Source organism: Anopheles gambiae, chromosome X, assembly GCF_943734735.2.
Source record: "Anopheles gambiae chromosome X, idAnoGambNW_F1_1, whole genome shotgun sequence".
Classification (NCBI taxonomy): domain Eukaryota; kingdom Metazoa; phylum Arthropoda; class Insecta; order Diptera; family Culicidae; genus Anopheles; species Anopheles gambiae.
The window spans coordinates 16,129,212-16,273,390 of NC_064600.1; the positions used below are offsets into that span (position 1 = coordinate 16,129,212).

The following is a 144,179-nucleotide window of genomic DNA, read 5'->3' on the forward strand; positions in this document are numbered from 1 at the left end:
CAATGATGTGCAACAAAAAAGTGCATAAATCTAGGCGCTAAACATTTCAATGTTGATCGATTAAACTCACATTTTTCCTGCGTTGAAAAAAAACTAGCTTTAAAACGGTATTTCCATCACCATTCTCGATGCTTTTGTGGGTATCTGTCGTTTTATTTTATCCGCTTTTCCTTCCCACCCGGGCTGGAACGGAAGTAGTTTGACATTGTTGAATCGGCCGATCGATAAAGTTCGAACTACTGTTCAAACACCCATTGTGATGCCACACACACACTTGGCATGCACCGAGCAGGGTGGTTTTCACATTCCTCAGCGTCACTGTGGACGTGTAATTGTTTAATTGGAATTTCCTTCAGAAGCACTCTTTCTCACATTATTCTTCGGTTTTGTCCTACCCTTCGCCTTGTGTTGCAAACCGTGGCTTGCGCTCGCTTGAGCGGTTCTGGTAGGCACACTGAAAGCATTTTAAGTCTATCAATGCAGTGAACGATCGCACGGTGGACGTACGATCGTGCCTGATTAAAGCGTCGATGTAAGAGCTCTCTTGCAAATTGTCGGCCCACGTCTGCACCGGTGCTCAGCAGTCTTCTGCACCGAGGAAACCTTCTCCCATTCCTCAGTGCTAAATTGGTAGGCTCACGCAGGTACGCTGGCAGTGTGGCAGCTAGATTGCGGTGGTTGTCAAAATAAAATTTATTGTCACCGTCGAAATTCGGGCAAAAGTTTTTCAATTCGCTCATCTTTTCCGGCGGAGAATAAATTATCCGAAGCGGAACCCCGCCGCCTCGTGTGTCAATCCGTGCCCGATCGTGATGGGACGGTGGGTGGAGGGAGCGCTGGAAGGAGCACCGTTTGAAGGATGGGCATCGTTTGGCAATGTTCGGTGTGTCACTTGCAGTTAGGCATAAAAGAACGCTACTTCCAGGGCAGGTTACGGTAAAACTTTCGCTTTGTCTCACGACACTCAGAGGACAAAGGGCAGCGGGAAGGAAATTCTAGCAAGTAAATGGAGTGGCAACAAAAGAGAGAGAGAGAGAGAGAGAGAGAGAGAGAGAGAGAGAGAGAGAGAGAGAGAGAGAGAGAGAAAAGAGGTTGTAGCGCACTTTGGCTTACGTTTGTTGTGGGAATGGGCTTACTCCATTAGTATCGAAGTTTTTTGGTAAGGGAAGCAACTGTCATCCCTGAAGCATGAAGTTGGTGTGAGTGCATTACAAAAAAAAGTATTTCGCGTTGGGTAGCTTCATTTTGGTAGTGTTGCGGAGGGTTTTAAATATTTTCTAAAAAGATTTTGTCATGCGATACACTTGAATGTAGGCTAAATCAATTGCTGAACATGATAATAATGATTTGCCTACCTTTAGGCTTTTTACACCACACATAATTCAGACAACAGCCATTACGATACTACCATGTAGTTCATGCTGCACACAAACCCAAGAGCAACCTAAAATGGTACAGCGAATGCACCACCTCACAAACACCACAGCGTCACAGCAGTGTTCCCATTCACCCGGCCACCGATCGGTCTGGATTTGTTTCAAACTTCCGGTTCCGGAACCAACCGTCCGGAAGTGGAAAGAGATTATTCAATTTGTAATCGAGCATTACGGTGGCAATCGCTCTCGATCTGGTTGGAGGCCAGCGGACACTACTCCATGATAGTACGCTCTGATGCTTCCAATTGCAAGAGTAACTTTTTACGACCGTCGATAGTTTTCGGTCCTTCTAGCGAGAAGGCAATTTTGGGCGTGTGCTTGGGTAGCTCCATCGAAAAGGTAGATTTAGAGACTGTTCAAGCGTAGGTAAAAAAAGGACAGACGCACACCAACACACGTACACCTGAATGGTCTAGAGAGCGTTTGATGAAGTTTTGCTCCTAGTTTCGAGTGTCTTTCGACGACCTCGATATGCGCTCGCTGTCGGGCTCTTCGCTGCTGCTAGTTTCTTTCGCTGTGGTATGTTTCTTTTCTCTGCTTCCGATCACCTTCCACCCACCAATGCGGCACATCAAACCATAACGCTACAATATTAGAGCCTTTTTGCTAAAGTAGTTTTGCAATTTGATTTATTTGCGTTCGCCCCAGGTAAGGCGTCTCCGGCATGCAATTGATGAAGAAGCAAGGTAAATCATCGTTAGCAAACTCCGTCGCAGGAATTATTTGCCCGCCCGGGGTGGCCGGAGCGAAGTGTTTGTGCAGTGGCCGTCCTGGCAGAGCCCTGGTCTTTGACTGGAGTATGTTGATTTTTCTTAGTTTTTTAGTGTGCAGACCGTGCCTCTTCCTTGCCAACCTTTTTGCAGGGTGAGCAAGATGGAAGCTCGAACTGGCGTTGTTTATTTTGTTGCACCATTGCACCATTGGCATCGAATCGAACGCTTAAAAGGTTGGAAGAGGACTCGTTCGTTGGATGATGCATGAGGTGATATAAAATATGACAGGAAGCATACGTCCCGGTCAAGTTGATTAGATTTACATGTGAGCACAAGCGCCACAAAAGCATTAAATACGGTAACGAATAAATGTTAAAGGGATATAGTAATTCAACATTGAATGCATTAAGAAAACTTAATTTGGAATCAGCGGCAGAGTCAGCGCCTAAATGTATGCAATTGCAAACTCAACCAACTAAAGTCTCATGATTGCCTACATCTAGGCGCTGTTTACAGTTTAGAGTTTCCCACTCATTCTTTAGGTGATCTTTAGGGACCAACATTTAGGTAATTTCAGCTTAAAAGTATGGTTTTAAAGCGAACAACATTCTTAAAGGCTTGTCGCTTTTTAAAACGCTCAAAACCTCAAAAGCTGCAGATAATTAAATCGCATCACCAACGCAACACTATCACCCTGTAGGGTGCGAAAGAAAGTGTGTGTGAGAGACAGAGAGCGAGAGACTATGAAAAAACACTCCCCTTGAAGCAACCACGCATTAAAACTCACTTCCCGCTTTCTGGTTCCGATGTAAACGGTTCGCTGGCACCGTGGCATCATTTGTCAAAAATGTGCCGCACAACCAACACGACACGGCGTGTGCAGCTAATGGGAAATGGGAAGGGGGGATGGTGGGCGGGATTTTGCCACCAGCATCAATCACTCGATCAACCGAGCAAGCGAGGGCAACCGTTTGCGTGTTTACTTCGGCCCAAAGCGTGGTCGGCTGAACGAGTGGGCGGGCGCCACGCCACGCGCATAACTCATCCACTGTGTCTGTGCCCGTGAACGATTAATCTGTTTCCAGCGCACCAAACGCCTACTGTACCAGGCGTTGCTTTGGACTGTAATGTTGTGTGGGTAGCGTTTTGTTTCCTTTCGGCTAAAGAAACAAAAACAAAAATGGACTCATATGTGAGGAAGAGCGCATTCGCCGGACAATTCGAGGCGAACAAGCTCAACAGGTGCTGCTGAAGCGTTCTGCAAAAAGTTGAATTGAAGCGAAATGCTTTTACATTTTAACCCTTTTAAAGCACCACGGAGCTGTTCGGCATTACTGCACCGATTTTTGTTTTAAATTTTACAGCGGGCTCGAAACCTAAGCGCATGCTAACATTTGAGCAAACCGCACACGTCGTGGGCCTAGCACCGCATCTTTTTATTCCGTGGTTTGTGGATGTCGTTTTTTTCAAAACCGGAAATGGAACCCCAAAAAGAAGATGCTCTATCACACCATCTAGAGCTCAGGCCGGTGTCGTCACGCGGGCAGCGTTACACATCCCGCAAACAACGCCCATGGCTCCCCGTCGCCTTGTGGCAGTCAGCCAGGAAGCAAGGAACCTAATCTCGCATCGCTTGCCAAGAGGATCCGGCGCTAAAAGCAGGCGGTGGAGTAGGAGAAGGAGTGGGAAGAGAAGGAGCTGATGGAAGGAAGCGCTATTTATGCCACCCAACGATTCGATGGCTGAATCCGTTTTTATCAACCATCAACACCACACCCGACCACACCACGTGTTGGGAGCAAGGCGCTCAAGGGGTTAGGAGGGTAGAAGGGGGTGGAGGTGATTGGCGGTAGACGTCGCAAGGGGATGAAATTGTTGTTTGAGCAGTGGGCGGGGGGGGGGGGGTGAGGGAAGTGTGACTCGGTTGAGCAACTCGACCGTTGTCTCGCCCCCGTTGTCTCGAGCTTAGCGGCGGTAGCGTCGCAAGGACCATGGCCATGAAGGAAGTTCAGTTTGCCCAGTTTCCGGCCACCTCCCCCCTCCCCCATCTGCCTTCCCTTTTCTCGCACCCCGGAACGGTAACTAAAATCTTCGCTGGTAAACAAATGTAAACAACACTCGCACTCCCACCCAGCTCCTTGCTCTACCCTCAGCCGCGGAGCAGTAGTGACTTTGTGATCCCGCTCTGCGAGTGCGAACTTCCATCCTAACCTCACTTTATGGTAAAGGTCTTTCCGTGTGCTGTGTACTTCACGGGGGAAAAAGTACTGCCCTCTCTCTCTTTGTCTCTCGCACGTGCATGCTCGCTGTATGTTTATGTATGTGTTGCGTAGCTGACTGCTTCAAGGATTCACGCACATTGGTACAACAACATCCTACGACGCACCCCCTTCCTCTCCGCCCCATTCTGTTATGAACATGAACCGAAACCGTCCGGATGGAAACGGAATAAATTTGAATAATTTTTAAGTTTATAAATCACTTGTATTTGACATATTCATGTACACACATACACCCACATATATTCACACACACCGAGCAGCTCCTCCTGTTTCTAGTTGCCCGATCAGTCTCGCCTAGCAAGACTTCCCCCATGATCTCCCTCCGTCAACCTCTGCACTCTCGTATCGAAGGGAAAGGTGGGGAGGAGGGAGCGAGTTGGGAGAGTTTTTGGGGGATAAGAAGTTAAGTGGTTTTGTGGTGACGATACGCCGGAATGCTCGATTATATGCTAGCCGTGGTGCAGGCGTGAACCGCTGTCGGCGCAATCGTTTGCAAACACATTCCCACCAACGATTTGGTGTATGTTTTAAAGTAGAAGCGGGGAAACCCCAAAGTGGTTGGGACCCAAGAGTGGAAGGTTAAGAGCAAAACACACGGAGCTCCCTTCCCATTTTATTGCTATGCCTTTTTTTCTGTAGCCACTCGTATATTTGTTGACATTGAAGATGAGTGTCTAGAAGAAGAAGAAACAAATGATTGCGGATGGGATGGGAAATGTCAAAGGACCTTTTTTATACACTTTTTTTTTCAATCCTGTCCCTGTCTACACATCCTTTGTTTTCTATCCATCCCTTTCTCGCCGTTCACTAATTGCTAAAATTAATGCGGGGATGCTTAACCCTCTTTAGCTGTTTCGCACCTTCCGACAGCATCAGCTCATCAATAATGCAGTGGAGCAATTTAGAGCACTCGGACACTCGGCTTGCTGCTCGTTCGATTCCGTAACTGGATCAGATTTCTTGCGGGTTTTGGAAGGATTAGGTCCACCGCAAGAACGAACCCTGTTTAACATAAAGATATATAGAGAAATGGAGAGAGAAAGAGAGAAATAGAGAGAGAGAGAGAGAAAAAAAAGTGAGAAGAAAAAAGGACAATTACATCGTCGACACCCTGAAAGTCCCGCAGTAATGAGGTTATTGATTTTATTAACACCCTTTCTTTGAATGTTTTTATGTTTTGTTTGTACCTAGCTCATCTTTCTCAACAACTTTCTCAGTTTACAGCTTCACAACTGAAGCGTGCGACTCAGAGTTGAAGCTGAAAATGAAGCAACCTTTGAGAGAACATTTGAACAGCACACATTCAACGACCGTTTGAGTGTTCAATAACAAAACGAAGGTGCAGAGAACGTAAGGACTGCGTCGGATGAAATTATAGCTCTTTCCCTTTTCATGACTCTTTTTCTTTTTCTTTGTTCTACTCTCTTTCTTTACCTCTTTATTACAACCCTTTTTTCCAGCACGAAAAGAACGACGATCCTTACAGCCACGGCTTTTAAAGAGCAGCAGGGCACCCGATGTAGAACTCGCCCACCGGAAGCAGAGTGTGCGATTTAATTTGAGAAAAAACGTGCAAATTAATTACTACCCTATCCTTTCCCGGTTTGCAGCCCGCACATATACGGAGCCGTACACGCCGCCGCTCGCCTTCGTGGGATGCGAAATTGGTTTAAAGTTTTTGCGCGCTCGCAACGGTTCGCAGGGTTTCCAATTTGGTTCGGCAGACCAGTCGAAATAGAATCCGGTTCCGGTTCGCGTGAGCAAACACCCATCGCAAAGATTGCTGAGCGTTGTGCAGCGGTGTGCCGTGAAAGGAAGTTTCCTTTCGGGCAACCCATTCTTCCCCGCCTTCTCGCCCATCCGCAAGACCGAAATTCAAATGGTTGTCTGCTTTTGAGAATATCTTCACCCGCTGCTGCCTGGTGCCTGGTTTTATTGCTTCATGAGCGGTATAAAGCTGCTGTCTACACGCCCCATAACATTCATCCCCTTCCCCTTGCGCCATCTCAAATTCCACCCCAGCAGCCAGCGGGGGTGTAAATGTGTAATGAAACTCTTTTAATTTTTCTTACCCTCCCGCACGTCCGCTCCCATCGGCAGGTTTGGTGTGATAGTGCGCATCGGTTTTCTTACATCCCTTGGCTCGATTTGACTCGACTTCGCATCTTTCGCGTGCCGTAAGCTGGTCATTTGGCGCACCGGGTGAACGGGTGTCCGATGTGCCGGAAGTCAATTTTGTAATGAGCTCCGAAACGACTCCCAACTTTTTGCCAGTCGGTGTTCGAGATCGTTTCCTTTTTTTTTGTAACTCGGCTCTTTTATTTATGTACCGTGCCGTCCACACGGGTTTTGTTTCTTTCCCTTAATGTGGGAAAAGATTTTTGCTCTTGGGTTGGCATGGACTTCGTCATAATGATTGATTTTAATCCGCGGCAGGCAAGAGTTTGGATTGAGACGACCCTAAATCTTTCGAAATCTGAGCGAAGCACTTTAATAATTGATTTGCTATTAATTAATTGATTCATTAATTAACACCAATCTGGGACAGGAAAAGGGCTAACGGAGGTGAATGGTAATCCCAAAAAGGGAGTGAATGTTAAGGCTGGTTTTAAATCGGATTTTGTCAATTGAATCAATCCCTTCACAAATTTACTTAGCAAACTTTAAGCTTTTGATTTGCTTCTTTTTCTGTAAGGGACTAAAGCAAACTGCTAGAAAAGGTGGGGTTATACTGCACAAATATTTTATGTTATACTTATTTTTTATCTTTTACATTCATTAAAACTTATGCAATCGGTACTAAATATCATTCCTACTGAAATAACTTCAATGTAACGATAAAGTTATCTCGAAGACACACAATCAAAAAATAGAAGAATAAAGAAACAGAAGGCTCAAAAAGTTGTCTGTGCAGCGATCTATAAATGATTCATTTTTATTTTACATTTTAGATTATCGCACAGTTGTCACGTTAATGGTGGTAGCCTGATCCGGAAATTTGAATTTTTGAAACGGTCCGCATAAGGGTCAAATTTCTAGGATATTGCTTTAGTTAGCTTGAATAAAAACGGAACTAAAACATAAGAAATCAAATAAGTAAACGGTATTCAATAGCACATCTCTTTATGAGTCTTATTCAAAGAGTGTTATTGGTATGCCCGTTGATGTTACCATCAATGTGGTCTTTGCCTAGCTAATCTGCAATTCAAGGTTCTCTACCACCTTCTCGATTCTTTGGTAGGCTTCTACTATATAAGAGAGCTGCATACCAATGATGTCTATACCATCAGCGTATCCCAGAATCTGGGTTGATTTGCAGAAGATGGTTCCCAAAGTCTCCATCCGCGCATTCCAGATGGTCCTCTCTAGCGCCATGTTGAATAGAAGACAGGCAAGCCCTTCCCGTGGCGTAGACCCTTGTGTGATAGCAAAAGACCCTGAGAATTTTCTATCCACCTTCACCTTGCAAGTCACGTTGGTTATAGTCATTCTAACTAGACTTATCAGTTTGGCCAGGATTCCAAAAGAGCTCATAGCGTCATACAGTTCTACCCTGGCTATGCTATCAAATGCAGCTTTGAAGTAAATGAAAAGATGGTATGTGTTGTGTCTCTGTGCCATTTGCTCCAAGATCTGCGCATGGTGAAGATCTTTTCCGTTTCCGTAATCTTCGTTAATAGTGTAACAATAGGTATAAGTATGAGTGAGGCTAGTGCAATCATAGGTAGAGGTATTTCTGAGGTTAGATTTACGAATAGTAATGTAAGTGTATGTGTAAATGATTAAGAGGAATAAAGCAGTCGTTCATTATCAGTCACATCAAGAGGATCGTTTCTTACAATAGTTTTCGACTATCTCTTCGATGTGACGCACAAGACGTACCTGTAGGATCTGGGATAATATTTTATAAGCGCTGCTCAACACCGTAAAACCCTTGTAGTTGTTACAGTCGAACCTGTCTCCCTTCTTGTACATGGGGTAGATGATGCCGAGATTCCAAAAGCATGGCATTGACTTGCTATCCCACATCTCACTAACAATTTGATGAATCTCCTTTTCAAATTGTATCCCTCAAATCGTGCATTCTTGACCAGTTCAGCTACGATTCCGGTCTCGCAGGTTCCTGGTGCCTTGTTATTTTTCAGGTGATAGCCTTTTGGGTTTCGTCGAGTGTTCCATGACACTATCTGCTAGTGGAGGCTCTAGCTGTTCGTTAAACTGGTCGTTGAGTAAATCATCAGTCCTGAAGTCCTGAGCTCACCGCGAGAGGAACTCTGGCTCGTTATCAGATCTCCATCCTTGTTGCGACAACAGGTTACCACAGCAATAACATTATCTTAGGAGAAAGCAGTTCACCTGAAGGAACATGTCGCGATAGATGAAGCTGGGGCTATATTGCACATGTTTAGTACCGGTACTCTCATACGCCGCTGAGACACTGGCCAAATCTGACGAGAATCACGTTCGAAAGGAAGATGCTCAGAAGGATGTGTGAAAGTCCCGTATGTGTGGAAGAACAATGGAGGTGCCGAAACAAAGACGAGCAAAACGAGCCCCGTAAAAATAACTATCTAATTAAAAGAATTAAGCAGTAGGTAAGTAATGAATTAATGAATAAAGTAAGTAAGTAAGTAAGTAAGTAAGTAAGTAAGTAAGTAAATAAGTTAGTAAGTAAGTAAGTAAGTAAGTAATTAAGTAAGTAAGTAAGTAAGTAAGTAAAATGACAACATTAATATTTTGCTAGATAAATTAAATTAAATAAAAATAATAATAATTGTAGTAATTTTACATATTTTTAGACGTTTTACAAGGGCTGTTAAATCCTCTACGGGTATTTGCTTTAAACTGGACTATACATGTTGAAGAATTTCTCTAGCTGTTTTTGCATTCATTAGTGGTTGATAACATGTTCCTTGGATAACTTTTTTTAATATTTATAATATTTTTTTTTTAAACTTACCTAATATATTACAATAATTGATGCATTTTTCAATTCCATCGAGTGTTTATCTTTTCTTTTACCATATAAGCGTTAAGCAAGAACGCTTTGTTCATTTTATCCAAAAATAAGAACATTACACAAACAAAAACATATTGATTTTGCATACCGTGATGTGCTCGATACAACCCGATCCACGAGAATACTTATTCCTCTATCCTATTCATTGGATTTCGTTGGATCAATTACATAGTGTCAACAATATAGATGATTTTTTTTGTCTACTTACTATCAAAAACTCCCGTAGATTTTCGGCACCAAAAAGCAGCCCAGCGACAAATCCACCCTTTCCCGAGCCCGAGCGCGAATGACTGTAAAGTGACACGATTAGGTTTTGCGTTAATTAAATCCTAAATGAATATAAATTGACTCGAAAATTGTGCTCGCATTACAACAGTTCGTTGAACCGCGCCGGGGAAGAATGACGGTTTCGCACACTCGAAAGCCCCGTACATTCACTGGCAAATACGAAACCATACGTGTGTGCTTGTGCGTTTGAATGTGTGTGTGTGTATGTGTGCTCTTTCAACATCGATGTATGCAGAAGCACGCGTCCCGTGTCCCGTTGGATGAATCATTGAAGCGACTGCGGGACCACGGGAGCAGAAAGCAACGCGCGCGCGACTGTTTGAAAATCTAGCATCAAAAGTTCAATTATAGCGTCCCAAGCACCACAGCTAGCTCAACCTCCTAAAAAAAACAAGGAAACTAATATCCACTAGCGCAGTGCTCGGGAAGGGCGACCGTACCGGACGGAGCGGAAAGGGTACACAACTTATCTTCGCCTCGCGTATTGCAGCATTTCAGGCGCTTTCCTGCCCCGCGCGATGTGTTGGAGCCTGTACCATTGTTACCGTTTTAAGTTCGGGCCCGTGGGCACTCCAGCCCGTGCTCCTGTCCCGTGTCTGCCCTGAGCTGGCCGGGGGAGAAATGGGTGACGGTTTGGTTATTAAATACTTCCTCTTTGCTGCCTCCTCACCACGCCCACGTCGTCGACGGCGTGCGAGTTGGTGCGGTGCCGGCGGGCATAAAATAAATATTTATTTACATAAGCTCGCGTGAAATTTCATTTTTCCGTACACGGGCTGTGTCGCTTTCGCATCGTTCCTTCCGCACGTTTCGGTATTTCATGCGTTACCGCTGCTCCGCTGCTCGGACTACATTTGTCTTCCGGTGGTGGAATGCGATCGCAATATCGAACACAGTATCGTCTGCCGCGCTGTGCCAGTACGCTCGGTGTGCTTCAGCAGAACGCGGAGCGAACCACCGTTGCCGAGATGCTCCTGATAGCGCTTCGTATGTGTGTGTGAGAGAAAGAGAGACAGTATGAGTGTTTGGGACGGTTTGGAGCTAACTAATCAGTAGCAGACAGCGGGAAACTGATCCGCGTGACGGCAGCACTACAATGTGGGCCGGCGCTACACAAGCGCTTCGGTTCAGTTTTCGGTGGGGAAGGCGGAAACCCAGAAACTGTCAAGTGGACTCGAACTGGAGCTGAGCACACGGCTCGGGCACACACTTAAGAAAGCACACATCGCTGCGCTAAGTGCGCACACCGTTGAGTCATGTTACTTTGTGTGATGCTGACGATGCTGGCCTGCACAAGATGCTGGCACTTGTGCCTGGCGGAAGGCAAATCACTCACGCGGCCCAGCCAGTCGCGGCCCTCCATCCATCAGCGCGTTGGTTGGATCGGTACACGCGTGGCGCTTTATTAGCATCGCACGTCAGTACCGCCGAGCAAGCCACTGCGCTAGAATACTGAAAAGCAAAACGGGTCGCTCCGCACGGTACGGCAGGGCTGCAACGTTACCGATTGCACTTGAACACCTAGCCTAGCCTGTGAACCTGAACCAGCAATTATTCGACCCGCCGGACTGCCGCCCCGCGAGCCCCGACAACCCCGGCACCGATGGACGATGACAGCGACGAACGCGATAGAGGTATGGGGTACGGCCGGGCCAGGCACACATTTCACTGTTTGCGCACTTTGCCAGTGAAGGTAATTGCTTTCGGCGGCGTAATTGATGAGGATTGGTTAGCATGATATTCAATTTGTAAAATCCAATGTTTTACTAACCTTTCAACCCACACATACACACACCCTCCTACGCGCTGCACAGTACATCCAGCGTGGTCCAAGCTGGTGATGACTTTTGCCGCTCGCTTTCTCTCTCTCTCTCTCTCTCCCTCTCGTCATCCCAAAAAACGCCAGCACTCTGCACTATCGGGCACCATCACGGGTGTTCAGCACAATTCGTGAGCGGAATGGCATAAAGTGGCCCCCATTCCTCCGTTGTCCTGTAACATGTTTCATACGGTGCATGGGAGCTGCTCTCATTCATGAATTTTGGCCCTGGCTGGGAACAGAAGGTGGTACTGGTTGATGGTTGCTTTTTTCTTTTGCTTCTCAACCCGGTAAACATTAACACTCACCACGTGCGGTGACTTTTGATGAGTCTGTTTTGCGTGGTGATTATTTTTAAGCGCGTTTGATAGGTCCCACCCACGACCGAGTGAGTGCTAAATCACAGAGGGCGGAACAAGGGCCGATGCGAAAGATGCGGAACAGTTTCGAACAGAGGGAGAGAAAGGGGAAAGTTTTTTTTCCTCGTCATTTTTTTAGAAAACTATTAGTAATGGCACTTAATGGCTGAAAGTAGTGCAACGAAAAACAAAAACAAAAATCCTATTTTGTAACGCGAGCTGCATACATTTAGGCGGCACACGATTGGTTTGTGCAGTACAGACTGTCTGTTCGCGATTTTTACCGAAGCTTGCGGCTGTGTGTTACATGTTTTACATGGTTTACCAGTCCAATAAAAAAAAAAACATTCCACTTGTTTATAATAGTTGTCTTTTTTTAATAGATACCGCTTTCTACCACTTAATCACACTGTTCCATTAAACTGCCGGACTACACCAGCATCTTCTCAGCAGATTAGATTAGGCGCTTGTCATGATTACAGCAACAGAGACAGCAACAATTTCCACCAAACCTAACGTTATTTTTACAGATAGTGCTAGTGTATTGGTAGCGCTTGAGCGAGGAAGTTCTAAAGACCCGTACATCCTGAAAAAGCTTCCGGCCTCAACAAGGACAAGCTTTTGTTGGATTCCATGCCACTGTGAAATAAAAGGGCATGAAGACATGGCAGCAAATGATGGACGTAAACAGAACCATGGACAGGAAGACTCTTTATCGAGAAAGGACATGGTAAATTGGGTAGTGCAATCCATCTATCAGAACAGGCAAAATGAATGGTTTCATTTAAAAGAAAACAAACTTAGATTAGTAGAAAGTACAGTTATACCTGACTTTAAATACGTATATATTTAAAAACAACAATCACCGCAAGCAAACGATCCTGAATTTGGATAGGACACACGCGTCTTACTCACAGCCCCCTACTAACAAAAAATTATCCTAAAAATTGCAGCTACTGTGGAACTAACCAGCGATAAAACACATATTTACGGAATGTAAATGATACGATAAAGAAAGGGAAAATTTTCAATTTTGGAAACAAAATTGTTTCAGCAATTAAAGATAAAATGAAAATAGTTTCCTGGTTTTTTTTAAAGCGGTTAATATTTCTTATAAAAAATAATTAGCTTTATATATAGTCATAAGTCACAAGTACAAATCATAAAATTAAAACAAAGAGGATAAACGGTTCAATTACTTACTTATCCGGCGCTACAACCGCTTTGCGGTCTTGGCCTGCCTCAGGAGTGTCCGAAACCGCTCGCGGTCTCGCGCCTTCGTCTGCCAGTCCGTTATCCCGGCCTTAATGGCGGACGCCTCCACGCCATCTTGCCGCCTCAGTTTGGGCCTACCACGCCTCCTCTGTCCTTGTGGACGGCTTAAAAAGACTTTACGGGCTGGGTCGTCCGTTTCCATGCGTACAACATGGACCGTTGTCCTGTTGTCCGTTTCCATGCGCACAAGAGTCCGTTGTCCGACTGTTGTCCGTTTCCATGCGCACAACAGCAGTCCACCGGAGCCTGGCGAGCTTGATACGCTGTACGACAGTGAGGTCGCCGTACATCTCGTATAGCTCGTCATTAGTATAGCGGCTCCTCCATTGTCCTTTCACACATACGGGGCCAAGTATCCTTCTGAGCATCTTGCTCTCGAACGCGGCTAGGAGGGTTTCGTCAGATTTAGACAGTGTCCATGTCTCAGAGGCGTATGTGAGTACCGGTACTATATAGGTACTATGTAATCCCAGCTTCGTCCGTCGCGACAGGTTCTTTGAGGTGAACTGCTTTTTCAGGCTGTAGAATGACCGGTTGGCAGCCAGCATACTTGCGCGCAACTCAGCTTCCATGCTGTTGTCGTTGCTGACCTTTGACCCAATATAGGTGAATTGTGGGACGACTTCAAAAGTGCGTTCACCCATCTGCACGTCACGTCTACGTAGATTCTGATTATTTATTGGTAGGCCCGCTAATGTTGCCACCATCAGTTTGGTCTTTGCCTCGTTTATCTGCAATCTGAGGTTCTCTGCCGCTTGATCGATCCCTTGATAGACTTCTGCTACATAGGAGAGCCGCAAACCACTCTCTCTCTCTCTCTCTCTCTCTCTCTCTCTCTCTCTCTCTCTCTCTCTCTCTCTCTCTCTCTCTCTCTCTCTCTCTCTTGCTGGCCTGCTCACGATAGAGCACGTCGATGTGACATGGCCCGGTCAACAATAATTCTCCAGGATGCTCGGTCCCTGGCTGCAGCCTCCGATCCATGCAGACACCCGATCTCCGTCAGGTCTCGCTTCACCTGGTCCATCGTGAAGCCATCGTGATCCATCGAGTTCGCTGTGCTCCCCTACGGCTTATGCCGAACTGGGATCGCTGTCGAACACCTTCTTCGTGGGGCATGAGTCCGGCATCCTCATTACATGCCCCAGGCATCATATCCTGCCAGCCTTCGCCACCGTCAGGATGCTCGGTTCGCCGTACAGCTCAGCAAGCTCGTGGTACGGCAAGAACAGCGATGTTATACTCATTTGACCCCGCGGGCCAAAATGCTACTCAAAATAGTTTTTATGATATTATATGACCAGATCTTTAGCAGTTATTTTCATTTCATTTCATTTCATTTTGGGATAACAATTGCATTGCAATAGTTTGAATTTTGATGTAAAATAAAGTAAAAAAATGTATCAAATTATTATTTACACTTGGCCATATACTTCTAATATTTCCTAAATTTCAATATTTTTTGTACCAACTAACAAGATAAGTACGCAAAGATAATTACTAAAACCGATCATGTCTAGCTACGTAGCTATGTCTAGCTACGGTAATCTAATACAGAATAGTAAATTTTAAATTGATATTGGTGTCATTTTTAGTATCAATATTTTTGAGCTGGTTTTGTTTGTAAACAACATTTATGTACGTTACAAGTCGGTTATTGTCATACAAGTTCTTCGTAATCGTTACTCCCTTCCTGGCAATATCCATAGATCTCCTAATTCATTATGGCGATCAAAAACAGAGTCATAGGCCCACCTGTATTTTATCTAATCACATTGTCTTGGTAGGCTGCCTCATGGAAAGTTTGAGATCGTTCGTAACAGCCTGTCAAAAGTAGCACGTGTTTGTGCTGATACCTGATTTCATCTGTTTTCTAAACGTTTTGCAGAAGTAAAATCTTCTAAGCTATACCTAAAGAGGGGTTCGACCTTTCCCAAAACAATATGCCGCAAAATTTCAGAGCTTGCGTTTTAAATTCCTTATGGTTGAGTAATTTTGTTAAATTTTCCAAATCGTTTTCTTATAGAAATTACTTTTTTGTCATCAAGTTCCTTGAGTACTACCTTGCTTAAAAATAAAAAGGCAATGTTTCATTGATAAAAAAACACATACAGAGTAGGAGTAGGATACTTCCAGATATTCCAAAGTTTAGACATTTTTATGAGATTGAAGCTAAAATGCGAGTTGTTTCTTTAAAAAAAAACCCATCAAATATGTATAACATATTGATGTATTCATCGGACAAGCGTATTGTGTTCACGACTAACAAATGTATTTATCAAAAAGGGTATAACATAGCTTTTATAGTTTTTTTTAAAACTATTTTACTATTAAATTTTCTGAAATAGAATGCTCATTTTTAACAAATAAAAAGTTTTTAGATTGCTTATCTTTTTTGAGCATGCCTGCATAGAAAGAAGGTACGATAAAACACCGACAAGGTTTTATGACGTTGCATGATCAAACAATTCGAAAAGAAACTTGCGAAGTTTAACAACTCTTCATATTTCAAGTGTTCGGAATTGACTGACATGTTTTCTAAAGCGGTCGCGGGCTACACCGAAAGATCTCGCAGGTCACCAGTTTGACATCTCTGCTTTAGAAGCATAATAGGGCAGCATGGTGTGTTTAATGAGCTCCTTTCTCCTTTCAGCAGACTAATGTTAGCTTTACATGTAACAACAATTGATTATTAACGCCTTCTTGTAGGGCAAAAAATCAATGCATCTGTTTGATTTCTCTTACTATTCACTGTTTTTTAATTAATCTACCTTTTTTCCATTTGATTCGCCTTCCATGTCATACCATTTCGTTCTTCCTTCTCTCTTAACTGAAAAATAATTCATACAATGGCAACCAATTACTGCCCACTTGCTGCCCCTTTCCCCGTACCTCTCTTCAAGCGACACAAAAAACACCCACACTCATTACGGGACCGTTCTCCGTAGCAGAGAAACGTCAGAATTACACTTTCCTCGTCGCAAAACGCAAACAATGCTACCCAGCCGGGCGTACTAGCGGCTGCTGCAAAGCCGAGATGGGAAAAGTTTTCCTACCATACCGTGCGTTTTTCATTTTTCTTGCTTTTCGGCAACTCTTCCCAAACCAATTCCTTCCACAAGGCACCGAACAACTGAACAGGTAGAGTGGAAATAATAGAACGCATTGAGGTAGCGCATGGTTTCCTGTGCCCCCCCCCCCCCCCCCCCTTTATTTTCCGCATGGGAGGGCTGGCGGTATCTCTACACCCGGAAATCGTCTCAGATTAATTGTAACGCTCCACGCGAGGCACAATTTCCCCCCAAAGATGCTGTCCATTTGCGCCCGGCATCCGTGCACACGGGCCAAAACCTGCCTCTCCTCGCACTGCACCGCGTGCTTCCTTCTTGCTGGCCCAGGCCGACACCGGCCGACGCCCGACGAGCCAGGGGCGGGCGAGGGAAGGGAAATAAATAAAATAATCAGAAAACTTTTTCTCATAAATATTTAAAATTTAAACAAACAGCAAACATAAAGAAAAGTTATATTATTATGCCATCGGTTTGCTAGCGCGACGAGAAACCCGTTGGACGGCCGTTGGACGGATTGAAGAATAGCACCGTGCCACACTGCCAATCTTTGTGTGCCAGTGGATAGGCGGGAAGGGTGGAACGATGAAACGGAACAGGGGGCTGAATTGTGTAGGCAAGGCCGCCCGGAATGTATGCAATCCGCGAGAGCGCGGGCTTGCCGAGCGCGAACGGGGTGTAACAAGTTGAGTGAAACATGATTATGTTTACCTTTGCCGCTCGAATCGCTCAAAAGATTGCGCCGGATGATGGTTTTGGTGGCCCGGCTGGTACCGGGCTAGAGTGGAATGCGTTGAAGTTTTTCCCAGCCGTTCTGATAACACACACACACACCATGACAAGGGCGAACGGATGGTTCAGGGAAAGGATCGTTGCTTGTCTTTCCATATTTTCACTCGCTTTTAGCCGCACGCAAAGAGCTTGGTCAGTGAGATGGTTATGGTTAATAAAAGGAATAGAAGAAAGAATCGAGAGCAAAAAACGCCTTACCGGCTCGCACTAAGGCAGGTGCACTTTGCGAGGAAATCCCTGGTTAACAAGCTCCTCGGTGACATAAGCCACACACCGTTGCGCGTGTGCACGATCCAATGCACAGCTTCGCGTTAAATTGCATAAACGACCGGCCGGTTGCTCTCGTCCGGACGGTGTGCCATCGCTGCAAAGCGCCCGAATGTGGACACACCGCAAAGCAATGCAGGCGTGATCGAGCGCACAAGGCGCGTTGAAAGCGTGCATTAATCCTCGCCACCGCTCATCGTCTTGCTGGGCGCGTGTGAACCCCAACGACCCTTGAGCAAGCGCCTAAGGCGAGAAGTTTAAAGTTCACACAAGCAATCAATGGCTCAGTGGTTAGGGGGCGGGGAAGGAATGGGGTGAGTGTAGAGTCAACTCCCGCTCGTACCATCCACCGTATTTTTGGCGCCTGCTAAAGCAATCGAACTTGTACGGCAGTGTACCGGTACGGACGGGCCCCTATCTTGAGTGTCCCCAAACCCCAACCGTGTTGCTGACCGGAATACACGATCTGTACCTTCTCCCTTGAGTGCGGTTAAGGTTTGGCCGGAAAGCGATACACGCTAACGCTTCGTTACACCTGCGCGCTTCCAGCACGCCACCGCCATCGGAAACCAACTGAAAACTAAATCAAAAATCTTGTATCAAGTGTCGGATAAAGCAGCGGGAGGAAAGGGAGCGATGGGGAGGGAGGGATGAGGGCGGTGAACACTTTCGCGATGGAGGGAAAACTTTTCCCCCCTTCCCCGGCGGAAACGAACGCTGAAAAGCTGGCATAGCGAAAAGTGGCCCGCGGCACCGTTTCGGCAAGCAGTTGCCGTGGCTCGCTTCGCCCAACCGGACGGCCCCGCAGTCCAGTTGACGAAGACGAACCTGTGTGTTAAGTGTTTTCAAATGCTACACCCATCTCTTTTCGCTTCCCGTCACATTGCTTACCCGTGCCCGTGCGTTGCAGCAGGGCGAAAAGTGAGGAAAAACTTTTTTAATATTTTCCATGATCCAATATTTTGAAAGCGCGATAGGTGGAAGGGGGAAGAGAGGGACGGATGGCACAAGCGTATAATCCACCACACACACAAACACACGCGTTCACGTTGTGTCCCATGCTCCGTTGTTGTTGTACGTATGTGTGTGTGTTTGTGGTGGAATCTTTTCCCGTCGCTGTGCAAGCTGGTGCATCATTTTGCAGCAATTCGGGCGCTTTGGGCAGAGCGCGACGCGCATTTTCGCGTTTGCAGATGTGTCCTTTGGTTTGTGCGTTTTTTTCCCGAGGACCGGGATGACCGCTGTCCAACTTTCAATAAAAGCATGTGTATGTGTGTATGTGTGAGTGTGTGTGTGTGAGTCTTTCTTTCACGACTCAAAAAATAATAATAATACTCACTATCACCACCACATGGCAATTTGGTATTCTATTATTTTGGTATTTATCCTTTTTTATTTTCTTTCTTTCTCTCTCTCTCTCACTCTCTCTCCTTCTCGCTCTCTTTTTCTTTCCCTTGATTTGTTTCATTCTTTCTCTCACCCTGCCCTCTCAGCCTGCTTTATCGCATATTCGAGATATGTGCGAAAACGACTGTTTTATGTGGGTTCAATATTCGCATATCTAGCAGGAGGCACCGAAAAAGAATTATGTGCCTTTATGTTTTCCCTTCCGGTTCGTTCCGTCTCTCCTGTGTGTGTGTTTTGTCAAAGAGTAAGCCCCATTGCCACTTAAACTGGAAGCAAGAATTGTTATTTTTTTGTTTTTCGTACCCAGAGAAAGTTTGCGTTGCTTCTTCCTCACCGCCAGCGAATGATAAGTTTGTATCTGATTTTTTTTTCTCTCCCATTTCGTACGCTAGCGCAAAGGAAAGCAATGCCTGCACGACGTCAAACCGCACCACACTGAGACGGCTAGTTTGGTTTGGTGTGATTTTCTTTACTTGTTGGGGATGTCACATCTGGTGAATCGTTTATGAATCCATCGCTACATATGTTTTCATTTTCTCGTCGTGACGTTATATTTAGCGCTACATAGCTAAGCTCAGGTCATAAATGTCTCGAGATGCACAACATACAACACTAAGTTTTTTTTACAAATTTTGTCGTATTGCAAATAAGTTATGTAACTGATAAGTAGCTGTAACTGATAGTTATGCTACACATAATTTCAAATGATCAACATGGGTTCCCAACCTAACCGTTCAGTGGAATCTTATCTCGTTTTCATTGCTGAGCACTTGTTATCCGACGTTTGATAGTGGGAAGCAGGTTTACATGACATATACATACTTTTCCGCTGTCTGTGATTCTGTAAATCATTCCGTGCTAATCAGACAACTATTCAAATATGGAGTAAATAGCGCGTTAATGCAATGGATTACCAACTACTTACGCAACATGCTCATCACATAACATGCATAACATAGTCAATGCGTGGTGCAATTGTAACATAATGAGTGTAAATATTAACAAATGCACAGTAATAACGTTATCGAGAAAAAGATTCCCAATCATCTTTGACTATAAATTAAATTAAACTTTTGCACCCCGTCAGTTCTCGCAAAGGTAAACTTTCAAGCACCTGGTAGGACTTTCAGCCCTGAGCACCGACTTCAGATCAACATAATTTTTTGTGATGGTTTGATGGTTAATGTTTATTGGGCATTAGGAAGAAATGTCAATGTCAGTTTAAATAAAAATACGATGAAAACAATTTTACGCAGTCTTGTTTAACACTTTAAGCGCCGTGTCATATAAATTCGCATGACGGTTTTGCTCACCGTTCAGCTTTGCATCTGACGCTCAGTGATTCTCTTGAGAACGAATGAGGTAGGAAAGAGAGAACGAGAACGACATGTGCTACGCCGCTTATCGCAATGAAACAAAAGAGTGATAACAATGGCACAAGAAACTGTCGCTCTCATCGCTCTCTTGCCATGCGCTACGCGCTCACTCAAAAACTGTGACGTCAGGCCGGCGGTCAAAGTGTTAATAATAAAAATAATAATAATATTAATAACAATAAGCCGGTCTCGTAGTACAGTCGTCAACTCGTACGACTTAACAACATGCCCGTCATGGGTTCAATCCCCAAATGGACCATGCCGCCATACGTAGGACTGACTATCCTGCTATGGGGGGAAATCAATTAGTCACTGAAAGCCAAGCCCATAAGTGGTTTAGGCAGGCCTTGACAGACAACAGTTGTGGAGCCAAAAATAAAAAATAAAATAATAATAATAATAATAATAATAATAATAATAATAATAATAATAATAATAATAATAATAATAATAATAATAATAATAATAATAATAATAATAATAATAATACTAATAATAATAATAATAATAATAATAATAATAAAAATAATAATAATAATAATCATAAGAAGAAGAAGAAGAAGAGGAAGAAGAAGAAGAAGAATAATTAGAGTGATAAAAGCTTAAAATAATGATAAAAGCTTAAAATAATGATAAAAGCTTGAATAATAATAATAATAATAATAATAATAATAATAATAATAATAATAACAATAATAATAATAATAATAATAATAATGATAATAATAATAATAATGAAAATAACAATAATAATAAGTTAATGTTATTGTTTTTATTGGAAATTCTCATCAAGCAAAGTTCAAACATTAAAAAAGCCAAAGTAGATTGGTCAATAGAACAAAACTAAATAAAAAAGGCAATCAAAACTGCACCATCCATGAAACGGTACTATTGATTAGATGGGTCAAATGTTATCAATTCCCTCGAATGGGTTTTTTGCGCAGGTTAAGGGTGAGCATAAGAGACCGGCTGAGGAAAAAAAGGACCAAAACAGCATCATAAATAAAATACCATCTTTTCTTCGTTTGGGTGTGCCAAATCAACTAATGCGAGATTTACATTAAGCCCAGCTAAGCTGCAGCAGCGCGAAGGCAAGCAATCGAAAATGCGAAGCAGAGGAAAATTATTATGCCAAATAATTTAGACAGATTGAAATGGCCTCCTGCTGACCGCGGCAGGATTTCACTCCCGTCGCTGTGGCTGGAATGGAAATGGGGCACTCAAAATAACGTCTCTACATTCATCGTAGCTCAGCTCAGCTTCATTCCTGCAAAAGGTAGTTCAGTGTTTGTGGGCTTATAAAAGACCAAAACAAAATAAAAAAAAAAACATACCAAAAAGGAAGAACGCGACCAGGCCGCACATGTACATAGCAAATTAATTTAATCACAATCCATGCAACGGTTATTCTATGGGCTCGCAGTAGGCGATTTCATCCACCTGCCTACCGTCAAAAGGCCATAAAATGTTGACCACGTGGGAAAATTCGGAGGTTGTTTTTTTTCTTCTGCGACATGGTGTAACGGTAGGTCGGCTCCCTGGTAGGAGTGGGAATTTGGTGCAAGCTTTGTAGAGTAGCTTTGTATGTAGAGTGCGGGCAAAAGGCGAAGATCAAACCAGTCATTTCATTTTAGGCGAACCGGTTCGTTGGCACTAGAGGAAGCAAGCGGAAGAAGCAAGGCAAGGTAATAACCATTTTCCTCAGAAAAAGGAAACACAGATAGGCAAGAATGGAGAGAGAGAGAGAGGGACAAAGAGATAGAAAGAGAGGGACGAGTGCACAGATGAAGAGCGCAATCTTTCTAATGGCTCACCGTGTACCGAAAGGATCACCGCAAAGACGTCCCTTTTTGCTGGCTGGGGAATCGTTGAGATTGTGCTAGTGCGTGAATTGGACAAGAGAATCGGGGAGGTAGTAAGGTAGGAGAAGAAAGTGTAGCCGGTTTTGTGGTGGGTCGAGCGAGCCTAGGGAGGAAGGGCGGGGGCTGTAGAATGCAAAATCCTTTCACACGCCTCGCTGAGCTGGAAAACTTTAGAAAATCATACTGACGTGGAATGTTAGAACGGTGCGCCTCAATGCGAGTTGAACGGGAATGGGCCGGGGGGGGGGGGGGGGGGGGGAAGTAGGCAAGAAGATTCACAAAAGATCTGCAAAGTGGAGGTAGGTAGGGAAAGAACATAGAATAAAACGATCATAACATAGTGGAAACAAGAAATCAAAACCCTCGCGCCCTGCACTTTGCCCCGCCGAACTCGCAGGGGACGGAGAAAACGCGGGACGGCTCCAGGGGCCACCGGGCCTTCGGGCCCTCCAGCAACGGCTCAGTGAAGCATCGACCTAAAGCTGCATTATTGATGAGATTACCTGTGTAAAAGCTGGGGGGAAAATTAAACTGCGGCTAGTACGGTTTCGCCGAGCGAAAAACAAAAAAAAACGAAACGCGCTTCCGTTTTATTCTAACCATCCTCCCCCCCCCCCCCCTCCCTTCCCCAAGTGCTTGGGGCTGCACGGACACGCGTGCAAACGATATGCTCTAAAAGCCAAAAATTGAATGCCAACCAGTGTCCTTTGCTTGGCACCCTCCATCCGGCTGCACGTTGTCCGCTGCCACGGAATGGTAAATAGGATTAGTCAAACACGGGCAGCACGGCACGACGAGTGACAAACAGAAGTGCGAAACAGCAGCGAGCAGAGAGTGGAAATGGAAAGTGCGAGTCAGGGAGGGTGGAAAATGCTTGAGAGCATGACTGGAGTTTGGGGAATGTTCGGGCACTGATATGATACGGCAAACAGTATAGCTGAAGGGCAATACACAAAGCGTTGTGTGTGTGCGTGTTTTTTAGAAAAACAGAGAGAAGAGGGAATATGCTATTCAGCGACGCGAAGTTTTGTGCAGAAAGTGTTCCAACAAGGACACTGCTAACAACCTCATAATAAGACTGTTTGGTTTAACGGACACTATAAACGAAGGCGTTTTGCGCTACAGATTGCATACATTTAGGTGACCTGCTAATTTCCGAGCAAACGTTCCGTTTTGTGGCTTATAAAAAGGCTTAGTCACCTGGGAACGGCATGCAATTGGTGTTTAACTCAATCTTTAATGAAAAAAAATATACGTGATTTTAATACTACACCAACTGCAGGGATTTGATTTCGCCAGAAAGCGGAAGCACAGCAAATCAAAAAGCGAATCAGCTCACCAGTAGAAAGCCAGTAGAGTTTGCTCGAACATGGTTTGAGTTGCTAAATTGGCGCTTGCTGGACTCCTACCGGCGCTCGGATTAGTGACATTGCTCAAAAGAAATTAAAAACAAAACAAGAAAAACAACAACGCACGAGCTCCATTTCAATCAAACACAAGCAAAGCAGCAAAGGGAACGATTTGAGCTGCCAGACTTCTAGTCCGTCGTGCAAAAAAAGAACCGAAAGAATAGAAACACAAAAAAAAAAATACAAGGAAGCTACCGGTTGATGTCTTATAACTTTGCCAATAGCTTTTTTTAGCTTGTCAACCAGATCATGTCATCTCTTGGCGGAACAAATATGCTGGAAAAGGGAACAAAAACAAAAATTAATTTCGAGACAAATTGCTTGCAAGACGACCGGCGGTTAAGCCGATTCACTAAACCTAACACGCTTTCGAGCGTAATCCGATATGATCAGCACGGGGGAAACATTCAAGTGACGTGGGAAATTGAATGTGCGGTTAGCGTAATGTAGCGTGAAAGCTTTCGAGAAAGATTATGAAATAAGATTGCTTCGATTGGTTTAGGAGAAAGTTTCATAATAATTGTTTAACCTCTGGTTCGCGTGATCTCTTTGCCAAATTAGCTTGGTTTATATTTTAAATGTGTTGATATGTTTCGATGTTTTGTCCTTACTTTTTAGTTGATTTGGTTCGGCTACATTGTTATGCAAGATAATTTAGGAGGTATTTCATACATTCAGCATGCGTGCACAGAATTGTTGAAGATACAATGCAAATTCTACATGATTTTTAATCCAAGGGACACATTAAGAGAAACTAAATCAGAACCCATACCGATTCTGGAACTGATCCCGAACCCATGTCGATCCAGGGATTTTTCAAAACTCAAACTGATTCTGGAACCTTATCCAATCCCATACAGGAGTTAGAATCAGTTATGAACCTACACTGGCCGTGAAACTGCTTTCAACCTCTTACCGGTCCTTTATCTGATCCTGACACCATAACGGTCGTGGAATTGATCCTGATTCCATATCGGGCCTAGATCTTGACCCTATACCATTCATGGAACTGCTCTCAAAGCCGTACTGGCCCTGGCATTGATCCCGAACCCATACCGGTCCTGGAACTGATCCTGCCCCATACAGATCCTGTAACATATACATATCGGTACTACCGGATCTGATCTCAAATCCCTACTATTTCTTGAAATTATTAAGATTTCATATGGGTCCTGGAACAGATCCTGCAGATTTTCAGGACCAAAAATAGCACTTGAATCTCTCCAGTTTAGTGGTTTTACTATTTGTTTTGTTGCATCGGGGAGTCCTATAGTACTACTCGCCATACTGTCAACTCGCAAGACTTACCCGTCCTGGATTCCAGATTCATATGGACCGTCGCTCTAAGCAAGGATTGACTATCCAACAGCATGATATTTAATAAGTCTCGAAAGCTTGTATTGTTTCTTTTTTTTTGTAGGAATGTTTTCGCGTCATTTTTATGTATCTGGACCTAATGTAGTATCTATTTTCTGACTTTGAGGCTTCCTAGACAGATCCTTGTATCTCTTATTGGAAAACTATCTGCACACGTCATCTACGACAATCTTTAGATATGCTTTAGCCAAAACTTTGGCCGATGTATCGAAAAATCTCGAAAAACCATGCATAAATGTATATACAGCTTGAACTCACTGATTGAAATTTGATTGACTGCTATTGAATATTTGCTTATTAGTCGGCACGTTTTTTCATACAAAAAAAACAAAGTCTTTCATTATAGGCAATGCGATTTTAGAGATTTTTTCAAAACCCGTTTTTTTCAAACAAACGAATGCTTTTTAATTTAATGGTCAGCAAACTATCGTGCGTTGAACTAAAAGCATACCAACTACAACGCATTTAGCAATTGAATTCTTTGAATTCTGTAATTTATATCATTTTTCTACTTGCCTTTCAACACAGAGGCTATTTCTTCTATTGGGCTTCAAAACTAAAGCTGCATTTTCCATAGCCCAAGCGTTTGCCATTGTATGGATGCAGGCTGAATAAAAAGCATCCAAGCAACCGCTAGAAATAATCCACTAATCAACCTTTACTGGTATTTTATTACAGAGATTTTTATTTTTCCTTCTACTCCCAAACCCTACTCTGAACTCGTAGTTCTACCCCAAAAAGTATGCAATGTTCATCACAAACCGTATTTACCACGTGATGAAGCTGTTGTTTACATGTGTTGTTTCTTTAGGGTTTCAACTATGATTTTTAATAATATTTATCGACAATAATCTCAAGACGTTGGCCCCTTCCAGCCTAACAATGAAATGTTTAAAACGTTCACTTTCGTTCAAGCATCCGAGCTATTCACCCTGCTATTCATTATCGGTGTCCGCTAGTTATGTTAAGTCAGCACCCAAACCCCTGATGGTTCATGGAGGCAGGTGTAAGCATGCATGCAGCTACGACATACAAAATGTTGTGTGTCATACAAAAAATTCCATAAATAAAGCAAAAGTTTCGCACTGCGAGGTGCTACGAAATTCTGGTCAGCTCGTTCGTTTGCTCCACTATTTATGGCTCACCATTCCCAGCGAATTCCCAAGTGCTCAGTTGGGCCCTTCAATCCTGGGACGTGAGTACAAAAAACAAAACAGCAGTAAAAAGTTACGCATACCGTCAAACACACAAGCACACAAAAGTAGAGGATGCTTTAATTATCGTGCTCTCTGGTACAATGAGGTTAGGTAAGAGTGGTACCGCTTCTTGCCGGCAGGTGCTAACAGTAAAGAAGCAGTCGCGCTAATGTATGCTACTCACTTGAGTCCTTAACAGCTTTCGAAAAAAAAGTATGTGAGCAAACGGGCATCCATTTCGCCGATTCTAATAGCACGGGAAACAGTTTTTGCCACACTTAAAGCAACTGTATGGTCCTTAAATCAGTGTGCTGTCTGCTGTGTCGCCCAGGTACAAAAAGAGAGATACAATGAGCACGGTAGTGGGAAAGGGTTACGGCAAGCGACGAAAGGTACAACCCCGTCCTACCTGCCGGGAATGCACGATCAGAATAAGAATGTATAAAATCAGATAAATAAGCCGACCGACGGCGGCAGGTCGAGGTCAGGCACGCTTCTGCCCCCTCCCCGGCCCCATTTTGTCACATTCGTTTCTCACTCGGACTAAGTAAAGTTGTTCTCCCTTGCTCGTTTTTCTTCTCTGTCTCTATTCCTCCTTTATTTATCCCCCCTCTCCCCTTCCCCTTCTCAACCATGCCGATTCGGGTGGCGAAATTGACAAAACCGACCCCACTAGAACAAAACAACGCCGGTAACGAGATGTCACGTGTCGCGCGCACTGTCAGCGTCACCGTTCTACCAGCCTGGGTTGTGGGAGTTTTTTGGTTTTGTTTAGTTTGGTTTTGGAGGAGCATGGGGGAGGAGTGAAATGTGCACCGCACGCCGCCACGTATAGATTTAAATAAACAAACTTGAACTTGCCGGATCGATGCAATACGAAATACTTTACGTTGCGAGCGGCAGTTCGATTGTATGAGGGTAGACGTGTATGAATTAACCTGGAAAAGTGTTTTGAAAAAAAAGCGATACATCTACACGTACGAACATCAGTTTTTTTCGGGAGACGGTGGATAAGCGAACCCAACAAAAGAGGGAGAGGAGTATAAGTAAAAAAATCATCAACTCAATAAAACAAAACAAAAAAGCATCTTCCGTTGCGCATCCTTCCTCTCATCTTGCTCCTTTCAATTTTCCGGATGAAAATCTCACATTCCAGGCCCCGGCCAAGAATGCCAACCGAGCTTGGCAGGGAAAGCAAGCAGGGGCCTTGAAAAGCACCAGGGCAGGATACATTCATTGTGGGGGAATGGCGGTGAAAATTATTTTTTTGTTCCAGTTTTTCTCCACTCGCTGCCTCACTGTTCCCCTTCCTCGTTCCGTGATTGCTGGGCGCTATCTCACGGAAATGGGTTGCCAGCAGGCATTTGGCAGGGATTTTGGCCGAACAAGAGGAGCAATGACGCGGGTGGATCGGGAGGTGAATCGCACTTTAAAACAATATAAAGTAACCCAAATTACGTGACACACGAGGCACAGGAATTATCTGGGGCGAACCGTGTGGGAGCTAGGGGCTGCTTGGATTAAAGTCATAAAAACGGGCAACGATACCGGAGGGTGCTGCTGTATGGGGGACTGCCGTTGTCATCAACTCGCTGTTAACATGCGCTGCAGTGTTGGTGGGTGTAGAGCGTTGTAGAGTTTAAGCGTGGTTTTGGGAAGGTATTGAGCTCAATTCGTTTATTCGTAACGTATACACTGGTCTGAGTTGTGCCGGGTACAGTACAATCCCGGTGGTGAGGAGTAGCATTAAGAACAAACAACAGATCAACACCTAATTTTTCTCTGTATTCAATATGTCGCACACGCCCATAAGCTAACTCGAGACGGATGCCGATCGCTTGAGAGCCTATAATGCCCTTTCCAATCAAGTACGCACTCAAAACCACAATAAAGAACTTTTTATGTATTTCAAACAAAGCAAGAAAAGGCCCAGAAAATACTAATAACAAAAAATAACATAAGCAACAAAAAATTTGCGCACAAAAAAAGTACAAAAACATTTCAAGAGCAACGTGACATTCGACCTCCCTCACTCGAAGATGACGATCGTTAGCTGGTTCATTTTCACATCGTTCCCAGCGATAGGAAGCTTTCTGTTCGTGCTTCAACCATACTGGACGGCTGGCTGATGAACTAGTGTTTTATTTTTATTTTTTTAATTTGTTGTTGTTGTTTTTGTGTCCCCCTCTCCCGAGGCAAAGAATGCGCAGAAATACCGATACCGAGAAACCGAACGCCCATTGAAATACGTTTGGTGAAAGAGGAGCACGAATGAACCAGCGCAGTTCATGCTGAGTGAAAATGAATGTTTGATGGGCATGAATATTGCGAAGGTGAGCACTGTGGGCAGTTTTTCGAACAGAAGCATGGTCAAATATGAACGATCCGATGAGCGGGTTGCATACTTGAAGGCGCTAAAATGTCAACGGAAGCGAAAGAAGAATATTTCAAGATGTTCTTGTTAATAATAAGTATTATTAACTATAAGTATAAAGTTAATTTAATAATTAAAATTTACTTATCCTATTATTTATACGTGTATTTTAATAAAATTGCTGCAAAAAGACATAAAGTGATGTAAAATGTTAATGAATGAATGAAGATAACTACTAAAGGGAAAAGTGTTAAGAATGATTTAAAAAACGGATGAGATGATAAAGCTCGAGAATGAAAAGAGCTTAAAGAAAAGATTAATTGAAGAAACTGTTAAGAAAATAATCTTAAACTGGATATATCCATTACATTTGAACGTATTCTAGAAATTCTTAGATTATACCGTCCTTCCTTAATAAAAAAAATTAAACAACAATAACAACTCATGGTTTTCTCGCTGGAGAAAGTGTGTTATAGCTGTGATCGTGTGAACTTTAATTTATATTTTTGCATTGCATTGTAAGTTACCTTTTTTTAAAACAATATTGTTTTTTTTTAAAATAAAGTTAAGCCGCTTATAAAATACCTAGTTCATAACAGTTACAGATCTTTACAAGCAGCAAAGTATCAACAATATTTTACTTAAATTAATTTATAATCAAGTATCAAGCAATCAATCCCACCAATGCTAGTATCGCGTTTCATAGAGAGGTAGTTGTTTAAAGCGAAAATGCGTCGAACAACATAAATAGAGTCTTTGTCTTTGGTAATTTTCTAATATTCAACACTAGCATATTGGAAACTTGAACGTATGAGGTACTGCAGCCTTATACAATAAATAAGTCTGAAATTGGATGAGTAGCGTGAATACATTTCAGAGTTTGGTTTACTTTACGGCTTGTTGGTTTTCCAAATGTTGTTTAATGGATAATCGAGAAACAATTATTTTGTAGGCTGTTGGTACAATATTGTTAAAATTTACGTAGGCTGGACTAAACTGGACAGAGAAAGTTGGAAGCATGCGTTTATATTTATCAAAGTGGGTTTATTATACAGGTGGGCCTATCCCGAACAATTTGACAGCCGTGCTGTAGAAAAATGAAAACGAAATGACAGGAGGGGATTCGATCATTTGTTGATGTATGCGTGAGAATTCCAATGGCTGTTTTGGTTGATGTGTCGTAGTGTGGGTGAAAAACTACGCATCACAATCGAATCCCCTCCTGTCATTTGTTCGTCCAATATGGCCTTCCCGCCAAACCTATAAGCCCACCTAGTCCCTATACCCACTTTGATATTTATAGTCAAATTTTTATCATACTGCATACGTACAAGCATTTTGATACATTTCTCTTCAATTATGTCCATCCACCAAAATCTCACTGTGAAACGCAAGGAGCGATTTCAACTGACACGAAGGTTCACTGCCGAATGCTGTTCGGTTCATTTCGGCATTCACCGATGCGTCGGGGACGCTGCCTACCCGCCGCCGGGGGAGCCAGAGCGCCCGAAGCCTATCGCAAGCTTCGATTACAACGTGACCGCCCTCCAAGGAGCAGCACACACACACAGACACACGCACTAGAACGAAACATGCAGAGCCGAACGGCTCCGGTCCCGTGCCTGTGCTGGCAGATGTCAGTGCGTGCGCGCTCCAGTATCGCATCAGCTGTACTGTCAAACGGTCGTGCGAAAAAGGTTTGTTGACGCTCGTGTCTTCCGCTGGTGTGCTTTAGCGCGTGTCCGTTCACGTGCGCTCGGTTGATACGGCGTGATAAACAGTGTTTGGCTCTGTATATTTATACGAGTACCGTGAACAAGATCGTATGCGATCAGATTAGCGAGCAGATGCTGAGGTGTTTTACTATATAAGTGAAAGATTTGCTCGAAAAACTCTATCAGATCATGCGATCAACGTGCTAGAAATCATAGTCGTTTTGCAATAAAATCTCAAATTGCTAAAGAAAGTGTCGTAAAATGTGATTTTTTTTGCCACTTACAGATTCATAGTTTTCAACTAAATCTTCACAAAAAAGTGAATCATTTCCACAATTTCAAAAAGCTACTAGACGATTAAATACAGTCGTTATATTGATGCATCTACTCCGGCCAGAGTCAGTGAGGTCCGGAATTTAATTGCTATCATCAAAATGGTGGAAAGACACCGTGCATAGCTGTTAACTATATAGCAAACATTTTCAGCAGCTGTTCAATTGTTCAGTGCTCTGTAGAAAAGTGTTCTGAGTGTGCAAGCAGTTTCTCAACAACAGCAATAAATTAATTATAAAATCATTCATCCGTGTCGGATAGTGGAACAAAGCTGCAAAATTTAAGCTTATAGCTGATTGTAGATCGTGTTAAATCAGTTGTAGTGCTTTGTGCGTCTGTGAACGTGTGGTTAGCAGTAGTGGATTGCAAGGATAATTATCTTCAAGGAAAGGATAACTTCCCTAGCCAGTTCGAAAGAGTCCGCTTTTTTGCCGCGCAACGATCGAGATAATTCAAAACGTGAGTTCCGCTGCAAAGCAAGCAGCATATGATCTGGTACGATGTGGAAAAACACACACCGGACAGCCCAGCGTCGTCGGGCTGGTTTCTTTTCGTTCTTCAATTGAAGTCTCTTGAACGCGCGTCTCCCATTAATAATCGGCCTTCGTCTACGGGAGAACTGAGTTGGTCTGTTCTGCTGAAGTGCAAAAGTGCGAAGGGCGTGCTTTGGGATTTAATTTTTAACGACCTAGTTAGCGATGTTTTTTTTTTCTAGACGCACATTGAAGAATGTAATTTAATTTTAATTTCGTTCTGAATGCAGTGTACCTAGTTACGTAAATTAATTTTAACGCACGATCGGAACTTACTAAACGGATAAGTGCAATGAGAGAACAAATTTAAACAAAACCTTGCGTGCCCAAGTCATCACCCATCGCAAAGCAGCCCCTCGTCCCGTACAGACACGATCAACCACACTCTGCTCTTCAATCAAACACTCGGTCGCAAGAGTCGCTGAGAGCACACTAAAAATACGCCAGGGCGAATACGCGATGGAAGAAAAGCTTGGCGTGATGGGGTACGGCACGAGATGATCGCTGCACTGTACTTGAGAGACGGGCAGTAAGTGTTTCTTTTACCAAACTGCATATTTAAACTGCTTTTTCGAAGAGCAAATCTGTCTGTAAGCATCGGTCAAATGGTTGGTTTTGCTACGAGCTGGAAATGATACAAAAAGTAACGAAATGTTTTGTATCCTACAACATTCCATTGAATACTATTCCAAAGAAAATTTATAATAAACAACTTTGCATAAAAAAAACTGCCCTACAGTAGCATTACTATCAAGGTGTCGTTAATTTAATACAACTTTAACAGACATGTAAATCCCCACAAGCTGAGCAATACAATTTTTCTACCTTCTCTACCATGTGCTCTGATTGTACCCCGTTTGGTATTTGGCATTAGTTGATGGATGAATATCAGCAAAAAAGCATCTTACACCCTTGAGTGTTCAACAAAGCTTTATAAGACTAACGTTTAATTTGGCATCTTTTTGCATTTGAAACTTTCTAACTTTTATAGAACCATCATTGAGTTCCTACCATCCTACCTACTCGGCAACTTAATATTTTTTAATAGTTTAGTTCTTTATAACTAAACGCAAAACTTATCTTGCCACCCAAGGATTGAGAGTCAGTTATTGTTTTGACAGGAAGCCATAAAAGCATGGTTCAATCGGTCGAAATTATTGCCAAAAATGAAGTGTTGTATTTGTTTGTCAAAATAGTAAAAAAGATTTCGCTATGCCTTCGGTACTAAAGAGTGTAGGCAGCAATGTTAAACATTATTGTAATAATACATATATGTTCTCTCACCAAAAATATGTTTGCGTCAGAAGACTTTAATTTGGTTAACAAACGTCATTTCATAGCCCTCTAGATCAAAAATTAGAAAAACGTATAGATTTTGTACTGGTCAACCTATTGGTACAACCCTGTCCACTCATAGGCGACGAATGTTTCTCGTCGAACGAGTTCACCGGTATCGCTGATTATGTCTTTATTTAGTTAGCTATAGGCGCTTTACACATTCTAGCCTATTTTAAAATTATCTTTGCGCCTCAAGAATTCTGCTCCAGTGGGCCGCCTGGCAGTGGTCTTCAATCAAGATCGTGTTAATGCTTTAATTTATGTATCAAGGATTGAATCGTATGCTAATACAGGATTTTCGATGATTTTATCAACATGTTAATAAGCAACATAATTGAATCTTTCCACGAGATATTATACAATATAATGTATATTTACTATATCATATTTTGAATTATTCAAAAGCCAAACATATTCGGCTATACTGTTGAGCTGTCATTTGTTTTGTCTATACCCTGCAAAAAAGCAAGTAATATAGTTTTGCATTCCTAAATGCCCTAAAAGTGACAAATAATAATTTTCCAAGCATTTTAATAAAAAAATTTAAACTAACATATTTTTTTCGAAAAGCATTTGTTTGCCTACTGATGAGAATGATCCAAACTGCAGTCCAAGGGGTAAGAAAGAGGAAGTTCAGCAGTATTGCCGAATATCTCTACTCTTACTTCAGAACAATGTAATATCTCGCTGACAGAGTCAATTATATGGACGAACAAACCAACAACTCGCTGTAAATAGTATCATCGAAAACCCTGTCATAATAATAATAATAATAATAATAATTATTATTATTATATTAATAATAATAATAATAATAATTTTTTTTTTAAATAATAATAAGGCATGCTAAATCAATTAACGTAATCCATTCGATAACGCTTTACAAAGCCTAGAGAAACATTGTTTGCATTGCTTTAAGCACTCCATTCCCTTAAGTTAAACATTCCATCTTCTCAAGCCCTCGTTGGGAAAATGGTCGCACAAACCATAGCTATAATTAATACTCCCCTAAAGCCACAACAATCATTGGCTTAACGCCTAAACCCAGCAAACAAAAGCGCATGATTGAAAACACTTTACTAATCCTTGCCTCGCCGTGGCAATCGTCTATACTGCCTACAATTAGTCGCAAGCTTCTTAGAGCCATCGCCGCTAGCCTGGATGGGCACTGGGCGCAAACTTCTAATGAACAAACAGAAACCTGCCCTAAAACGCCAGCGGAGTTGAGGCGGGACCGTTCAAGCTCACCGTCAAACATCGAGCAAAGCCTTTAAGCGAACGCGCGCTCCAGTAAACTGTCCGTATCGAATGCGGTGTCCACTTCGGTTTGATGCGTGTATGTATGTGTATGTGTGTGTGTGTGTGTGTGTGAAAGTGCGTATTGCTAATTGAATCCCAAAATCCCATACCATCACCACGGTCGGTGGGGACGGTCCGGGTAGCGGACGAAGGTCGTCTACCAAACGTTCCACCGCGAACGTACGAGATCGCGAAAAGGGATCAAACGATTTGCAAAACCCTGGCAGTGCTTGTCGACCACAAAATTATTTGATACAGCTCGATAAACAACAACCCTTTTCGTGGGCGGATGGATTATGGTGGAAAGGAAGGGTCGGAGGTGGGGAGGGGGTAGCATCGATGTTTCAGTCTCGGCAGCGTGCTAGTTAAATCCCGCCGTGCGCCCAAAACACGCACGGCACAAAACGCGCTCGCTCGCCCGAGCACTAGAAATCCCTTTCTGCGTTGGATGGCACTGCATGGCACTTTACTGCAATTTTCGTCCCGCTGCTGTATGCCTTTCCCAATCACCAACCAGCTCAAAACATTGCAAGATCGAAAAGGACATCGAGCAACAACCGTGAACAACCCGGTTTGTGTTCGAATCGGTTTTCGGTGTTCGATGGCAGCGCCTGTGAAAAGCGAGGCAAGCAGGCTCGCGTTGAATATAAAACCCCCCCTCCCCTTTCTCTATAACCAACGCACATACACACACAGAAACTGTTTGGGTGGGGCAAATGGGTTCACTATGGGCAGGCTGCGGGTGAATGTCGATGCACCGGAAACCGCTAGACATGGCGATAATCAAAGCGCTATAAATCAGTGCAAATCAAACATCAAAATACACCTTTTGCCACCAGCTGCACCACTCATCTCCCGGGCGAGAGATGCAAACCAGTCTAGGGCACACACACGCACACACACACACCCTCACACGCAGGTACTCCAAATCGATCAACCTTCTCGATAGAGGAACTCCACGAGCGAACACTAAACGGGCGTGTGGGGAATATTAGGGTGTGTTGAGCTGACAGCTCGTGAAAGAAAACAAACAGTGCCGAATGGTGGCGCCTTTTAGAGAATTCTCACGTACTGTGGGGTAGCGAGTGTGGCCTGAAAATACTCGCACGTTGGAGACGAGGGTGTGCGAGCGATCCGCTTGTCGCCATTATAATCGCTTTACCTTCCTCTCCCACTCTGCAGCATGCAGCCAGTGGTGGGATGGGAACGTTTTGCAATGAATGGAAGCAGTGGAAGGTAGAGCAAAGTACGTAGAGGAGGAGTAAACACAACCCACACCCACAAACCCCAAGCACCTTTATGATTCATAGGCGTATTTGATTTTGTGATAATTGAAAACGGTCACCATCGTCATCGTCGCCTCCATTCGGCTAGAGCTGTCTTTTTTCTCTTTCTCTCTCTCTCTCTCTCTCTCTCTCTCTCTCTCTCTCTCGCATACACACATACACACAACGACAACGTTGGTAAACCCCAGGTAAGACCGGAAATCACTGCCGCGCGATCATTATGCTAACCTCAAGCTGGGCGCAAGCTGGGCTTTAGCTCAGCCGGGTGCGACCGAGCGTTTGTTGTTGATTTCTCTAACCGACGGCACGCACGCACGCTGCTCCTGCGGGAGAGCTAGTTCGGGGGCAATCTCCGCCCACGAGCGGGACGAGATGAGTGGGAGCGGCAATACTCGTTAAATGCTTCATAATTAGTTTATCGAGTTCCGGACCTTCCGGGGCCGTCCGGGTGTCGTCGTCGTCGTCGGTACGTCGTGTCGGTTTAATGAAAGCGTGTCCCCGAGCCTGGTGGGTGGGTTGGTGGGTTTAGAAGGAATGGCCCGAGGTTTGTCACTTATGAATAATTTCTCACTTCCCGCTGTCTCGCACGCTTCTCTACCCGAACGGGGCGGGGAAGGAAGCTTCGCTCTGTTTCGTAAAAGGACCATCTGTTGCGCGGGTGTTGGTGCCATCCAAGGTGTGATGGGTGCATTTAAGCCATTTTTATTTTTACTGGTGTTTGTAACATAAACAGCTTTAGCTTTATTTAAACCTGCATAATACCTCAAATTTTAATCATTTTTATTGTATAGAAAAAATAGGATGAATTTATTTGCGTTTCGTCATATTATTTCTCAAATCAGAAATATACTTTCTTTTGAAAGCCTCTGAACATAAATATGCTGTCCTTTTTTATTGGTTTCTTTTCCATGGCCAAATTGCATAATTTACTAATGTTGATGCTTTAGTGATGCTTTTTATTTAATTGTTTATTTGTTTTCCGTTCTCACGGATGCGCGTTGCTTTGGTTCATTAATTTATTTTAAAAACATGTTTGTTACGATCCAACTTCCAAATCATCATTTATGATCCAAATCTTTTACGTATATTTTCCTGAAAAAAAAACTTTTTATTGCCTGTAAAAGTGAAGCAATCTTTTTCGGAATAGCCATAAAGCTAAAGACTTTAGCCAACAACCAAAGATGTTTTAATCCTTTAAGTTTCATCATGTTCGCTTGTTTTCATTTTGTGTTTAGTTGTTTTGTCCCGTTTTAAAACACAATATTTTTTAAAACACTAAAAACACATTTAAAACACAACTATGCAGTTTGAACCATACCAATATTCCAAAAGTGTGTCTTGTCATAATTGATCGAAATGTACACTTTAGATTGAAGAAATGATTTTCACGAAATTATTAAATTGTGATTTGAAAATTTATATTATTGATATAGGGAACATCCATAGGGAAAACATTTGAGATTAGCAGTCGAAATTATAATGAGCGTTATATTGCCTCTCAAACTGTAGCAGATCATTTTGAAATATGCTAAAAGTAATCCAATGGTTAGCAATTTTCTAGTGGATGTTTAACAAATCTAATACCTTATAACGAAATTATCACATTCCAATGATAATATATTTATTTTTTTAAACACATCTTTGTTTTAAAACGCAACATTGGGGTGGTTCCATGGTACATCTTGCACTATTTCACAACATACTACAAGATGTCTCGCGAGCCTGCATAAGCCGGCATGCCCACGTAGTACGTTACGCCAAATGAAAGAAGAAGAAGAAGAAAAAATAATACAATATTTCATTACGTGCAATTTAAAATGTCATCTCAAGATCAAATAATGTTTCTCGATCAATGTTCCACTTGGTTTTTGGTGACAAATTAAAACGATAGGTCTCCTGAACTTCTGGAAGATCATGGAGAAACCCCGACTCTCGGACATTTCTCTTGAATGCTCAAAATCGATATTCGATGTTATGTATGCAAAAATAAAATATACTTTTGATTCTTTAGCAATTTTCAACGCGAAGTTGTGATACCACGATTGCGAGAATTTATTAATTACGTGAAAAAATTTGATTTGATTCAAATAATAACAATAGCAAATTGCAAAAAAAAAAAACAAAAAACACTGATGAAACTTGTGGGGTTTTCTCACTGAAATAATAAGTGTTGCACACTGCAACAGAGCTCTTTCTTTCGCCAGTTGCTAATTATTATTTAAGTAAAAACAAGCGTTTTTCAAGCTGTCTTATTATTTATTTTTTCTTTGACGAAAGAGTGACCTTGCATCTTTCGCTTAGCCTAGATCAGGATCCTTCGGGAATGCTCAACCCGATGAATGGTAGACGTTGACCACATTAAACACTGTCTGTGTTGCCCTCTTTCGGGAAGTACAGGAAATAACACTGTGCCAGCGAATCGACCGTTAATAATAATTAACAATAAAAATTCTTTCTTACAAAATCGGCCATCAATTATTCGCGATCAAATGGCATCAGAATTATTTGCTTGTATTTTTACGCCTGTTATCAACTTCCTTGAAATCTAAGTCCAGTTACTGTGGATCTGTGGACACCAGCTGGATTCTGGTTAAATGGGATGTAACAAAAGGTGTATTTTTATCCTGTATTATTATTTTTCTCGAAATGTGCTAAAACATTGCAAAATACAGTTTGCAAGGATTAGCGGTACCAACAAGAAAGCGTAGACTACGAACCAATCTTAATGAAGTTTACCTTGCACCATCACGTTCATCCTTCCAGTCCTTGACGGCAGTCGTCGTACTGTACGCGTTTTGATGATTTCTCGTACCACCGCCATCGTCGTTGGACGTCTCAATCCCGCATAACGTGTCTGGAGGAGAAAGGTTTCGATTTCCCTTCCCGCTTCTGCAAGCATTCGACCACACCGGCCCCCAGCATAGAATCGATAAACAATACCAATAGGTAAGTGCGAGTGTTTGTGCAACCCGTTGTCAATGCCGGGCTAGCACGAACTAATCGAGAGCTTTCCCCCCCGCCGAAACCAAACGCTATTGTCCGTCGTGGAATCGGTGTGTCCCCTAGAGCATACCAGCGCGCCAGCGTAACAGCATTGAACATCAAACCGAGAAACAAGCTTATTTACAAAACCACCCAGTCAGCTTGACTGCCAGCGCCGTTATTTACCCTGTGCCGTCTGCGTTACTGTGGGGTTGAGTGTTTGTGTGTGCGTGTGTGTGTGTTTGTGTCGTTGGGACATTTGCTGTTGGATGTTTCGTGGCAAAACGCGTCGAGTCATCCCGGTACCAGGGGACCAAGAAATTCAATTGCACTACGTTCGAAAGGCCGATTCTAGCCCGTGAGCGAACGAAAACCCTTCATTTGGGTAGAGAAAACACAATACAACAAACAAAAAACTCAATCAAGTGTACAATAAATTACAAGTACAAATTATTTCATGCACGCAAATTGATTGCCTTCGCCGCGCGGTAAAATCGTACGGCAGCAAATTTACCCGTAACAACACGATTTAGTTTGCTACGTCTCTCTTGCAAGAAACTGTGCTGTATGCTGCTAGAAAGGGGATTTCTGGCTCGCGTACGTGCAATGAACGGTAAAGTCAGCAACCGTTCCGGTCATCATGCTGAATCCAAGTGTTTGCCAGCGCTGCAGCTAATTACAGCGTTATCAGCTGTTTCCGCTCTTTCACACCGTTCGAATTCAAATACATATACACAAACTCTCACCCACATAAAAACAACGTCCAACGGTAAACCAGGTGGGTAGTGAACACAAGTTAGTTTTGTGCCACCGTGCGTGCAAGGGCCGGGACCGGCAAGGCAAGCACGTTTACATGCATTCACTAAGAAATCACCCTTGAAGTGTAATTAAACAGGATGATGATGGAATGTCTCGCACAAAATGATTGGTTGACGGTAGGCAGGGGATCACTGTTGCGTGAATTAAATAGAGCGGGCAGTCACTGTCAAGTGCAAATAGCCATTGTTCTGGGGCGGAGCGGAATGTTTGCGAACGGCAAACGCATCAGGAAATGAATTCCACGTCTCGATCGTGTTTACTGTCGAAAGCGTGAAGCTATACAAATTGTTTGTAGTGAGCTTGTCCGAAAACACCTTCTTTGGCATTGTTGGACACATTATGGAGACGCAAGGTAGCTCTCAAACCAAACGATGGCGCTTTAAGATTGGCAGTCAAGATCATGGAGACGCCTGGTACTTTGTAAGATCGTGGTGATGCCTGGTGTTTGGTGAGAGCATTACAGGGTTTTTCCCCTGTCAGTCAGTTTCGAATGTAAATTTTTTATTCACAGCGTGAAAAATCTTAATCTACAACAATTTGGTATTTCATTTCCTTAATAAAATAATTTAAAATTATAATAATTGTTAGTTTCTTTAGCATAATTTTCAATACTTCGACTGTCTATTGTCATCGTTTTTTTCACAAGCGAGCTATTATTTTTATTCTTATTTAGTTCATATTGTCAGCCACCTAGGGTTTCCCAATAACATATCTTACAAACTAAGGAAGAAGGAAATGTTAAGGATGAGAAATTATATAGAAAAGAATGATATAGAAAAGGACTCAGAAAGACGAGAGCGAAAACTGGACAAGTGAACATTTCTGGACAAGGGAACAACAGAGGGGATAAAAATGGGAGGTCTGTCGCGGAGACTACGAGAAGGAACGTAAAGAGGAATAGAGCTGAGGAGCGAAGCGAGTTAAAGCCGCATCTCATCAAGATTTGTACAAAATTTTCAAAAGTAATATTACAAGCTTTTTTTTGCTTTTTTGCATCACTGCAACCATTTGAGTGCGTAATAAATTAAAAAGTAGTTTCCAAATCCGGGAAACTGGGTGCCTGAACGTCGGGGGGGCAACCCGACGCTAAACAAAACGGTCACGTGGGCGCGGGGCCAGTCACCCAGTCCCATGAATCAACGACTACGGAAAGCACCAGGAATCATCGAAACGGAACCAACGATACCGACCCTACGCAATGCCCCAGGACTACTCTGAAAATGGGCTCATGGAACGTACGCACTCTAAGCGAAGCCGGAGCCTTGAAAAAACTTGATGATGCCCTAGCCACACTGAGCATGGACCTCGTAGTGATAGGCTATGCACCCTGCGCATGCGAGGCAAATTCTTTAATATAAGCCTCATAAACGTTCACGCCCCTACCGAAGACAAAGAGGAAGAGGAGAAGGACCTTTTTTACGGCCGCCTCGCTAGAATTGTAGATGCGTGCCCCAGGCATGACCTCATAATCATCCTGGGGGACTTCAACGCAAAAGTCGGTAGGGAGCCAATGTACCGCCAATACACTGGCTGTCACAGTCTGCATGAGCACAGTAATGATAATGGTAGTAGATTGGTCCAGTTCGCCGCAGCGAACAATCTGGTTGTAGGAAGTACCAAATTTGCGCGCAAAAAAATCCACAAGATTACGTGGGCGCACCCGGGTGGAGAATCCTTCAACCAGATCGACCACGTGTTAATAAGCCGCCGACGACAGTCGAGTCTGTTAAATGTCAGAACATATCGAGGAGCCAATATCGATTCCGATCACTACTTGGTTGGCTTAGTGATACGTTGTAGAATCGCCCGCCCCCGCGCCAATGGGGGCGGAGAAAACACGCAGGCTTGGCTCAACACGGACTCTCTAAGGGACATTGCTGTCCAACAGGAATTCAAAACCGCTTTAGAAGAGTCTCTACTACCAGAAGACAGATACGAAACTACGAGCGAGAGGTGGAACGCTCTAAAAACAAAAATAATAAACTGTGCAAGAAATATACTCCCACCACGTCGTGGCAACACCAAATCTGGCTGGTTCGACGATGAATGCAGACAAGTGACCGAACGTAAGAATACTGCATACCGAGCAATGCAGCAACGGCATAGAACGCGGGCATGCGCAGAGGAATATTCACGGCTTAGACGCGAAGAGAAACGAGTTCACCGCTCCAAGAAGCATGCTTTGGAAGAGCAAAACATGCGGGAACTCGAGCAAACCAGAGAGGCGTACGGACCGACACGAAAGTTTTACCAAGCGATAGCAGGTCACCGAAACAACGTTGTACCTAAGGTAACCTGCTGTCGCAACAAGGATGGAGATCTGGTCAGTAACCAGCCAGAGGTCCTCTCGCGGTGGGCTCAGTACTTTGATGAATTACTCAATGACCAGTTTAGCGAACAGCTAGAAGCGCCACTAGCAGATAATGTCATGCTACTGCCACCTAGCATAGATGAAACACGAAAGGCTATCCGTCGGCTGAAAAATAACAAGGCACCCGGAACCGACGGAATTGCAGCCGAACTGGTCAAGAATGGAGGTGCACGACTAGAAAACGAGATTCATCAAATTGTTACTGAGGTGTGGGATAGCGAATCGATGCCTTGTGATTGGAATCTCGGCATCATCTACCCCATATACAAGAAGGGAGATAGGTTGGACTGCAACAACTACAGGGGTATTACGGTGTTGAATACCGCCTATAAAATATTCTCCCTGATCCTTCAGGATCGCCTTGTCCCGCACGTCGAAGAGATAGTAGGAAACTATCAAAGAGGATTCCGAAACGGAAAATCAACCACTGATCAGATCTTCACCATGCGGCAGATCTTGGAGAAGATGGCTGAATACAAAAACGACACATACCATCTCTTCATAGACTTCAAAGCCGCATACGATAGCATAGCCAGGGTAAAACTGTACGACGCTATGAGCTCATTTGGAATCCCGGCCAAACTGATAAGGCTAGTTAGAATGACTATGACCAACGTCACATGCCAGGTGAGGGTGGATGGAAAACTCTCAGGACCTTTTGCTACCACCAAGGGTCTGCGCCAGGGGGACGGGCTTGCCTGTCTCCTATTCAACTTGGCGCTAGAGAGGGCCATCCGCGACTCGAGGGTGGAGACTACGGGAACCATCTTCTATAAGTCAACCCAGCTCCTGGCATACGCTGATGATATAGACATCATTGGTCTGCGGCTCTCCTATGTAGCAGAAGCCTACCAAGGGATTGAGCAGGCGGCAGAGAACCTCAGATTGCAGATAAACGAGGCAAAGACCAAACTGATGGTGGCAACATCAGCGGACCTACCAATAAATAATCCAAATCTACGTAGGCGTGATGTACAGATAGGTGAACGCACTTTTGAAGTCGTCCCAGAATTCACCTATCTTGGGTCAAAGGTCAGCAACGACAACAGTATGGAAGTTGAGTTGCGCGCAAGGATGCTGGCTGCCAACCGGTCATTCTACAGCCTGAAAAAGCAGTTCACCTCAAAGAACCTGTCGCGACGGACGAAGCTGGGACTATATAGTACCTATATAGTACCAGTACTCACATACGCCTCTGAGACATGGACACTGTCCAAATCTGACGAAGCCCTCTTAGCCGCGTTCGAGAGGAAGATGCTCAGAAGGATACTTGGCCCCGTATGTGTGGAAGGACAATGGAGGAGCCGCTATAATGACGAGCTATACGAGATGTACGGCGACCTCACTGTCGTACAGCGTATTAAGCTCGCCAGGCTCCGGTGGGCTGGCCATGTTGTACGCATGGAAACGGACGACCCAGCCCGTAAAGTCTTTTTAGGCCGTCCACAAGGACAGAGGAGGCGTGGTAGGCCCAAATTGAGGTGGCAAGATGGCGTGGAGGCGTCCGCCATTAAGGCCGGGATAACGGACTGGCAGACGAAGGCGCGAGACCGTGAGCGGTTTCGGACACTCCTGAGGCAGGCCAAGACCGCAAAGCGGTTGTAGCGCCGGATAAGTAAGTAAGTAAGTTTCCAAATCACGCGCACAAATATTTGATGAAAAAAGTATTTTCAGCTTAAAATACAGGATTTTCCAAGTCAGTTTCGAATGTAAACATCGTTATTCACCGCGTGCAAGATGCGAATCCACATCAATCTGATAATTAATTTTCATCAACACTCTCAAGCTGAATTGAGTCTGACAGTTCTTTGTGATGTGTTGAATGTATAAAGTGAATTTTCAATATGAAGCAAATAAACCATTTGACAGTTGTTGAAAAACATCTTGGAGACGTGAAAAACATATGCACATTTGAAAACGACTTGGAAAACCCTGCAACGCAATTAATAATCAGGTGTTCGCTTTACACGGCACATCCACCTAAAGCAAAACCTTAACTCTTTTTAAATTGGTATGCTTTTGTAAAAAAATGCATGTAACATTTCCCTCCAGGTAAAAAAAAATATGACAATAGACCCCTGAAGTGTTGAAATGATTTTCATTTCATTGCTGCAGAAATTAAAAAATAATTATTATGGAAATGAAACATCGAAATTATGTGGAATAACTTATTGCATGCGGTGAAATCAATATTTACATTCGACAGTGACTTGGAAAACTTTGCAAGGCGCTCAGTACTCTGTGTTATGCACTTGGCCGGTGTCATAAAGCAATTTGGTGCTGAGATTTTTTATTCGAATTGCATTTTTTTTTCATCCAAAAGTTACTGACAGTCCTCAGAGCAACGCTAATTGTCAAATCGTTCAGCTCAATTATTCGATTACGACAGACAAAGCACCCAGACCACCAGCGTTGTTGAAACACAATTAATCCATCTTCCGTCTCGGCACTAAAAGCGCTTTGCGAAACAATATTTTGCACCCAGAAACGACGCTAAATCGCTCCACTATCAGAATTGACGTAATTTGCAAACTGATTCTGCAGTTGGTTAAGTTAATTGAAGCTATCAATCACTCGCTTTGCCGGATTGCGAAATCCAATCATCCGACCAAAGATTTTGGCCACACCAGGCGACCAATTTAATTCGATTTCCGATTTCGGTGCAAAGCGCTGGGTGAGAAAAGTTGCACCCTAGAGGGAAGCTGCTTTGGATGTCCCGCATTGCCAAGAAAAAGAACAAAAGCGACGAAAAAATAGGGAAACCAGCGGTCTGTGTTGCTTCAACTCCGATACGCCACACCACTTGAACGATAATTAATAATTTTTGTACACTTCTCAATCTACACAAACACACACATACACATCGTACACCCATTTGGACCGTCCTGGACGTGATGTACATTACGAACAAAAAAAACCGCTTCATCCCGGACATGTGAATACTTGCCGGATAGTGCTGGGCCCGGTTCGGGAAAACTCATTTCCGCGATGTCGTCTTGCGCCAGCTTTTGCTAATTCACCCTCTTTTCCTGTGATCCGGCGATCGTACAGGGGCAGCAGGACGTAAATCGATCCATCAACAGCCCGGCCTGGTTATTGAACGGCCGGAAACCACCGGTGACAACGTACGCTCAGGGCTGCTCTTGGATACACTTAATTAAATTCGGTTCTGCTCATTTCACTCACATCCGGATGGTTCACCCACGGTGCCGTAGTTATATGCATGTGTGTGTGTGTGTGTGTGTGTGTCGTGTGTTTGAATGAATGCGGCAGATCCCTTTTGGATACGCGGGTGATTATTGATTTACTTCCAGCGTTGCACTTGCATCGGCGTTACGGTGCAAAGGGCAGAAGCAATTGTCCGCTTATCAGGCCCAATGACGCAATGCTGATCCGGTTAGGAAGGAAAAGGCAACATCAACTGTAGAGATATATTTGCAAAATGTTCGTACATCTTTTGGCCAAATAAAACAAAGAAATAGTTTAAAGTTGGTTTAAATAGCTGATACAAAGTGAAGGCGTTAAATTTTTTCATTCATTTTGCATATCGTTAGGCATTAAACTAATATTTTTCGAAAGCGTTTTTGTATAATCGATTATTATTCCAATTACTGTTTTCATTTGGCTTACAGAGTTTCGAATCATATAAGGGAATAGTTCAATCACTTAGGAGAATGTTGCAAATCGGTAGAGGAATGTTGCATACAAGATGTGGAAGTTTGCAATCATATAGGGGAGTGTTGCAATCGACTTGTGCAGAGGTCTTCAAACTTTTCAGTTCGCGGGCCGCATTGCGTCACAATCAACGTTGTTGAGGGCCATTTTGATGCTACCTTTAGAATTAGTGGAAGTTAAAATCTCGTTTTAATAAGAAAATACTAACAAAATATATAAAATTTCTGCAGCTTTCTTTTATTGAATCTTGATTTTTGTCTTTCAGAAGCAAAAATATAATTTTTCATTAATTAGTAAGAAAAAAAATCAATTTAATTTATCCTTTACCCAGTCATCGCGGGCCTCATTAATGGCCCGCGGGCCGTAGTTTGAGACCCCTGCACTAGGGGAATTTCGCAAGCATACTATGGTGCTATCATCAGATTGTAAGTGCCGGGGTAAAAAGCTTAGAATTGATACCAATGATGTTTTCTAAAAAACATCATTTGGAGTTGTTTTCGTGAGGCATTGAGCTGTACACATCATAAACTAAATAAATCCTGCTACGGAGCCATTATTAAACATGTTAAATTAGTAAAATTAACAAAAATCTGTTGGGGTATTTACAGCGGTACTCATAATCTGATGACAACTCCGCAGTTTGCTTGCGAAATTCCCCTACTCGATTGTAACACTCCCCTATATGATTGCAAACTTCCACAGCTTGCTTGCAACATTCCCTTGTGTGATTGAACTATTCTCTTATATGATTCGAAGACACGGTAATGCACACATTTTGTCATAAGGTTAATCTTTTATTCGTGAAATTGTGCAGCACAAACGTGTATCAGTGCTTAAAACTCTTTCAAAAATTAATTTACCTCACAAATGGTAAAATTTGATACTCATTGCTTTCTCGCAAAAAAATGCAATCAGTACAAACAGAGATCATTCCTCATAAAAGGTAAACAACATATTTATCAGATATTTTCCTTGGTTAACTTCATGTCCGAATGGTAGCGTAATTGTACCCTTATTCGAAAAACGCTATCAACACTCCTGGCCATGTTCAGCTGTAAACCATTGTGCCTGTGAAACCAAAACACGGACGAGCACACCCCACAGTAGATGGTCCGATAGCATCTAATCGAAATTAAAATTCACTTAAAATCGGTACCAGTGAGCGACAGCACAAAGGCACACGAGCTGTCTAGCAACGGCGTTGCAAACGTTTGAGTTGATAAATGATAAAATACACCTCACCCTGCCAAGCGTCCCGAAACCTGTCTTTCGTCCCTGAACCTCACTTTCACACACACACATCCCAACACACGATTCCAGTACGCCAAAGCCTGGCGGTGATGTGAATGACTTTTCCCATGGCAACTGTGCAAAGCGATCCGCATCGAGAGCGAGACCAACGCGAAACCGATGAAATTGCGAGCAAAACGAACACGCGGTGGTGTGTGTGTGTGTGTGTGTGTGCTGCGGCACTGTGACACTGTCATTGTCATCGCCAAGTTGGCCTCCCGTGAAAGCATTGGCCCCCGGCCGGTTCCCTTGTCGTGACATCTCTAGTGAAGTGCGAATAATTTAAATTGGAAAATAAAAATAGAATACGGAAATTTTTCAAACTCGTCCTGCCATTTCATCCTTCCTTTGCCTTTGCCTCTTGCTTATGTACCGCAAGCTACCACTGGCAAGCCACATTTTGCGGAGAAAGAGCATCCTTTTCTACCATTGAGATTCGCCTTTCTTCGACTTCGTTCTTGGCATGCGGCTACCCGAGAGGGAGGATATCGCGATTGGTTGGTTTGTTGGTGAGCTTTTTTTCATTCCCATCTGTTTCGCTTCCTTTGCATATTTTCTGCTTGGAGTGGGCTGCAGTGATGCCCCATTGAATGCAAGTGAAGGAACATTATTTCATTTCCCATAAATCGAACACCAAATAAGCGTGTGTGTGTTTGATTTTTGTAGATAGTTGCATTGCTGCTTTCTTACGCCCAACAACAAGTGCATTCGATGCACAATCCGTGTCAGTCTATTTTGGGAAGGAAGGTCCATTTTTAATTATGCCTGAAGAATGCGTCAACAGGCTCACTGAAGGCTCTTGAAGAGGTGTTGCAATCACTCCCAGCCCCGGATGCTTCGTAATTGATCGGAGCTGATCGGTCATAGCGAAGGTCCCTGTCTCTAGGGAGCTGCTCTTTGGCAGTGCGTTTGTCTCGCCTTAGCGTTGTACCGTATCGTCTAGCACACCGTACGCAAGCAAACAGCCATTGGCAGGAATGTGTGCGGGTTGAATCGGAGCAATTGTCCATCGGAAGGCCAAAAGTGAACATCTACTGCCAACAAGGGAGCGCCCACCGGAAGCATAAAACAAACAAAAAAGTGACTAGTGAAACGAGCACACAGGGGACAGCACGATTCTCCACGTTTAAACGCTTGCCTAAATGACTGGCACTGCCTTCTATAAAGAACAGAGCGACGAGGGATGCTAAATTCTAGCCCTGATTCAAACAGGGCAGAGCAAAGCAAAGCGGGCAGCAATGTCCGAAAATAATTGGAATCTATTCCTTTCGCACTGTTCAGAGTGCCCTGGGAGTATCGTGTAGTTTGCCGTTTAGAACCATTCGACGGCCATCCGGCTTCCGGAACCGTTCGTTCAGTTCGCTCACTCGACACAACAAAACCAATCATCGGCGCCCCACGGGATCGGTTCGAGTTGCAAGCTATTTCTTGCATTTTGTTTCAGTTCGTCGTTTTCAGTCCATGCATTGATGGGGCGAAATGAAACCAACGGGTATTGGTGGGTTCCGTTATCGATCAAAGTTTTGCTCCCAATTTCTCGATCAACTATTGTTTCTGGGTAATATTGTTGCTCGAGTTATGTAATACTGCGTAAACAAAACATTTTTGCAATGCAGTTTACATACATTTAGGCGCATTTTAATATTTCTTGGTTTAACTAAGAACCATTCCCACAGCTATTCGTTGTTTTATATTTGACTTAGTGCTTAACTAGCTATGATATGCAGTAAACCAAGTGCGATCAAGCAAAAAGCACGCTTTATGGCGTTATTCTACGACGATTATTTTAGCCATCTGTTTGACAATTGATGACGTAGCGTGTAAAGCTAACGCGATGGGTTATTATTCGGGAACTTCAATTTGTCAAACCCTAATTGGATATTAGATGAAACAAATCCACTTGTGCTCCAAGTCGATTACGAAAACTCGAGGATCTCGTACCTTCTGTTTGTCGCCTTCTATTTGATTATACTAGTTAATTTGGCCCGGTTGCAGGATATCGCAACAGAACCTTAGAGGTGTATACTGCCTGCAGGGCACATTTAAAGGTTTTCATGCACATGTAGATAAACAATTCTGTTCTCTTTTGAAGTCTTTTTATTAATACTCTATATGACCGTGTTGCTATCTTGGTACAGGTTCCTATCCAATTCCTATCCCGGTTCATAGCCCATCCATTTTTTTTTTTTTTTTTTATCTACAATATGTGGTAAATGTTACTGTTTCCATTACATTAGGAACCATGGTCCACTTTCTTTCTCAGTATGTTTTACTATCGGCTGGACTCGTGGTACAGTCGTCAACTCGTACGACTTAACAACATGCCAATCATGGGTTCAAGTTCCAAATGGACCGTGTCCCCATACGTATGACTGACTTTTATCCTGCCATAGGTTATCACAAAGTTATTGAAAACCAAGCCCCGCTGTGGTACAGGCCTTGACCGACAACGGTTGTTGTGGCAAAGAAGAAGATGTTTGACTATTCTGCTATGATTGACCATTTTTACAACCACATACTTCATACAAAAATTTAATTTAGTCGTTCTTTTTTTTATAGAGACTTTGAGCCGATTGGCTACATTCGCCTCTTTTAATAATTTTATCTATACCTAAAATTTAACAATCTGCTTTGCAAGCCATTTGTGGCTTGCAAATTACCTTATACCGGGTAGTCTCAGTTTACTTAAAACTATCTGTTGATTTTATTGTCTGTAACAATTTTGGTTTTGGTTAAAGTTGTTTATAAAAGTTAGTATTATGAAGGAATTTTAAAAGGCGAATGAAGGAATGAAATATGAAGGATTTTTTTTTATATTGGCAATTGCTGTCTGGTGAGAGAATGTTTTCGATGCTGTGGTCCAATTGGCAGGTGATGCGTTCTGCTGTATAAAAATGGCATTCGGTTAAGATGTGACGGATGATAATGTCGACGCCACAGAAAATTTAGTCGTTCTAAACTTATGGAATAGCTACTATTAAATGTCATGACATGTTCATATGATATATGGATCCGAGTCTCCCATCCACAGGGGTCACTGTCACGGCTTATTATTGACCCGTGCCCCACCTTCTGCAAAAATATTTGAGCACAAAGCAACCATGTATGTGCCAAATGCTAATAAAAACAATTGCACTAACTTCATTCAACTTTGTTACTTTCCCATACATAAAAGAAACCCTGACCTAGGAATGTCCTTATTCCGTGTATATTATTGTCCCATTACTTTTTCCTATAAGAGTTGCTGTTCATTTCAGGTTTTCAGTTCAGTTTAGTTGTAATGCCACTGCTGAACCATAAGATAATTTTTCCCGCAAGATATACTTTCAATGGATTATTCAAATTCAATTATTTATTTTTTGCTTTTTTTCAACTGTTTAACACAACTCGTACAAAGCCTTATCCACGCATCTACGTATGAAGGCCCGATCCATGGGAAATATAAACCCGTTATATGCATGTTTTTAAGATCTTCATTTGGACCTAATTTTTCAGCTGCAATGTGTTCACTATATTGCATTGTACCCGAATTTTTGGAGTAATCTATAATGAAAAATTGTATTTGTTCAACGTTCATAGTGTACGATTTTGCAATCATTTCTAGCGAGCATTTGATTTCACTTGGATGATAGTTCGAAGCAAGTACTTATTAGTCTTACTTTTTGTTTAAATGTTTTGTACCACACAACACTACTCCGCATGATCAAATAGATGGAACGGGGTATCATCTTTACCACAGAATTATTTAGAATCACTGGGAATAATTTGATGATTGTTGATACACTTACAATACGTTGGTAGAAGAAAACAATGATGTCTTTCAATTTGAATATCTCAATGATTCTATCAATCTACCATTGCTTGTTGCCTCAAAGAAAGGCATCCCCTTTATGAAATAAAAATCATCCAAGCACCCATATTTGGTTAGCAACACTGTTCTATAGTGAGTAACTTTTTCGTACACATAGTTTCTATAGTGAGCAATCGTTTCACCTATGAGCGTAACGTGAGCGTGACGTGAGCGTCAACTCTTACTTCGTTTTGTATAAGGAGATGAATAGTAAAGGTTTGTACTAGAATAACAACATTCAAAATAACCGGATAATTACCTCGATTTGAGTTTTGTGTGCGACGATATTCTGCAACAATTCTCTCTATCAGAAATTTTACCCTTCCCCCATAGTTGCAATGGATTGCCATCATCCGCCTTTAGAGCTGTGCTTGCAAGCATAATGTTCTTAGCTCCCCACTAGATCTCTCCAGGATGTCACATCAGGCATTTTCAACTACAGTTGCACCAAACTTGTTGCTTCTAAATGATGTACTGCAATCCTCTGACTGGTCATTCCTGGAAACCCAGACGTAAACCATGCACTCGATATATTCATCCGGTAATTTAAGTAACACTTACCTGCCTTTTGCATTGTAAAACGTCAACGATATAGCCCGGCCCAACAAGCGAGAATACGGTTAATCGCCGCACACAATTTATATTAATGCTATAACATATCTGCGTGACATAAACGTCTACTGAGATTCTGTGCTAAGGTCAGTCCCTCCTACAACCCTGGGCCTGATGGATTTCCGATCGCAGTTCTTGCCAGTTGTAGCGAAATTTTGGCCGGACATCTGGCTTGTATCTTCCCTCAACCCTCGCTCAATCAGCGCATGTACCAGCAGCATGGAAATCGTCCTACATGTTTATGTTTTGGTGAATAAGAGCTTGCCGGTGTTAAGGATTTTGAAATCGTCGCCCAGAACTCGCTCTTGAACTGCTGTCGCTCGCTGATAACAACAAGCCAACACGGATTTCCCCTGTACACAGTGTGACCGAAGCCTAGATGGATGTCATCTATTCTGATTTTAAGGCCGTCTTTGATCGGGCGAATCCCCACTTGCTGTTGGCGATGCTTGCACGACTTGGTTTTTCTACTCCTTAAGTGCAGTGGCTCGAATCGTACCTCACCTATCGTCGAGATCGCTTCAAAGTAGAAAGCATTATGTCCAGGGAATTCGTGAATAGTTCAGGCGTGCCACAAGGTAGTAATCTTGGACCTTAGCTGTTTTCTCTATTTTTCAACGACGTTACTACTGTAGTAAGGGTATCTGAGTGTTTATTGTATGCAGGTGATCTCAGACTTATCCCACATGTGTGGTGTTTTGGTGATTGCCTTGTCCTGCAATCATCGATCGACTCTTTGTCAGACTTGTATCTGAACAACCTACAAATTTCTGTTGATAAATGTTCGTCCATATCTTTTCACCGTCCTAATTGTCCAATAGCGTATAAGTACTGCATTTCCGGCACACAACCGCAACGATGCAATGCAGCAAAATATTTAGGATTTACCCTTGACCGTAATCTTGACTTTCATGTGCACCATAACGAACTTATTGATAGAGCGAACAAAATGCTAGGATTTATACGCAGGCAGTCGAGAGCATTCTCCAACCCACATTGTCTTGTCGCACTCTACAAATCACTAGTCAGATTCATCTAAAAATACTCCTCAGTAGTTTGGTGTCCATCGTATTCGTTATAGCCGAATATGATCGAGACAAAGCAACAAAATCATCCTTTTACGGTTAACATCCTGGTGTAGTTGCAGTGAGACCTAGTTATCACACACGGAGTTTAATTTTTTTAAGGATAGAAATTCTCGCTACTCGCCGTGAAACGGCGCAAATTATATGTTTGAAATAAATCATCCTAGGAGAGATAGATTCACCGGACCTTTTAGCTGGATTTAGTTTTAACGCACCTGCTCGTACTTTAAGGAACTATAGGCTATGAAAAGTTGACCAAACTAGACATATGGCGTGCATATAGCGATAATGAACCTATGACTGCGATGGCTATTAGAATCAATACCCACTATGATTCTTTTAATTGGAACTCCTAATGTTACACTTTATGCTGTTTTTTACTTTGCGCTGATGTTATAATGTACCGTGACGTTATCTGTTATTTAATGCTACCCTAGACAGCAAAGATAGTTTATAATATTAGTAATAAGGCTGTTATGATGGCCAAACACTAAATACATGAATAAATTAACAAATAAACTCCAATTGCACACGTTTGATTCGAAATCAAAACTAGCTTTCAGTGTGTTTAAAGATTATTTTAAATTGCTTTTATTTTTCCCTCATGCAACAACTATTTCAAAATGGTTCCTAAGACCAATTCACGCATTATTGTAACTCTATTGTAATTGGTAGGTCTTTTGTTTTTTTAAACAATCAAATGCGTTTTAAGCGATCCAGCCATCCAACTCACCTCCCTTCTCCTTCACCTTCTCGCATCCACCCTTGCACGTACCTCCCACGCCTCTTGTCCTCATTTTGCACTATTTTCGCCCCCTCTCTTGACCCCCGGAAGTAATCACGCAGAATCGTTAAAGCAAAAACAGAACAAATTGTCATGCCCAAAATTGTCATCGAGCGTTGAAATGCTCCCGTTCTCCCCATCAGATCAGTGCCCCACTCCGGTCCCTGCACAAAAAAAGGAAGCAAAACAACAACAACAAAAACACATCTAAAGCACTCACAGTGAAGTGGTGAGTGCATAAAATGTGGACCATAAATCTTCATGAAACTCGACACCGCTGACCGCTTCTTTGCAGCGGTTCGACCTCGCAAAGAACGCTCTGTTGCGGTTTTAGGGCGACACGCAAATAGCGCAATGCCGCCTGATGATGCATACTGATGACACAAACACACACACACACACATACACATACAGCCACATACACACATTACTCTATGGTGTGGTTTCGTTTTCAGTTGTGATGGTTGATATTTTTCAGTTTTTTTGTTGTTTTCTGTTTTCAGTCACAAATCGTTGTAGTGGATGTTTTTGGAAGCGGGCGGCGGTAACGTGCAAGCCGAAATTGATGCTGCTGGAAGGAACAGTCACAACGAGGGACGGGGAAGCCGACAAGGGGGGAAGGGGGCAAACTCGACAGCATTTTATTGCTGACACTTTACAGCACTTAAAATATTTTTAATCAAAATAAAACGATCCTATAAATTATCAATGCAAGCAAGCCGTGTAGTAGCTGGCGACACGAGAGGGGAAGCAAAAAGAGCATGAAACAAAAACAAATACCCTCCAGCGCTCAAAAACCACCCAAGTAAACAAACGAGCGGGCTCCGTTTTGCGCTAGAATTTGCAAAATTTGTCCAATCCAGCGATGGTGCCTGCCTGTAGCTGTAGCCCGCTCGATAGTTGGCAGTGTGATCGCTTACAAAGTTTTGTTTCATAGTGTGGTATTTTTTTTTGCTATCGGTTGTAACATTTGCACCCTGCTTTCTAACTTCCACCCCGCGTCTCTGGACCGAACCGGGAAAAATGCTAGCGTCACCAAAATATGCGAGCTCAAAACTCCAAACCCGCTCTTTTGGGAGCCAGGGGTCGCGCAACAGACAGCGGCCCGGATGGCACCGTGTACAGACGCACAGTGAATGCGGCACCACGGGATCGTGTTCCGGAATTCGGTCGGTGACCGTTCGCTGGGCGCATTTGTCACCTCGCTCGGGAATGTTTGCCGGAACGCCCAAAGGGGCAGCAGCTCGTAGCTGCAAGTCATCCGTTTCATTACCATAATCATTGGACTCGGTAGCGGTGCAGTGAAACCCGGACGGTAACGGCGATGCGTAAAACAGTGACAGCGTGTTGTGTCCGGCGGTAGTGCATTCCGCCCCGGGATGACAAACGGTTGGCAGTTGGATGTTACTGCATGTGCCGTGGATGCTAAATTGCTGTCATCGGGCCATCGATCAAAACCACGAGACAAAGCGATGAATGCAGTCAGATGTCTTGGTTGGCATTTTGCTACTGTCAGCAGCGCTGGTGCATCGGAAGATGTATTTCATTTTGTTTGGTTTTTATTGCGCCAAAACAATGAATAAGAATAAGAGAGCAAGAATAGCACATGTTTCACCCATGTTTGCATACATCTACATGTGTTATAATGTAGTCGCGGTTTAGCGCCTGAAGGTATGTCAGCTTCAGCTTTATCCAAACGTTTCAGAATAATAAAAATACGATAAAAATAGCTTGTCTACGTTAAGGTCCATACATAAGCGTTGCAAATTATAAAGCCTGTCTTGGCCACTGTTTGAATACCAATAAACAGTAAACAAAAATTAAATAATAAAAATTGCATCCTTTTTGGCGCTCTGAACTGCAACCTGCGCACTGAACTTGCTACGCAGCACCGCCAACCACAACGCCCTAATCCATGGCCCGAACATCCAATAGCTCAGTAATAAATCGAATTCACTTTCTGCTGGATTTTCGGTATCACAGCTGTTCTTCGAAATGGAATAGTAGATCAACTAGCCAACGCAGGACGTAATAAACCGACCTGCTACCAGGGTGTTTATATCGCCGTCCACCATATATCAACCGAATGCCATGGATATACTGCGTATGTACACTCTCCTCGCAACAAACTGTGATTGCCAGCGAAAACTTTTAAAATTTCTCCGTATCTGTACTATCCTTTGTAAAGAAATCCAACCATTTTTAATAAAAATCGACTAATAGCATTAAGCTTGCCGAGACCACGCGTGATAATGTAATTGCAAACCACGAATGGTTTGCTAAGAAGAACATTATATTTTACGAATAGATTTATTTACTGATTCAAAAAGCCAAATGAGACCAATTGGCTGAAAGTCACTAATAAATAAATAAATAAATAAATAAATAAATAGAAATAATTGTCCTAATGGCAAATGAAGAGAATATTAACCGACAAAGTGCAAAAGAAAACCACTCGTTCGAGTCGCAACCTCTATCACCCACAATACCGCAAGCACCAGTGACAAAATAAGCTCATCACGCGGTGCATCATTGCGCGCCGCTTTTGGTTAACCCTCATTTTCTTTTATTCCTTTTATTACCCCTCAAATCGCAACGTCACACACACACACACTAACACACATACACACATGCATACAGCAACCGCACGCGAGCAACGGTTCAATCGAGCGGGAGTGAGCATTTTTACTGAAATGTGCTTTCCTCATATGTGTTCGCCTTTCTTGCTCTGGATCGTCGAATCGATCAAACGAACGTTTGTTCTTTATTTTTTCTTCCTTTTGCTAATGTTACTGACTGGAATGGGGAAGCGCACGGCAGGGACGTGGGGATTTTATTTATTTGTACAGCGTGTTCTGTTTCTTTTCGCTAGGGGGTGAGCGTGCCAGCGTGGGATTGGATGGTTTGTTGCCGGTGGTTTTGTTTTCCAGTTGATAAATAGCTCTGCTTTGTTTTGTGAGTGTGTATGTGTTGGTTTTTTTTTACTTCTTCCCTCGATTTTGAGACTTGTTTGAGCATGCAAACGAACAAAAAGGGGCTACCGTAAGCACTGCTTTGTCAAGCATTTTCAGCCCATTCTAATCCAATGCAGTCAAAATAATCACAAAACACTCAATTGCCCCGTGCGACAGTTAATAAACGTTCACCCTTTGCTGTTTGCTGAGCAAACTAAAATCCAAAATAAAATCGCAAATCTTTCGTTCGCAAACTGGCCTGATTTTACACTTTTTTAACATAGGTACCAATTAAGCATCATCTATGAATTACGTAACTCTGATAGGATGGAAGAAGGGGGGGAGGAAGTATCGTTAAACGTTAAATTTTGTTATATGGGACAGGAGGGGAGCCGATCTTTTTTTACGTAATGCATAATAAGAAATTAGAACTTAACGATGATTTTTTATTCTTGACTTAACAATCACACGCTTATGCCGACTTAAAAAAGCTTCTAAAACTTTTGAAATACCACGCAGCCAGGTTGATGCGAGGATTGAACCCACGACGAACCTCAGAAGCGGAATTTAATTCAACCGCATGTGATTAAAGTGGCATGTAATTCGCAGATGACAATACGCGATTCGAACCAAATGCTACGACATTCAACTGTAACGCTGGAAACAGGTGTAATACCAATCAAATTTCTTTCAAACCCAACTCGTTTGAACCAAAACGGATGGTATTTTAAAGAATAAATAAAAATCTGTAAAGTAGAACATATTTATGTAACATATTTATTTATATTTATTTATGTAAACGTGGACATAAGAAGATGTTTGGATGCATTACGTTACTAATGATGGTGATGTAAAAACATTGCAAACGGCGCTAATGATCCGATTATCAGAACCTTTTTAAATTTGATTACAATATGGGACAAAGTTTTATTACGTAAAAATAATTTATTCTTGATTAAATGTTAATATAACACAATAAAGTAAAAACAGAAGAATCCACAAAAAATCCGATTTTGTTCAATAACATTAGCTATCGCAGGGAGGGGTCACAATCAGCAATTTTCATTTTCAGGGGAGGTTTCTTGAAACGTTACAGTTTGTCACACTAGGGAGAGTGCGGGTGTGCAATTTTGGGCTACGTAATTGATGGATGACGCCCTTCTAGGCCCCCCACTAAGAAAAAAATCAGCTTTTGGGCTCTCGCTAGGCCCACTACTCTTCGCCAGCCGATGGTAAGCGAGCTGCCCATCATTATTGAGTGGCCTCTGTTCAAACCCACCCCCACCCCCCCGTGTCTTCTCATTCTTCCCAAAATGCGATGATTTCAACATATGGTGAGCGTTGCAAACGGTAAATCACGGTGACACGATTAAGTGGTCGGATACAATGAAGCAAATGGAGCTATTTTGAGGTAGCCGATAACGTATAAATTTTTCTTGGAGTGTCTCTTTTGTTCATTGTCCTTAACATGAATATATACATTATAATGATTGTTAATAATTGAAGCAGAAAATAGAGACTCAGCATCCGGCTCAAAGGGCCTACATTGAACTATGGAGTAACAGCGAAAGGTGTGTAATACGCATGGATACATTTGTATCATCAAAACCATTTAAAATTTGTTTTTATCTATTTGCGTGGTATTTATCTAGAAATCGTAACTAATTAATTTTGATAAATGTTGTTAAAACATGAGTAGAAAAAGTCAGCATCTAGTTCGAGTATTCGTAAAGCCGTAACAAAAGCATGAAACTAACTTTAAAAACATAAAAAAAGCAGTTGTTCAAAGCCCCTGGAAGCGAACATGCTCCAACTTGCCTACATAACTCGGCTTGTTCAACTTCATCCCACGACGCTTCGTTTACAAGCACTACTCTTCAATTGCTTTCACTTGGAGTGCTCTTTGAAACACACCACACCGTAATGAAGTGTAAACGTTCGGCGGCAAATCAACCGTACCTAACAGCCGCCCGTTCACCGATACCGATCGGCCAAGTAATTGTAAATAATTTTACAACCATTTTAGCAGGGCCCGGTAGCAGCATCCAGGTGCCCGGTACGAAACCACGATTCGGATCAAGCGTTTCCCTAGCGTTGCCGCTCCGTACTGAACCAGCGAAATGGGCAACGGCAAAAGGGAGCAGGAAAAAATAACATCTACAGCTTCCGGCTCGCTCCCCACTGTAATCCGTGAATGGCAATTTTTATCTCCCTGCTTCCCTACCCTACTCCTACTCTATTCTCTCTCTTATTCTCAACCTCATCATTCCAGCGCTTAGTTGTTTTTTTTTTTGTGCGTTCGTAGCACGACCAAGAAGGGCCAAAGTGTATACAAACAGCGTAAAGAAAGCAAACTCGTTCACAAAGCACAACACATGGAAAACAGAGGGCGATGGGGAGGGAGCACGCAGAAGAAAAGCGAGAAAAGTCACCCGAGCTGCACCGTGCCGGCACGTTATGGCACCCACGGGACGGCACGTGGGATCGAGGTCCAATCGAGAAAGAATGGAATAATAACAGGCTAAACCCAGCCCATGGGTCGAATGCTGCGACACGGCGGGCGGAAGATCTGGCGCGCTTGTTATTCATGCCACCGGAGTGTCGTGCAGTCGTACTGCCGAACGTGGAACCGCTTATAATGGCTTATGTTGCGACGAGTCGCTTGGCTTTCGCTGCAATTTGCCATTGAAACCGTCGGGCCAGAAAGCGACCGGTCCGGGCGGGGCGGGACCAAGGCAGGAAGTGAGTTGACTGCATCCCGAAAGCCTTTCGCGTGAGCAGCGGCTAGTTTTGCTTCTTTTCTTGCTCGACAATTTTGCCCTCCCACTGGCCCCGGTGCCGCTGCGCTGCACGAACGGATTTAATGGGTCCGGGGTATGCAGGTGGAAAATAAAACAATCTCTGGTAGCTGGCACAAAGGCAACTACTGCGCGCAGGTAGCGATGGGAAGCTGTGGTAGCAGTGCGGCGAAGACTAAACAACAGCTAGTATAAAACCGAGTAGAAGAACGCTCAAAACACGGCGAAAAGCTACACCCGAAGCAAGGGCGAAGGGTGATGGAAGTGATGGAGGAACAGGAGTGGAGAACACAGTCATGAAACCATCAACCCGGAAGCATTCAGCGAGTCGGCTACTTTGCCTCGCCGCCCGCCCTCGTCCGGCCAGCAAGTCGTTGTTTTCTCCATGTGCTTCTTGTTAAAATGACGCTTTTTGTGTATTTTCTTTCCTTAACTTTGCGCCGGCAGAGGGCGCACAAGCTGCCCCTAGACACAGAGCATCCACCGTGGGTTTGTGCGGCATAACGGCAAGTAGTGCAACTTATGATAACAATAAACAGACACTCACTCATAGAAAGGCGTCCTTCGGCCTTTTGCGGTCTGTGCTATTCTCTTTGTGAGTGTTTTTTTCTTCTTCTTCTTGTTCCTCTGATGCGGTTTTGTTGCGTTGGTCACTTAGATGCACTTAACCTCACTTTTGAGTTACAATCTTTGCGAGTGTAGGAAGAAGGAATCACTTTAAAGAGATAAAAAAACCTAGAAACGGTAGATACTGCAAAGGGTGATAAATGAAAATGGCAACTTTACAGAAAGAGTCATGCATTGAAATGTGCGTGCGAAAAGGTAAAGTGTTCGCGTTCCATTCTAAAATTGCGTTCGTTATGTTTTATGATTTGGTTTAAAAGACACAAAATGGGCTTTTTAAGTTCTTTTTTTTCAAAACCAACGTACGTCTCGTACTGCTAAACGCTAAACCAGTGGGTTTCAACAATTTTGCAGCTTTTCTCCCTTATCCTGAACTAATGATTTGATTAAAACAAAAGCATCAACATGCATGCATGCTTTAATCAGTTAAATAAGACTTGACATTTCTGATAATGGGGGCCTTCACGATTCTAGTTAGTTTTTTGTATGGAGTTTGACAGTTGGAGGCTGAAATCATGTAAACAATCCATACAAAACCACACAAAAACTAGCACGCGATTTTCAGTCTAGAAAATTTTAGCCTAAAAGCTAGAATTAGATTCGAGTACCTACTCGAAAACACGGTGTTGTTTACATTTATCCTAAGGTGCATTAAAGAAATCAGGTGGTGGAATCTGGAATCAAAGTGTATGTAGTCCAGGTGGTCTCATAGCATTTTTTCATAACCAATTTTGAACATCACTTTTTGGCAAAACGGGTGAAAACTTTTTCTCAAAAAAGCTTTCTGGAGGCTTGACGAATACTCAAAACACTCTTAAAATCATCATTCAGAAGCAGAAGCGATACAAATCAGCCTTCTAAATTCATACACCTTGGGATTAGCCCACCTGTATATTATACTCAATTAGATAGCTGCTCGAAAACTGCTATACAATGCAAACAGCTGACAGGCTGAAATTTCAGCCTACGAACTTCAAACGGAAAGGGCCCCAATGTTACTATTTAATCTTGATTGCATCCCGTCTTAACAAGGCCCTATGGCACATCATAGATTTACAAATGAATAATAATAAAACAGTGTAAAACCTTTCAGATCCGACAACTCGAATAAAATACTTTTTTTTCATTTCGAAAATTTTCCCATTGCAAAATGGTCGAATACTCGTTTGAATTACAAATAAATTTGTATGTGTTTCAAATAAACCATCATTCATTAGTAGCAACTCTTCTGCTTACGTTTACACAGAAAGGATTATTTTTCGACCCCAATAAATAGTGCGCATTTCGAAGCAAATGCCTGGATAAAACTCTGAAATAAGGGTAATAAATATTAAATGGCGTAGACTAGTAAGTTGTATTAATGATGTGTAATCGGAGCGGTACTGATGATGATAATGTACCACCCTTTCTCTTTCCTTTTTGGAGTAGTAGCATTAAAAAAATAAATTCTGAACAATAAGTAGAAAAAAACTATTTGATATCAGAGGACTTAATTCTGATCAGTGCCTCAGGCTAGAGAAAAAATCTTTCCGATCCCTACCAAATGAGCATGCTTTCTCCCTCTATCTGTTTTGATTATCTGTGAGAAAACAAAACAAACAAAGTGAGAAAACATGCTCATTATGTTTCTTGGAACCACTCGCATGCACCTTATATTTCCCATGACCATCGCGATGATCACCGACTGAAAATGTCGCGACCAAGTGACTGACCACGAGTTGGTTGCACACAATGTTTAATGCACCAACTGTTTGAGGCTCGCTTCTGATCATCACAGTAGAGCTCGTGACGCTAACATGATTTTGTTTCAGTTGGAATTTGTCGTGACTATGTCAGTGACATTTTACAAAACTGATCACAGTAAAAAAAAACTCATGACATAGTGACTGACCAAGCGATTGTCGCAATAATGTCATGAAGCATGTATTGGTCACACCAACCGTTTTGAGTATTATCTCTGATTATCACAATTGAGTACGTGACGCTGATATGGTTTTTGTTTCAGTCAGATTTTTTATGACATTGACAGTGGCATTTTGCCGCACTGCTATGCAGTCTCTTTCACCTTATTAATTTTTTTAGTTTTTTGTTTAATTGAAGAAAAAAATTACAATCATCATCATCACCAACGTGGTGCAGATCAACGGATTTTTTCTACAGACACAGATTACACTAACTTCTTTAGAATAGTCTTTAACTTACGTCAAGCTAATAATAGTAGACACTCAAACAAAATAGATATCAAACTAACTACAAAGTTTACAAAATAAGTTATTATGTATAATCATTCTTAATATGACCCGCATATGATCGCTGGAATGCATGGATATTGGTTTTCTTAGTTTTTTAAAGGTCGTTAATGTATATGATTTGCTGTTTAACAGACATTCACTGCAGTATATGTAACACCAAACATGACGAAGTTCGCCTATTGCAACCAAGTATTATTCGCTTAGCCCAGTTCTGTAACCTCTGTAATCTATTCAATTCTGTTTCATTAGCAAAGAATAATAATTGTTGCTCAAGTGTCAAAATGTGCAGAAAATGCCTATAATGTTCGAGCTGTACAAAATGTGAGAACTTATAATGTTCTAATTTGCCAATTAGGCTTAAGTCATTAATAAATCTACGAATTACATAACACTTTTTCGTGACCTTTTTTATCACTTCGTCGATTTAAAGATTTAAATTTAATTTCTTGTCTATGGTGACATCAAGATCCTTTATAGACTTTGTTGTATCTATCGTGACAATTTTCAATTTAAGTTATTAGCAAAGTACATAACCCCAAGTAACACTATATTATTGTTTTTTCGATAAATGATGCCGCTGTGATATTAATATTTGAAATTTGTCTCATTTTTGTTTTTTTAATAATGTTTGCTTATTTAACATTATTAATAATGTTAGCATTATTTCTTAACAACCGCGGTCGCACTCAATCGATTTCACCAAATGACAAGCGAACTTCCACCACTAAAATATTATTTTACGGTTTTCAATAATTTGGTTTTATCTTAGTTCTGAGGGAGCGGATAAAAAAATAACTTGACAAAAAGATTATTTTTATTTTTGAAATTTCATCTCAGCAAATGGCCCGTATTCAATGAAAAGCTCCCTACAAAACGATAAAAACCCAATTTTCGTTCACCGCTGATTGTGGGATGTAAAGCAATAATCCCAACCACAAACCAAACTTGAATATCATAAAAAATGTACGCTTACACACAGGAACCACAACCAACGGTCCTGTACCGATCCTGATTCTCAAGAGTCCGCAGAAACATATTTATTGGTACCGAGGGTCAACCGTCGTGTAGGGTTCGTCTGTCCGATTGTAAGAGAGGAAAACAACCCTTCTGCAGAAACGTTACGCAAAGCGGAAACGACAAGCATACAGCCATTCAAAATAACATCGTTTGCCCTGCCCGCACAAAACGTGGAAGACAAAGTTAATTTCCGAATCTTTGCAGCGTGTACCGTGGCGGGCCCGCGGCGGCTTTCACTTCCCATCCTCATGGCAGGCTTCGCCTTACCGCAATTGCGCTGCTAAATCGTTTGCGATTGTCAATGAAATTGTGCATCACCCGCTCCCCGCAAAGCTCTGCATAGCGTGGTTTGTCCTATTAAAAGCGGATTATTTACTGGACCTTTCACAAACGGACCTTTACGTTCGCCGGTCCGGTGTGGTTGGAAGCTGTGCATGAAACCGGCGAGAGTCCCGCGGGCGTTCATTTTGGGCACTGCCCAGCATAAACTGAAACGACGCCGCAACTGAACGAGATGGGGCAGCATGGGACCATTTTTCCCGAAACAGGAGACAAAATCAAGAACGACCCCTTTGTTTGGGGAAGGCAGGGAACTGAGAAGCGTATATTTATCGCGAGCGGTATGAATAGCTCCATAGTGCGCGGGTTTCGGGACGATTATGAGCATTTACTGGATTAAAATTGGGAGGCAAGAGCGTACGGTTTTGCAAAGTTTGTGAACATAATATTTAACGAGTTCCTGGGAACCCGGCGATCCAGGATTGTTTCTGTGACTGTTTCGGTGAAAATGAAATTGTACTCCGAATTATATTTATAAACTGAACTTATGAAAATGTTGCAATTACTTTGCACAAAGAGTAGTGGATTGCAGTTGCTCTGTTGTGAGGTGAAATAATCGGTTATTTCGATCGTAGCCACAAATTAATTGACAAATGTATTTCATTGCTGCGCTTTTTGATCATTTCGTTACTTTTGAGTGTTGGCAACCATTTCAACGTTTGGCAGAATCTTATTAGACCTTGACTTTTTATAGACCATTGCAAAGTTTTAACTTTACTCGTTCACTTTATCAACGTGGATCATTATACAAATTGTCATAATGTTTACGTAGTCAAAATTACACCACTTTGCAGCCCATACCGATACAAGAATATTTTTTTCATTACCATTTTTCTTCCCCTTCGACCGACCGACCGACAACGGTGCACGCTTCCCGGCTGCTAACGCACTCGCTGACTGTCACTTGCGACGACCGGAAACAGTCGGTCGTTGCCGAGAGTTACTATGCCTGCAGGCTGAACAGCGGTAGCATTTGCAAATGAATTAATTATTCAAATTGGCGAAACAAAACAGTCCCACCGTAATGCAAATCAGCGCCGCTGAGTGGTTTGCCATTCGACAAGCTGTACAAAACCAACCGACTGTTCCTGTGTGACATGGGTGTGTGTATATGTGTATGTTATATGTCTGTGGTGTGTGTTTTACACTTTGTTTTTGGTGCTATTTTCTGAGCTTTTTACAAATCTTGGATTGCAAATTAGATTGGAATAAAGCATAAAGGATAAATAAAGGATAAAGCACACCAACAATACATTGAAATGTTGTACTGCAGGAAACAATTTTAACACTTTCTTCCAGTAGCAACAATGCCAGTATAAAAGCAGGAAAATAATCAGCTTTGTAATGTTTTCATGTGCGTTTAATATTAAACACCTGACACACAATGTATACTGATATGCTTTTCTTCTTCGGTTCGTAAATAAAACAATTGTTTCAATTTCATTTGTTATTTCCATCTTAGGTAAATCATGGAAAAAAAAACATTTAAGGTACATTTAGGCGCTCAGAACAGTCAAACCAGCGGGTGTTTGTTTTATATTTCGTAAACATTTTCCCACCAATTGCATATCTTCCGGGGCAGATTTTTGTATATTATAGCCTAAATTTATTCAATGCCCATGCCGTAATGCTTTTTTGGTGGCTTTTTGATCGCTTCGTCACTTCAACGGCTCAATCCATTAAATAAGGCAATACATACGTCAGCAAATTAAAATTAGGAAACAAATGCACCGTTTCACAAAACAAAACCAAACCGACTCCAAAAGCAACAAACTGGCCCTTTTTGGAGAGGCTGTTCAAGCTTGTTCAACAAATTTATTTCATCAAGCTCGGTGCAGAGAAAGCAAAAAAAGGGACAAATAGGTGTTGTAAAAATGTGTACACAGTACACATACACCTCTAACCAGCCTTTTCAAGTAGAGCGTGTTGAAAGGGCCACTCAGGGGTGATGTTAAAAAGGTAACCAAAAGAATATTTGCCTCGCCTGCCCAAAGATCACCCAAAAACGGAGGCGCTCCTTTCCTTCCGCTCCGTGGTTTGGGAATATTTGTCCGCTCCTCTAATTTCACCTTTTCCTGCGGGTATGTTTTTTGTGTGCACTTTTATGTTTTGCTTTCCTCCCTGCCTCCTGCCCAGGAAGCATATGCAGACTGCCCTGCCGCTGCTTGTGTTTGACGAAGGGTCGTAACGCTTACGGGCGAGGTGATAAAAATATTACCTTACAACACACCTTGCAGCTTGCCCCGGCGAGGGGTCGTTCATTGAGAAAAGAAAACCCGGAACCAAATAGCGAGAATGCGATAGAGAGAAAGAGGGGGGGGGGGGGAGGAAGAGATAGAGAGTGAACGAGCGACCTGTTCCTTCTGCCGCACCTCGACCAACAAAAAACACCGGACCAGACAGGATTTGGAAGGGGCGTCCGAAACCGGATCTACCGGCCCGGCGGGTGGGCTGCATACACTTTTCCCACGCGCCCGCACACGCTGTCTGCGATAAACTGTAGCCCGTGACAAATCTGGCCCGAGCTTGTTACAGGAATAGGAGGAAGTGGGGTGGTGGCTACCACAAGAAGAATAAAAAAACAACAACGATAAGGTGTCGGACACGGTGGAAAGATCCGGCAAGCTGTTAGCAGCTTATTAAATTTTAAAGCTTTTATTCCCGTTAGCGCACTGTCATGCGCGGGGGTGGCGAGATGATGCTCTCAGCCGACATTTTCCGGGAAGGGAAACTGGTGGGAAGCGGAGCCGTTACAGCGCGGGAGGGATGAAAGGTGAGCATGTAGATGGGCTAAAGATGATAAGCTTGTATCATAACAGGAATAGCCAGTACCGGGCAGCTCTTGTCTTCGTTCTTGCCATTCCCAACCCACCCCAACCCCCTGTTACGTTGTAAGAGCACTGTGCATATTTACTAATTGAATTTTTTCGTGCTTAAAAGATGCTTCGGATTAGCCGTGTAGCTGCCCGGCAGACCAGCTAGACGTCTAGATGGACCAATCGCGATTAGGCTGCACAAGGTTGACCATCAGGCGCTTAGGCTGCAATCGATACTGGGCGTCTAGAAAAATATCGCCGGCCAAGTGCCTATTACGAGGAACAATTTGATATGGTGGCGTCTTAGCAAGTGTGTGCAAGCAAATTTACTTTGTCCATTATTTATTGGAGCAGGGCAGAGAATGTGATGAAGCCTATTGAAAAATTGGAAATAACTTCCCATCGTGCACCTACATCACCGCAGATGACGGTAGTCCTACATGCGTCTAATATGAAACCACAAATACTTACGATGATTACACAAACACACACACGTAACGCCTTTTTGGATTGCCATTATACAACTTTACACATGTCAGGCTTTTCCGCCTCAAACCTTTCAGGCCTGTCAGGCCTCAAAAAGGTAAAGAAAACGGAGGTCATATCTTATCCCAAACGCCCTCCCTGTTCCCTGAACTATCCATGGTGCATGGAAGTTTCAACGACCAAAGTTTCGCCGACCACTACAGAATCGGACAGCGGACGACGTCTGAGCTGTCTGGAATGCTTCGACAAACGCGCGGTTCACGCCCTGGACATGGTCGCGCGCTAGTGACCCTTCGGTACGTAAAACCCGTTGCATTCCAAAAGTTAACTTCAACATCGGTGTCACGTGCTTGAAGCGTAGAATTCCTTCCGGTGCCGAGAAAGAACCTCCCGGTATGGTTTCAACTTTCGCAAATCCAGTCCCCCTTTTTACACTTTCTCCCTCTCTTTCTTGATTTTTCTTCTCTATCATTCTATGTCTCTCTCAGTCTCTCTCTCTCTCTCTCTCTCTCTCTCTCAACCTTTTGGCCCCACCAATCTTGAAATGGAGCAGTAGTAATCACGAGATAAACATCGAAGTGATACTTTTATTTTTGTAGTATCCATTTGGGACGTTTGCCCTCCAACGACGGTGACAGCAAAATGGAGCTTCTTGATTTTTTGTTTTCCTTGCTCGCTTGCTTACTTGCTTCGTCGAGGAAACCGAGTGGACTCTAAAATCCCAACGCAAGCGTAAGTAGTCGGAAGTGCAGACATTCCTGCAGAAGGAGCGACTAGTTTTTCTTTACCCGACCCCGTGAGACGTCTGCTGCTTGGAGGGAAGTAAGCATCCTGAAATTGCAATAGACTGGCGCCATGCCAGTCGGAGAGGCTACTAGAGCCGACCGTGCTCCGGAAAGGAAACGGCGGCCGGGGGCAGACAGGTCCAGGATAATCCAGCTGTCATCATCTGCCGTTACTAGTTCGTGCTCCCGTGCCGTGCTCCCGGGCTCGTGCTTTTGGGGCTCAAACCGTAAGGCATCTGGCAGTAGATGGAGCTGATAAAATATTCACTAGCGTTGAGCGTCAAATGTCGCTTCCGAACTTTACCATTTCCCCACCACTTCCGACCCACACTTTCTGCCAGCTGTCCTTTTACGATTGGTAAAACAAAGAAGCAGCACAAAAAAAAGAAAAGAGTTGTCACTAAGGGACGTACCCGGCGAGCGGGAGTAACAGGGCAGTGGAGCAAATTATTCGAAAATATTTCCTCCCTGCCGTGGTACATGGAAAGATGCAGTGTGAAGAGGGCTACAGAGAGATACGGAGAGAGAGAGAGAGAGAGAGAGAGAGAGAGAGAGAGAGAGAGAGACATTTTTCAAACATTTTCCCCCGAACCGTGGCCGGCAGTTCCGAAACCAGCTTCCCTAAAATGCTCCACGAATAGTTGACACGAGTTTTGTGGTTTTGTTTGAGGTACGGCGACGACCGACCGACGCTGCCGAGGAATCCATACACACAGGCGCACATGCACGTACACACAGCATCAAATTACGGGCAAATCTGTCGTGTTTGTGGCCGGCCCGAGGTAGCATATTGCGGGCAAATTCTGTTCGAGTGGCTCCCGTTGCAGCGTCTGTTTGCCGTATGAGTTTGCCGATTGCTACTGTGAGGGCTTGCGGTAAACGGTTCACAAAGGGTGGTTTAAGGCTTTCCCATGATCACTACGTGACACCTACGTGAGCGACCGCAGCCAGGTGGTTAGATGTTCGGGCCGGCAGAAATAAAAGATTTAGAGTTTGAATCATTAGGAAACGTTGTAGGAGTCCCAGTACCTAAAGTATGAAAGAGTGTGGTGTTGTGATCGTCAATGCCCTGAGCTAGGGGCATCTCATGTTTATGGGAATGGAATAAGCCAATTACTATTGAATTTTAGCACTTCACTTCAGGAATTGCTCTAATCAAGATCAGGAGTGAGCTAAGATAATCGAGTGAAAGTTAAATATATCTGAGGCAAATATGTAACGGAGATTGGGTTGGATAGGATCTCTGTTCATATCTCAAGATGAATCTATGAATCTTCTGAAGACGAACTCGTAGAATGTTAAACCTAAAATGTTTATTCCTATTCGTTTTGTTCTGAAGCTGAAGAATCGTGAGGATTTCGTGTATCTCATATCCAAATGAGAACTGTTCTTTATCGTATCAGCTATCTATAGTTTAATTTATATTGAGAAATGGTTAAAGACATTAACATATACCTGGATTGGGCTGAACAATCGTTTTAATCGGTGTAATCTTAACTCTCTCAGTTTCTGATTGGCCCGTTCGCGATAGTACATGCCGTTGTGACATTGTCCTGTCAACAATAATGATCCAGGAAGCTCGGTATCCTGTAGCTTGACATCGATGCACGCGATCTGCGACAGATCTTGCTACGTCCAATCCTCTCAATAGATCCTTAAATTGTATATTCTGCAGATCTTTCGAGTTATTTCGCAGCTCTATTTGCTTGAGATTTTTTTTTCCTTGAACGTTGAGCGTAATCCATAAAGACTCTATAATTCTTTGGACGTATATTATGTAAATATATATTATCCTATGATGTAATTTGAAGTTTGAACAGTACGCATTATAACAGGATACTCAATGTTTTGGACACTATCATCCTGTACGAGAGCACCTCCAAACCCTTTGATGTATCTACATTAGATATTCTCAAAAATAACTAACACAATTAATTTCACGCTGTGAACGTACTCCAAAACTGCAAAATAGTTTCTAAATCGAGCAAAATTGAGTAATTTAATTTCAATCTGCAAATTCGTTTAACCACTAACTGTTGCACCAGATGCCTGCTCATACACGCCTAAAGAATCAAAAGAAAGAGTAACCAATGTGAAATTCCACCCATCGTAAGTGCGAGGGCGGTATGCCCGTTGCTGAGTAGTAAAGCTGATTTGCAGTATTGTTTTTTTTTTTGTATCTTTTTTCTTTTGTTCAATTTCTCCCACGTTCAGCCACCATGCAGAGCCACCACCGAGCGTAACCAGCAGCGGTGGCAATGAGTAGCTTCCAAAAGGCAGTTGACAATCCCACGCCCGGCACTGATAATAATTGATGACATAAAAACGGTGCATTTCCACTTTATTAAAACAACATAATTACGAGCATTATCGCTGTCCCTGTTTCCTGCTGGGTGTACTGGCAGGTGGGAAATTAATATTTAAAAAATACCACACCATACTTTCTCACACAAACACACACATAAACACATGAAAAGACTACATGAGAACGAAAAAAAAGTTCGCCTCATGTAGAAGGTGTCCATATGGATGCGACAGTCAGGTGCGTTCTCGACACCGTTCAGCTTTTAAACTGCAGCGGATTACAATCCTGGCCACCGAAAAGCGGACGCGGGCGACCCACGGGAAGGTCACGTGCGGCGTCCGTAACCATATCGTCTCGCCTAGTGTGTGCACCTTCCTTCGCGATACGAGTTTTGAATTGGGGCCCGAACTGTCAATAGCAGCCGTTTCGACAAACTCCCGCCTCCAAAAAAGCAGTAATTAATTGCCCCAATCGCCCCAACGAATGGGCACAGAACGGTGTGGTTTTTGGGGCGCACTCAGCAAAGGGGCACACTCAGCTCTTTGCTGTTTGGTGTGAGTGTGTGTATATGATTTTTCCTTTTTTGCTATGGTTGGCTGTTTTTAATTTTCGATACACAAGCAACCGACCCGTGCATCTGCTACGTGCGTTGCAGTTATCATTTGCCTGACAGCTGTGCGCGTGCTGGTGAAATGCACTAACCTAGGTGCGTACCTTTATTTCGTAGCTCAAACTGCATTAATTATAATTTATCCTGGGTTACAAAAAGAAGCACAGTTTTCATTCGTCTTAAATTGTAACACATTCCCAAGTACATGTTCCTTTGAACATGTTCCTTTCCGTTTTAGATCCTAGGCTGAAATATCAATCGTACTGTAGTTACTCGAATCTAATTCTAGCTTTGCGGCTAAAATAATCTAGGCTGAATATCGCAGGCATGTTTTTTGTGGAGTGTGGTTTTTTATGGAGTGTTGGCATGATTACGTGGTACAGTCTCGTGATACAGTTGTCAACTCGAACGACTTAACAACATGTCCGTCATGGGTTCAAGCTCCAAATGGACCGTGCGGCTTTACGTAGGACTGACTATCCTGCTATGGGGCTGGTTCATAAGTCACTGAAAGTCAACCACACAAATGATACAGGCAGGCCTTGATCGACAACCAAAGAAAATAAGAAGAAGAAGAAGTTGACATGATTCCAGCCTCGAACTGTCAAACTTCATACAAAAAAAAACTGACTAGAATCGTGAAAGGTCCCAATGTATGTTTTACTCCTTTAAATTTCAATCGATTTGTTATCGGCATTTGTGTGGCTTGAATCCAAGCAATAATAAACAAATTATAATAATTCTCAATCCATAAATGGTAAGCTGTGCTTTAAAAATGAAACAGATCTTAATAGTTTCATTAATAATCTTAATTATTTTAAATTCTTGTGAAACGTTATGTAATGTAATAGTACCAAAATATTAAGAATTTAAAGAGTGATTCTCAAGTATCTTTAAAGAAATACATAATGACTACATTTGACTTCATGTTGAATAAAATTTCATCATTGGAAAATAAACTGTTTTTCCTAAACTGATTTCTACTCTGAATTTCTACGCTGTATTTCTACCCTAATTCATACGCTGCACACCTGCTCTTCAGTTAAATTCGTCTTTCTGCGGAATCAACAATCAACAACAAGGAACAGTGTCGTTTTAAGGGCCGGAACCGTTCCATGTTTCGTTGCGGATTTTCAACAGGTCCAGATACACATCAAGACAGATATGGATTCAATATTAGTTCCAGGGCTGGTAAGAGTTCCTGATTGGTGTAATGACTATAACGGGTTAGGTATTAGTTCCAGGATCGGTATGGGTTCGGTTTCGGTTATACATATTTTAATGGATACGTTAATCATAAATTCCTGATTTGATTTAGTCAAATTTATTAGTGTATATCAAATTGCAATCATTGCAGTGTACTGCAATGCCAAAAATAATAAATGAAATAACCACTTCAAAAACGCCAATGTATGTAAAAACATCCACTTGCTATTCAGATAATCATCATCGGTTGAACAGTATCACACAGCCGTAAGGAATCCACTAATCTTAAATGTAGTTTCGATTTCACTCCCAAAAATTCAAAGCCTGCTCCAAAACCAGTACTCTAACCCATTCTATACAAGTTGTTTCTATTCGATTTTTCTATCACTCAAGTGTGCGGACGACGGAATCGTCATTTTGCAAGCATTGTAGCAATGGGAAAGTGAAGAAAAGCAGAAAAAACACATGTACAACAAGCTGTCTGTCAGGCAACGATGACACTAGTTCAGACTTTAGTTTAGCAACCAAACGACCAAAAACTCGTCTCCAACTGCTTACCAATATTGCTTCATCCTGGACACACATACATGGGTTGCGCGACCGGTTGCGACCGGAAAAAAAACTTTTGCCACCAACCGCCGGCCGAGAGGCACAAGACACAGAATCGAATTGGAGGGCTAGTATGGGAAGGGCGTAAGGGACGAACAGCACACAAAATCATGACATTTTCAACTGTGACCAAACTACCGTCGCAATCATCGGTGTCGTTTCACGTTGACGACACTCTCGTAGTTGTCAAGATCGTTTCCGTTACGATCCTTGCTCCTTTTCTTGCGGTGTGTTACGTTTTCTTTTCTGCTTTTTGCTGCTCTTGCAACCACTCGAAACCGTTTCAAAGCACCAAACAGGACGCTGAAACAGGGAGCGAGACCAAAAAAGAAAACATAACTACCCATCTGGCTACGGGGACGGCGCGATTCCGGGGACAACATGTTGCATATTACATTACAATTTCTGAAACACTTTTGCCCTTGCTGGGCAGAACGAACGTTCGCCTTCGTTCGTGCGCAAGTATGAGAAAGTTTTTTGATAAATTTTCGGGATTTGATTTCAGGGAAGAAGGGAATCGTTCTTTTTTTTCTTCACTCTTGTACGACGATTCTCGAGAAAGCTTGTGGCCACCAAGGGCACAATGACTTTTATTTATTTACACACACACACACACACATTCCTGAATTCTCGCAAAGACGTGCAGCACCCGCAGGGTCTAGGGGCAACTGTTCGCCGATCTCTTCATTTTTCCTTTTTTGCTCACTAAATCGATGAGGAGGTGTTATCTTCCAATTTCGTGATGGTCTGCAGCAGCTGTAATGTGCGGTCCGCCCAGAGGTGATAATGAAACCGGACCATGTGTTGCCAAGTTTGTTGAAGATGCTGGGCACTTTACCGGAGATGATGAGTTAACACGTTTGCAGCGGCTCAATGTTGGAAGGTTTCTGTCCGTCGTTTGGTCAATTACGATGAGTTGCTCGGTTTTCTTCTCAAAATTCGCATTTTTTTCATAACTTCAACTCATACACTATCGTTCCCTCTGTTTCTTTTTCTCTCTTCTTTCTTTCTTCCTTCCAGCCCTGCAGCCTTTGCCACGCTTGAGATGGTCTTTAGTGGGTCCGGTCCTTCGGTCTGGTACCAGCGCAGGCGGGTATAGTCCTAGAACCCGGTCAGTCAAACGTGCCCATCAGTAAGTCACGCGCCGGTATCGGCCGAGACACGAGCCGTATCGGTAGCAACGAGCAAAGCCGACCAACACACACCCACACAAACCCACGTGTACCCGCCGTGGTCCATCGCCGTGTAAGCTCCTGGCACGGACGCACAGCACGGACGCAACGCTGGCCCACAATCCTCCGGCCGGGGCAGTGCAGCGGGGCAAAGATGCAACCGTTGCCGCCCGGCGCAAGATGACGATCACAGGCGAGGGCTCACGCTCCGCTAGCCGGTGGTGGTGCTGCACGCAGAAAGCACCAAACCACCACCAGCTGGCCCGCGACAGTAGAAAGCGCACCCGACACCGAACCACCCACAAGCGGAGAGGATCCGCGATGAAGCGGACGAAGACAGCGGCAACAACGACAACGACGAGGAGTGAGGGGACAGTGGTGCCGTCCATCTTGGAATTGCCGCCAACGGACAGCTGTAGCCATACTAGTTTTAATTATAAATTTTATCGTTACCAATACCTTCGACCTGTAGCTATTCTGTACATAGCGTTAGCGGTAATTCTAGCGAACGGTAAGCAGCGCCCCAGGGCTGGGTGATAGTGTCCTGCTCGTAAACTGTTTCGGGGTAGTTTAAATGGGTATGGATTCGGCTACGTTGCTCTTCGAAGTATTTACCCTTTCTAAAATGCCGTACTAGGAGTTTATTATTTGCCAAACTGAGAAAACGAAGAGCACTCAACACAGCAAAGAGTGTTCTTTGTAACAATATTAGCTTGGCCGATATCATCAGAGTTGTTTCTCGCATTCTCCTCTTAATAATTTGAAAAGCAACAGCATTTGACTCTAAAATGTTAAGTGTTTGCAAAGATCTTGACGTCAATAATATAGAAAGTGCAAACCAAATTAGGATTTTCAATGGTTTTTTTTTCTCACAACACACTGTACATTTTCAATACTATTACAAACAAATTGCATGCATTTAGGCGCACTTATTATTTTTAAGAATATCCTCGGATACTTACTCTCATTCTCCAGTTTCTCATTATTGTAATGTAATGTAATGTAATGGGTAATGATTATTGTAATGTCATACATATTTTATAGTACAGGAAATTGATAACGTCTTTGAATATTGACTAACTTCTTTTTAAGTTTCAAGTACAATGTTTTTTAAACGCTTGCCAATATAGAGACACTATTTTTTCCAAACTTTGTAAAAAATAACATAAATTCAGGCGCTAAAACTAAAGCATGTTGATATCGTCCTTGAATACTAAGTCACAACTTTTTTAACTTTCCTTTCTATAACCACTAAGCCGTGTATTTTTTATAATCAATTTCAAAACACATTTTTATTAAACAATCTAAAGAACATTATTGATTCAAATGTTTTCTAGGGTTTCCCACAATCTATTGATTGTTTACTATGATTTTCTTGGGCTCGTCTGACGATTTATTCAATTTAGCACAATTTTATTAATTCGTATCCCATAAATTTTTAGTTAACTCGCACACCAACAAAATATCGAAGACAACCAAATTTTTTTGAGAAACAACCAAAAAATCATGGAAACCCTATTAAGCTTAGAAAATTATTACATTAAACAGAGATCACCTTTTCATTTCACTTTTTTTATAAATTGATTTGTGCCACTTACTTCCATGACCATCCTACCTGAAATAGTTGTGCATCTAATAAGGACAAGTGTTACGATTTAGTCGTACATTTTGTGATGCTATGAATGCGTTTACTTATAATATTAGTTTCATAAGATTGTTCTTCTAAAGCAATTGAAGCGTAAAAGTTTGCAACTTTCATCAAAATAACATTATGATTTATTAGTTTCAGTTGATCTATGCATTGTGCATTATACTTATTTATATATCATTATCATAAATCTTTAATTTATAACACAAAACAACTATGATTAGCGTAAAAAATCATGCTGAGTAAATTATACTTTTTTCAAGCCAAAATGCAATCTCGTATGTAACATGTATGACCCGAAATGGTGATTGTAGAAGGAAAGGTGTAGTTTTCGTTACAGAAATGAGGGAAAATTGTTGCATACAAATTGCATAAATCTCAGCGCTACATGCCTTATGTCATACATTAAGGCGCGATCAGAATTTTTAAGCAGTTTTTTTTTTCTTGAGTACTAAGCAACCATCGTTCTGTTTTTTTTGCGAATTGCCAAACGACCTCAAATAATATGATGAGTGCTTTGAAGTGAACACTAACAATACGCTTATTAAAACGCTTCTACTTTCTTTTTTATTTCCTGCATATGGTCACCCAGTGTCAGCATTTGAGCCGGACTTTGTATATCCGTTGGAGAATGTAACCGTTGCAAAAGGTAAGTTTCGTCGGCCGATAAAATATCCCGGAAACCACGAGATTTACCAAGTGCTCCCGTTTCTCCCGTTTTCAAAAGGTCGCGACGCCACGTTCACCTGCGTCGTGAACAATCTCGGTGGTTATCGGGTGAGTGGGGAAGCAACTCCGGCCCGGGTATGTATCCGATTCCGACGTGAAATATGGTATCGATTCTTCCCTGATTTCTGTGGCACTACTTTCTGTTTCGTTTCACAACCGCTGAAAGCGCACATACCTTCTCCCCTTTCCTACTCCAAATGTAACGACTCCAAAAGTCCCTGCCAACCTATACGTCAAACGATGATTATTTGCCATGGAACCGTAAAAGTAAAAGACATCCTTGCCGTTCCAATCGACGGTGTCTTGTTCGTTTGTTGGCGTGAGGTTGGTTGGCGGACCAGCCTGCACTACGAAAACCCAGCGACACGTAACGACGATACTCTGCTCGTCGGAACTGGGGGAGGCTATTCTACATTGGCCACACGTTCGAGTATATGCCAGCTGAACGCGAAAACTAAAAAAGAAAAAAAAGTCTGCACAAAACGCGAAAAGAAAGCTCAAATCATTGAAAGCTCACATCAGTCACGTGCAGAAAACGGAACGAGCGCGAACAACCTCCACCAAGCATAGCACACAAAGGCACCCTCCAGTTCCTTCCTCTTCACTCCAAACCCATCCGATCAAAGCACATTCATTCGTTTGCGAGTTATACTTCTTTCTTCTTTTGTTTTGTTTTACACCACGAGCGAGTTGAAACGTTGATATCTAACATTTCCCAGTGCACCGCATTTTAGTGGCGTAGCAGCGCACCACGAAACAGACCAAAGCGTATTCTTCCCACCACCACCACCACCACAACTGCAAACTGCACCAGTAGTGTAAGCACCGTGTTATGCACCAATCACGCTCCCCCCAATAAAAAGAAACCTCTGCACATCCCCTCCAACTTAATTTCCGATACGCTGTTGTTGCCTCGTTGTCTGAGACTACGGACAACCAGCATCTTCACATGTCCAGTCCGTTATTCCCCGTCCCGAGTACTATCCCCTTGTTTTTCAGCTCAACACCTGCAAAGTTGCACCAATATGCACAACCATCCTCCAGTTCCAACCGTTGTCCAAAACCGATCAATTACGCAAAAAAGCAACCCCCAAAAGCAAGATCCTTCCAAAACTCTCTCTCTCTCTCTCTCTCACACACAACCAAGCACCAAGCACCGCCTGCACCAAGTAATGGTAGTATTTGCACCGAACTTTACCATTTTTGCAGCACCAGCACCATCACCGGCCAAATGCCAGCACACGCACTAGTTGCCCTGCACCAACCCTTACCCCCTTGTGTTTCTTTTGGGATTTTCAGTTTCTTGCACCGTCTTGCACCACCGTCGTGCACCATGTTAATGCGCGTCCACACAAATCGGAAGGATTCAATGCCATATTTCATGGCGTTTTTTTGTTTTCCTCGGCCAGCAGTACGTCCCCGCAAGCCTGAAACCGTGTCCACGCGGCACACAAGTTTTGCGGTTTGCGGGGACGTTAGGGATTCGATACGCCTAGCAGTCGCTTTCTAGTTAATGTGTTACAATGTTTTTCTGCACCAAAAAAAGCGTATGCATGCATGCTGTAGTTATTTTTAAACCTAGTCCAACAAAGCTTTTTACCATTTACCATTTAGGATGAGTTCCTAAGAGATAAAATCAATTTGAATTTACTAAACTAGACTTAAAACAGCAACTTTGCAAGGTTCATTGCATAATTCAAGGCGTTTTCATACTAAAAAAAAAGTTCCTCGATGTGACAACTCTTGAGGGTATGCAATATGATGCAATATTTTAAATTATTTTCGGCATTTCATTCAAAATAAAAAAAAAGTAAACTAATCTTTTCTTAAGTACGATAACATCAAACTACATACCTTTTAGGCACTGCTCACTTTATTAGTATCTACTTTTGTGTTTTCACAATGTGAACTATTCCATACGCCAACTACTCTTATTACATTCGTTACGCATTCAAACTGACCACCTAACCTATAAGCGCTCGTTTGCATCCCCGTAGCCTGTATGCATGTCCGTGTATTCCAAACGCATGACTCGTTTGCTTTTCCTACCGTGTGTGTGTGTCGTTTTGCACTATCACTCCTCACCCAATGTCGACTAATCAAACCCAGGTTGATCACCAGGAACGTGCATGCAGGCAGACAGTGACCCATTGACCTGGAGTCCAGACCGTATGCTGCTGTGAAGAACGACTTACTGCAGTAAAAGTGAGACGACAAACTCACACAAATGCGCAAAAAAAACGGATAAAAGGAACACATGGGTCACTGCTGGCTGCATGTGAAAGCTCGCTGCTCGCTGTACGATTGCACTATTACTTGTATGAGTACGTTTTAAAGCGTGTTTGAGGGAGTGCGTGTGTGTGTGTGTGTATGGATTAGTGTACATGAAAAGAGTGTATGTGTGCGTGTGTTTGTATTTTATGTTTATGTTAACCGATATCATACCGTTCAATAGCACCGTTCATTAATATTAGCCGGGGTTTGTTTTCTGTTTGCTGCTCGCTGCTGCTGCTGCTGTCATGCCGTATATCCTTCCCTCCTGGGACAACCATGCCAATGTCATGCAGGTGGCCTGGATTAAGGCGGACGCAAAAGCAATCCTGGCGATACACGAGCACGTCATCACGAACAATGGCCGGTTGTCGGTGACGCACAACGACTACAACACCTGGACGCTCGTGATCCGGAACGTCAAGATGGAGGACCGGGGCGTCTACATGTGTCAGGTCAATACGGATCCGATGAAGATGCAGGTAACGGATCGATCAGTAGCCCGGCTGCATCGCACTACAGTATCGCTGTCTCTCCCTTTCTTTCCCTCGCTGCTGTGGCAGACCGCTTTTCTCGAGGTGGTGATACCGCCGGACATCATCTACGAGGAAACGTCCGGCGACATGATGGTGCCCGAGGGTGGCTCGGCCAAGCTCATCTGCAAGGCGCGCGGCTACCCGAAGCCAAAGATCGTGTGGCGAAGGGAGGACGGGCGTGAAATCATCGCCCGCAATGGCACGCACGGCAAGATGAAAGGTACGTAGGGGACCAAGCTATCGGTAAGCTGCCGTAAAGCAGTGCCAATTTGTTCAAGCTGAGTAGCTGAGCGAAACAAAACAGCAACAACCAACAACAAAAAAATACACCAGCAAAGCCTCTTCAGCGGTAAAGTCATCCTAACGCTCGTTCCGTTCACTGCACTTCTCTCCGTCTCACTCTATTTACACACAGCAACGATAGTCGAAGGTGAGATGTTGTCGCTGACGAAGGTGACACGTTCCGAGATGGGAGCGTACATGTGCATCGCCTCGAACGGCGTACCACCGTCCGTGAGCAAACGGCTCAAGCTGCAAGTACACTGTAAGTAGCCGAAACCACCGAAACCACCGACGGTACCAGAGAGTGAAACAGAATCCGTAGCCAAGACCCTGCCCCCGAATCGATTCACCCGAGCTCGGTGTGAATGGGACCGTGCACAGGCACAGTGGGCATTTCCATTCGCTCTGGCATGAAAAAGCAGTATTTTAGAGTTTTGAATGCTTTCAAGGTTTTCCAAACCAATTCCCAATGCTTACGACATTTTTCTTTGCCTGCGATATGTATTTCAACAGTTGCCAAATGTTGCAATTTCATCATAATAATGTTTCAGTTCTGCCACATGATTTTCAACACGTCTCAAGCTTGATTGAGTTTAAAAGTTCTTTGCGATGTGTTGAAAATCTTGTGAAGGAAATGAAATTTTATTATGATGCAAATACACTATTTGAAAGCTGTTGAAAAACATCTTGAAGGCGATGACTACAGGGTTTTCCAAGTCAGTTTCAAATGTGTACATATTTCTTAACCGCCTTCAAGATGTTGTTCAACAGCTGTCAAATGGTGTATTTGCTTCATAATAAAATTTCTGTTTTTATATTTGATTTTCAACAAATAACAAAGAAGTGAAAAACTCAATTCAGCTTAAATCATGTTAAAAATCATGCTAATGAAATTATAAATTATTACGATGGAAATGAAATGTCCGATCGATGTGGAATAGCATTTTGCACGCGGTCAATAACAGTGTTTACATTCGAAACTGACTTGGGAAACCCTGTATTTACCGCCTCCAAGATGTTTTTCAACAGCTGTCAGATGGCTTCTTAATAAAATTTCAGTTTTTACACATGATTTTCCACACATCACAAATAAACTGTCAAACTTAATCCAGCTTGAGACGTGTTGAAAATCATGTGTAAGGACTGCAACATTATTTTGATGCAAATACAACATTTGACAGCTGTTGAAAAACATCTCGCAAGAAATGAAAATATTGTATTGGAAATTGAGCTTCGCAAAATACTGTAAAATATACTGTATAACTGTTAGTAACCTATCTGTGAACTATCGTATGAAGTAAAAATGTGTACATATTTATGTTCTTTTTTTACTTTATTTCTTAAAATGTTGCCAGATTAGCAGATTAGCTACCGAAATTAAACTCTATGCCAAAGCGCTACTTACAGAATTGTAACGTAAATTAACAGAGTAATAACAGAACTGTAAAAAGCCATATTTACATTTAGTAAACCAAACCTGCATTTAACATGCAAACCAGCATGATGCCCAATTTACTGCAAAACAGTTCGCAAAAGGCACGATTTGCTCACCGATTGGCAACGCAAGAGAAAAAAAAACTCAACACGCCCAGTAGGTTGCGCGAAATTTTGATCACCTGCGCCAACCACCGTGCGGTGCTGTCCGGTGCAAGCGAGCCTAGCAATGCAAAGGTGAAACGGGCAAAGATGAACTGCCGGCCAGCCCACGGGTACGGAGCAAGATGCAAACCGTCGGGAGTCGAATCACACATTCCGGTCTCGTCCGAGCTATCAGTTTCATTCAGCGACCATTAAAATCCCCCCGAGACCGAGCCGTATCATCTGGGTTTCCTGGGGCCGTGGCCCACCCCCTGAGAGCCAACACGATGACGATGCCGTTCGGGTCGTTTGCCTTTACGGTCCGCTCGTACCCATTTTGCAAAACCCCCCTTGTCAGCCGAGAGTCCTCGGGTTAGGGCCGATGCGACCCACGATACGAACCGGTGCCCTTCCGGAACGCATACTGATGTCATGGTTTTGTCATCACATCCGGTACCGGCAGAAGGGATGAAGAGTGTTGCTGCTGCCGGAGAGTCATGGGCGAAATTTCAATTTAATTCAATTCTTACATTTGATGCTCTGGCCGGTACTGGCTAGGGCGCTACGTCGGCGCGTACCTTGTCCGGTGCTACCCAGACGCTTGATCTGCATCCAGCCCCGTACGGTCTCTTCATTTTCGTACTCAATTGCGAACCTTTGCCCTGGTACCTTTCACAACCACATACACACACATTCGTTTTGTTTTTTGGCTTTTTTTCTGCATGAGAGAAGCTTCGGGACGTCCTTGGGCGGCTTCACATCATCGTCACTATCGGCTTTTTGCGAAAGACCAACGACCCGAGGGCTGAGGTTTTGTACCAAGCTGGAAACTGAACGCGCCGAACAAGCAGGAGCGGTGACAATTACCATACAAATGTTAGTCATGTTATTAAAAATACCGTAACCCTACCCGTTACCTTCCATTCTCACCCACACTCACTACACTACTATCAACAATCTCAGCCCGCCAGGATGGGGTTTGTGTGTGTGTGTGTGTGTGTGTGTGTGTGTGTGTGTGTGTGTGTTGCAGAGCCAAAACCGGCGGCCAAAAATTAGACACCGATGCCTTACTGGCTAGACCCAGTGTATGAAAGTTTATGGTTCATTATGCGTTTTGCTGGTGCCTGCCGGAGCGAAACACAAAAACGGCACGACAACGTGCCTACCCGGGGACGTTGCTTATCGTTGCCGTCAGCTTCCAAGTTTTACCCCACCGCTGCCATGCCCCATCTACCGCCCGATCGTACGAAACGAAAAACGCTGCCAAGGAGCAGGGCAATTGGGAGGAAGCTCGGAAGCTGCTGGTGCTAGTGTCGTAAAATGAAGGGACACATTTTAAAACCCCCTCCACTCCGCCAGTCTGTCAAACCCCTTTGCACGGCCGTTACATTTATTGGACTCCCTCGCTCCCCTTTCGCCAGCCATGAAACGCACTGTGGCGCACTTTATGCCACAAGTCATGCGAGCGTCATTGAGCGGGGTTAATTTTCATCTCCAGTCCCAGAAATCAGAAGCGTATTTGGACAGTGCGCTGCACCAGTAACTGGCATTCAATCGTAGGCAAACTGCAGCATTGTCCCTACTTTAAATGCACGGCCAAAGAGGGAACTCTCTTGCAGTCTCCGTTCGTTCGTTGGGAGTGCCGAAGTGAGCTCACTCGCCTCGCTCATAAGCTGCTCAGTGTAACCTCCTGGTACGAGAGAGAGAGAGAGAGAGAGAGAGAGAGAGAGAGAGAAAGAGGGCCTAGCGCTAAATTAACACGCTGTAACTGAGCGCTACTCCTTGTCACGTTCACCGGCCTACATTCATGGTACCTTCCCCCCCCCCCCCCCTGCGCCCGGGGAAGCGTTTAAGCTAATCGCTCAAACCCGTTCACTGCCACACGTTGAAAGGCGGCCGAAAGGGTTTGCAGGACATTTCTATCTCCCTTTACACCCGGCGGCAGCACAGCACCCCACCCGCTCACCAGCACCCTTTGAAAGGGGTGAAAAACTTTTCCCATGAACACCGTCCTGGCGGTTTTGGCGCGGCCGGGGCGGGCTGCAGGGAGTTTGCGTTTTTGTTTGATGTGGCAAGTGTTTGTGTGCCGTGGAATATTGTTTGATAATTATTATTAATTTTAATACCTTTTCCTCGCTGCCCCCTACACCTTCTCCACCCCCGCTGTCTACTAATCGGTGTCCCACAGCGTGACACAGTGAGCGTGAGAGGGTGTAGGGTAGGCGAAGCACTTGGCCGTAAAGTGTGTCAATGTTGCACATAAAACACTCCGAAAACAGGTGTAAATTAAACACGTCCCACAGCACGGGAAGCATGTGCCGGTTGGCGTTTATGATTTCTTACCCCGGCAGGGGGAAGCAACCTCCTTCCACGTCGTCTATTTGGGTGGGGTTTTCCGTAACCGCTGGCAATGGTTGCACGTGGCGTGCGCTTGTAGCTCGATATGAAATATGACAAAGCCCGTGCGAAACGTGCGCGGGGTGTAAAAGTGGCGTTGCCGGTGCTACACTGTCAAGATTTGAGGTTGTAATTATGCGAAAGCAAGCTTAAATCGAGACCGTTCCATTGTTGTGCCAAGATTTTATAATTGCTTTATTTGGAAAGGGAAAGAGCAAACCGAATATTGGCACGATTTTTTTTTTTGGGCTAAACGAGCTCTGTTTCAACACTACAATCCTTACGGCAGTGTACTGGATTATTTGCGAGAAATGCATCCTTGGAGCCTTTCTATTTTGAAAATGAATAGATGTAAAGATTTATTTATAATATTTGATAGTAAAATTTGTTACAATCAAACAAATCAAATCACATAAATGTTTCTATAAACACAAAACTTCTCTAACATACTAACACTTTCTGAAAGCTGAGAAACGTGTATTCTGCTTCTTGGGTGGACCAGGCGCGACTATACGTTTCTCTGCATCCGGAAAGTCCATCACTGATCAATTATTTTTCTTCTTGATTTAACAATCTACGCGATTCAGCTATAACACTGGAATCAGGTGTAATATCAATGCAATTCTTTTCAAACCCCATTCGTTTGAAACAAATAGATGGCAGTTCAAAGGACAAAAAAAATGTGGCAAGGTGAACATATTTATGAAGGTACAGGAAGATGGTTGAATGAACATTGCAAGCGGCGCTAAGAATCCGAGTATCAGAATCTTTTTGAATTTGATGGCTATATGCGACAAATTTTAAATATGTAAATGATTTTGCAGCATTTTAGAACTACTTTCGGATCGCATGGAAATAACATCTTACTCGGTCGATACTTAGCCTAAGAGAGAGTTCTATGTATTAAGTATGCTTGAACCATGCTGTGTGTATGTTTATGTCTATATGCTGGTTGGTTCAGTACTGAACAATCGAGCAGTACGCCACATGCAGAAATAATATAATGTTGTTCAAAGTCTAAAAATCTTACTGTACCACTACATGATTCTACAACTTTATTTTCCCATTGACGATAGCGTACAATCATATATCATTCGGTATCGCGAATAAATGTACATATTTTAACAGTCGTTTAAAGTTCATTTTGGATTAACCGACTTCATTTGTTGTCCATTCCTGGTAAAATAAACGATCGTCAAAACAGTTAGACTGCTCGATATCGCAAAGAGGCACACACAATTGTTTAATGGTTCAATAATATTAACTGATTCTAAAGATAAATAACATACTACACGTACGTTCATACTGTCCTTTATAACGACTAAGCCGTATTGGTATTGTCTTAAAGCAAGGATACCTTTTGCAGCACCTTTTCATAAGCATAACAACGTAATGATATCTTTCAACATATGATTTAAACATATGTGCTTACCCTATCAACGAATGATCATACAAGCGCTTTCCGTTAGATTTAAGCTAAAGAAATTTGCTACTGACGTCATTTAAACGTCGTGCCTCCTTGCTTATTTACATGTCCACTTTCACTTAAAATTTCTTTTTGATACCGTTCAATCGTAGCCATGTCATAGATACCAATTACATCCAACAGGAAAAAAACTGCCTAATAGGACATTAGCACCATTGAAAAAAAAAAACATTTTCCCGGGGAAAATACCGTTATTGTCGAGTAAATAACCGTTAACATTTGTCCGAAAATTGAAAATACCTGATTTGGTACATCCCAGACTACAAAAAGTAAAAAAAGGAAATTTAAAAACCAAAACTTGTTTTTGTTTGATAACATAAGCTGACGGAGGAAGGTGGGCGGGTGGGGTGTTTTATTCTTGCAACGTTAAAATTTGTTACACCTGGGGAGGAAAAGAGCAGGAAATTTGCTATTTTAGCGTTACGTAATTGATGGATGACGCTTTACTCGTTTTCAAAGAAATGTGTTTTTTTTTTAATTTTACTATTTTTGAATCAGTTGTTTGTGATTAGACAAAAACGGTAGAGTAACTTAAACTTTGACCATATTAATAATTTAAATAAACACACAACAAATAAATTAAAGGCACAAAGCCCAAAAAGCTAATTTTACGCACGATCTCTTTTAAATAATTAATTTAGTGTTTAATCGATTCTTCTTCTACGTGGACATACCGCCTTTCGTGACTTATTCAGTATTACGCAGCTGGATAGATATTCTTGCTACGGAGGCACGGTCCATATGAGGCTTGAATCCATGTCGGGCATGCTATATCAAATTGATCGTGCACAAAAAATGGCATGCACAATGGTAGCAATGAATCGTAGCCCAAAATTAAAACAACAAAAAAAAACTAACATATGGCCTCTTCTTTCTTTCACTGCAACAGTTCATCCGCTAATCCAGGTGCCAAACCAGCTCGTCGGTGCGCCGCTCGGCACGGACGTAACGCTCATCTGCAACGTGGAGGCATCCCCGAAAGCCATCAACTACTGGCAGCGTGAGAATGGTAAGTCCACAGCTTCAAGCAACCAGTGGAAACCAAGAGAACAAAAATCCTCCATCAAACAAACCATGGCAAATCTTGATCGGGCCGGACCAAGGTACGGGAACGGCTCACCAGGGTGAACCATTACGGAACGAGCGACTAGGCGCCTCCACTATTACGCGCGGGTGTAATTAATCTTCACTAATGCATGGGGTGGGGCTTGAGGGGGCCACCTGAACAAACAAACACACAAAAATCCACTTCCATCCCATCCAACAATCCCAGCAGGAGAGCAACAGCGAGCTGTAGCTACCCAAAACTGGTTGCAAACAAACGCCACTGCTAACCGGTGCGGGAAAAAGAGTTTCCATTTTCCCTTCTGATGCTCACTTTTGGTCACTACACTTTTGCGTACAATAAATGCAATTTTGAGTTGAGCTGGGAATGGGTAGCATTTTTTATTCCCCTTGTTTTTGCTGCAGCAAAAATATTACCCTAACGCCCAATGCCGGGCAATGTTGTGCTGACGTGCTTGTGCGATGGGTTACGTTTAATTTATTGAAAATTAATTTTCGCACAACCACACACACGCACACGGTGGCACTGGCCGTTTGGCTTCCCTCCCTTCTTCCTCCTTTGTTTAACCTGCATCAACACACTCACACACGTGCATAGGCGTTTCACACGAAGGAGAGCTTTCCGCAAGCTGCGCGCATCGCCAATAGAAGCGCAATAGAATACGGCAATAGAAGCGAATATTTTCGAAATCGTTTATCTCTTGGCCAGCTGTTGATTACTTGAAAGCTCAGGTCGCATTTAGAGGTTCGCGGAAGGTATGGAAAAGATTTTGGAATGCAAGTCCCGGTAGTGAGTAAAAAGTATGCACTCCGCAGCACGCTCCCAGCTTCACTAATATTCACCAACCGAGCAGGAGGCACAAATTTTGAAACCCATTTTTTGTCCTCCCTTCTTTCCTTTGCCTTTTGCTGTTGCGCTTTTCACGCACAATGGTGGACACACAAACTGCTACTACATCCCCTTGCTCCACTCACCAATTCGACAGTTACACATACAGACACATAGTGCGGTGGCTACCGGTTTGCGCCTTTTGCTATCGCGTCATCGCGGTGGATGGTCATTTAAAACGCAATTTTGGCTATCATCTCCTACCCTGCTGCCGTTTTTACTCTCATCCCATTAAATTCTCACCCACCGCCCTCTTTTTGTCCCTCCACCAAACCGAAGCATTCATTGCAACGATTGTGTGCTGCATCGCATAAACGATACCGTTTAGCAGGCCGACGCATTACAGTCGAGGCGCGTGACGGGAGGAGACGAGCAAAAAAACGCATCGTGGTGGACCTAGAACGCATGGGCTGGTTTTTTTATGATGTGTGTACCTTTTCCTCTTTATTCTACACTCACACACAGACACACACACGTTTAAGTAGGATGGCGTGTTGTGTGTGGTGCGTGCAGAAAGCAGCGCGAACGTGACGATCCCGCAAGAGACTCGGCCAGCATTATGCACGCAAACTGTACGGGCCGCGCCAGCGCGGACATGGCGGCAGCAAAAGCAGTGCATGTATTTTGCATTATCTGTTCAAATTGTAATTATTTATTCAATGTTATGAATGTAAATAAGTTAAATTACTTGTTAATCATAAAATACACGCACGTGCCGGTGGTCGGCGCCGCCTGCTGTTTTGTTGCAATGCGCGAGAAATTCACAAATTTGTTGCCAGCCAGACGCTGGAGTGCAGAAGGTAGAGGAGAAGGAGGGGGAGAGACTGAATGCCCGCTCTGTGGGTAGCGTATTTCCCCTCCACATGCTGTCAGGGAAAACCAACGAAACAAGCACGCACGCAGCAGGTGCAGCTGAAGTCAACCATTATCGCGGGTTCCTCGCCAGGTGGCGCTACCGGCCCAAAACGTGGCTGACAGCGCACCCCCAGCAGTGGTGCGAGCGGCACACAGCAGGGATGATTATTTATTTTGTTTAATGAAATAAATATTGCAAGTTCGCGTCGCTGCTTCTCGGCACTGCCCAACTGACAGCGGGAGCTAAGGAAAGGTGTGCGGGCGAAAGGGCAAGGGGGGAAAGAACGAAGCGGGAGTCATTATGGCACTCGCGCACCAACTCGCCCACCCACTAAAACATATTTACACACAAATCCAAACCTGTTTGTGTGCTCGGTGCCGTTGTTTGCTCGTTTTAAAGTGTCCACCAACGCACAACCGCCGGTGCACGCTTTGCGTTCGATTGCCCACTGCAGCTAATGTTTATCGAGTGTCGAGTGTGTCTTAACGATGGCTGCTCGATGGCGAATTTGCCAAACGGCTGGACAGCGTCTCTGTTTGAACGGTTTTCGAACGCTTCTCTACCTCTACATCAGCCTAAACCGGTTGCTTAGCCGCGAAATGGGAAGTTACATTGATTTGTTCTCATTCCGGCCTCTCTCTCTCTCTCTCTCTATCTTTCTCTCTATCTATCTTTCTATCTCTCTCGCTCTATCTCTTGCGCTATTCTTGCAGGCGAAATGATCATCTCAAACGAGCGTTATCTGATGAACGAGAACGAAAGCTCGATGTACGCGGTCCAGATGACGCTGGTCATTCGCAAGCTGCACAAATCGGACATGGGCGGCTACAAGTGCATCTCTAAGAACAGCATCGGCGACGCGGAGGGCACGATACGGCTGTACGGTAAGTTTAATGCGTGTAGAAATTGCGTTCTTTTTTTCTGATTTACTTTGACGAACTTATTAGATGCAAAAACATATGTAAATAGGCTGCATGTTTATGCTGAACGGCATTAATCTAGGGATTTTGTTTGCAAATTGAAGGGATACTTGACGGATTTCAATATTCACAGGGAAAAATAACGTTGTAAAGATTCATTTTGACCTTACTTTTACCTAATGAATCAACGTTTAAAACTAGTTTTAGTAAGAATATTCCAAATAAAACTATCAAATTTTATTCTTGGAGATTTCGTCTTTAAAAAGTCTACATTAAAATAAAAACATTCACAGCAATAAATTATTTACTTTATCCACTTTGTAATATGTTTGATGGCTGTTACGGTCGCCATGTGGTATGTGTTGAGATAGTCACGGTATGTTCGATTTTGGGACGGTTGCCATGTAGTAACTTTGAACTCGCGTTGGTCAGGGTGGCCTTCGTCATCGTTTGCCGAATTAAGTAGAACTGAGGTGGATACTGTTTCGAAGCGGACGTTCGACACTTGATCGTCCAGGCGATCATAGAAACCTTTAGGAGGTTTCCCTTACTAGAAACGTTGGAGTTTAGAGGCCTTACCTTGGGCAGGGGGACATAACTAAACTCTTTAAATGAGAAGTCGATAGATGTAGGATGGGCATAGTCCTATCCTGACAGTCCGAACGAATCTGACTTGCCATGATCGGAGTTGGTTTTATTTATACTCAAATGAAGTTAAGGGTTTCTCACATTTGGTTCCGGGTTGTATGTTGGAAAGTTATTGTTTTCACTAAGCTAGTTACGTTTGTCTTTTGTTGACAAGAACGATGGTTCTTGTCACTAAGTTCCTGTTTTGGGTTTAATGCTTCTACTGTTCCTGCTTTGGGTTATAAAGCATAAACTGTTCCTGCTTATGTTGTACGTTTCGGTTGGTTCTGTTAAGTGTGTCACAATTGTTTTTATATGAACGGTGTGGCCTGAGCTCTTCCGGGTGTGTATGGTATGATCGGATTTACTGAATGTGTTATAATGAATGTGTTACAATGGTGTGACTTGGCTTTCCAAAGTGTGTTACTATGTGTCTATGGCTGATAGTGTGTATTACAATATGTTCTGCATAGCAGATATGCTACAACTTGATTTTTGAGGCAAGTAAAAACATTTGACACACTTTAAAGGGTTTAGCTTTGGACGAATTAAACCCTCAAGAACATCTACATTTCTGTGAATTAAAACAAATACATTAGATTAAATAAATTGTCTTTCAAACAATGGGATAAAAATGTGTAGTTAGTAGATCTGAATATGTTCTACTGAATAAGGATGTTTTATTCTATTTTGCTTTGGAAATTCTTAAAATTTCACATAGTTAGCATAGTGTAGCTTTACTTATGGTTAAACCATATCTTAAAAATTACCTACGAATATATTATTGTCTATGAAAAAGCTTCAACATAAAACATCCCAGCTGTGATTTAAACTTCATACTCATATAATATTACTCTTGTTTGCTCAAATTTGCTCAAATGCATATTCTCCATCCTATAATTATGATTGCAGTTCTAAAAACTCATTATTCAAGTGCCTGCTATCTAAAATATCTTTGTTCTTTATTATTCCTTCCAAAATAATACTATTAGAAGAAGTAATATGACCTATACTTCTTACAAACTGATAATTACAAAATATGATGTAGCTTTTAAAGTTGTGAAAAGTTCACCTTGATTTTTGGACGCAAGCTTTGTAATAAATCATTCTACAATGTGTAGTACAAGGGAACACATTAATATACTAAACTCTATGGTTTTTACCATGTTGAAGACATATTATTTATTTTAAGTTTTCGGTTGCGTGAAAATTTAACAATGGGGCCCTTTCCGTTTTAAGTTCGTAGGCTAAAATTTCAACCTGTCAGCTGTTTGCATTGTATAGCAGTTTTCGAGCAGCTATCTAAGTGACTATAATATAAAGGTGGGCTTATCCCAAGGTGTATGAATTTAGAAGGCTGATTTTTATCGCTTCTGCTTCTGAATGAAGATTGTAAGAGTGTTTTGAGTATTCGTCAAGCCTCCAGAAAGCTCGTTGGAGCAAAAGTTTTCACTCGTTCTGTCAAAAAGTGATGTTCAAAATTGGTTATAAAAATGTCATGAGACCACCTGGACTACATACACTTTGATTCCAGATTCCACCACCTGATTTCTTTAATGCACCTTGGGATAAATGTAAACAACACCGTGTTTTCGAGCAGGTACTCGAATCTAATTCTGACTTAGTGGCTAGAATAATCTAGACTGAAAATTGCAGGCTAGTTTTTTATGTGGTGTTGTATGGAGTGTTTACATGATTTCAGCCTCCAACTGTCAAACTCCATACAAAAAACTAACTAGAATCGTGAAGGCCCCCAATTTTAGAAAATAAAGCATCATTCTCGAGGTTATTAATTAATTAATTAATAACCTTTCTAAAACACTATTAACTTTCCAAATCAAAATGAAACATTTTTGAAAAGTTTTTCCTTGCATTCCACGGGGTTTAGAAGTCTAATTGTTTGCCTTTCTCAATTAAATAGTATCTACTGAAATGCAAAAATTCTCCCGGCATTTTAATCTAAAACTTAAAAAATGATCATCCCGGTCTGCTTCCACTGTGCAATGGTGGTTATAACACCAGTTATGGCTATAATAAACAATATTTTCGCTCTTAAACAGTTAATTAGCGTACTGAAACCACGGATGGATTTTTTTATTTCAAGAATCTACATTTTAAACTATTTGTCCTTCATTTGGTTCCGTGCTGGCAATTTTCGTTTGTTAAATATAACCGTTTTAAAATGTGTGGCCAAGATGATAGGCATCTCTTACCATTTTGTTAAAAGCAGCACAGCAGGTTATACGTAATTTTCAAGCAATTAACCATAATTTTATCTTAAAATTATCGTTTTGGTATAAAATGTTAGTTATTTCACTGTTCTTCCAAATTTACCAACACTTAATATGTGTGCATTTAATTTAATTTAATTTAAACCAAAATTTAATCCATCGATGCTTTGTCTACTACTGTCATTTCGGTGGAAGTGAAAAGTTTACAAATGTGTTCATTTGTATTACAAATGTGTTCATTCATCGGAGTTCTCTTTGTTATTTTTGCAATCTAAAGTGTTAATATGCGTTTTAACCATTATTTATGTATCACTTCTTCTTCTTTGGCACAACAACCATTGTCGGTCAAGGCCTGCTTGTACCACTAGTGGGCTCGGCTTTCAGTGACTTATTTATTACCATAACAGGATAGTCAGTCCTATGGATGGGGGCACGTTCCATTCGGGGGTTGAACCCATGACGGGCATATTGTTAAGTCGTCCGACTGTACCATCAGACCGAGCCCTAACATGCCGGTAACCAGCAGTCAATTCTACAATCATATCAGTTCTTTAAAAGTAACGCAGTCTTTTATGACTTTTTTCTCGAAACACTCTATCAGTTGTGGGATTAAGATGGCGGGGCCGTTAACACATTTTAGGCTCCTAGAAAAGATGTAAACTTTTAACATTTTTCAATTATCTTTACTGGAGTAAAATTAGTATTTTGATGGCTTATTATTGTCAAAACCGGTACACTTACCCTATTGGAAATAATTTAGCTTATCTCATAGGAAAAATCTGGCAGCCCCTAGAACAGACTTGTATAATAAAAGCCTTTCAAATATTATAATCATTTATCAGATACGCCAGAATTTATTTTCATGCTTTATACATTAAAAACGAAATTACCCTTTACATCTCAAACATGCAATCAAAGTACACGAGCGTTACTTTGTGGCTTATTATTATTATTATTATTATTATTATTGATTAATAATTCACTTTATAATATAGTCCCGGTGAATATGCCAGACTTGTCACCAATTAATCGAAAAATTATTAAACCATTTAAATCATCAATAATCGCGCATTTCCTAAAGATAAAAAATGTTCTCAGTGTTAGACCTTTTATCCTCCACAGTACGTAATCGGCAAAAGATAATCTTAATCATCTGCACCAAATCTCTACGTCAAACTCCATTTAAAAAAAGCGAAGCAAACCCTCCCACAGAACGATACACAAACACGCATCACAAACACTTTGTGTGAGATTTCGAATTGCACGCTCGCAACAATGGGACCCCGGGGAGTTTGGCGTGAGCAGAAAACGCAACACTTGGCCGCAGAGTCGAATGGCTCGAAAGTGCTCTCCTGGGGGCAAACGGCTACGTAAAAGCAATTCTTTCCTGCCCCTGAAAACCGAAAGCCGAAGAAGAAATCTCTCCGCAACGGAGAAAACCCCACTGAATGGAAAAGCAAACATACGCACACACAAACACACATACACAAAACTCGTATAACGGAGCACATTACAAGCAACACAATCGGGGGCACACTAGACAGGAAAAAGAAAACATGAAAACCTCCACGACCCTACCACTCACAGCTCCAGCGATGACGATGGAGATGATAATAATGATGATCGGATGACGATAGCAGTGATGCCTGACCCGGGTGTGCGGAGGGCCGGGACAAGTTCACCGCCACCGCAGGGAGTGGTAGCAATAAAAAAAAAAGATCCGAAAGAAAAGCGATCTGACATGCTTTGGGTAAAAGTGTAAACCTAGCCTTCCCATTCCCCCGGAGCGGAACACCGAAGGTCCTATGCGCGGTAACATTCTTTTCACGATGCAAGACCGCCCAACAATGAGCGAGGGGAGCGAAGCAGCGTGTGGCAGGGGTAAAGGCAGGGTTGTTGGTTGTCTGCCCGCACATGTGGTTCGATGAAAAATGGAACGTACCCAGCTATTATCCGGACGGGAATTCAGAAATGATTCGCCTCAGTTTGTAGACTCATGCTGCTTGGGCAAGATAGATGGAAGGATACAGGCGGTGGCAGACCCTCTGCGTCCCAACCTGCCGCCCGCACTTTGCTCACATGTTCGAGCGAGCGCTCGAATGACGACGAATCCCTCGGTGATCCTTGAGCAAATCGCAACACAAACACACCGTGCCAACACCAACACCTGCAACGACAGCCAGCACGAAACAACAACAAAAAAGCACCACCTTCCCGTTTTGCCCTTGCAACCCGACCCGGACTCGGTAGTACATCTTAACCCGCCGCGTGCATACATAAAAATGAAACCAGCTGTCCACCCTTCACTCCCGGCAGCGCGAGCAGTCACTTGGCGAGATGTGAGCTGTGTCTTTGGGGCGGATGTGCAGGGTGGAAAAGTAGCAGGTGGGATTTTGGGGACCGCGCGGGGATTCTTGTTTCGCCATTGCTACTTCCCCATTTCCGAAACTTGGTCCACCAAAACTGTGTGCAGTGGAATTTGTGTTAACAATACGTTCGCCACTTTACAGTGTGAGAAGAAAAACAAAACAAGCACAGCAACAGCAGAAGAGAAGAAAAAAAAAACACGTACACATACACAAACCAAACGCATGACGGAACAGAATGGCAGACGCAAAATCCACTAACCATTGAAAGTTACCAACCGTTAACGACGGCGTTGGTAGTTGTCGCTTTCTATCTCGCTTATGTATGATCCTCCCATCTTACTGGGAAAATCCTTTCGATGACGTGGTATTTTTGCTGCAAATTAAACTTGCTAGCCTTAAGTAATGAGAAGAAATTTACGTAGTTTGAACAAAATAATCAAGCATCAAGGTAGTTAATTTTTTTTCATAACAATTCAGTTGAAAAAATAATAATTGATGTTTGACGATTGGTTAAAACTCCGACAAACAACAAAAAAGTACCATAATTGCATACATTTAGGCAGTTACTACACTATTTTTTAGAAAGAATTGCATACATTTAGGCGCCTTGTTCTTGCGACATCAAACTTTCCAAGCCTGCCGAAAAGATGATAGTACGTTGCATACTTTTAGGCGCAACTATCATTATTTTACTCGCAAGCAAAAAATTGCATTCTTTTAGGCGAACGATATTTGTTTCAACTGCAAAAGCTGCCCAACAAAGCATGCTGTTCGCCACTCCAACCACGGCCTCGGCAGCACACTCTAACCGATTACAGCCCTTTTTATTTTTCTCTCCTTTTCAAACCATTATGCCACCATACACTGAGGGGTTGGTTTTGTGTGTACGTGTGTTTTTTTGTGTGTTTGTGTCGCTCCGCATTGTGCCCCTGGCTCGGTTTCTGCACTAAGCCGCGACACACAAAGCGCAAAAGTGCTCTCGTTTGCTGATCATCTTCGTACGCTATTATCAAAGATCGACCGGCAAGGCACATGTATGCGAACAGCAGCATCCCACACACACACACACACACACACACACACACACACACACACTGACCGGCGTCATGGTAAACGCTTAAAATATTAAAAATCATTGTGCTTTCATCGCAACCACACAATGCCGTTCGTAGCACATCGCGTATGTGCCCGGCCTCTGATAACTTTTACATTCTCTCGGGGTCCTTTTTTATCCACTGTTTTGCCTAGACCGACTCTGCGCGGGCACAGGTAAACTTTTGTTGACAAATGCTCTACCCTTGAACAGAAGAGATTGAAAAGCAAGAGAGAGAGAGCGCGACAGACAGGGAGGAAGAGCGAGAAAAATAGCACGCAAAAAAAACGATGAACACAGAATAAAACGTATTATCGTGCAGATGGAGCGCGGGCACCATGGAAACATAATCGCATCGCGCACCGATACCGTGACTCAGCGGACAAACATTCGGACATTCATTGCCCGATTTGCAAGTGCGATTTTGGGTTCGTTTTGCTCCTTTCTTTACACTGTTTGTGACCATTTGTAAACTCGTTCGCAGCAGATGAATTTTTGCCACGATAAACCTCCACGAAAGCACGACCGGATTAGAAATTATTGTTCTGTAATGTCGGCTTACAGTCACTATTGTTGTACCGGGGACTAATGCCCACGCTTCGCTTACAATTTCCGTGCTCCAGCACAACCGTCGGATTTTAATCCTACCCGCATAAGCTCTGGCAAATTTTGCATCTACCAATTCAAAATCTCTCAGCAATATTATATGCAATTTTCAAACCCCAATGTGATTCACACTACTTCTGTAATAAAACCACTCTACCAGAGCTCACTTGTTCAATCCACCGCAGCAGTGGATCTCGAACCGGAATTATCTTCGATTTGTTTGCCTAGGTTTTAATGTTCACTACAAAATCCCTAATTAAATGTGCTTCCATTCTCATTCTCTTCGTTTCATCTTCTGCTGGCTGCTGGCTGAAACAGAAATGGAGCTGCAGAAGAAAACCAAGTCGGCACACCGCGTCAACAGCGTCGAGGATACCTCAGGCAACGACGTAAGTAGCTTGTCATTTTTTTTTTGTTCTTTTTGCAGTCCGTACAGCCTTCCGTCCCCCGCCCCTACCTCCCTGGTGGACAAATTTTAGCATGCACTGCACCAAAACCCTTCCGGTCTAACAAAAACCATCATAATGAGCCGATTGGGTTTTTGCGGCTTGCGAAATGCCTTCCCTTGCGCCACAGCAAACTTTAATTAGTACCTTATCTCGCTGGAAGACGCCAGACGGTACGGTGGCGAGGGAATGGGACAGGCACGTTGCGTCCAATCGGCTAGCAGTCGTAGCCGATGTGCTCCATACTAATGAAGTTTGCTACACTTTCGCCCCAAAATGGATTGAACATTCAAGAACGTATCGGAAAAGAACGAAAACAGTTCTCAAACCAAAAAAAAAAATAACAACCTTCTCAAAGTCGACACCATGTCGGTCGCTCGGTTAGCCGTGTCTTTCTTCCTGCGCTTACCGTCCGGATTTTTCGACTTCCTTTCTTTCTACCTTGCAAACACCCTGGCAGGAAATCAACTCAACGCCCAACATCGACCAGTCCGACGAGAGCAACAAAATCCACAAAAATGGCCGGCTTTATAAGGGTTTGCAGGCGGGCGAACACGACCTAATCAGCTCCAGCACTAGCGATGCGTCCGTCCGTGTAGGCCCGGTCAACCTGTGGCCACTGGTGGTTGGCGCCCTGGCCCTAGCCCTCACGCACAGTAACACGCCACGGGTACGCTGTTAAGCGGAACAACAGGGGGAGAATGGCCTAGCGCATACGGTTCACCGTCAGCAACAACCGTCGCCTCAATACGCACCGGAAGGATTGGATGCAGTTTGCTGCATGTTACCGAAGCTTCGGTGCGCCTTGTTGCAGTGTTACAGCGGCAGCTCCTGCACGACGAAGAGAGCAAATTGTTCACGAAACGTTTCACGCGACTAGAACACAAACATTACTCAGAAGAGCGGCTCCCGAATCATACATGGCGGTATAACGATTGAGATTGATTTCACTCGAAAGCGCCTAAAGGTATACACTGTGCGTTACAAAATGACGCTCATTGCATTGCGTGTCCTTTTACTGCGCGCCACAAACGAGTTCAGTTTTAATAGCTCTTTCTTTTTGTAATCTCACCCTCATGCCATCATACAACTGAAATGTATACGTACACAATAAAGAAGCTTGTTTTGGGTTGATTTCTGTTTTAGGGATTCATTTTGTCACCATGTTTGTGGTTATTTGAGCTGTGAGTAAGGAATTTTGTACTATATAAGACAAGTCTTCTACGATTGGACTTACAATGAGATCGTGGAAAATGGGAAAAGCATCTACTACCACTGTAAGCTATCGAGTATGCAGTACTCATCAAAGTATTGTCCGAATGAATTTGTGTGTGTGTATGTGCGTATGTATGTGTGTGTGTATGTATGCGTGTGTGTGTGTGTGTGTGTGTGTGTGTGTGTGTGTGTGTGTGTGTGTGTGTGTGTGTGTGTGTGTGTGTGTGTGTGCGTGCGCGTGTGTGTGTGTGTATGTGTGTGTGTGTGTGTGTGTGTGTGTGTGTGTGTGTGTGTGTGTGTGTGTGTGTGTGTGTGTGTGTGTGTGTGTGTGTGTGTGTGTGTGTGTGTGTGTGTGTGTGTGTGTGTGTGTGTGTGTGTGTGTGTGTGTGTGTGTGTGTGTGTGTGTGTGTGTGTGTGTGTGTGTGTGTGTGTGTGTGTGTGTGTGTGTGTGTGTGTGTGTGTGTGTGTGTGTGTGTGTGTGTGTGTGTGTGTGTGTGTGTGTGTGTGTGTGTGTGTGTGTGTGTGTGTGTGTGTGTGTGTGTGTGTGTGTCATAAGTTGCACAGGCTTAGTGATTGTATTGTTCAACTAGAAACTCTGGATACGTGTCCGATATACAGTTCACGACAAGTTTAGAACCGTGATTGCGCTTGTCACACGGTGTGTTCATAGGTTTTAAAGAACACATTCTAAGCCACAAGCCTTGAGGCTTGTTACGTCATTTGAGTCACATTCATGAACGTAATAGAAAAATTATGAGCCGTTTTAAACATTGTTTTCGATATTTCAACACCATATTCACCTTTTCGCTTTTTTGTGATTTTTTTCATTCAACATTCTTTCCTCTCAAAAAAAAACTGTACAGATAATTAAGAGAAAGAAGGTCAAACACGTTTAAAAAACTGTGAAGCATTAGACAAGTTATACATCAAAATTTCTATACTTGCTAGCACTTACCGCATAGCCCGACGCTGTGCATTAGAAAATTCACTTACAGAACTATTTGCGAGGAACATTTTTTGTACGGCAGTGAAAAAAACAATTCCCACCCCACACTCTCACATACACATACACGCCCATATCCGAGCCCAAGCAGCGTGGGAAATCAATTAGTGAGATGAGACAAATGCGATGCATATGCGGGCTGTGGAAATTGTGTTTGTGTGTGTTTATTTGTGCTGCATTTTTGTTCACATGATGCCATCCTGCCACTCCTCGAACAGTGAAAAAAACTGGCGATTCATTCATCATGGCTGTGGGTTTTGGGTTAATGGGTGCACCGCTAGCACACATGACGCATGGCCTACGTACCATTTTGCCACTTCCTTCCGATGTCGTTGTCGGTTAGGTCTGCTGCCTGCCAGCCGCACGGAACGAATCGGAAGCTGGGTTGGTGCAAAGTGTGCTCCGTTTTTTTTTTTTTGCTCTTTTTCCCACTCTCATCGGCCATTCATTGTCAACCGGTGGTTTGGGCAGCGAAGCGCAAATGTCGAGACATTACGACTCGACTCGCTAATGAGTCGAAATGAGGAGGGGGAGCGCAGCAACAACAAAAAAAACCACCCCATAGAGTGGAGAGTGAAGCTCAATGCAACCAGTAGGAAATGGTTTAAACGCTTTGCCGTCATTAGCCGTAATGGAAATTATTTCCAGCGCGCCGACCGTTCATTGTAATAATTGTTTGTTTTTGTTTACTTCCACGCGTGGGTGCGGATGTGGGGGTGCTGCAGCTGCAGCTGCATCTGTTACATGATTCATTTCTGCCACTGCACGCTGCATGCTGCGGGCTTTTAGCGATTAAAAATCAAGCGTACGTCGAAGCGGGACGTCGGCCAGCGCCACACACACACACACACACACACACACACACACACACACACACACACACACACACACACACACACTAAGCTAATCCTTCAACCGGTGGGAAGAAAAGTGCCAAAAGAGGGAAACAAAACACAAAGAAAAGCTAACCCACACCGGAATTACAGGAAGGCTAAACACAATCGTGCGCCAGCTTAGCTTTGAACGAACAACAGAGAGCACACACACACACAAAAAAGTTCGGCGCGTGCTGTGCTTTCCAAATTCTAGCGTGCCGAGTGTGCTAAAACATGGGAGGCAAAACTGTTGTTAAATGGAAAGCTAAAAACAGGAACAATTTGCTACCCTGCGGGAGCGTTTGCAGGGGAGAGAAAAACAAATATGCTATGGTTCATGCATACATGCAGGCGCCGAAAAGCGTTTGTACGGCCTGAACGGCGCGGAACAGGGAGTAAAAACTAATTACGCGCCCATTCTGTCATGATAATAAGAGTAATGGTAGCACTAATGATTACGAATTGAAATTATTACACTATCAAACCCCCCTACCAATAACAATAACAAATGCATTGACAAAAGGAGAGCGAGAGAGAGAGAGAGAGAGAGAGAGAGAGAGAGAGAGAGAGAGAGTAAAAAAATAACACTGCAAAATTGTTTGACACGCATAAACTAGGTTTACAAGCTCATCCAGCTGAGTTTGGGCTAACGTTGAAAGTATTGCTGTTAGCAAACAACAAATGCATTCTACATTTTAGCGTTACTTTTTGAATAAAAAAAAACAAGTTTGGAAAATAAACGCTCACAAACATTATTTTTTATTTTGCTTTGTTTTTTTTGTCGACTAACAAGGATTATTTCAACTATCATCACAATGTAACCACACGCATTCGTTATATGTCATTTTCTCTCATAAAGTAGTTTTTTCATCACAACTCGCTCATTCAAATGCCAGCAATAATGAAAAAAAAACAAAATAAAACAAATAAAACAAATAAATCAAAGCACGGTTTACGATGAGGGATGCAAAACAACAAGCAATGATAATTGAAGCTTTGCAACCATAAACACAAAACAAGCCGGTCAAAACGCGAAAAGGAAGAGAAAAAACAGCACCGGGCAATCGATCAATCATTTCCGTTGATCTATACATATATAAATAAGCATTCATATTTACGCATACAATCAGCAGCAAGCGAGAGCGTATATAAGGGAAAGGAGATCGGGTGGAAAGGGACAATGGAGATATCCTGCCGGGAAAGACATGAAAAAGGGGTTACTATACTATTTGTTGTTTTATGGTTCCATCTTGCGTAAGCTGTTAGCATTTTAGGAACTTAGAAACGTCTTGCTGCATGTATGTGTATGTGTGAATGTACAAGCGTGAACATTACAGTATGCAAGTGTGTGTAAATGTGCACGTGTGCGTGAAAATGTATGTGAGTAAAAGTGGTAAGCGTAAGTGGATCGTATTTTCCACAGCCAGTTCAAAGAATGGCCAACGATGGAAAATGCTGCGAAATGATTGCAGTTGGACAAAAGATTTGTTACATATTTTACCGGATGGTTTTAATCGTTCCCTTTTCAGCACAATAATGGTCGAATGCCATAGCAAAAAAAAGGAAAAAAGGGGGGATGCAAAACAAACACACGGGAAAATATAAAACACATTAGCAGTAGCTTAGCGGAGCTAGTAATATAAAATCACAGTAAACGGTTTACCCAGTAACAGTACACGCATTAAAGGATAATTTAACGCTATAGCCAATCTCGAAGCGAAAAACAGCTGGTGTGGGGGTGTATATAAAGCGTCACTAAGTATCATTACCAAAAAAAAACAAAATCTAAAGAAACAAACAAACCCCGATACTGGCAATATTCCTTTTCAGCACTGTATAAATAAAACAATTGCAAAACATTACAACTAAAACATGAAAAGCCGAAGGGCAATGGGCACATTTGCTAATCGGGGGAGAGAGAGCAAAAAAACAGCATACAAGCTTAATCAAGCAGTAAAACTAACACAATAAAATTAAACAAAAACAAAACCAATAGAATAAAAGCAAACTAAATCATTGTTGTGGTAATGAGAGATGCCCTAGAGTTTGGCATCGCAAAGGAGAAGGAGTGTTATGAAAAGGGGGTTGAAGGGGAAACGTATATAATGTGTAGGACAAAGCAGCAGCTGAAGTACGGAAAAGTAGCGAAGGGATATAAAATGCACACGCACATGGGGAGCTCAAGAAAAGAATAACAATCTTAACAGCGTTGTAACAGAAGCAAAACAGAGAAACAAAAAAACATTATAAATTAAACAAACCGATGCTGTTGACACTCGTTTCGTTTGCCGCCCCGTGTGAGATGAAAAAAAAAACCCGAAGCGCATGAACTTCTACATTGCAAGCAGAGCAAATTATGATATAATCATAAAACAAACAGAGGAGAAAAGAGGGTAAAAAATAACAGTAAACTAAACACATCAAAACGTGAAACTAATGATGAGAAATACACAAATAATAAAACGAGCTAATTGTGTACTGGTTTTATTTCGATTTGCGTTTCTGCTTCTCTTTTTTTATAGAATATTATTAAAAAAAAAAGCCAAACCCCACTCCCCAATCTAATCGGATGTTGACATCGGACTGCGGGGGTAGAAATCAATATCAAACTGCCAGTTGAGTGTACAATAAACCTAAAAGCAGCGCTTCGTTCATCATCTTATCTCATCGACTGCTTGGAGACGAACTGAAAGTTCCGAACGAAGCAACAAAAAAACCAACACAAACTCCCACACAGATGAAAGAAATTGACGGCTGAATCGTCTTGGCAGAAAGTGGAGAAGCTCTTTTCAGTATCGAACGCATCGCAATCTTTGTACGATTTTCTTTTGCGATTGTTTTTTTCTGTCCTTTTCCTTTTCGCTAGCCTGTCATCGTTTCCATGAAAACTGCAACACGCTGCGTTTTCTGAGCATTTGACAACACGATACAACGTTGACACGGCAGTAGGCGAAAGTTCGCGCCCAGCACATCGAAATGGAACCAATTACCCCTACCATACGACACTTTTCGCCGGTTTCAAACGGGTTTTTTTTATGATTTGTTTGGTGGACGTTTTAGTACAATTTAGTTCAGCGTGTACTAATAGACTGGCTTGTCAGCAAGCGGAGTAGTATCGTCCACCGCGGCACTTTCGCAGCGAGGCACAGCACCGTTCGACCAGCCACGTTGCACCAGGCAGCTGAAGCGTGCCACCGCACACAGCAATTTCCTGTCAGCGTTTCCCGCAGTGGTGCGATGTGCGAACGATACGGCACGGTGACACCTTCCTGACGCGGCCTCCGATCGGGCACGGGTTTTTGGTCCGCCTTGCCATCCGAAAGGAGCGGTGTGGGCAACGGGAAGGAGCAATAGCTCGGGGTTTGGTTTTTATTATGCATACAAGTAAGAGATATCGCCCGAGAGTTCGGCGAAACTTTTGACTGCTTTTGACATCTGCCCGACCCACGGTTCGGGGCAGTTTGTTTTGCGCCACTACGATCGGACCTTCTTTTTTGCTATCGCGCTACTTCCAGCCCCCGCTCCGTTAGCGTGGGATGGGCTCTAGGCTATTAGGAGAAGAAAAAAAATCTGACAAGCCCGTAACCGACAGTGGAACGCAAAAGGTTTCGGAAATATTAAATTATTTATATATTCACTTTTCGGTCGTACCCGAAATGCAGAAGCCATCCCTGTAGGTCGTGTATACGAGATTTTGCCTCGGTTGTTTTGTGTGTTTGTTTCAACTGGAAGTACTTTTTTATTATTTTAATATCATTCATGTATAAAAGAGTGTTTCCGTATAGTCCGGATAGTTCTAGAGCAAAAATCAGAAAGGTATTAATATAAATGCATCCTTACAACGCCGAGAGGTGTGCAAAATGTGTTATTGGTTAAATGAGAGCAAAATATTTGTTTACTTCCAAATTTTCCACATTTTCTTCAATATATGTTTTTAAAGAATAACAGAAACATCCCATTTATTTGAAATACGTATATATACCGCATTGCTTCGAATTAATGACACTTAAGACTTTTCTGGCGTGTTAAATGTTCTTACATGTTCAAATTTAATCGATCATACCCCTGCATAAATCACTTAACTAAAGCAAACCTTCTTAAGGATAGGACATAATTAAGATTCATAACAATTCTTCTCGGAACATAAAAAAAACATGAAATTGCAACGGTGTATAGGGATAGCCTCAAAATTCCGTCAATAATCTTGAAGTTCACACTCACCCTAAACCCTTTTTTTAGTTTTAAACTAACGTATGAACACCAATGAGCCGGTCTCGTAGTACAGTCGTCAACTCGTACGACTTAACAACATGCCCGTCATGGGTTCAATCCCCAAATAGACCGTGCCGCCATACGTAGGACTGACTATCCTGCTATGGGGGGGGGGGAATCAATTAGTCACTGAAAGCCAAGCCCACAAGTGGGTACAGGCAGGCCTTGACCGACATCGGTTGTTGAGCCAAAGAAGAAGATGAACACCAAATTCTGAGTGTCGGTGTCCTCCTGAACCGACAATACAACGGACTTATTGACAAACAGGTTTGGGTGATTTTTTTTTCTCTTGTACGCGTTGATCCATTGAAGTACTGCTGCGCGAATTAACAATCTTTCCAGCCCGGCTATCTAGGCATTTGTCGCATCTATTGTTGTGTTGCTATCAATGAATAACCATTGAATAACATTTTTATGCAATTAATCACTACTTCCTCTGACTGTCTGGAAATTAAAACAAGATTTAAATTTTTGCTTCGAATTCCAGACCACATTAAAAACGTGCTTTTGTGAATATCAGGAGACAATATGGTAAAAACTGTTGTTTTCACGTTGATAAAAACCTCCACGATCGATTCTGATGCATTTCAGTGCATCGGGATCAGAATAATAGCAATCATAGAAGAAATTACACTGTACTTGATTTGATGCATAATTGCTAAGAATACCTGTGACGGTGAACTAACTGACCGTAAATATTTTGTTTATAGGAGTCAGATACATTTTAATTGATTATAGTACATCATGGCAATCATGTAAAAGTAAAAAGGGGCATCACCAGGGATGAAGAAATTCAATAAAACATGTGAAGCTGTTCGTAATTTGAATCCTGCCGGTACATGTTAGCAGAACATATCAAGCCGAATGCTGTTTGTTCACGATCTTTGCATGCTTCGCCTAGGAAATTCGCGCTGAAACTAACCAAATTCCAAACCCGAATTTATGCTTCAAAATTTATACTTTTGTCATGCCAATTTCAGCTTGCTAGGATATATTATGTTACATTTTGTATTTGGGTATGTTGCTGGTACCTTTGTCAAATCAGTTTTACCAAATCACCTCTTAATTTTGACTGCTAATACTTTAACATTTTTAAATCCTTTTAAATCTACCTCTGCAATCTACCCCGTATCTATTCAACATATCAAAATGATGAACATAAGCTCATTCCGAAATGCGAAGTAATTCAGAAACACATCATAATTGCCTCCAATAACCACAACGAAACGTAATATACGGCGAATAAAGGGCTTCCGACAGCAGCTTAGGTCGGATCTTTAAAATAAACCTCATCAACTGTTGCGTCGCCTGCCAATGGATACCCAGTGGATATCGTTCATGATACGTTTCACGGTAATCTTCCCCGGGGCGATCGGCACCATACATTCCATAGTAATCCCCAGCAGTCAGCAACCCACTTGCAACCCGAACACTCATTAACGCGCGAATCTTACGACCACATGCACATGCTAATCCGTTTAACGTTTGCTCATACACTCGTAAAACGAAACACTTGACCAGAACAATTCACGGGCGTAGCACGAGCTGTCGAGCGCCTTGCGCTTTGCAATGGCCGGCGGGACGGCCGGAGGGAAAGTGGGAAAGAAACTGATACGCACAGCGCAACGCTAATGAAGAAGGTTAGCACTCAGCCATGTTGAAAAGCGGGTCGAGAGAGTTTAATCAACTGTTTCACGGGCCGGGCAGGCTGAAGCGCTTGAAGGTGGCGGTGGGAAAAGGAAACACAACGTTCAAACACCCCCGATACGCTTACAAAGTATTGGAGCACACACAGCATTCCATGCATCGAGCAACAAGACAGGCAATAAAGTTTCTCCCCCTTCCCTCCACTTCCCTCCTGCCAGAAGCTAAGGCGCTGGAATGAACCGAGCAAATCCCATCCATCGCGACCCAGCGCTGGAATGTGCGCCCGCGGAAAAAGCTATCGATGAAATTGATCGACTTCAACGCAACAGCGCTGGTTCCCTCTGGCCGGCTCAACGGGCGACATTCTCGGTGTTGTGAACGGTTGTGTTTGGCAGTTGAGTTAATATTCTTTTTACAGTTGAGCTTTGCGCTCTCAGATGCCCCCCCCCCCCCCCCCCTTGCTCTTCTACTGGAAAATGTGTCAGGACGGGCCGGGGATGGTCCTCCTAGGGGCCATGGATGCCACATTCCACGTCAATATTATTTCAATAAACAAAACGCGCACAAAAGCGTGAAAAGAAAATGATCCTCTTACGCGGGCCCCGCCGCCAATGGATGTGAGATTGTCAAAGGGAATGAGGGACTTCTTTTTTTTTTTTTTTTTGTTGGAACGCAGGGTAGAGAAGCCGAGAGCTAAACATTGCGAAACGACGTATCGTTCCGCATCGTTGCAGCATTCCGAGGGGTGAAGCGCTGAGAAGACAGTGCTGGATGACTCGATACCCCAGCCCCAGCTCCTGCTTTAGCAAGGAGTGGCAGGAAGCGTAATTTCATTACATGTCGACCGATCGCATTACCGAACGTTGTCGTTTTTGGTATGGAAGCACAGCGCGGTTCACGTTCAGCGACCAGAAACGAAGAAACGAAAGCAAACAGCGTCAAAATAGTATACTTCCTAAATGAACTTAACAAGCGAGGCATCGTTGCACCGGAATGGAGTGTTTCAATGTTTCCAACAACAACGAAAAAAAGAAGCAGCCCCGTTGACAAGGGTAATTTTGAAGCGTTTCAGCCAGCTGTTTAGAGAAAATTTAAATAAAACAATTTTATCACTCGGCTTGCATAACTTTCGGGCGCGTTAGAGTGGTGATGCGTTGGGAAATATTGACAGCAAGAGGATAAAGATTGCATTATAAAGTGCCCCCTGTAGGCATGCTATTTACATCCCATTTTTATACGTTTAAAGTTCCGTTAGCAGCAATACGACCAACGAACAGAAATAACAACTAAAATGGTTACGATTGGAGATAAAAGCACTAAAAATGTATGTTAGTAGCACTGTTGTTAATCCTGATAAGCGTTTCTAGCAGATTTTGCTATGTTTTAATGTTTTTTTTCATTTTTAATTTAATTTAGCCTTACGTATTAGACATCGCGCCTAAACGTATGCAACGAGTATTGATTTGTATGATATTGCCAAATATTCCGGTATGTATCAGTATTTAAAAGAGTTATACAGGTGTCCCCCGAGATACGACTGTATTTGGGACCGAAAAAATGTCCCAAAGCAAGGCGTAAGTCGAAAAAGTCGTATGTCGAATATCTATGAATATTAAGTTTATAACCGAAGTTGAAGAATTGGAATTTATGATATCATGTATTTTATTTAAAATAATGTTTGATAATGAAATAATTATATTTTAAAAACCTTACACAATATAGATATTCAAGATAGGGTAGTTGTGGAATCTTTGGAAATGTGTGAATAACGGTTATCAGCCCAGATATTCAAAAAAATACATCAATTTCTTGTCAATGACAACTTTTAACTGTCAAAATCAAAATCGTCGTATCTGCGAATCGTCGTAACTCGAGGGGGTCGTAACTCGGGGAACGCCTGTATAGTAAACTTATTTGATTTGTAAAACTTTCATCAATGCAAACAATCTTTACATGATTCACTCCAAAATCCTCTAAAAATCTAAAATCAGGCGCAAATTTAAAACACTTGATGGGAAATGTTTTTCGCTGTTCGCCGATACCAATAAAATTCGACTCGTTTCATTGGAGTAGGCCACGCCATTGCCTATCAGTTGAACTAGATAAACATTCATCAAAGGTTCTTTCATTACATGACTTTCTGCGACGAAAATAGTAACATTAATTGTACAATCATTCTCTCAACCGTATGGGGTTTTAGCCACACTCGCACTCGTTTCACACCAAAATAATTCACTCCTCCTTCAACGACTTCTTCAACCTCAGAGTCATTGTTTCAACCGGCTCCCGAGCACTCTTACCGTAATTCGCAAGAAACTTCCAGCCCTGGGCCTGATATTCCTGCCCGAAACTGACAGGTGGCAGGCGCTTCACTTCCCACGCAGACCCTAAGACGCTACGACCCATTGTGCCCATTCGCTTCGCACGAACCGTCAAGAAACCCCGTTAAGCGGATCATCGACGTCCGGCACCCTGCCAGCACGGGTAAACACAACCCAAATATGGCCGCACCTTCTCCACAGGGCTATGCCGTTGTCTCATCAACCCGGGTGGGGTCGAGTGTGAATTCTTCCGGTGGCTGGCAGGCTTTGGGGAGGAAGGGGGGGTGTGCAAAAATTTTCATTTAGTGTTTACAATTTAATTTCACCGTCTAGCGAAAGTGTAATTCACGCTTTCGGCGCGATGCCGTATTAAATGGGGAGACAATACACTAAGACGTACGTGAGTGAGTCTGTGTTGTTTCATCCTAGAAGAATGTCGGAACAGTAAAACCGTTTTGGAAGCGAAGTACAAACACAACACAGAAGCTGCCATGCTAGCTTGCTCATGTTTGTGAAATCTTCTCTGTCGCACGATGTAGTATGTAGTATAGGCAAGTCAATTGATTTTTATTCGCGGTATCATATTGAGTAGTACAACAGCCAGAGTTGCGTATTTTGATTAAGTGTGTTCGATATGAGACAATATAATAACGCTAATTCTAACCCCGCCTCCGAAGCATCACTGTGGACTTTCTTAAACTAAAGCATTGCACAGTAAAGCTCTTAACCAAGCTACACTCACGAACTAATTTTGCTTGATTTATTGCAAACGAACGCTACGCCGTACGTGCCGCTACCGGACAACAGGGAACGATCCGTATTGCGTTCGATGCAGAAATCAAACGCTCACACACGTAACCTGATATCGATGGGTAGCAGCGGCCAATGGCTAATCGGAAACGAAGGAAGCAAAATCGAAAAAATAAAGAATGACCATGACCGTTCAGCTGATGACTGTCGGACGCAGACTGCAGATTTTAAGGATCACCACAAACACACATACCCGCATACCAACGGATGGGTAAATGAAATTATTGATTATATATGTGTTATCTATTCACCCGCCACACAACCAAGGCGCCTCCATCCCGCAGCATTTGGCCCGCTCATGCATGTGTGTGTGTGTTTGTGTTTGTGAGGCGAATCGAGATGAAACACGTAAAGCGACCGATATATTATTGGACGTTTTCGATCGGACTGTCGGGGTTGGATCACTCTCGGATATCGCACGTTCCGCACGTTCCAAACCGTTCGAGCACAGGCACAAAACGCGATCTGCCCTCATTTTTTGCCGCCTCCACAAGATCCCTCGGCAGTCCTTCAATTGCAGTGGTTCGCCGCAGACGCTTGGAATGTTGGTGTGATTTAAGAAAGACGGAGAGAACAGCGGTGTAAGCGTCCACCATCTCACCAGCTGCCTGGTGTCAGTTCCAAATGGAGCGCTTCTACAGCAAAGGGCAGCACGGCCGGCCGTTAGCAGACATTTTTTTGTTTTTTTTTATTGAAAACGACCATTATTAGACACATTCGATGTGGGGAAAGCAAAGAAAACCTCGTACCGCTAGTCTCAAAATCAACACAAAGTCACGAACGAGCGACTCCGCGAGCTGCCCTGTGCACTGTGCGGCACACCTACACACCATCGCCTCCAGGAATAAGTTTCGCCTTCGAACCGCCGGGCATCCGGTTCGAAGGACCAATTTCGGTAAGGCATGTTATCGCCATTCACGCGCATAGTTCCATGCGGCTTGAGCTTTTACCAATTCCGCCATTCGATTTGCTTGTTTGCTGTAGTTGTAGTATTATGCTTATACATTAATAAGATTCCTTCTATACGTTTGTAGAGTAGTATTACAATTTCGCTTCATAAAAATCCCTGCAAGCTACTGCTGCGCGTTTTGTTTCGCATCTATATTTCCTGCCGTGCCACTCTGCTTAAGTACGGTGCATACATTTTCGAGCTTCACTTTCCGGATGCACATACACACATGCACACTTTTACAGCAGCACCGTGAATGTTTCCGTTACTAGAAGGGCTAACTTTTAACCATACCACGACCGGTCCTTTCATAAAATGGTGTACTGTTCCCGAACGAACGGTGGTGCTTTGATTTGTAGCTCAACGCCAGTCGGCGATGTGTTGTTGCGTTTTTTTTCTCTCTCTCTATTTCCCTCTCCCTATTCCTCCCGTTCTTTCACAGCCGTTCGCTTTAATTTTGTACAACGGCAAAACATTATTTCGTACGCCGGTTCCTCATTTCCGATCGTGTGTGAATTCAACCGAAAGATAAGCCCTCGCAGCCGTAATGCGCAGCACAGCAATCAGCTAATGTAGCAGCTTGCCTTCTCACCCTATGCGCCCATGGCATGCCGCAACCAGGTGCTAGGTGCTGATCACCGTTCGCGGCTGCATCTTCACTGCATTCTGCATACGGCGGGAAGGTGAGAGGAGGAGAAGCGGTTTTCTGAAACGGAAGGCGGGACGACCGAGCTTAGTTACATGTGTGCAAACAAGCTGCCCTGGCAGCACCGTTTCCGCAAACGCCTTTTGACACGCCCGATGCTCGACGCGTCAAGCCAAACTAGTCGAACGAAACAGCGGAGCAATGTTACAAAATGTCATGAACGGTAGGCAGCACGTACATCACAGCCGGTAGATCTCATTGTCCTGTGCCTCCAACCGGAAATGGTTCATAAAAATTAAGAACATTAGAACGGGGCACGGTGGCGCAATGCGAGAGGATGTGGTTAACACAGCGGTACGCAGCGTATACCGCTACCGGTCGCATCTGGCACCGGTTTCGACACCGGTCGGGACGGAGTTGTCCACAATGCCCGTGTGCATCCTGGTATCCTACGGTTTTTAGCAAGATGGCAGTCATTTTGCAAATTAAAAAATGGCACTCATGAATGATAATGCGTTTCAATGGGGCTTTCATCTCGGGCTTTGTGCTGCTTCATAACGCAGTACGATTGAGTTAGTTAGGTACAGAAGCAACCATAATATGTAATTTTAGGTCTTTTTTCACTATGTCCCAGTGCCAGTACTGAATTTCTTAATGTTCTTATGAGTAGTATTATAACTATTAATACCGTAACACAGATGCTCAATTGTGTTATTACCAGATACATTTATACGTGGTATACAAGTACACCGATATTCCAGTAGAATATAACATTGGGGTGTTTTAAGATTCTAGCCAGCTTTTTTGTATGGAGTTTGAAAACTATACGGCTCAGATTCTCAGCTTAGATTATTTAAACCTAAAAAATATGTAAACAAACGCCGATGCTATGCTTACTCAATCAGGTTAGTTCATGAAGGATGGATTGAAACATTAAGATTTGGCTAAGAAAGATGCTGGTGCTTTAATAAATGTTTTAAAACGTTTTGAACGTATTATAACTAATTTCATTCAAAAAAACGTAATACATATATGATCATTCTTTCTTAGACATTGGGGTCGAAATGTGCTTTCCGCAGTAGTCCAAAATGTTTGTGTAGCATAGTTGAGTTGGAAATATGTTGTTTGCTGATAATATATTTACTTATAAAGGAAAAGTTTAACAATTTAAAAATGCAACTTTGATTGTACACAAATGGTGGAATCCAATATGGTGAAACGTAATTGTCAAATGGACACAGCCCGGATGCTGAATATTGTTTAGACATATGACTCTAGACAGTCGAGTTCTGAAAGAGAGAGTAAGCCTCTGAGTCTGTGGTATCAAACAAACGTTTGATCGACATAGAACGATACAAAGGATGTTCAACTGACAGGTTGAAATTTCAGCTTCCTGGGTCAAATAATAGAAGTGGGCGTTATCAGTAAGTTTGTAAGATTACTATCATTTTAGTTTTTTAGTTTAGTGTTTAGCTAATTGCTGAATAGTAATTTTCTCACTCTGAGTTTAACGTTTGCATTAAAAAATGGATTTTGTTCAGCTGGCTATAGAAAAAAAACTAATAGATATAATTTTCTTTCCATGAACATCCTCTGAAAGGTAAATGTTTCAGCTTACTTGCAAAAATAAATTTATGACCTTGTAAGCTGCCTGTCGTCTGTTATCCGGGAATTTCACCTTCGATTTTTTATAAATTGCTCCTGAGTTTTCGCAACAAAATTGTTGGAGTAGAGCTTTTGCATCATATTTGTCCAGAATAAAATACTATTTCTATTACTGGTACTGTTTGGCAGGTAGCAGCGATATCCCGGCCAAACAAACGCAGCGATGTAGCGGCTAGTCCCTCGGTTTCCATTTTCAGCATACTTTAGATCTTCTTATTGCTCAGGGACGTCAGTCATTAAAAGCTGGGTTTTTTCGATGCTCTAATTATTGTCGAATAGTTTCAAAATTTTGTAAATACTCGAACATGCTTATACAACGTCCACAAACTGCCACACGGAGTCCGTTTTAGACGCTACAGGGTGCCGTTCTTTGTTCGCGCACGCTTCTAAACGAAGTTGCTTCAGGTTTTTGGTCGTCACAATTGAAGTTTGACTATAAGAGGGGTAAAATTTTGTCTGCTGACTCATAGGATATTATTATTGAAAGTGTAACTAACGTTTTCAATTCTGTGAGTAAACATAAACCCATGCAAAATCCACATTTTTGTCCGTTTTTTTTTAATACAGACGTTACTAGTAATACTATATGTTAGTTGTCTGAAAAAAATATCCATGAATCCATGAATTCATTAAGTTCGTGAACTCTAGTTAATATTAAACTTTTATACTAATTCATGGTTTATTTGAAAACAGTGATGCTCTCCCTAGAATCTTTTAAACCTTGTTCATTGCTGACCTACTTTGTGGAAATATTGACTGTCCGGAAATATTGGAACAAATTAAATTAAATGCAAACAGGCCAACCACCAGAAATCGACAATTATTAAGAACTAATTTTAGAAATACGCAGTACGGATCTAATGAACCCATTACGGTAATGATGCGCGAATTTAATGCACTTGCAGGACATTTTGATTTTAATGAAACGACACGACAATTTAGAGAGCGAATACGATTTGTATAACATTTAGTCTTTACCTATTACTATTATTATTATTACTAAAGCTTGTGTAACCATTATAAGGCGGACTCGCAACTAAGAAATACAATACAATACAATACAAACCTAAGAGAATGTAGTACTTTAAAGCCTTCTATATTTCCCAAAGAACTTAAATATCTCAAATTTACTCAAGATTGCTTGAAACCTTAAATTATTACTAATTCGGAGTGATCTGCGTTACAATAAAAACAGTCCAATAAAAAAATCTGGAACACCTATACGCCTGAAGGTCACACAAAACCACCCGGTCTGGTCGATAGAAATACATCATCTTGCATCTTCCTGCTCACGATTCCTGCACCAAAAAACGATTCCTGCACCATAATTGTTCCTTTTGCCAGCCCACAGGACGGGGCGAAACTTTGCGAGAAAGCGTCCGTAATGACAGCAATCAAACATTCATTATCCATTTCCTGCAGCCCCGGTTAGCGGTTGGTAGCGACAGCTGTCGGCCCTGATAACGCCGGCATCCACATCAATACCAGCGCCACCATCACCGGTGAAGCACAATGGAGAAAGTTTTCCCTGTTTTTTTTTTTTCTTTCCCAGCACCCTCCTGATGAAGATGTTAAAATCCAAATGCACACCGCGCCCAGGAGGTAAAGTATTGAGCTCGAATCGGTGCCAAACAGTTCTGAATCATTTACTATCGCTCTCACCGGAGCACTTTACACCGGATTTTGTTCCGGATGGGATATCTGTTTCACTTGCTCCTCTTTTCTTTTTTTACTGTGAGTTTCTTATTTGCTTCCCATGGTGCTTGGCTTCTCGTTTTGTTCCAGCTATCGTCAGGTGTGTTGCGTTGTGTACGATTTTTTTGCGCTACGAAACAGACGATAGCAGTTCGATTATCGTGCAGCACACCCAGGTAGGGCCAGATCGAGAAGTTCGCCAAAGTGTAATAACACCTACTGAACAAAGCACATAAAATCAAATTGGTAAAATATTGGTTACGAGGTGATTCGTTTCGATTGGCTCGATTGGAACGTTTGGGACGATGGGACGGGCTGCACACGTGTGGACTGTCTGCGAGTTTTATTACCGTGCACACCAGCAGGAGCTGGTGAAGCTGAACGAGCGTCGTCAGTGAGCAAGCATGCACGTCCCGTCCTGCCGGACAGGTGAGTTGACAGTATTCGGATAGTAAAAATTCGTCGTAAAGTCAATACCAACCGAACCCCATCAACGGACCTCGCAGATGTGCTTTCTCGCTAGCTCGTAAAACAATTGAGTGGTTCTTCTGAGCCCTGGGTGCAGTGGTCGGCAGAGTTATGCAAATTGTGCTCTATTGACTTTCTTCAATAACTACACATCTTGTGAACATATGAAATGTGTTTAAAGATTTACCACAACCACAATACAATTTGATGGAATTCAATATTTTATGTTCTTCTATAAAATTTTCTTTTCTCTCAAGATTTTCATACCTAATTTTATTTTCTTATGCATTTTTCTGTTTCTTACGCCTTCGTATAATGCCGGGCTTTGGATATTAGGTATATGTTGTAATGTTCTTTTTATCTTCTTATATTGTCTTATTCTCATATGTGTTGTTTGTTGACCTCTTCTGGCCTTTTATCGTTGTATTTCTATTTCTTAACCTTAATATTTTCCATTTTTTTTCTTTTTCGGTCTCTTTGATTCATATCTGTTTATGCAGTGTATTATGTATTAATTAATTAAACTCTTCAAATAATGATTCTAGCTCCATACATCTGTAATCTCTTTTTCTATTCGATTTTGTATGAAAACAAAACTGCCGTCCCCTGTCCTAGTATCTTAGCCGCACGCTCTGTGAAGAAGCAGGATAGCGCCAGAGCCGGTTGACAAATTCGTGATCGTTTCACTACTCTTCCACTTTGCTGGCTAGTACCGGGGCATACGTATCCGTACGTAAACAGTCGAGCACAATAAAAATCTCAATCGCTAGTGGAAAATTTGAAAAGGGTTTTCCGTTTCGTTCTGCGTGTCAAAGCAGCAACCTACTAATAAATTCTAAGAAAAACCAATCGTATACTGGGCGACCAAGCAAGCAACGCGCGGGGTGCCAAATGGGAAGTTTTGTGTACTCTCCCATTTGTTTCAGTTCGACCCAGCGTCGCTGGCCTGCTCGATCCAATTTCGTTGCTAAATTATTACCATCCACATGACGGAATCGAAAGTCTCAAGCGTTGGAAATAATCGGTCTCCGACACAAATCGTTCTCGCATTGAGTCGCATATCGGGTTTCGCTGTTATTTTTTGTTGGTTTGAACTGCTAAACAAGGGGTAGGCAATTGTTTGCGTTGTTTTCGATTGTTTTGAAGTAACTTTTTACGAAGACTTCTTCGTTGCTGGCGAAACATGGAGGAGTTAAGATTTTTTGGAAGATTGTTTCAGCCCCTAACTCTTTTACGCTTCGAAAGGGTTCCGGTACGTTGCTTGAGGGGTCGCGTTTTTTTCATGCGGTGATTGATGTGTTTTTCTTCCCAAGCTTTAGAGAGAGCTCAATAAAGAGTTTGTTTTTTTCTTTTGGGTGCAGAACATTTACAACACATGATTCCATCTTAAAGGTCTTGAAATACTACAAGACAGTCTCGGTTGAATCGACAGCCTTTCCAAGTGTTCTGTTCGCAGACGAAGCTTCCCCAAAATGCTACCCGACAAAACGATACGACACGGCATTAACGCGCGCCTATTTTTAGTCTCCAGGATTCATCCGCGAAGACAGCGCGAGGCACACTTGTCGGCAGCGTGGTAGTATCTGCCTCATCCTGGTTGACGTTTAATTTCCGGCCGTTTGGCACACGATTGTCAACGGTTTCAATCAAACAAACAAAAACGGCCGGCAGCTCAGTTGCTCGCCTCGTAAGGGCGTTTGTCTCGATCGTCCGATGACCTTCGCGTGAACCAAAGCCCCAAGGCAAGCTCGAGATATTGAACAATCGGAAAAGCCTCTCTCATTCCATGAGCGAGGTTTGGCTTCATTACATGATGCGCTATCTTGCCATTGACTGACTGTTAAGGCCAGGAGCTTTAGAAAGAAAGAAAAGAGAGAGAGATAAAGAGAGAGAGAGAGAGAGAGAGAGAGAGAGAGAGAGAGAGAGAGAGAGGGAGAGAGAGAGAAAGAGAGAGAATGGTATGGAGAATGTCAACGACAGATCCATAATGGGCCAGGACGCTTAAAATTGACAAAAAAAAAGTTTGCACAAATAACCAAGATGGTTCGCCAGTCAGTGGAACAAGGTTGGCAAATTTAATTAAAATACCGATGGTAAAAATCGCTCACTGCTGGAGAGTTTTGGAGACTAAAGGAACAGTGCAGTACTCATTTCCTTTTCATTCTGCATAAAATTTGGAGCAAAGATATCGGGCAGTCACGCTGGCTATCTAGATTTGCCGTACGGTAGAGTTTGATTTTATTGATCAGAGTTTGTTTTTCGCTGCACAGTTTTTACAACACCCACCCAGATTCATGGCGGTCTGCTTGGCGGTTGTGCCCTATCAAGTATCAAGCATCCAATAAAACGACAACAGCTCAAAAAGCAGCAAATTTGCACTGTCTAATGTTGAATGCGTTTGCCAATTTCAAGCAACTTTAATGTTACAAAACGGACAAAAAACACCAATCCGCTCGAGAATGCATCGATCCCTTATCGGCGTGTGTCGAGGAGCTGGCAAGCTGGGCAAATTGCTGCTATCTCTAAGGTGGACCGAAGCGAGGTGGCGCCCGCTGACCTGTAGTCAAAGTTTCAATTGATCGGGCGCAGATCCGTACCCGGCGCCTTACCGGAGCACCGTGCCGAGCGCTGCAAGAACGAAGCGTTGACGCCATAGCAACACGCTCTACACAGCAGCCTGGTGTTGCTCCAGCTTCAGCCATTCCTTGGTCGTCCTCCCGGCTCGTCAACCGCCGGGCCGCCCGGGGATTCCGACACGGGGCAAGATGAAACAATGTTTAACCGACTGTTAGGAAGCATATTAAAATACGCTCGATGCCCTCGAAGCCCTTGCAACAACTTCCTTTGCCTGCATCAACCCCGTACCACACGTGCACAGTCTGCCACGTCCCCGCCGCCGCGCCAGGGCAACAGCGCCCGAATCCCATTGACTCTGTCGCTCGCTCGGGTCAGACGATGACAGCCAAACTCCGGGAGCGTTCGGTGCTGTTTGTCGCCCGCCACCGACCATCGGGGACATGCACACGGGATATTGTTTGGCCGACGGATTAATGCCATTACCTGTACGTTCTCGTGCACGCTGCGACAGTACACGGAAGAGGAACGATGTGGGGATGGACATTTGCAGCAAATCCGTACGCAGAACAAAAACAGCATTTCGATTCGTACTAGTTGTTGTCCATGTTCACTTTCCTGCCCTGTATGCACCGCCGCCCAAGTCCCGCACGGTGCTCGAATCGGGAAGTAGTAAACTTGCCAGTGTTTATTGGTTTTACTGTCGCAAATCCCCCACCTGCTTCTTGCCTTCCTCACTTGGTGAGAGACTTCAGAGTTAGAGAACTTCTGTAAACTTTCGTGACGATTCCGATACGCTCGGTGATCGAAAATGCCAAAGAATTGTTTCGAGCCCTCCGATACCGCCACCCTGTTGGAAGATAGTTAGTGTTAGGATGCCCCGACATCTTGCAACAACCTTTGCAATTTCCTATGTGACCTATCTGCTCAGTGACGTCAATTTCGTTAAATCTTTATTCTAGCTATATAGTTTGAGCTTTCCTGCCCAAGGCGTTGGGCGATTGATAGTTTCTTTAGGAAACAAAGAAAAAAATCGCTCTGTTATACCTCATATATAGTTGAACTATTGAACTATTCCGTTTTATTTTCTGCAACAACAACAAAATACAATTACACCATTATAGAAAAATAATAAAAGCACGCGTTTGCGTATGGCGGACAAAAGACTTGGCTTTTCAATACGAAAAAACACCCTTGTAAGCGTACAAAAGAGAGCGTCCAGTACAAAATTTAGTAGCAGTTCCATGGGCGAATGAGCAAACACACGCAAAAGTATCTCTCCCGCTTTCAGCTTTGATAGATAGGGGAACGTGGGGTGAAATGGTAACCTGCATTATTGGCCATTCAACACGTTTAAAATGATGCTTTAAATCATTAAACATTAAATATAATGCAAACCATACACGTGTGATAATCTAGGATTTCCACATTAATTAATAAATTAGCAAATAACATTTTTGCAGAAAACGATGTAATTTTCACCGTTTCAAAAAAGCGTCGTCCATTAATTACGTAACGCAAAAATTGCACATTTTCAACCCCCTCTCTCCCTAGTGTAACAAACTTTAACATTGGAAGAATCCCCACTCCCTCAAATTACGTAACAGATAGATCCCTCCCCCCTCAAATAGCTTAGTTATTGAACAAATTCAGATTTTTTGTGAGCTTTATAGTGTCGTCTCTTGCGAATCGCATGCTACTATCATCAAATGACTGCCTATAAAATTGAGAGGCACGCACATTGTGATTGTTGCAGTAACGCAGTAACGAACTGCAACTGTACTGCGACGATCTTGTGCTTAGATTTTTCGTCCGTCCATCCGTCCGTCCGTGATAACCAAACTCGACGGACCAAATGATGGACTATTCGGCTATGTAGTACATAAAAAGTAGCGAGGGTTGTGAAGTCACCAAGAAGAATCCATGTTTTTTACTCATTTGTATTCTAAAATAAAAATACAAACATTGTGTTTTGCGTAATGCAACCAAAGTTAAACACCCTCCCTCCCCCATGTAACAAATCATAACGTTTGACGACACCAACAACCCCCCCCCCCCCCCCCTTTCAGCGCTACATAATGTATGGATGACCCCAAATAAGCTTTCGTAAGAATTCACTAAATTGTAAGAGAAAAAAAAGGATGTGTATGTAGCACCATGACAATTATCTATGATTTTACATGTGGGCTGATAATTGTTTGGCCAATGATAGTAAAACACATTTTTTTGCTAAATTATTTTTTCTTATGCAAAACATAACGGTGCAAGAGTGATGCACCAATTATAGCGGTTATCAACTTTTCGATAACAGTTTTCTAGTGCGATTTGTTATTTGCCTTAAAATAAACCTTAGTCTCGGCAGGTCTATTTAATACGGTGGGTGAAGCAGCAATTCGTAGCCCAATACGTGTATTTTGGTCTTTGTTTTCAGTGATTTGTGAATCAACAACTCGTTGTTGTTTTTGGTCAAATGTGAGCTTGCCCGGCATTCTTTATGCATAGAGCTTTCTCACATTCAAATATTCGTGAACGATATGAGCAAATCATTCCTTTGGTAGGTTTTGAATGTCAGTTTTCTGGTTCAACTTCACTTTACGGTTGTTTTTCGTTATTTCGAGGATTTTTCCCCGGTAATCACTTCTTTTGAGTGTCCTCTATGCTCATTTCATCACGTTTTAACTCAACATATCAATGCTTTAAGGTTAATTATGATGAGGCAGTGTCCAAAAACTCTTCATGAAGCAAATTGTTTGCTTAGACCATATTTTTTCCCTTCTAAATGCACTATTTTACCAACGCGTGAAATCATGTTTTTGCACATTTTTTTGTAAAGAATCAATTATCGATTTTTCTGACATGGTTCTGACTGGTTGGTAAAGCATTTTGATACTAATTGCCCGTCTTTCTTCATAATTTTTGAGCCGTTAAGACTTTTCAATCATCCCCAGAATATCCCCAATAATGTTTGCGGTTTTTCATCAACAAGAAACGATACTTCTCTTGTGTTGTTACTTTTGACTGATTACACGTTTACCCTCTGTCCCTCGGTACCGAAGCTTAAATAATCATTACAATTAGTTTTTAAAATAGGTATTACCAATATTGAATCATGCTTGGATGATATAATTACAGAGAAAAAGCAATATCACCAATGGCATAGCTTGGTATCATTACCGAATTATTTTGAGTCTAAAATTATATCAATCATTTAATAAGTTGAGTGCAAAAATAATTAAAAAAATGCATTCGCCTGGCCCGCAGCTCTCGATCACTCACCAAACTTGGCCTTTTGTCTCAAAAGTTTGCCGACCGCTGGTGATTCTCCCAATGGGATACATAGCAAAATCCTTAACAATGCCATTTGGCCCCACCTTCTCTCAGTTTTAATTATCTAAAAAAGCCGCTAGAGATTCCATCGTGGAAATTGATTCTCATCAAACAAACAAAAAAGTAAACAAACAAATTGTACGGAACAATAGTGCGGTGTCACCAGGTCGCACCACCAGCCTGGCAGGAACTGTTGCTACGCCAGCGTGGACTTCTCGCAGCGTCAAACGCAAGCTCCCGATTCCTGTCGACGAAGCACACTTTTTCGAAACAACGGTGCACCGCTGCGGCACTCGAGGGTTGCTGTTACCGTGGTGATGTGTGCGTGTGTGCCAAAACTGACAGTAGCGCAAAACATGGACAATAGGTGCCCTGGCTGCAACAAAGCATGCGGCTGGTTGGAAACTGGAAACAGCAGCCAAAAACAACACCGAACCGTGGGTCCAATTTCAGGCCAGGACAGCAAAAATAATAAACGTAATCTGATTGATGAGGGGCTTACCCACGAAGGTGCGCTTTTCCACCGTTCCCTTCCTCCCTGGGGAAAAAGGAACACACGCCCACCCTCGTACCGTACGTCCGTGCGGCAACCAGTTGTTGCCATGCGGTGTGAGCGTGTAACCGTGAATATTTATGCAATTCAATCGAAAACAATGGGTCCCCAATTTGCAGCCCCAATCCGGCGCTACCGAGATTCACCAACGCAGCTTTATGCGGCGAACAATGCAAAATCAATGCTTCAACAAGCGGCCACGGGAAGTGATTAGGGCTAGCGTTTTTTTTTTTTTGTTTTGTGCACACTCGCTCAGGCAGTGCATAAGAGCGGTACGGCGATACGTGTTGCATGATGGTGGCCAAATTTGGCTGAAACAATTTGTTGCTCGCGGTTTTTACAGGGCAAACAGTACTGAAGGAGAAAGGAGGAAAATATTAAAACAATTTCCGCCGTAAAAGCCGCTTTTCCATACAGTGGACCACTTTGCTCTTCAAGTGCTAGTATCAAAACATTTGTTTTTTGTTTGTTTGGTCTCACCCCGTTGGCGTCGTAGTAGTGCAGCGCTTTCTAAGCCTTAATGCAGCTTCGCAACTCATCGATGTACCAAACCGCATTGTGGTGCGAGGCGAGCTTTGATCAATCGGTACGGCAACTACAACTCCCAATTGCAATTGCACACAGCAAGTGTTGTTCGAACGTAAAGGGAGATAAAGTACAAGAGAGAGAGAGAGAGAGAGAGAGAGAGAGAGAGAGAGAGAGAGAACGATAGCGAGCGAAAAGGTATACGGAGTGCAGTTGGCAATATTCAATTAGCAAACATCGGATCGATTTCCGGATTTTGGATCATCAACCCATATACTCCTCCTCGCTTACCCATGGTCATGCTGCACGCTTATAAACCCTTTCCAAAACCCACGGAACGCACCAACGTAAATATTAGCCACAAAGCAAACCGGCACCTGTTTTCCCACTCTACTGCTCCATGGCCCCTCGCGCGCCACTCTAGCCCGACGTATGTTGCGGTACGGAAGCCCATTAATGGCGGTACAAACAAACATTCATTTCAGTTTGAACTATCCCTAATTCAAACATAAATAAATATATCGGCGCTATCATTCTTCCGCTCGAAGCCACCTTTGGCGGTGTAAGGTGATAGCCGCACGAGGACAAAAAGGGTACTATGTTTGTGTGTGTTTTTGTATGCGCGTGTATGTTTGTGTGTGTGTGTGTAAGAGAGAGAGAGAGAGACAGACAGAGAGAGAAGAAGAACAAGCACCCCACTGCCGGCATAGCGAACATGAAATCGGCTACTAATAGTTACCGTACCTTTTACTTACCGTTTTGCCGGCTTTGCCAAACGAATCGTGCTAGTATGGCCAAACCACCCTTGGACAAACCGTACCGTATCTTTCTAGCAGGCGCCCGAATGGTAGGCAATCCAACATTACACACAAAGAGCAAGCGGCACACTGGTTCCAGCTCTGAATCCACCCAAAAAGGCATCCTTGCGCCAGGCTGACTTAGCTGCACGGAACTACCAGCGGGGATGGGGAGAGCGGCAAATGGAAGGCTATAAAGCCATCCTGCCGGATTCCATTTGCCAAACCGGTTCCCGAAGAAGCAGGCCCCAGTTATTGATGAACTTCTTTTTCGGGTAGTTGCGAGTGTATTTATGAGGTCGGAAGATGATTTATGTCACCGTACGCTTACTACCTTTTTCGGTTTCAATCGTTCCTTTTGATGGAAGTGTGTGCGCGGATATACTATGGGTGCGAGTGTGTGTGTGTGCTAGTCACCAAAAATTGGGCGATACATCTTTTAACCTGTCTTTGAAGGAGTCAATTTTGTACACAGATCACATTGATTTACTGCAAAATGCATGATGATGGTTTGTGTAATGGAGGTTTGTTTACCGACATTTCTCTATTTCTCCTTCAAATTTTACATAATAAATGGATTCATTCGTTATATATTCATCATTCCATACAAACTTATGAGATCAACGATATTCCCTAAACTTTAAAAGTCAATGCTAAAATTTAGTATAAAAATATAACAAAACAATGTATGGTGCCGTGACTAGGATGAACATGATAGTTTCATGATAACTAGCTAAATTTGCCCGGTTACAGGACTATGCAACAGATCTTCGGGACTTACGCAATGTCAGCTATAACAGATTGTGCTTCGTATGAAGCACAGGGACATAGTTAATACGTAACACGAGCTTAGAAACAGTGCTACAGTCGTAAACTCGTACGACTTTAAAAATTTCTCGTCATTGATCTCATTTGATCAGTTACCTCATTTGATCTCGATCAGTTACCACATAATAAAGACTGAGTCTTCCACGTCGTGGTATTTATCAAGTATTAATAGGTATTTTATTAAGAACCTTATTTTAAATCTCATAATAAGTTAATAATAGTTGGTTTGATTACGATAAGTTTCTAATTTTGATAAGATTACTTTTAATATAACTTATGGGTCAATTAAGCGACCCTGTTCTGATTTATCTTGTTTTTCTTATTCTACAGGCTTCCATTTCACATGCTTTCTATTCTTAATAGTATCAAAGAACTAGATAATCAGTCTTTACTGTTTGGTAGTATTCCTGACGGGAACCATCTGTCATAGGATAATTTTTCCTAATACTTTTAACTTTAAAGTGACTGGTTCAATGATCCTGGCAGTTAATCGTATCCCGATTCATTAATCAATAAGTGAATAATTTTTTCATTCAAATTTAGCTATGGTAATGTCAAATCAAATTATTGGAATCTGGCTTAAGTGATGGCCCCCTCATTATCCATCTTCAGCAGATGTTCAATTAACGACCATCTATGACCGAAATTCTTCTTCTTCTTATTTGGGACAACATTTACATTTAATATAACAACGCAATATAACAATATAACAACCCTGATGGTTTAGGCCTATCTTAGACGCTAATATCTTTAGCTATCTGGTACCAAATTGCTGTGCCCATAGCTAGATAGTCAGTCCTGCGTTTGACAGCTCCCATCCATACGGGGCTTGAACCTATGATCATCATGTTAAGTTGTAACACGGGACTGGCCCAAAAGCAACCTATCGACCGAAATCAATGAATTGAATTGATTGCTATATTTCAAAGCTATTTGGATTAAACTAATTGAATCTAAACAGTTTCAATTTAGTAAAACACATTCATTGTATTCACTTTGCAATGAAAATATATTTTTCCTCACTTCAAATTGTCAAAAATTTTGGGAAAAATCTGAAAACCAAAAAAACATAGCGCTTCGCATACTTCACTATAGCAACGGATAAAAGGAGAGGGACGTCAGCTTTGGAGATGTGTAGTCTAAAGCAACCACTCTCTCATTGCCAAGCGTGTTTCTAAAGCGTAACGTTCCTTGTTAGAATGTTTTTATACCAGATGGTGGCTGTTATTATTACATTTCAATACGTTTTGTATTTATTGATTACAAGATGTTGGCGTTTTGAAGCACATTAATTTAAAACCACCATTAAACCCAACAATTGAAAATAGTATCCACAATTCCCACAATATCTTTGTTTCTGTATTCCTAAACCAACCAGAAAGCAACATTGTGCAGGTAAAATGCCTCGTCCCACTCGTCTAACAACAAAACTCCCAACCTTGTCCCATTCCACGCACAACAGTGAAGCGATTAAACACCACTGCACATGTAAGTTCGGGTTGGTTTGTCGGCGAGCAACACTGGCATGTCGCAAACGGTGCCAGGTTCCAGTGTGAGGCGCAAAATAAAATATGAGTCACTTGGTGCACTTCGGTATGAATAGACAACAGTTTGTTTGTTTTGTGTTGTTTTCGGTCCTGCTCAACCCCCATCCCGAGCAGAAAAAAACGAGAAAACAAACCCGACACAATTGCACAAGTCAGCACGTATGCCCATCGCGATGGAGCTACATTGCAGCTGTGCAGCTGCCCCGAGAGACATCTACCACTTCGCTTGCCGAATGGAGCGCTTCACTGCAACGCCGCTGTGGTTCGTCACACTGCCCCTGAAAAAGGCATTGAATTCCCGTTTTTCCCATTCAATGGCTGTTCCTACTGGCCACACTTTCGCACCAAAAATTGTGTGCGATTTTACGTTCGCCACACTTTTGTTCCACCTCTCCCTGCATGAGCGTATCTTTTCGCGTTGCGGGCGGCAACAGCCATTACGATGATTGTTTTACTTTTTTTCATTCTTTCCGTTTATAGCATTTCTTTTGTTCTCTTGCTGCCTGTTGGTTTACTCTGGATTTCTCTTCTTTTTTGGTCGTTGTTGATAGCCCCGTTACTGAACCGTGCAATCAACGCACTGAGTGCTGAGACGCTAGTGACAGGCCTCCACGGGGACATGCTGCCGATCGCTACCTGTCAATCACGCGCGCCGCTCGAAAGCAGTAGCACAACGACTTTCCCGACTTTTTGTTTTGTTTTTGGAGTAGTTGTATAGCAGGCAGATCCTGCCACCCAGTGACCATTATGCTGTGGGAAAAATCGAACTGCATAGTAGCGAACTAAGTTCCGGTAAGTGAAGGTTAAGGTCCTACCAATGTGTGAGCTTCAAGCAGGGGAGTTGGCAGATTTTGGCAGCTTTTCAAATTTCGAATGTGAACCTATGGGTGAGAGAGATAAAGAGAGAGGAAGAGAGATAGAGAGAGAGAGAGAGAGTAATTACATGAACGAAGCACAACGTGTGGAAGTGTTACAATTGAGCAATGTGAAAAGGGTCGTAAAAAACAGCATTACTCAATCGCTGTACAGCGAGCGTTTCACGCGTAGACACATACACACTCCAAAAACAATTCCACCCCCTCCCCCCCCCCCCCCACCTACTAAAAACTGTTCTTCCCACAAAACACACCAGCAGCAATCGTAATAGAGAATTTGACAAATCGTTTCACATATTTTACTTTTCACCGTAACGCACTCGACCTCCATCAAGCCCACAAGTGTTGCAGATGTTTCAACTCGCCAGGGATAGTCGACGATGGGCCCGCAGGTGACAATGCGCTAAGCGTTCGAAACGCTAGCTTCACCTCTTTTTCGCTGATACACACACACACACACACACACACACACTTTGCGTGGATGCTTCCAGGGAAAATGCGCTCCACGCGAATCGTACGATACAGCAGGGTTGCTGTCACGGATGTACAGCGGCTAGCCTACCATACAGGCGCACCTCTTCCACCGCTAGGGTGAAACGCGTCACCGCGGATTCGATATCCGCTTGCCAAAACCAATGCCCCGGGCCGTGTTCGGTTGTTCAGTTTTCGTGTACCAGTACCCCCCTTTTCGTCTCTCTCTCTCTCTCTCTCTCTCTCTCACTCTATCGCTCCAAACTCCTCACCCCCACGTACGCGTCGAGACAGTGTCGACTGACTCGCTAAATGAACTTCTCATCCACGGTCTGCGCGCTGAAGGTTCTCCTGTATCGGATGCACATCTTCAGGCGACAGCGAGCCGTATAGAAGGGAGTTTCATGTGCGGTGGGTCGCGCGAAAGCAGTTCGGTCCCACCGAACGGTCCTGGGCAGTCCCACCGGTGTACGACGGTTTGGCCGGGGTGCCCGCACTGGTGGGTAGTTTTGCCGACAGGAGAAGATAATAAAGTGCCGACAGTATATTACTACACCGCACTTCAACGTCAATGGCTCTCGAAGCACCCACTCACGCGTTCCGGAAGTACCGGGAGCATTTCGAAACACTTCCATACTATACGCGCGTGTGTGTGTGTGTGTGTGTGTATGTGGGACAAACGTGGTGCTGTACACACTTCAGCGCACATCTCCAAAATGTTCTCGCCTATAAGAACGCCCGGTAGCGAAACCTCCGGCGTTTGCGGGTATTGTAAATTTCTCGCCCAAAGGAGAGTGCGCTTAAATTTAATATGTGTATGTACACACTAAGCAGAAAATTAACACGAAATTCATTAGTTAAGCATACGCGCGAGGGCGGGCACCCTCGCTGAGGGGTTGAGATTCAGTTCACCCAAGACATTCTGGCGGGCAAAAAGGACGTAGTGCAATTTTGGGGCGAACGTGAGGCAGCTCTTCACTCGCCATTCGCTCACCGTTTTTCGATTCATTTCATCCAAATTTAGATTCAGCGGCAACAAGGGAGAAGTAGAAAGAAAGTTTGAATGAATAGTCTAGCAGTCGCGGTTTAGCTCCACCGGGTAGGGGTGAAATTAAAACAACGATCTAAACGGGAAGGTTAAAAAACGTACTCACACACACACACACACACACACACACGTGATTCACCAAGTTAGCTGGAGTTTAGCATAGCACCGAAGCCTTTGGTTGGTTGGGTTTGGGGCTGAAATCAATCATGCAGCGACGGGCAGCGAAGCGTCGGTCAGTAGTGGGTGGTAAGGGTGCTGTCAGGCACACAAATGGGACCAAGCGAAAGCGAGGGGAAATGGGAAATTTGCTAGCTAGAATTTTTGTGTCGATTCGGTGCTCATCCACGAGAATTATATGAAAATAATTAAAAGCAGCTTTAAAGTCAGACAAAGTGTTGTCGTACGAGCTATTTTACAATCTATAAAATTATTTTCGAACAGCTTATCTGTAATTTTCCTACAATACTAGGAAAACATAACGAATTGCATACCTTCAGGCGCTTTATTACTTTTACTTTTTTATCAAAAACATCTCTTGATGTGAAGCTTCTTTGGTATGCAATCTGCAACACAAAACTTTACTTTTTGTGCTTTGGTAGCTCTTAAACAGCTTTCATGCTGCTATTAGTTTAGTAAAATTGAAATTGGTTAAATCACACGCGCTGGTTATTGTTTTTTTTTTGTATTGGACGTACATTATAAAGTTAAACCAATGCCTACGATATAAACTCTTACTTATTTGTAAAGGCCTAACTGTAATCACCGAAAGTGTACTCCCAACAGTTTCAGGTCTAGCGCATTAAGTGTAACCAGTTAGCTCCCATTAACTGAACTTTCATTACATTTGCCTAGCTACCCCAGGAATTCTGCCACCGCTACACTCTGTGAGGTGTACCAGCGATGTGTCGACAAAGACGGCCACCTTTCGTCAGGCCGGATCGATTCTAGCACTAATAAAAATGAACCAAAAAACCACATCACCGACATGGTAACATCGGCAGCGAACCCTTCAATATCCATTAACGGACCGCATTAAGCGACGGTACGCCGAAGCTGAAAAGGTTCGTATTAAAGGTAAACCGGTACGCTTGCCTTGCCTGGTGGATGCCGTTTCGGCTGGCCCGAGCCAAACCCCCTGCCAACGGGGTACCATGTGGGAGTGTGTGCGTTTGTTTAAGGGTGACTCTAACCTGGAAGAGCGTGCGAATTGTTGAACCACTTATCGGGAAACGTATACCAACCATACGATTCACCCCACGGGACAGGCACACTGGTGGGAGGGTGGTTAAAGGTGCTGCCCTTCCAGAGAGGGATGGAGGTAGTGGTTGCCTCATTTTCGAGAAAGGATTCGCAGATTAGAAACGACCTCTTTTGCATCCTTTTTAATTAGGAAGATTGATCTCACCTTCCACCTGCTCCCCCTTCCAAACACTTTGGGTTCGCTTCGTCCCGAGTGGAGACGTACACGAGCCGGCAGGTTTCCCCCGGCACATGTGTGTGTGTGTGTGTGTGTGTGTGTGTGTGTATGTGTGTGTGTGTGTGTGTGTGTATGTATGTGTGTGTGTATGTGTGTGTTTGCATGGCTCACGGCTACCGTCGCTGACGAGATGCTATCGATCAAAGCGAGGCAGCGTCCTGCCGGGAGCTGCACCCGCTGGTTGGACCAAAAACTACTTCACCAAAATTTCCATTCAAATGATCGCATCTGCCTGGCCGGCACAGCGTTCGGAGTTGAAGGTGCTTTCTGGCTCGTCCGGTTTTTTGTTGCCGTTTTTTTTTAAATCAATCACCTCACTCTCTTCCCTGCCCTGGAGGGTCAGCTTCAGCGCTTTCGAAGCGAAAAAGCTTAATTTGGGTTCCTAAGCTTCGACCTCGATTTAATTGGACGGCATGTGCGTGTGTGTGTGTACGTGAATGTACAACAGTCAAGAATACGAACCACACACGTGTGGGTTGAAAAATATATTTTCCCTTTGCAAATTAAACCGCAACAAAGAAAGCAGCAGCTGGCCGCGCTGAAAAACTCACTGTCTATTAATAAGGCGAAAATTCGCCATCGCCACCCGTCCGCCACGAACGCCACTTTGCGGCTTTGCACTATTGCGACTCTAATCAAACGTTCTACGACGAATTCTTTATCCCGTGGCGCTTTCGTACGCCAATCCCTCTCGACGGCGGCTCGGTGGCAGAAATTAGCACACCAATATTCCCAACCCCGTGGCAGCGGCAGGATGCTGCGGAAGGACGGAACATCATCTCCTATCAATTACAACTCACCGCACTTGTTACTTTTATTTTCCTGCCATTTCCTCGCTACCGATTTCGATTCGCCACGATTACCGCGCGATATTGGAAAAGTTTCTGGTGCGCCGGTACGGGGCTGCGGGTGGAATCGTTCACGAAGCGGCACAGGGGCGAAAGTTAATCTAAGATTGTGTCATTTTCATTTGTCTTACTCCGACTCCATCGCCGGATCCGGTGCTTGGTTTGAAGCAAAGGCGCACAGGGCAGCGGGTAGCGAGGAAAGCGGGGCGCTTGACACAGTCGAGGAAGGGGAAAGGGAGGGGGACAGAGGGGCATATGATTGGCTCTGGGCATTTGGGTAGCGCGGCAGTAACACGCGCGGCAGCTGACAGCGTGCACGCGGGACACCGCCGATCGAATGTCGCTGGTCGTTTCTTTCTCGCTCTTTTTTACTCGCTTTTTGTTCTACTCACACCCGTCGGGTGTTCTTGCGTTAAGCAAATAAATTAATATAAGCAAAAACTAATTTTCATCCCGCACCTCGCATGGCCAGGGTCACACATTAGCGTGACGCCGCCAACGGTTTTGCTTGGAATCGAAGCAATAAAAATTATCGCGTGGAAAATGACACCAATGGGCATTACAGTGGAGTGGCGCGCGAACGACACAAAGTGGCAGCAGCTAGAAAATATCTCCCAGGCCACAAGAACACATTCCGGCGGAACGGTTGTGACGGACCGTGGATTGCCAAGGCGATGCATCGTACGCGCTCGGGCGATGAGGGCGTTAGTTTTAATTGGATTTGAGTGCACTCAGCAACACGGGGATGGAGAGGAGAAATCCTTGGACGTAGCGATTGGAAGGATGGAAGTTGTGATGGGGCAATTAGAGGGCAAAAATTAATCCAGCGTGTCAACCAATCTTTCGATTGAACTGATTGCACTGATCAAACTGGAAGGAAAAAAAACTCGATACCGACCCGCTGGGACCGTTGGTAGATAGAACTTTTCGTAGCTGAAAACTGCATTAAACTTTAGCGAGACCTTCGAAGACACCGTAAACATTGATTGGAAAATGGTGTTACCTTACTTTTGCGCGATATACTCTTTGATTTGTCGGAGCTTCGTCCGAGAGCTGTTAAAAATAATTTCTTCTTTACCGCACACATCTTCAACAAATAGGATCCAAATTATCCTGTAGCTCACAACATGTTAAAATGTTTCAACAGGCTCTTTCTTTCATCCGTAGTTAATTATTTCTTAAATAAAAACAAACATGTTTTAAGCAGTCAATATGCTTTGCTTTATTTAGTGACGCTATAAAACCAATCGCTTGTCTTCGGGTTTAGCGAAAGAGTAACAAAGGGTCATAACCCTTTCCACAATCGGGTTATTTCGGGGAAATCAGGCGAATTGTTGCAAACGCATCCTTGCTATGGCGCTCTCTGCCGATAAACACTGGAGCTGCATCATCGAATCGATCGTCAATATTTATTAGCACAACAATCTTGACGTAAGATTACACATGGTGCTCCAAATTCATTATCTTATTGCTGTTACTATCTATAACCTATAACATTGTTAGTTTATTTGTCATTTAGTGTCTTGCGTAGGTTTCCTGGGACACTTACTTATATATTATCTTTGCAATCACAACCATTTGCAACACATCAAATCTACGAAAAATTATATATATTTTTGTGACTGCTTTGTTGTACCTATAATTGTGGTATGGTTCCTATAGTCGTCATATGTTTCTATAGTGGTGGTAAACAAAGATACCTCCACAACAGTGTATAATAACAATGCAACTTAGTTTCGAAGCTGTTTTCGTATGAATAGCAAGGATCACTAACAAGATGTTGATTTTTTTGCGTAATTTGATCGTAAAAAATATATAAATTTGATTGATGAAAAAATTGACTACAGTACTGCAATATTTGTCTTCAACCCACACCTGGAGTGTGCTTGATGTGAAGACGATTTTTCACTCAGCCAGATAAGCGATTTAGACGATGTTTGGTAAATTACCCACATAAAACTCATTTCTGTTGCTTATTTTAGTGGAAACAGTACAACAAGTCAAAAATATCCTCGAAAAAATCAAAACTTGCTGTTTTTATTGATTTTATAACTATAACCTTTATAGGGTATGTTTTGTGTACCTATAATAGCACTATGGTTAAAAAACACATAAGAATGCATAAATATGGTCAAAAGGCAATTAATTTTACAATAACATTTCATAACAGTTGTGTTAAAAACTAATAATTGTGTTGTTATGTGATAATTTAGAACGTTAACAAAATGAATGAAAAAATGTTATGAAATCCTAAGGATTTTGGAACAATATTGATACCTTTCACCAAATAATGGACTTTTCGGTTATTACGATTTATTACAAGCAAAGCTTACCGTACTTTGGGCCTTATTACTCTTTTGTCTCATTTTATCCGCGATCCCTTGTGTCTCAAATCTCTCTATTGTTGCTGGGTACGCCCCATTCTCGATTACGCTTGTGTAGTTTGGTCCCCCAATAATGTACAGGATATTGCTAGATTGGAAGGTGTTCAACGCAAATTTACTCGACTTGCCACGAGGCGTTTTCTTTCGGGTCATGAGAATGCAGTAATCCCGTCTTATCCACATCGTTGTCGACTCTCGGGTCTTGACTCGATAAAAACTCGCCACTCGCACTTGCAAGCTTGTTTCATTGCCAGCGTCATCCTTAATGAGCTTGATGTTCCTTATCTCTTATCTGCCATTTCCTTTTATGCCCCTTCCCGCCATCTTCGCGATATTCCAATTCTCTATATTCCAACTTGGCTAACTCGATATGGGCAAAATGACCCATTCCTTAAAGCTCAGATTGCATTTAATTCACTTGTTCGATTGCATATTATCACTTTTTCGATTTTAACATTCCTTTATCCCTCTTCCGTTCTCGTCTACATTTTTTCCTCATCCTTATTCTTTCCTTAATTAAGAAACATTGTTAAGCCCTCGAGACGGACATTTGTAGAAATACATTAATAAATTATGTACCGGAATTTAACTTTTAAACCCTGCGCGATAGACCAAATAATATTTCTCACTAACATAAATATCTTAATTATTGTTAAAATGCCGTATGATACGCATTTTAGTGCAATATCACCACTATTGGTACTATTACTACTATATGTACGTTTACCCTAATATATCCTTATTTTATGTACAAAATTAGCTTCAGCGCTATCAATTAGGAAACGAGAAACAATTGTTTTTGAACCGATTTGTACTAATGTTGAAGTAAAAAAATATTTGATATTTGCTGAAGCTTTTCATCATTTCTATTTTTGGCGCATTCTAAGAATGCGCAGATCTTTAGAACGTAGGTCTTAACAGCTCAGGACAAAAAAGGCCTGAGATAGATAATAGAATGGATCGTACCAATACGGAAGCTAACACTTTCAAACATATTGGGTCTTTTAACTCAAGAGTTGGCTTGATTACAAATCCTTACATCCTATTGTCTTTGGTAATTATAGAGTGGTAGTGCTCGCTAAAGTATAGTGATGAATTAAGGATGACACTAACCTCTCTAACTGATCACGCGCGAGACAACTTGTGACTGTCTAATAAGTAATAAAAATGTAAAGGATTTCGTTTTCTGCTGAATGTTTCTATGCTGCTTTTATCCACACAGAGGCTTAGTTGGTTTGCCAAACACAAAGTGCTGAATAGTTAGGGATTGCTCTGAAGCGTGAAACAATCATCAATTGCCCTGATTACTGAAAAAAGCTATGGGGCTATGAAGCTATCTAAACTACATTTTATTATGATCCTTGAATCCATATATGTTCTTGATTGAAGAATATCTTTAATTAAAAGCTTTATAATTTTAATTTTAATATCAGAAGAAAATAAGTTCATCAGCCTGGATTTTTCTGAGCAATAGATCTATTCACGGGGTGAGATGTAAAAACCAACAAGTTGAAACCAACAAGTGAACGTACGAATTCAGCACTGTACTCCTTTTTTATGATATAATCTTTTGAGATTGTATGCGCACCAATTAATGGTGTCAAATTATGACAGAGTAAGTTACCAGATCCCAAAGCCTATGTGAGTTGACTAATAAAAAATCGTTAATCAGCACAGATACTGAGCGTGAATAATCGCAAAAGAGTTTGATAAGGGTGTATGTTATATTTTTTATAACTTTTTAAAGAAACTATACATTCAAATCCCAAAAGTTACTCTTTACTATAATTTAAATAACTGAAAAAAGTATGTATTCTCATCTCTACTTTGAACTGTCAAAACACAATTGAAAACCGAGCAAGATAATCGGGCTGTAGAGGTATTTCCCTTAAACTGCCGCCTTAAAGTTCGCTTAAGCTGCACAAGGCTAAGGGAGGTTTATAATAAGCCCTTTAAAATCCACTGTAATGTGAACTTTTTGTTGCTTTCTTCTTCTTCTTCTTCGTCAGGAAATAATGTTACCGACCCCTTACGTTGATTGTGTAGCCATTATGACACTTATAAACACCTAATTTTCAGTAAAAAAAAATGGGGTACAACAAATGCCTCTATTTTGTCAAGTACCAAAAAGAAATGAATGTTAAATGAACGCAGTTGCCAATCGATAGAAGAAGGTCCAATTTACGCCCCAACGAAATCTGAGCTCGTTGAACACGATAAAACTGTTTCGATAAAATTGTATAACAAATGTATAACAGTGCGTGCCCAGACGGCATAGCACCTGCTATTCAGTGTGTCGATTGACTTTAAACAAGTCAAGCGACCACATTTATTGAAGATAGGTAATACTGTCAAGCCCATCGAAAGCAGACGATTTCCCGTTCCTCCATCAATCAACCGTAAAGTGGCGCTGTACGGCAACGGGAATATTTTTTCCACTCAGCTAAGCACCCAGCAGGTAAGAAACAAGTGGTATTTTATAGTCCATCGGGTCCACTGGTTTATGGTATTGGGAAATTTACGAATAATTTATAGCACCAACGCAGGCTACTGCTGCTCGCTCGCACACCACTACGAAAAATGCAAAGCGCAACGAGATAATCATAATTTATTACAACAGTCTACCGAACACAGACCGCGCGGGGGTGGGAATGGCTGGGCGGTGGTGTGAGTTTTGCCTCGGTAACGCGCGAAACGCCAAAACGATAAAAGCCCAAAAAATATGCCTACGTATGCATCCGCCGGTCATTAGTTGTCATCAAACGAGCCGTACAGGCCAAGGTAGCATGCATTGAGGCACGAAATACCTTGCAGTATTATACATGTATTCGCTTTTTTATTTTATTTTTCACTCGTCCAGCCTCGCTGTGCTGATTACACTCATATTCATCAAAAAGCTTGAGCACACATTACCGATGGGAGAAGGTTCGCGCCAATTGCGCGCCCATCACCCGACCGTATCGGTCACTTTTTGGCCTCGGGCAAAATGTATATGTGTGTTAATTTTGAAGCGGCAATAAATTTTAATTTCAGCAAGAATGAATGTAATTAATTACAAGGCTGTTGTTGTTTCGGCACCTTTCTATTAGTTTTGTTTAAGTTGCATTCCTGTTCGCTTGTTTATGCACAGCGTTAAACCCAGTGGCCATTTGGAAGAAAAGAATCAAATAGTCATGTATATTTGTATTCAAACGCTCTTTCAAATTCAATTATAAATAAAAGGCCCCAATAAATGTGATAGGAATCAAAAAAATAATAACTGGATTCAAATTCGTATGACACTACATACTTTAAGGCGCAAAACTTTTAATACATAAAAATAACGCCCGAATTTATGCAACAAAGACAAATTTAAGTTTATTATGCTTATTCAGGGACTTTGTAAAAAACGAGGTCAAACATTAGCCAAAATCGGTAAAGCCGGAAGCCATTTGACAGCAGAAAGCCCTAGAAAACTCATCAAATCCTCATACATTTATTATTACTAGAGGTATACATACTTTTCATGCAAAATTTATCAACCAATCAATAATTTTCTTTGCGATTACCAAACAGATTATTAATTATAATCATATTTAAAATTTTAATCAAAAACGGCTTTCAGATGTCTAACGGCATGTAACAAACTATTAGCTACTTCTCAAATCGTTCTTCATTACGGGACCTCGTTCCTATACAGTCCTTGATGCTTATTATTTAAAAAAAATGCATACTTTCAGGCGCAATGTCCAAATTCAATCATATTTACTTTTGTCAGTCTTTGTTTGTATTTAAACGTGTTTTGAACGCTGTTCTATCACTCTGCACCCCAAAACAAACTACCGAACACTAAACTATATATTCCAATTATTAGCACAAAATACGTGCCTTTCTTGTATCACAACACGCTAGCAACGCTAGAATTATTGCTCGCAAATAAATATGTTTCTTGACCCACCTCCCACCTCGCCGCGAAACCTTCCACAACCTACAATCGACAGCTGAGTTTTTCTCGTCTTTCCTTCCCCATAGAAAATTTTATTTATTTATTTATTCACTTAGAGCAGTTAGCTCGCTAGATTCTAGCCTTTGCACAGTGGAATGATTTACATAGCTCGACGGACATTCCGTTCCTCATTAGCCATGGCGAATGGCGGGCTACAACGCACACGCGTACGGCTCGTTTTTCATCATATTTTCACTCCATCCAACTCACCCTGGTGGCAAGTTAATTCACTCAGCACACATTTGGCACTTAATTACTGTCAGCGTAGGAAATCGTTCCTAATGCCTCGTCCCGCTTGCCTGACACGTTCGACCGTCTGGAAAGTGGGCAACGGAATGTGAAAGCCCCTGCAGCCGAGCAGAACGCTTGTTGAGCAACAGCATACACCTGCACGTTCTCTCGATTCTATTTATCATTTGGTATTTGGTGTTTTCTGTTCTGTTTTCTTTGTTTTGGGTAAAATAAAAGAGCGGAAATTATCATGCACCGGGAGGAAGGGGGGGAAGCACAAATCGTACTACAGGGAAGTCACGGACACACAGTGCGAAAATCGCTGATCGGGCACGCGTAGAATAATTTAATTTACGCCCGCAGCAACGGACGAGAACCTGGCGTACTGACCGTTGCGCCAACCAAATTAGGCTTGGGACGTGTGAGATACGCTTTGAAGGTGTTCACAGTCGGGTCGAGATAGCAAACATTCCTCCCATGAGCTTAGATAGTTAGCGATTGAAATGTGTTCCGTTCGGTATTGGCTAGCTTTCCTTTACTGTTGGTATCGTTAAAGCTATCTAAATGTAATAATAAAAAGCACAAGTCACAAATATTACGGCTGAGAACACATAAATTGTTTAATTGGTAAATTAACATAAGGTACAAGTAGACATTAGTCCCGCCAACGTTTCAATACGCTTCAAAGTAACCAATGTACGAATTAATTAGTTTGTTTGTTTATTCTATCTTTAATTGTTAAAAAAAGTTAAATTTTTTAATATGTATGTTATAAAAATATTACAACATGAATGCAAAAAAGAAAAAGCATTACATAAAATTACATTCCATTACATGGGCAGTCCAGAAGTTCCTAAACCAATACAAGCAGAAAACCGGAAAGGGCAAGCTTTAACTTTTTCTCTGCATGGTTTCCAACAAAACTTTGAAAAAAATATTAAAAGTTTTTTGTTTATAAACCTACAATATTTCAATGATCCTTCAATGTATTTATTAAGGAACTAAAAATATTAGGTTTTAATAGATAATATATTGCATAAATTAATCCAGAAATACGTCGCGACTCCTCAAAAAAACTCTTTTCAGTCGTCAAAGATTGCTTTTGCTGCAATTTATGAAACAAAACGCCTTCAGGTATGCAATCTGCACTTCAAACTCTTCTTTAAGACGGTTTATTACCGCCCTGGCTATATGGGTTGAGCGTAAGACCTACCTCACTACCTCACATAACTAAAAAAAAAAGTATTAAAGCTACATCCAGTATTCCCATTTTAAAGCAAAAATCTGTGTATACTCATTCACCGCACCGCCACCTTTTGTGTTTCTTCCATTTTTCCCCGTCGTCTAGTGCCGATCGGCGTGCCGCTCATTAAACCATGCCAAGAAGGTAGCATCAGCCACTATGCCGTCATACTGCTCACGTCTGCCCGTGCTTAACTTCTCCACTGCTGCTCAGCTTATCTAATTCAACCCTCCCGCAATCCCGGACAGGTAGATTGAAAGGTCAAGTCGTTTTGTCACAAGGTTCATTGTTGCGGGGCGAAATTTATATCACTTTCGGCGTTTTATAGCCAGCAGCCGCTTCCGCCACCTGCTTTCTCGCAGTATCAACAAACAAGGATAAATCAAACGCCGGTTCGAGTAAATGGAAAGCAAACAGCAAACAAACACGTGCCAGCAGCAGATATAATGGCATTACCCAGGCCGAGCAGTCTCTCTCTCTCTCTCACACACACACACACACACACACACACACACAGATGGCGACCTGAAGATTGAAGACTTAACCCACTAGTCTCCGCGTATACTACATGGTGAGTAGCTCCCCTCGCACAGCTTCCAGCAGCTGGGCTCGAATAAGCGGAACTGGCAGGCAACAACAACAGCAGGAAGGAAAAAAAGAGCCTAAATCGCTTCGTAAACGTACCCAGCACGCAATCACCCTCAACAACCAGGAGGGTGCCGATGTGCTCACCACGCGTGGCATTAAATTGTGTTTCACACCTTACACTCGAACGAAAGGCGATGGTGCAGGGTCGGAATGTGTGCGTGTTTGACGTCCTACTGCTACTTTTTGCGCTAGTTTTCTCGCTTCTCGCTTACACTCGCATGCGCTGAAATCCTGTCAAAAAATGTCATGGCATTGTTGTATATTTTTTTCTCGTGCACTCTCTCGCTCTTCTTCGTTCGTTGGTCTGCAGGTAACTGGAGCTAGTCGAACGAGAAGCAGCAAGCCAATTTCGGGCGGCTCTAGTGAACGCGTCAACACGCCGGAGACGCCACCTCGCTTATCGGTGGGCTCAGAACCTGCTCGGAAGATTATGTGCTCGAGATTAAATTAAGCTTATCGTGCCTTCCGGTTTGCTGGCAGTGTTCGAGCTGCCGAAAGTGGTCTCGAGGAGAGGTCGCATTTTTTGTGGGGTGGACAGGCGACATCTTCCCGACACAGTGGCGTGCCGTCCTTAATAGCCGGGCTGGAACTGCGTGTACGTGCGTTGGAATTTTACGGCCACCTTGACGATTGGGCAAGCGCCAAACATCGGAAGTGGAAAATTTCATTTACCGTTGTGTCACCCATTTTCTACCACCCTCTCCCGTTTAATGCCTCACACCGGAGACTAGACCGAAAGGGAAAGATGTTGTACGTTCCGAGAGGGTGCCGAGACGTGAGTGTATGTTTGTTTATTTGGGCGAGATTAGAAATTGATTATCAAACACAGACGAGCTTAAGCACTTCAACGATAGCTGCTAACCATAGTACCTGGCCTTCGAGCCTTATTTATTTTAGCCCTGTCGTGCTCCTGTTTTGTTGTACCTTTAACAGAACAGTCGGATAATCGTTTGATTGGAGACACTAAGTAGTGATAGGTAGTGATAGTAATCGATGCAGCAGCTGGTAAGATACATCCAACTGCGTATAAAGTCAATCAATGAGTCTAGGGACGATTAGTCACAAATATGTTGTAATCTAACAACTCCGGAAATCTGTGAACAGGAATATCTTCACACTACGACGTCAAGCGTTAATATCTCCAAAAATTTCACGTTAGGCGAAAACTTATAACATTATGCATTATCGGGTCTTCCCCCCAGAATACTAGTTTTTGATTGCCTTTATCCGAGCACTACATCTTGGTAACGTCCCTTTAATATACAATCTGAATCTCTAAACAACCTCCAGGAAAGTGCATCGTCGCATCAAGTGGTGTTTTGAAATTCTCCAAACATGCAGCCCCAAACCTCTACGCCCTTCGAGTGTAAATTTAAGTGGTCAAATTCTGAAGCCACTGCTTGCACTGCTCTCTAGCAAACACTAAACACCAACTACCCTATTGAAGGCGGAGTGTCAAAAATGGTTCGCCCACTTTGCTCTAAATCGTCCCCACCCGACCTTCCGGAACTTGCATTTCCTATCCTGCAGGTATTTATTTGAGACTGGATTTATGATGCCCCTCCAACCCAATCCCGGTCCTAAATGCAACTCCATTCCCAGCAGCACTTCGCTCTGCATAAATAAGCCACGGCGACTCGATTATGACTTTTCTTCCGGTTTCAAGCCTGAGAGGCTGCCCATGCTCATTTGGGCCCACAACACATCTTCACGCAGCTTCGGGTGCACAGCGGAGGGTGCAGTGGTTGAACCAAAAGCGATGCCTCTAATTCTCTCTCATCCATAATGCATGAGCGTGGATGATCTCGCAAACATAAACCCAACCGTACCGCACCGATCCGTTCGCAACGGTACTACGGTAGCCGAATGTCTAGGCGCTTTTAGGCAGACTTCTTGTACCGGTCATTGTAGAACGGGACGAAACGATTGGAATGCAGTCGACCGAATATCGGGGAACCGGGGAGCCCCAAGCACAGGGCGTATTGTATCGCATGCAACACGGCTGCTGCTGATACACGGACATCGGGACTTCAAAATCTGGGTACGACTGATAATCTGCATCTTGAACTGAGTGGTGGGAGTTGAGGCGTACGATGGCGAGATGGTAACTGTAATTGAAAAGTGGACTCCTTCGGCAAAACGGTGAAGTGGTATTATTAGTGGTCAGTCAGAAGCAGACTAACAAAAACCCTCGGAGACCGACAACCCTACCTCTGTCGTCGAAGCATCTTCTCCGGAGAAAGGTTATAGATGGTGGTTGAAAAGTTCCTCTGTGTCTGTACACGCTTGCTAGTCGGCTGCTGGTTGCTGGCTTATTCGTCACTACCGTTTCTGTGGGCGGGCTGCATGCGTTCCTATGAGTGGATGTTTGCAAAATTTTGAAAACTGCAACCAAAGTGTACGGAGCGAATAGGCCACACTCTTCAATTTGTCCCAGATTAACGGACCGACACCGCAATTTGCTGACGCCCTCTTCAGTATCCACTTCGCCCAATGTGCCAATGTGCACCTAATGACGTACCCGCACGCTATTTGGAACTGGTCCATGGGCCGAGGTACGGCTAGTTTCACCAGCTCCCAACACTTTGAATGCTGGCAGGACGGGATGTTACGAAATGTTACGATGGCAAGCTGTCACCAGCACGAATGTCCCCGGCACGTTTATGTTGGCCGATTGTCGCAAAACCCCCCGATTTGTCCAGAACATGACACGTGAAACAGTTTGCAGTGTAGTTACGCATAAATATAACATCGATTGCAAGTCACTCGGCAAAGATCTTCGACACTGCTGGGATCTAGCTGCTATAGCAGAAGAGGGAGCACGGCCGCAGACACCAACTTGCAGCAGCAGCAGCAGAGGTTGCTCTGGACCGAGCCGGAGAGCTATTAAGAAAGGGAGCGTTTTACGCAGAACAGCAGTCGGGCAGCTTGCCAGCTGGCAGAGCAAGAGCCTGCGAAAAGAGCCCAGTGTCAGTAAATCAAATCAGGTAATCAAATTTTCGACCACTTTCTAGGTCGCCAACGGTCGTGCCGTGTCCTGTGACTGGCTGCGGTGGAAATCATCGTCGTCACTGGCGTATTCGCCAAAAGCCACCCGCACCAAAGACACGCCGGACATCTTGCACGGTCTTCCCGAGGCGCTACCTGGGACGGGAATTTCGGAGGAGCATGGTTGGGCAAGGTAACGAAGTTGAAAAGTAAACCGAAGCGTTATGTCCGCATTAAGTGTGCGTGTCGCTGTGGCAGGTTCTTTTATCTTCCCGGGTCCCGGGGTGTGCCGAGGTAATTGACGCAATCAGGACGGACAAGAACTTTGGACGTTGGTGGGGTTGCTGGGCTGGATCTTTTACTCCGCTTTCTTGGCGCGTGTACGAAGACGCCGAGGAAGACGCGTGCCCGTAATTGAATTGAATTATGAAAGCAAACCGGCAACAAAGTGCTGAACCGCACGTCGAACACCATGCGGGACTTATTATCTCCGTGTGCCTGACCGGCGTACACAACGCAAGTCCCACATGTTGCAGGTGGTTGCGGGTGGTTGTTGTTGTTTGCCGGTACGATTGAAGATAAATCTGATCATCGGGCTGGCACGCAAGTACTATTAAGCGACTAGTTTATCCTCGGTTCACACTTGTCACCAGCTTGTCGTTCGTGTCCAGAACCGATGGTGGGGCCCTTAATTGGTTCACTCGATTAAATGGTGGTTTGTCAAATTGCTTGAGTGTGCAGTACCGGCCGCTCGGCCTGCCTTAAAGCTTCGCCGCGGAATCCTTCAGCAGGCATCTTAAAGACTACTCGGAAAGCTGTTACGGCCTGCGACGAGCAATGTAGCTGTTTAATCACTGCTCGCACGACACTACGCAAGCAAAAGGGGGTGAAAAACAACCAGAGCGCATGAAAACAATTACTGCAACACACCTGCTGATGCTGCAGAAAATGCGTTCGACACTCCGGAGTGCAGCACACACTCGCCAAATATTTGGAATGAAAATTAAGCGAATAAATATATTAAATTTTCACCAGCATCGTAGCACCTACGGGGGGACTGAATGGGACGAACACCAAAAAAAACACAGGGAATTCGTGATGTTGCGTCCCTGAGGGTGGCGTTTCACGGGTTCTTTCTGGTGTCTGTTTTTCTTCTATCCCGAACCGGGGCCCAATTTTGCGTGTTCACGTCTGGTCTAGTTGTTCAACGGACACTGGTACCGTAGCCTGTTTGTAATGCAAAAAAAGAACAAATCGTAAAGGACGCTGCAAAAAAGCTGCCTGTCATGCTTGCGATGAAGAGAACACGCTGTGCTCGCGTGCATATGCAATGAGGGATAAAGGTCAACAACGGACTCATGATACAAATAAAGGAAAACCCATTCCAACTACTGCTAGTTATATCTCGCAAAAATATTTAAAAAAAAGTAGCAACCTGATGGAGGTGAAACGAGTCACACGCACTTCTTTTAATTATTTGAGAAAAAAATACGAATACGCTACAACAAATCACGCCTCGAGTTCGTGCATTGGTTAATTCGTGTTTGATCGCACAGATATTAAATAAAATTTTAATAGAAAATGTTTTAAAAACATAAAGTTTACATAAGGTTCAAACATCATTGAGCTAATCCAATTGTTTTGTGGGCGAAGAATGGCCTTGTAGAGCAATGGACAACAAGTTTAGATGGCATTTTGAGCTGGCAGTTGTTTTTAAATACAGCACATTCAGTATGCACTTTTTGCTCTTAATAATAAAAATAATTCGTTAACAACCAACATGATTTTAGTTTTGACGCTCATGAAAAACATTTTGAAGCTAATATAGCCAATAAGGTCAAAATATTTGCACAAAAATATTAAAACAAATTGTATACGATTCGGCTACAAATGTATCCAAAAGATTGTTTTATAGATACTGATACTTTTATAGAATATAGAAAGAGATTTCCTCATCAGTAGGAAGATGTATAAAATATGAGCATAATTGATTGATTATATTGTACATAAAAGCAGGCAAGTTTTTCAAACTTCTACATATTTATTTCCTATTCATTTGCGGTTTGTGTTTTAAGCGACCATTTTTTAATTCGAATACATGTATAGTTCATTGTTTTCTTATTCTTGGTTATCCTATTGCTTAATCAATTTTTAATGGGGTTTTTAATATTTTAATATTGTTCAGAGATTAGTTTTGGGCCTTGGTACATCATCTGCTATTGTGATTGACATAGTGCTTTGTCATTTCCAAACATGCGAAACACCCAAAAACCTTCAGAAAATACTAAATAAAAACATGTTCTCATGTTCAAATTAAATCATCATAAAATAAAAATTTTAATTTTTAATTTTAAAATTTAAATCTACAACGTTGGTTGACAGCTTTAACCTCGCCATGAAAAATTAACCCTGGTCTAGGATCTCCAAACGACGGCCCGCGGGCCGCATGCGGTCATCAAGAGCCTACAATGCGGCCTGCGAGGACTTTGTAAAGACTCTAATATAATGTTTATTATTTTGATTTTTTCATCAAAATTACATAAAAAAGTAAACATTTCTAGTTTAAAATACAGTTTCAATAATAGAAAACTGTGCATTTGAGATACATTCAGTTGGAATTTTCTCATTAAAAGGAAATTTAAACGTTTATCCATTAGCTAAAGGTGACGTCAAAATGGTCCTGAACAACGATACAGGCGATTCCCCGAGATACATGGTCAATGGGGACCGTAAACGACCGCAAAATACCGCGTATTTCGGTCAAAATATCACTAATTTTCGTGTAATTTTGCGAGTAGGGGGTGGTTTTAGCCACCAAATTAATTATTTGATATGTTTCTACTAAATTGAACAGTTTTAAACCTTTTTAAATGTTACAGTGGAGCGCCGTTTATCCGGGCTCCTCGGGACTTGGCCTGGCCCGGATATGCGAATAACACGGATAATGAGTCAAATGATATATTTTATCATCAATTCCTGATAAATCTTTGGAAAATTATCTTATTTTTTGATAAAAATAACCCAGTTTTTTATTATTATTATTATTATTTATTTAATCTTCAATGGGCCGTATGGCCTAATTAAGATGTAACAGTTCAATAAAAAAATGCATAGCAAAAACAAGATTTGCATCGCAATTCACTGCGGCCACGGCAAAAACCGGAGACGTTCCTTGAAGCACTGAGTTGAGATGTCGAAGTCGAAGCAATCCGAGACATTGTTGAAGACAGCCGACATGCGGAACATAGGGTCAGACCGACCAGCACTGGAACGGGGTTGAGCGAGCCGTAGAGTTTCTCTAGACCTAAGTGTTCGGGATGATGCATAGATATCAACTCGATGCAACAAAGACGATGAGTCGATAGAGCCATTTAGCAATCCAGCGATGAAAGAGCACTGTGCATTGCGTCTTCTAAACGAAAGAGGATCAAGGCCTAGAAGACGGCACCGCGCAGCATACGGAGGAAGATTATTATGATCCTACCAGGGAAGTAGGCGTAGGGCATATCGCGTGAGCATATCGCCTCAAGTCGAGCAATTGAAGAAGCGGTAGTTGGGATCCAGACTACGCACGAATATTCCAGAACCGAACGAACGATACAGTTGTAGACAGCTTTGATGCACATGGGGTTGCGGAATTCATTAGTTGCCCGGATAACCACTCCAAGTAATTGATTTCCTCTGGCTACAACGTCATCGATATGCTGTTTAAAGTTCAAACTAGAGTCAATCAGAACGCCCAGGTCTTTGGCATGATTTTGTCGATTAACTGCAGTGCCGTCCATGAAGTAGGTCCCAGTGACTGGGCTCCTGCATCGACTAAAAGACACACAATAGCATTTCTCGATGTAGATAGTCAGTCCGTTACGCTTGCACCACGAACAGAAAATTTCGATGCAGTCTTGCAGGGATGTACAATCACCTGTGTTGTGAATAGGCGCAAAAATTTTTGCGTCGTCGGCAAACAGACTGATACTGTCGGGAGGTAAAGCGAGGATAACATCGTTGATGAACAATATGAAGAGAAGCGGGCCAATATTGCTTCCAATCAATCATCATCACCATTATTATCACGTTTAATAAACGAGAAAAATATTTCCGTTCAAACAACGTTCATTTCAAATAACACCTTTCCCAAGACACAAACCCTCACATCGCAGATGAAGGTCATCGAATCTCAGAACAGAGCATTTCAACCACCCGGCTAATCCCCGCCCAACAAATTACTGCAGTTTGTGAGCCCGCGAACGCTCCAAATTGGTGCGATTTTTCCTCGCTGTCGAGCGTTTTTGAAAGGCGTTCTGAGCGTTTTTGGGAGTTCAAGACGGCTACCGGCTAGACGGCTAAAAATCTCGCGATGAACAATATGAGTGCTCATTGATGGACAATATTAAATGGTCAAAAAATTAATACACTCCCCTCGCTTCACCTCCCCCTCATTGACCTCACGCGCTCCTTCATTTCATGTATGTGCCATATTTACATCTTCGCTCCGAAGTCTGAGAGCGTTTCTACATACGCCGAGACTACAGCTGAGAGATGGCTGAGAGAGAATTGACAACCGGTTTCTCACGCCGGTGTGTGTAGAAGCTCCGGAAAGCGCCGAGATGAGACTTCCCAAGCGCCACAGATTAAGCTTAAACGACTGGAAAATTGAATATCCATAGAAAAAAATGAAAGCTCCACAGCTTCATTGGTTTGATCAATAGATGGCGTATTAAAACTCATCATTATATTGCTATCCTTTTCTTGCAATGTGTTTCGACAAGTTTCATCTTATCATGTCCTATATAGCCTTCTAACTTTCTGAGCAAAAATCTATATGAATGGTCGTGTGGTCAGATACGTGGGTATCAACACCAACGACCATTACTCAAATCTCACTTGCTTCAGTGCTGGTGGTTTCCATTGGAGTTTAGTATTTAAACAATTGTATCGCCGTTCTAGTTCTAGCGATGCATAACTTCAATGCGAAACCATAGAACAGTACAGAGGAAATGAGAAAGCTCTCCTCCAAGCGATGAAGCTCAACTGGTTGGGGTATCCCACCAACAGAGAGCGCCACCAGCTTTTTCGCTATTTTTAGAATGTATGAGTCGTTTGCCGTCTGCTAAACGAAGTCTTTCTATATTCCGTTTAGGTAGAGAACTTGAGTCGTTTAGAAGCCGTTTAGTGGTCGTTTAGTGGATTTGTGGCACTTGGGTTTTTAAAATTATGTTGTAAAAATCCATTTGAATCGCTAAAATGAAGTAAAAAAAATTCTTTTACTTTTTAGTAACATTTCTACGATTATAAGACTGCAAAAATACAAACAGTAGTAACATTTCTACGATTATAAGACTGCAAAAATACAAACAATAATTGATCGTTCGCCATAAACTGCCAATTTAATTTTTTCTCAGCTCCATCGTTCTTTGCATGTTGAGGAGATTTCTCGCACCGAAAATGCTGTCAGTCGCTGTCAAAGCATGCTGTCAGCTTTTTTTTCAGCTGCATTCTCGGTGTATGTAGAAACGCTACAGCGTCACTACATACACCGACTACATAGACTGCAAGTGAGAGATGGCTGTGAGAGAATTGACAACTGGTATCTCCCGCCGGTGTATGTAGAAGCTCCAAAAGTCACCGAGATGAGACTTTTGGAACGATGCTGAAAAAAATCGAGTTTAATGGTTAACATGAAGTAAAATAAGTTTCTTTTGCTTCGCATTGCATCAGCAGATCCAGTGATGGCCTTTTTTGTTAAGTCTTTATTTTACCTTAACACTGAGGGAATCGGGGAAACCGGTATTAAACTTTTAACGGTGCTTTTATTAATAAATCTATTCCATGCCGGTTCTGACGAAACACCATTCGCGTGTCATTCCGGTTGATGGTTACGAAGCTATATCAAACAAGCGTAGTTGTAGGTGGAACTGAAATAACCCAAGCGCCACAGATTAGGCATAAACGACTGGAAAATCAAATATCCAT

At 42.8% G+C, this 144,179-nt stretch overlaps 1 protein-coding gene across 5 annotated transcripts; it reads left to right on the top strand.

Moving 5' to 3' along the window:
• Positions 1-29,942: 29,942 nt before the first annotated feature.
• Positions 29,943-95,858, top strand: LOC1277377 (protein amalgam). 5 transcript variants are annotated; one of them, XM_061643410.1, is made up of 12 exons: positions 29,943-30,014; positions 30,319-30,824; positions 72,111-72,773; positions 74,503-74,559; positions 74,638-74,714; positions 77,207-77,392; positions 77,474-77,666; positions 77,862-77,990; positions 84,079-84,198; positions 86,713-86,883; positions 94,164-94,234; positions 94,752-95,858. In XM_061643410.1, the coding sequence occupies exons 3-12, from the start codon at positions 72,443-72,445 to the stop codon at positions 94,971-94,973; spliced, it is 1,557 nt and encodes a 518-aa protein (XP_061499394.1). In that variant the 5' UTR covers positions 29,943-30,014; positions 30,319-30,824; positions 72,111-72,442; the 3' UTR covers positions 94,974-95,858. The 5 variants fall into 5 exon arrangements, with proteins under 5 accessions (XP_061499394.1, XP_061499503.1, XP_061499456.1 ...); XM_061643519.1 differs by lacking the exon at positions 30,319-30,824 and adding an exon at positions 31,129-31,427 and having other exon boundaries at positions 29,954-30,014; XM_061643472.1 differs by having other exon boundaries at positions 29,967-30,172.
• The last annotated feature ends 48,321 nt before the right edge of the window (positions 95,859-144,179 follow it).

Bases quoted from the DNA above. Each gene is read 5' to 3' on its own strand.
- LOC1277377 (XM_061643410.1), top strand. From the start codon at position 72,443: ATGACGATCACAGGCGAGGGCTCACGCTCCGCTAGCCGGTGGTGGTGC. The intron at 77,991-84,078 runs GTAAGTAGCCGA...TCACTGCAACAG, and splicing joins GCTCAAGCTGCAAGTACACT to TTCATCCGCTAATCCAGGTG. The intron at 94,235-94,751 runs GTAAGTAGCTTG...ACACCCTGGCAG, and splicing joins AGGATACCTCAGGCAACGAC to GAAATCAACTCAACGCCCAA.